The sequence below is a fragment of the Gambusia affinis genome, linkage group LG07 (assembly GCF_019740435.1).
Source record: "Gambusia affinis linkage group LG07, SWU_Gaff_1.0, whole genome shotgun sequence".
NCBI classification, from domain to species: domain Eukaryota; kingdom Metazoa; phylum Chordata; class Actinopteri; order Cyprinodontiformes; family Poeciliidae; genus Gambusia; species Gambusia affinis.
In genome coordinates, this window is record NC_057874.1 from 25,986,885 (window position 1) to 26,104,230 (window position 117,346).

The window sequence follows — 117,346 nt, forward strand, 5'->3', positions numbered from 1 at the left end:
CATGATCCTATTAGCCCAAATTACAGAGTAATATCGTACAGGTTGCCACTTATGCTGATGACACAGCTCAAAACACTTGTTTCATCACACCAATTAATGATTAACTGTCCATAAAATCGTGAGCACTTGGGCCAGAAATTCATCCAGCCCAGTGCAGCAAATAGGTCCTTAAATAATGAAAGGTGAGGTCAGACTCGATGCCTAGAAGAGTAAAGGCATGACAGAAATCTAGGTTATAGACCCTGCCTTATATTTTCACAACCACATAAAAACGACTTCTAATTTAAGCTCATGCAACTTTTAAAATATTGCAAGAATTATGTTTCAGAACGAGACACAGCAAAATTTGTGCATGGCTTGTACTAGTTTCTATTTTTAATTATGTCCTTAAGAGCATAAAAAAGTAGGCAGCTGCAGTTCATCCCAAATTCTGCTGCTAGCGTCTTAACACAAAGAGACAAACACATTCTACAATAGCATTGGGTCTCTGTTTTGAAAAGGAGTGACTTATCACTTTATTCTATCTAGTAATCTTTTACCTAAACTTTTAACGGTAAGGCATGTCCATTTAATTTTCAATGTTATAATGCATTTCTTAGCCACAGTAACAAACTTCAAATTGTTTTGTTAACAAATCAAAAAGTTTGTGTCAGTTTGTCTTGCCTTTCGAATTAAAAAATAGTTCCACATGCATGACTATCACCAAATGAGGGCATTTTACTCATCTGCCAGGATTATTAAGTATAAATATATAAGTTAACAGTTGAGTAAGATGTGTGTTTTAAATCATATAATGCAAAAGTGACACAATTTCACCATAATAAAAACAAAACCAGAAATTAAATTATTTATTGATATAAACACATAGATGTTACATGTAGTTCTAATATGAGGAACAGTAAATTCAATTGAGTAAGACTGGGAAGTTGTTTAAGTAGTACATTGTTTGAAGAGGTCATAAGATAATAGTTATTAATGAGAGTATTCTTGTGCAAAACAAATTGTAGACATGGATGTGGACTCAATGTTTTTGTTGTAGGCATGAAGCGATGACAAAAATTGTTCATCTTAGTAGATGTTACTCGGTAAGACGTCAGAGGCTAAAACCCGTTGGCAAATGAATCACCAGCCATAGATAGAAGTTCTTCCAGGAATCCAACTGATCCTGTGATGACAGAGAGATAACCTGAACTTTAACATTTGCTTTAATTGTTGTGGACACCGGCTTTAGAAACACCTAAAGTGACACACACCTTATACTGCAAAGACCTTACCCTCTGCTCCTAATTTTAGGATTGCAACAGAACAACAGCAAAAAACAGGTGTTTAGTGATCTGAGGATATTTCCTGCAATTTAGAAGTATATGCAGAATATTTATACACAACATCAGCTCCTTAAAACACTTTATATTAACACTAATTGTCCTTGTATCAGTATGAAGAAAAGATCTTGCATGTTAAATTACTGTATGTTCTGAAATACATTCTTGTCACTGCTGCTGAGTCTTGGAAATGTGATTAAGTCACCTGACTGAGTGCAGCGGGAGACATTACAGATTTAATTTATGGGTGCTCCTGCTTAGACCCTGTCAGTGGGAGAGGCCAACTATTCCAAGTTTAGTGACCTCCATGTATGGACAGTCTTCTCCATTTAAGTCATAGAGGAAGCTGGAGCTCCCTCAGCTCATATATATGTGTCACTTGAACTAGATGGAGTTTTACAGTTTTATTTGCATGGCATGTGGGTGATAAAGATCCAGGTACAACTGCCGCAGACCTATTTTGAACTCACTTCCATACATAGTGAGGATAAAAATTAGGCAAAAACAGAATTCAGATCATTTTATCACCTGTGTTAGTGAAGATGTCAATCTATTTCTTGTCCCCGTCTGGAATTGCTGGCTCTGTTAAACAGAAAGTTCAAGTTATTTACAGTTGAAACTTAAACATTGACGCAAACACAAAGCACATGTTTAATGAATAAACTCAAAGCGATGGTTAAACCTCAAATTCTGGTCTTACGTTTGACATCCAGCTTGCAGCTGATGACTGCTTCTCCATGATCATTCTTGGCTCTGCAGGAGTAAACACCACCGTCAAAGTTTCCAGGTTTCCTGATCTCCAGAGAACAGATGCCCTGGACGCAGATCTGCCTGAACTTGGGGTCATCTCCGATAATCATCTGGTTCTTCATCCATTCAATCTTGGGCTTTTGGCAAACAAAATAGCACAATGCCACATCACAAAACCAGCAAACAATTGGCGTGTTTTTTCAAGACTTGAGCCAAATGGCAAGACACAACATGCTTTGATTGAAGAAGACACACAGTACACTCTTGGTATGGGACTTTTAATGACAACGATATGGTAAGAACCTCCCAGGGCTCCACACAGAATGTTAAACATCCAACCAAGCTTCCCCAATCCCCTGCTTCTCCTCTTCCCAAGCTCAAAAAATAAATTCTGTTGACATTTCGCCCAGTTGGTGACCCAGCTGATTATTAGCCAAAAGAGAGGGTGAGAGGTTCAGGTGGCAAGCTAATGAAGGCAGGTGAATATCTTCCACATTGTCAAGTCAAAGCCTGTGTACTGTAAGCAATGATAGAGCAATGAAGGGAATGCTGACAAGAAGCCAATGTAAGTATCTGATAAAATAACATGCCTTAAGATCTTGTAAGACACTTTTGGACAGTGAATCCCATCTCCTCTCATTTGACACTGTCAATAAAAGTGTCAGAATTTCATATCGCAGGTAAACAACAGTCAACAGATGAGGCATTACTCTGATATCTGTGATAGTGGAAAAATCATTTAACAAATTATTTTCCCTATTGCTTCTGTGTGCCTGTTGCTAGTGGTGTAGAGTCAACAAATTTCCTTTGGGCCAAAAAATAAATAAATAAATAAACAGAAAAGTTTTTAAATGAGCACTACAATATAAAATACATAATCTCAAATGGATTTCAGTTTTAAACCTTTTGGGGTCTACAGTTACGGCAGCATCAACAAGTTACAAAATGCCTAAAGCACGATAGAAAACTTCACTTCAAAGAACAGATCTCACCCTTTCTTGGTTATTCTCAAGATAACTCCCTTCTTCCCATCCCAAAAGATCTTCATATCCTATTGGCATTATTTTTTAACTTATCAACATAAAGAACTATAAGGGTACCTTGGGGAATCCCCTGACGGAGCATAGCAGCTTGGTGCTGTAGCCAACAGTGGTGGCTCTGTCGCTCAGAGACGTGGTGAACTTTGGTGCTTCACTGAAGTCATGTTCCTTATATTCAGGAGGCTTGTAGTCGATATCTGAAGAATCAAGAACAGTCTAGAATTTACTTTGTGTTGATGTTGCCTAGCTCAAAAAATCTGCTCAGTATCTGAGTTAAGGAGCAATACAAGGTAAAAAAAAATCTATTTGAATAACACCAACAGAATGATTTATTTAATAGCATTTCTCAATTGTCTTCAAATAATTAATTCTTACCAGGAGAAAATTTGTTCCCTATTTTGAAGGACTGCACTTTTATACATTTGAAGTAACTTACATAAAAGTCAATAAATTTGTGAAATTAGGTCATTAACACAATATACTTAAGAACCAAATAACCAATAATTAGGGGTTAATATATCAACATCCAAGTCATTAAGAAGCTAGTAAAAAGATACATGTTTTGTATCCTACTAGACAAAAAAATTGCATTTTATCTCACCCTTTTCAACAGTTTATGAATTTATGACCCAAGATTAAGATTTTGAGACTGGTTAACAATTTGTGCACTGGTTAAAAAAATCTAAAAGACGATAAGGAAAAATAGCAAACTACAGCCAGAGTACCCTACGGATTTTATTTTGTTCAGAAGTCTGGACATAGAAGGAGGAGTTAATACCACAACAATGGGAGAATAGAGCCGACTTTGCAGCCAATGTCTGGGCGACCCTGATTGGTATAAATCATAACTCCAACACATTGTGCCACTGAAGTGGGCTTTGTCCTCCTCCAACATTATTTACATTTATAGTAGGGTGGAGCATTTTCACCTTTTTTATGCAAAATATGAAAAATACTGCTTTAGGTGCCATTTGTCAAAACTCCTGTACATTAATATTTTATTTTGGGGAAAAACAGTTAGGGGAGGTCCTAAGGTGACTTCAAGAAAGTATTTAGAATAAAAAATACAGGTAATAATAGCAGACGAAAAAGATAAAATGAAGTAGAGGGTTGAAATAAGTTATTTTCTTAAATGATCTGAAACTGACACAAAAACCTAATTAATTTCCAGACAGTTGTGTCTCTTCACAAGTAGTAAAACAAATTTCCTACTAGTTTGGGATAGAGTATTTGCTGGTAAACTGTTAGTCTATGGTTTACTGATAATCATTGGAAAATTTGTTACAGTTTGAAAGAAATAATTCAGTACAGCTATCAGTGCTTGAAAACTTATTGAACAAAGACTTAAAAGTAACAGTGAAAAGGACTTACTACTAATGCTTATCACTAACTGGTTTCTGTGCTGCATCCATTTCTGTTTCTGTACTCCCTCTTAATATATTTCCTCATTTTACTGCTATTGTTCAGAAATTATTTATTTCTTCAATATTTTGGTAATAAAAAAATGACTTGAACAAGAATCTCATTTGAGGTAGCAGAGACTTTTAAACTGAGCAAAGTGAGAGTGTTTGTGCAATCAACACGCTCGTACCAATTGGCTCCCTTTATTTATTAATGGAAGTAGCTAATATCAGCAGACAAACTGTTACCTGTCTTCAGGATCTTAGCCTCTTCCTTTGTAACAGCAGCTGACTCGCTCATTCCACACTTGTTCTCAGAAAATACTCTGAACTTGTAAGTGTTGCCCATGATGAGATCAGAGATGGTGGCATTCAGTCTGTGGTAATGCTCCAACACAGTGAACCAATCCTGGAAAACAAAACAAAATAAATAAAAAAAAGACAGTAAACTGTGCCAACTTCCAAACAAATACTGAAAGAAACAAGCTTCCAATACTGCCAATACTATTCACGTGTTTAAGACATATTAGTATAAATGTCGGTGCTCTCAGAAGGCTTTGAGGGTTTGTCATGGCATGATAAAGTTTTGGAAAGTTTTGGAAGTTTTACATCAGGGTTACGTTACTAAATTATATTCAAAGCTTTGAAAAGCTCATGGAGAAACTGGAGTTTACACAACTGCAAGTAAAATTCTGAACTGACACAATGAGCCAGAGGAACATTAATCAAAAAAGTGGCTAAGAGAACCATGGAGGAGCTGCAGAGATCCACTGCTAAGGTGGAAGAATTAGAAAGCTACTACTCGTCCAATCCACAAAGTTGTTGAAACAAAGCAATAAGAAGTATGCAGTTTGCCACAAGTTATGTAGGGAACAACACAGACAGAAGAAAGTTGTTTACAACAGAGTGGTGTAGTAAATAACTGACATCACCCTGAATACAACTTCCACACAATGAAACATGGTGATAGAACAGTTGTTTAGTGGAGATGCTTTTCGTTGCAGAGACAGGAAATCTAGTCAGAACTGATGGAAAGGTGTAAGGAGCTAACAACTTTGCAATCCTGAAATGGAATATGCCAGTGAAAAAAAGCTACGGAAATGTCCCAAAATATGTGCACCTGCACTTTAAACAAAAGTTGTGATTCTCAGAGGAACCTGATTGCAAATGTTTTTGGATTCTTATTTGTAAATGATTTAAAACTTTTTGTAGCCTATTAATGCAATTCATTAATGTTGAGAACTTACTCCAGTCTTTTTGTCAGCCTTCTGGATTGTATATCCTGTGATCTCAGTGTTTCCATTATCTCTGGGTGCAGTCCATTCCAGAGCAACATTGAAGCCCCAGGTGTCAACAATCTTCACACTGGCAGGAGGCCCTGGCAGCTCTGTGGGCCATGATTAACAAAACTCAACAACAGATTGTAGCATTTTAATTCTCACCTCTATGTGTGCTCGTTTTACTCACCAACAATCTGAAGGGTCAGTGAGGCCTTGTCTTCAAAGCCCTCCACTTTCACGCACATCTCATACACTCCGGAGTCATCTCTCTCGGCTGCACGGATGAACAGGATGCTGTCTCTTTCGGTGCTGCGGATGTTCACTCTCTTTGGGTCCAGTGCTGTGCCGCCCTTTGTCCAGGTCACCACAGGTTTAGGTTTACCCTGAAAAAAAGAATAGATTGAGCTTTGATTCTTTTTATTATGTTTATATTGTGTTGTGTTGCATGCACATATTGTGTGCTTACTGTGAAAGGGATGGTCAGGTTGATCTTTTCCCCAACAAGAGCGACGTATCTCTGCCTAAGGAAACGAGGCAAACGGACCTTGGGACGATCTAAGGAAACAGGAATGACAAATAAGTCAATAAATTATGTAAAAAAGATAACTTCATACAGAATTTAGTTTTGTCTTAGTCTTTAAAGAACAGGTTAATTCCAAGGATAAAATACTGCCTTCACTTACATCAGGGGTTGGACCAGAAAAATCAGAACATGAAACCAACTGGATCATGTACAAATGACAACAATGACAATTTAAGCTGTGCATAGTATTCCTTTGATGTAACTGAATTTATATCCATGGATGTGATATAAATTGGTATAAATATAAATTGGTTAATAGACAAATATATTTTGTGAATGCATTTGGTTTTACTTTGCTGTGTGGCTAAAATCACTACAGATATTTACATCAACTTCTTCTTGTTCTCATTAGACATGGAATGAGGCAAAATGTTATATTGTCAGAATAAACTGAGGATCTTTGTAAAGAAAATGTGATTGCAATATCTAAATCTGTACAATGAAATATATTTTACACAATGTAGAGAAATTACTTTTTTAAACACTTAGGTCTCACAATCCTTTATAATAATTTACTGAGATAATAGTTTGCATAGTCAAATTCTTTTTTAATTATCAAGAAAGGTTAATGGCACAGCTTAAAATCATAGTAATGTGACCTTGACTTATGCCTGGATGAATGAGAGTGGGTCATGACTTGTTGCATAAACAGCTTTTCACTTCATGTTTGTTTTAATCAATTCAGTTCATTTCTACACATTCAAGTATTTCTGAAAGCATAAAATGTAAACACTGGAAATAGACTGTTATGACTAAATTAACTTCCAATAGAAGCGAACTGACACAGTTTGCATCAATCATATGGCTGATTTATTAATTCATTCCTTATTTGGTCATGCACAAAAATAAATATGTCCAACTCAAACAAAAAAGTATGAATCCTGGACAAGAGTTCTGAATTGCCATCTTCTTCAAATTCCATAAATGTTCATTAGTTTTTCTTGTATGTGTTCAATGTTTTACATCAATAGAAAAAATAGAATCTTTTTTAACAGGTTAGACAACAGACTCAAACATGATAAAATTACATTCTTAATGAATTGTAAAAGTTTAGCTCCTTCCTTTACCCTCTGTGTAAAGTCCTATCTTACTAAAAGTTGAAGGTATCTGATAATCTCTTTTATATATATATATATATATATATATATATATATATATATATATATATATATATATAAAATGACTGTCACGGGTGGTTAGTCATTATGACTTCTGATGTGATACAGAAGTTATACTGTTGGGGACTTGGAAGTATCTTGCTGGAGCTCACCACCTGCTGAGTGCAGCATAAGTACATTTGTCAGGACTCTAAATAAAGAAGGGATACTATAGCACTCACTATGTCAGCTCTACCCTTGAGATCAAATTTGCAGATGATAAGAAACTACTAGCTAAAGCTCAACAGCAGCCAACTTATAGACATGCAATCAATTGTAAAGAAAATAATTTGGTAATGAAAATAAAAAAATGTAATATTTCAGAATTCTAGCTATAAAGTTAAAATAAACTTAACAGTTAGTGCCTTTTGACAGTATCTATAAGAATCAGGCTTAATGAGCTTTCCCCTGTAAAGTCTATAGTATGTTGCAAAATAAACAGTGAATTGCAAGAGCTGCTATGAGATTTGGGTGCCATCTGAGTAGTCAGAGTCACCACCCTGTTTCTTGGAGACAGGCCTTGCTGGAATTCACCACCCCCGCTTCTCTTCACAGCCCCCACCTGCTTTAGGTCCAATCACTTGACACCATCAATCTTGCAGAAATTAGCCTGACCCTTCCTCAGCATGAATCCTGGCAAAGATCCTTATGCACTACAGACTCTCAGTAAAAACTATTTGCTACCAGCAGGTATATCGCAGATATTTTCCAAAGATGTGCAGCAATTCTGCCAGAAACCATTAACAAATTTGTTGCTAATTGTGGACCATCTGGTATGATGAACACTGTCTGCTGCCAGCTGAGTCGAGATCATGTTGCCATTCCACCCACTTTGCCTCTACTTCTTCAAGCATAAAAACAATCAGAGCGATATTGAAAGATGCACAGCTAATATTCTCCAAATCCTCATAGTCCAACCGTCATCTTACCTAAAACTGCCACAGATTCAAATCAAATCAAATTTTATTTGTACAGCACATTTCAGCAGCAAGGCCTTTTCAAAGTGCTTCACTGATGTAAAGCACTTTAAAAAGTCCCAACTACCACCAATTGGTACCGGGCCGCGCAAGAAATAATTAAATATGGCCGTTCTATGTATTGAGTCTGAAGGAACTTTTATTTTGAAAATCCTAAACCGGATGGTGTCAGTTACGTCTTGCGCACCAACATGCAGCTGAATGCGTAAGAAACAACTGCATGCATCACAACGTGCCCCCCCCGGTCCGCAGAAAATTTACGAAGGGTTGACTGGTCCTCTGTACTAAAGTTGGGGACCACTGCTTTACATCATATCAACAATCAAAACACAACATTAAGTCAAGTTCCGTCAATAAATTTGTAATAAATTATGTTTCAAATACAATTCTAGGTGGGTTTTTAGTCGAGATTTAAAGGAAGTCAGTGATTCAGCTGTTCTACAGTTTTCTGGAAGTTTGTTCCAAATTTGAGGTGCATAGATGCTGAATGCGGCTTCTCCTCGTTTGGTTTTGGTTCCGGGTATCAATCTTCCAGACCTCTTAGGTCTGGAACGTTAATACAACAACAGCAGGTCTTTAATGTATTGTGGTACTAAGCCGTTCAGTGATTTAGAAACTAACAGCAGAATTTTAAAGTCTATTCTTTGAGCTACAGGGAGCCAGTGTAAGGACTTTAAAACTGTGCTGTATCTTCCTGGTTTTAGTGAGAACACAAGCAGCAGCACTCTGGATCAGCTGCAGCTGTTTGATTGATTTGTTGGACAGACCTGTGAAGACGCTGTTACAATAATCAATACGACTGAAGATATTCATTCATTCATTCATTCATTCATTCATTCATTCATTCATTCATTCCATCAGCCCCCACTTCCAGTAGTCATTAGGTTAAAGATGGAGCCAACCCATTACAAGTCAACAGAGATACTGGCAGGACTTTGGAACCCATCCTACTAAATTAGTAAACATGAAATATTTAGGCCAAACCCATATTTAATGTGTTCCAAAATGGTTGCACCTGCGAAAAAGCCTTAACATAATACACATTTTGTGTTTTCTCTTCTGTAATAATGGTTTCTTTACATCTTTGTATTATGTATTTGTGCAGTGGTTTGCCTTGTTGTCCTTACTCCTGCGTTGACATGTTTTACTGATGCAGCTTAAACTTTAAGTAAGGATAGCATGTAAATAAAATTTTGACAAAAATTTTTATCAAAATGTTTTTGCTTTTAGTCCTCTGCCACCAGAAAACAAAGAAAACGCTTTTCTTACCTGCAACTTCCTTCACCAGTACGGGCTCTGGCAGGGTGACGGGGGGGCTGCGGCCTCCTTCATTCACAGCCACCACACGGATCTTCAGGCGGTCACCGGTGGTCTGGTTCTTGATGACGTAGCGACTGGACTTCTGCAGATCCTGATTGACTGCTTTCCAGTCTTCAGCTGGATGGAAAATTGACATATAATGAAGTTTATTGAATGCTATATGAATGCAGGAGCTATTTCATAGAAATTACATTAAAATATGGGTCTCTTTCTGGACCCCAAAAAAACATATTTGCGCTAATTGAATTTTTTTTTTTTCTAGCCATCAAAATGTTTTCCAGAGAAGAAGACAAACTGATTTAAAGTAATACAGTTTTGTTTAGATTATTTTTTCATTTGTTGGCATTAAGATAACAATGCTCACAATGAATGCTTTCATACAAACATTTTTGTTAGCTTCTTGCTTTTCTACTGCTTTAACATCACTTTTCCAGAGAAGTATGCATTAATTGACATTGTTTCCCCAACTTTAGATCCTCATGAATGTCTGAACTAGAAATAATACTATGTTTACATTACAACAAAATAACACTCAGCAGCTATGGACAATGTCTACAGTTAACAAAAAACATTTTGCATGAACTGGTAGAGATGCAAAGTAAAAAGGAGTCCAAAGTTTATGTAATCATTGTTGTTATATTTTCTTCAGCTACTGACATTTCCAATGCGTTTAATAAAAAAAAAATAATTTAAAAGAGCAACTCCTTTGTTTGTTTGATTATAGCATTATGTACATTGTTATCTTAGTCTAGAGTCTAGACTATCTGGTCTACCATATTGTTTTGTTTTTTTTTAACATTCTTTTCTCTTAACTTTTTGCCCTGCAGCGAATGTTTTTGACCTGCAAAGGCAGAAGGTTTTCTGCCTTTGCAGGTCATAACCAAAAAGCTATGTTAGCATTGCTTTTTGGGACAGTTTACGTACATTATGCCTAGTAAAGACGGCATACTGCAAACTTTTTTATTTGAAATAATAGTACATAGTACATACAAATTGTGTATTTAACAACTAATCACTTTGTGTGTGTTTGCTAAATGAAGCCTTCACTCAGCCACTGCTGAGATTAGCCTACTACTGTCAGTCTAAAAGCAGGACCTCCAACAGGACCACACCAACGCTGAAATGCCTCTTCCCTTCTAGGGAGAAGTTAGGAAGCTCATGATATAACTGAGAGGCTGACACTTCAGGGACAGCTGCAACTGATCTGGCTGACCCAAATTAAAACACCAATTTCACATTTTCCTCAATGGATCTAAAGTACTATTAGAGATTGTGTTGAAAACTGAGACCTTAATATACTTGCACATGCCAAAACCAAAATCAGTACACTACATCTTTCACAAGATGTGAAAGATGTACTTTCACAGAGGTCAGCCTTTTATTGCACACGGTTCAAGGTAGAGAGGGACTTACTTCCATCCTTGCAAACTTCAATGACATATCCGTCCAGACCAGAGTCCCCAATGGTCTCAGGCTGGCTCCAAATGATGGTCACTGAATTGTCATTTTTGTCTTCAACAAACAGATCCACAGGGGCGCTTGTGGGTTCTAGGAATAGTCATTGAAACATTGATTAATTAGCTAAAGATGATTTTACTCTTATTGATCTTTTTCTTTTGGAGCAGAGTCTCACCTTTGGGTGGAGGAGGTGGAGTGGGTGGCTTCGGCTCTGGTGCAGGTGCCTCAGCAGGAGCTTCCCCTGATGGTGAAAAGAGAAATGTTTTATTGTTTGCAAAAATAATTAGCAGTTTTAATTTACAACAAGTTTTGTGTACATTTGTGCTCATATTTTTAATAAAAATATGAGGGTATATAAACACTTTTCCAGGCTGGTTTACCATCAGCAGGAGCATCTGACTCTGCAGCTGGAGCAGCACCCTCTGTGGCTGAAGCAGAAGCAGCTATTATTAAATGTTAGATATTATTAATTAGTGCTTTAAGCAGAAGGGAGATGTTTTGGCAAATGATTATGCGTGTCTTGCAACTGTCAGCTTGAGAAATAATAATAAAGAAGCCAAATAGTGAGCTGAGTTTTAGCGAGAATAGGATGACGGCTTATAATTTTCCTATTTCGGGTTTTGTATTTTACCATCAGCACCAGCAGCATTAGCAGGTGTTTCCTCTGCAGCAGGAAAAACTGGTGATGTTAGTAAAAGACACTACAATTAAGAGAAGCTAGCTTTCCTGTTATAGGGAGTCTGTTTAAGATTAGATGCTCCACTTGCTGCTGTTATACTTTTAGCAGGGACCACAGTTGCTGCAAAAGCAGCTGATGATTCCTCAGTAACAGGTGCAGCAGCTGACTTATATGAGGAACCAACCTACCACTATTAATATATATATACTAATTAGTAAAATTTGTCAAGATTTAAATAGGAACAAATTCATGTATTTTGTTTAAGTTGAGCAATTTAACAAATAGGCATATGCAGAACACTATATAGTAATATTTCACTGTGTATTCTATTATTTTATAGGAATGTGTTGCAGCACATCCTGAATTTATCTTAACTCTAAACCCTAACTCTGAAAGTTAGTGAATGAATTCAACAATGTTGACTGTTCTAGTCAAGATGATTGCTTAAAGTTAAGGTTGACCAATCAATATTATTTGACAAACCATCATTTCTGCCACGTTTGGGCACTTTTGGAACTCTATAGAACAGTAAGGCCTGGAGGAGCTAGTTGGCTTGGCCATCAACATGGCAAATTTGCCATAAGAACCAGAATAGGTTGTAACAAGTAAATATAGATTTCAAATCGCTTATAATGCAGTAAAGCTGAGCAATCAAAGAAAACAAACAAACAAACAAACAAAAAAGGTTGCAGCAACTCAGCTCTATTAGTGAAAGCAATATAGCTGGAGTAATTTTAGTGATTCGATTATAATATATATATCTAAATAATGTCTTATTTTTACAAAAAGGAGCAACAAACTAAGTTTTAGTGAGTGCTTCACCTGATTGCTTATTAAATAATGTGCCATAAACAGCTAACTTCCATAAAGGCGTGGAAGCTAATGAAAGAAGGCACTTTAGATGTAATTATTACTGGTCGATTTTAAAGGCACCCTCACGTGCGTAAAGGTAACGCACTTGTGAGATGGAGATCTTATCAAGACGGGCACAAACATATTACGATTAATTTAACTTCTTTAAATATATCCAAGGATCCTCCACGGAGAAAAAACAAATTTAAACTATTGTTTGCCCTGAATAAGTCAGCGTGGTGCTACGCCGCTGCCGACATTACCCTCGGCAGGCGCCTCTCCCTCAGCTGGAGCGACCTCCGCGGGGGTTTCCTCGACGGGAGCAGGCTCCGGGGCGGGTTCGGGAGCCGGCTCTGGGGCTTTTTCCTCCGGTTCTTTCTTGGCCGCCTTCTTGATCGGGGCAGGCTTGGACGGCATGTTGGAGGTCGCAGCGAATTCCCAACTCAGTTAAGTCCTTCAGACTGTATCCAATGCCATCATTTCCCTGGGGGATACTAGGCTTATATACCGCTCTGCACGATAAGTCGCCGCCCCTTTAATGAGCTGCATGTAACAGATACTAAACATGACGGATGACTCAGAACATGTCAAAAGAGAATCCTCATCTTTAGATCTTTCTTGACATCATCTTTTGCAATCAGTCTGTCTGATAAAGTTTACATTCATTACTAGTTGCTGTATTTTATCAAAACAGATTTCTCTTCTACATGAGATTTTAGATCTCAGAGACAACCTGTATAAATGCATTTTATCTGCAAATAAAATTTTGCAAATAAAATCAGATCTATCCCAGTAATTTACTTATAATGTTTTTGGAGTCAAAATGCACACATTAGGACAAGAAATAAATATGACATGTATTTTATTAAATGCCAACAAACAGTGATGAGCGGATGAAAGCCTTCAGGAGCACCATTTATCCATCTATTGGACCCAGCTCTGATGAAATATATTTTTCTATAGAATGCTTTCTTTTTCCACTTCAACGATTGTTGCTGCATCCAGAATGTTGACCAACTATATTTACAGTCTTTACATCAATGTCCTGTACAAAGTAGATAAATCAAGTTTTACAAAGGATTATTTAAAAAAAAGAAAAAAGAAATATCAAATATTTGAGTATTTTAAAAAAGAAAATGTCTAATATGATTTTTTTTTCTAAAGTATATGGTAAGGTGAACTTTTTTGTCTCATCACACTGCAAGTTTACATGCATTTACAACACCTATGAACCCTTAACATATGCACATCCGTGACATTACAAAGAGCATAACTTTTTTAAAATCTTAGTTTAGTCCACAACAAGCTTTGAAAAAATATGACTATTCAGCAACCTGTATTGGCCTAAGACATCAGATTTAGAGCTGATTTAGGCTCAGTTTGATCTTAAACTGTCTTTGAGAATTCATAGCTTAAGTTACATTTCTTCTTCTTGTCATTCATAAACATAATATGTATCAAACAGCTTACAATTCTTACCTATCTTTTGAACCCTGTCTTTAAATTCCAACTACTTTAAGGCTATGTCTGACTGGCTGAAACAAACTTTTATCACTTGTTTTCTTGGGATGCATTTTGATCCAAATCAGGAACTTAGGAAAGACTAGATGAGAGCACAAAGCAACTGCATGTGAAGTTAAGACCTCTGCCAATTGCCGACACCAGTAGAAGTTGCTGCATAGTCCTGATACACCAGTAAGCAAACACAAATCACAGTTTATACAGAGCAACAGGCACAACAACCAGAAAATGAGATGAAAAGCTGGATGTGATGGCTTTAGTCAACCTGCAGAAACAGGTTGGAGTGTGGCCACTGGCCATTTGATACCTGGAATATTTACAGCAATGAAGCTAACTGGTATTGTTGTCTCTTCGATCAAATAATCTGTATCAGCCAAAGCAGCAGAAACACAATCTAAATGGTTACACTTCCTTATCCTGCTGTCATTAAAGTGGTCCAACATTCAATCAGCTAAAATAATGGTCAGTTTGTGATGATGGATATTGCACAACCATATATCCTACATTTCATGTACTTCAAAAGGACCTCTTTGCACAATTCTACATCGAGCACCTAATAAAGTTTTTATCTGTGTCTATATAACACTATTTTGCTGTGTCGCGTACCCAGATTATTCTCAGAAGAATACTGTACGACATTGAAGAGGGTACACACGACACATTGTCTCACGTTACTTCAGAACGTCCTCAACACTATTTAACATGTAAGGTCATATTTCCGGTTTGACAGAAATGACACCAAACGTTTTGCTAACCTACTCTGCAATACAATCCTAAAACATTTTGGGGCTTTTTTTTTAAGCATCATACAAATCTAACCAATACTAATGTGCATGACTGGTAAGACTGATCAGTTTGTAAAGTGTAACAACTGTGGTGGATGAATTCACCATGTGAGGCTTTAGAGTCGCTCTGCTCAGCCATTGTTAAACGTGTTTTGAAGTACTTTGATAAGGCTTCTTTGAAGAGCACCTACTACATGATACTATTGTACACTTAAGTGTTTAATAAACATTCATAGCTGAACTTAAACTAAGTTGACAGTCAATATGCAAAGTTAAAGTAAAATATTTGGTTCAGTATATTAGATTTTTTTGCACCAACTAATGCAGATAAATAAACTGCAACACAGCCTGATTGTATGTACACATTATATACACAATATCATGGGGAACATTTGAAACAAATGTGCTCTTTTGAAGATAAATTACAATCTGAATTGAATTCAGTAAGCATTCACTCATTTGTTTTGATCAAACAGTGTTTCTTATTTTATGTTATCCCTGTATAGTAAGTATCTCATACCTGATATTTATGGCAGCCTTAGTGGCACTGCTCGTCTTCTATGAAATAAACCTCTGTTAAGTGCTTCATAAAAGTGGTTTGTACAGCCACAGAGCAAGTAAATCACATCTATATTTAAGTTCAGTTTTATATAAAAGAGTATGACAGCAACATTTCCTATGAAATAATTAAAAAAAAATGTAAGTTTAATCATTTTTATTATAAAATTATTATGATTAACTGAAATAACAATATATAGGATCCTGGGGAAATAAAGAATTCCTGACTGAATAGTTGTAATAATATTGATGAAAGCACCAGTAAACTCTGCTTAGGATGAGGTGACATGATCATCTCTGCTGTTAAGGCATTGTTCACCTGCTGGAGTTGTAAAGTTCAAGATTGCATATGTATTAAGAATTGGCCTTGAAAGGCTTTCTGTATACAGTAGATATGTACCAAAGACTTTTGCGTTTAACAGTAGTGTCATGCTGTCATACTCTTTTCCAAAACAAGGGCAATGCTGTTAAGGTAAGAGTCATTGGATGAGAACTCACTATTCCAGGACGCACTTAAGGAGAAAACAGGATGGACGGTGCATGTTTTTGTAGGAATCCCCTGATTTGGTGCAAACACCAATGGATTTCAGCGTAAACAGTTAGCACCAATCTAATAGTACTGAGGGCAAAAATGGTGGTAAATTGTTATACATAGTCTTGTTATAGAATATACCTTTCTATTTACTATAGCTTCAGTGTTCATGTATGCATGTGTTTTAATAATCTGAGTCTAAATTGAAAAGTTTCATCCAGTCTCTATGGTAATGATAGCTAAACTCTCTCCAAAATCATTTCCCAAATTCCCTTTCTTTCAGATCATACACTGCTCCAACACAGTGAAATACAGAAAATTAAATAAAATCTTTACTGGTGGGTCATTAAGTCTGAGTTGTCTGTTCAGAGCTTAGGCAGATCTTCTTTGTCTGGAGATTCAATGTAGTTAGCAGCCTCTTGAAGTTTCAGAAGCATTGCCATCTGCAAAAAGAGGAAATAATTCAGAAACAAGAATGCATATCAAAAAAGTGACTCAAAGTTCATAACATGTCACATTCTTTCCTACCAGAGGATCAGATTCCATAGAGCTGGGCGGAGTTTCTTTGTGAGGCCTCTCCTCACTGGACTGACATGGGCTACTAGAGCTGATGCTGGGAGGAGGTAGATGGAAAAGCTTCGCCTGGTCCTGCTGGGCGGAGGGCCATGGCAAAGTGCCCCTCACCCACTCCACCGGGTCCTCCCATACTGCCTTCTGGCCATGAACCTGAAGAGGTGCAAACACCCAGAAATGTGATGTAAGGTATGAAGTCATCACTGAAAGACAAACTGTACTGAAATGAAAGAGGTCAAAGACTTTAAAAATAGCAGATAAATTGTAGGATCTGGTGTGATTTTTTTCTGTGCAGCCTAATGAACGTCACTGTATGTCATTGTTCAGCAGTTTCTTTCCATCTTTGTCTAGTTTACTGCTGTTCTCTGCAGTGCTGCAGTTTTATAAAGAGGAGTGCTGGACAGCACAATAAAAAGCGTAACACTGAATTGAGGGAATACTCAGCTTGGGGATAGTTGTTATCTGTCCTGGCTGACAAAAGGAAACTATGATCCAAGACAACCCACACATACACACCAGATTTCAACTTTTATCTATAAAAACTACAAGTCTCTCTCTCTTCAAAATGATCTTACAGAAGCTTTTAGGTCGAACTACGCCAGTGATGATCACGAGCTTGAAAACAAAGTTATTTTATGTTTTTTGTTATGTTCAAAAAAAGGTTTTGTCTCAATGTCTGACAATATACATAATTAATGTAGAAATTCACTGAATGATAAATTCATGATTATTTTTAAATCAAATACTGACTTGCGTGGCAACCCAATCCGTGAATCTGTCCTTTTACTCACTGGTGTGGATCTTGGCATTCAGACAGCACTTTCACTGCAGTAAAATATTCCTGATATTACCAGGATGCAGAAAGCCTGAAAATTCTATTTTTTCTTAGAATACTAATTCAGTTTTTATTGGTCTCTAAGGTGATGTGGTTCTCAATTTTATCAAAGCAGCAGAAATGATCAGTTATATGCAATAACTTCGTTCCTGGGAGCAGATTCTGGCAGAAGGAGGAACCTTAGAAGAATCCGTTAAGAATGTTTGTCCAACTGGGTCAGTGGACTGGCAACACATTCAGAACTGCCATTAATAACCGTTTTTGTTTCCAGTACACATTTTGCAACACTGATCCAATTTAGCTTAATTTTTTTTTAAAGAATTTTGTTTAGATTTTCTTCTATGCCTTGAACTTGTCCTCAGTGTCCATTAGTAACTTTCTTTAAGAATATCACTGCATTATGACAAAATCTGTAGATATTTGTATCTAGACCAATGGTAAATGGATATACCATTTGTTTTTTCTGACATTTGCAAGCTCACTAAATCAGCAAGTGGGCTTCATTTGCTTTTTCAGTGTAACACAAGTTTATTTTTGCCTGCTTTACCTCTAATCAGTGGAAAATAGATAGTACTGTATGTGCTATCTATACAGTAGACAGTTGGATTACTAACAAATCCATTGAGTTCAGCATCTACAAGCTCTTTCTTTTCTTCTTTCCATTTTAATTAATGTGTTGTCAAAAAGCTAACCCTAGAGAAATTGCAGATATCTATTATTCTACTTTAAATGTGATAATGATCAGCCAGTGCCAATGTCAATAATTAATACTTCAGCCTCATTTTAATAGATTGAAATATTGGTGGGCTCATAACCTTAAAATAATTTAATATAGCATACTCTTCCTTCATATGCCTGCTGTGCTAGTGCTCTGATTCCAGCAGTGCTAAATATCCTATTTGAGAAAAAGCCCCATTTGTGAAGATCTTACCTTGACACCATCTTTTGCTCCTTCTTGCAGATATGGAATAATAGAGTGGTTCCACAGATCAATGAACCAAGACCGAAATTCATCAACTGAAACTGGGCAAGACAGGAAAAAGCAAGGGCCTGAAGAGAAGTGAAAAAAAGAAGAGAAGACATAAAAATCACACACATTGCCAAAAAAAAGATATAATAGGGGTTTTCTCTTCTTTTGTGTTTTCCATACCAATGAGAAAGTCTGATGTGCTGTGCTTCTCAAGGAAGGTGTGCAAATGATACCACAGTTTAGGAACCCAGTCTAAAACCCTGATGAGGTCTTCGTTAGTTATGCTCCTTTCATCTTCTGACTCCATGAGCTTCCGGTGCAAATACCGTGTGAGGAAGCCATTAGCTGGTTCCACGTTGTTGGAAAAGGTCACCATTCTGAAACAAAAGCAAAAAAAATGTGCACAAATATTCCACACAATGAAAACTAGTATGATATTTTTGCACAAATAGAAAACCAAGAAATTACATGAATGCAAGTAAAAGTAGAGACCAAGATGTAATAATGTTAGCTTTGATATATGTGGTAATAAAGTCTATTACATTATGAAAAGGATTTTCTTTATCTTTCTCCAGCTTTCATCTAAAACCAACCTGAAGCTTAGATGCAGGCTGTGGTTTGCCGTCATCTTCACTGGCTGATTGCTGGTTCCAATAATGTAGGGACTAAATGCACAGACAAAGTTACAGATGTAAGACCATTTCAACATAATCTCTAAATATGATTTCAGTATCACAAATTTATCACAAATTTTACCATTTGTGATATTTGCAGGTTAGAGCACCATTAACAAGTTCACTGATGGAAACTGGATCATGAATGTCATCTAAAATAACCACCAACGGGATTTCTGATGAACTGGTTTCCCGATCTATTTGATTGGCCAAGTTGGAAAGATAAAGCTGTAGATCCTGGGTAAAAACAATGGTGAAAATGACACATTGTCAGACCAAATAACTTTAATAACATATTGATCATAATAAAACATCAGTCTCTGTTACCTTGCATGACTGCCGGTGCATGTTGAAAGTGATCACAATCCCGTCTGTGATTTCACGAGCACTGCGGTCAACCAGGTATTCGGCCAAGCGGGAAGCTAGGTAAGACTTTCCCGTCCCACTCGGTCCAGACAGGATGAGACGGCGGTGTTTGAGTAGAAGACTGATGTAATGTTGCATCATGGGTTTAGGGATGAGAGTTTCAAACACAAGGCTGTCCACACACTTCTCCTTCAAACCTGCATTTTAATGGGAGGAAGCGAGAATGACCTGATGAAGAACTGCTGCAATAAACTATACAGCTGATTACTGCCTATTAACTGTGTGAAAAACATAAATGAGGGATGATAAAGTGTAGCTTTAAACTTCGGCTGAAATTTTTAACATATGGAATATGTATTTCAACAGGTCGAGCTTTGGCAGAGTGATGTTTTGAAGTCAGATTTTTATTACCTCGCATGTCCTTCATAAGCCTCACTAAGCTCAAGCACTTCACTCTGAAAATAACTTTGGCTAAAGTGTGGGAAGTCTGCACGCCCAACCCCCAGGCTGCAGGGGAGGGATCCGCTTTACACTTCTTTGGGGCCCATGTGTCTGAGGCTGGTTGACCAATTGGATCTGACAGCACTAAGATCATGTTGCTCAAAGCTCTGCCTGCACTGCTGCTAACAGTACAGCTCATCTACCATACCTGCAAACATGGAGAAGGAAGGACTACAAACCCATGTTTTTTTGGAGGGGCAAATCTAAACTTTGAGTTAAAACACTGCATAATAATTCTAATTCAAATTCTGAGCTGTTGAAAATAATTAATGGTTTCTATGTTGGAAATCATGAGTTGATCAACTCTGCAGACCTTTTAGTGCCACAGTGATGCTGCTGGGGCCTCGTGACATGCAACGAGACGGCTGTGTCTCAGGAGCTTCGCCTCCCAGCACTCGTTTAATGTGGCCCATGCTGTAACTGTAGACTGAGTCTGTAGAAAGACCCAGGCTGGAGGTGGGGTCCACTTTGGCTATATAGACCTGGAATCAAATCCATAAAAAAACACACCAAAAAGATATTTCAGTTTAAATAAAAAAATACTTCCTTACAATTAGGTTTCAACACCTGTTACAATTAGGTTGACTGTTACAGACAAAAAGTTGTTTTATTCCAGGACTAGACGTCCCATGAGCTCAACCATGTTTGGACAACCTTGTCCAGACAAATGCCTTTATTTAAATAGTGAAAACCTAAAATGCAATTTCTGAACACAGTATCTCACTTTGAAAGCCTGGCTGACAGCTGAATCCAACATGACCCAGTCCATCCTGCCATTCACCCTGACAGTACCAATGAAAAAATCCTGCGGTTTAGCCTCCTGTTGAGTCAAAGTGCAAGTATTAGGTGACACAGAATATATAATTATTCATAAAAAATGACTTAAAATGAAAGAACAACATGCTCACATCTTTAAAAACCCGTAAATCCGCCACACAAACAACCACTTTGACACGGTGGTCATCTCTCTGCGAGGAAAGGCTGAGCGAATCAGCAGAGTGGACATCTGCTAAGGAGTAAAAATAACAGAAAAAAAAGCAGAACTCAAACTCAACAGCTAAGAAAAATCAGAAAACAATTTTAAATTAAAAATAGTTAACATTTTGGTGAATTACTGTTGCTCTTCACATTGTTTGTGTTTTAATAAGGACCTTCAACTTTGAAAGAAAATAATTTTCCATAAATTTCCACCTTATATTAGCTACACTTAGATCCTAGGATATAGAATATTTTTTCTGAAGTTTTTTTTTTTTTTTTTTAAGTTGTCCAGTCTATTACTATTCCTTACATGCTAGGTCTAGTTATCCATCACCCTGTTCTATTTTTACTCTTCCTGTCAGAGACTGGACTGTACCTGAGCTGCTCCCCTCACTCAGCCCTCTGCTGTAGCTTTTGGGCATGTGCATGGCAACTGACTGACGGGGGGATGAACTCCCCAGAGCTGTGAGACCTGAGGACTGGGACACAGAGCTGGAGGGCCCAGGAGACGGACAGGGAGACAGACTACCTGTCTTCAGCTTATCGTTTTCAGTCTTCAAGTTCTCCACTGTCATCTGCAAAAATAAAATCGCAACGGTTTCAGGACAGTTATTTAAAAAAATGTGCTGTGAATACTTGGGAAGATACTCTGACGCTTTCTGATTGTGGTGAATACTTAAACATTTATGTATTCAGCATAAAAAATTCATAAATATACAAGCACATACCTGCATGTTGGTCATGGCCTCCTGCAGCTGCTCCAGATGATGTGCAGAACTTAAAGCCTCCAGGCGGATGTCTGTCAGCTTCCGCTCCTTCTCCCACAGCTCTGAGCGCAGCTCTGTTACAACTTTATCATCTGCCACATCATCTCCTTCACAGAGTCTGAAAAAAAAAAAGATCACATCGCTAAAGATACTAGAAAAAACAAGCAGATTGAACAATACTAGAAAAACATCAAGAATTAATAGTTTATGGAGGCTTACCCTGCCAATGAAGGAGAGCCAGAGGATTTTATTAGAGGGCTATCTCCAGGAATGTTGACCTTTGGGGAAGAAGGTGCAGAAGACTCTGGAGTGGCGATCTCTTCGATGTCAGCATATGGCCCCGACTTTGAGCCTTTCTTACTGAAAGCTTTGTTGAAGGAGCTACGCAGCTGGTTAGAAGAGGTAGAAACTCAGATCAGCATGTGCAATGGTTTTAAAAACACTTAAAACAACCAAAATTGTGAAATCTGGTAATATTACGTGAAAAATGGCTCCCAGGTTAACTTGTGAAAGCAATTTAATGAAAGCTCTCTTTTACATGTGTGAGTTCTGAGAAAATAATGGGTAAATTGAAATGAATGATTCACAGCTGATGTACTGTAGATGTTGATAATGTCTGCTATAAAATTGTTGTCTATGAAAAATGTATGTCTAAAAATCCTTCAAAAAAAGGTGAAATACATGCAGACGGATATGTCAGATTATGCAATGAGATGATATTATGAAGAGCTTAATGAGTAAATAAAATGCAAACACGAGTGTACAAACATTTCTTAAGTATGACTCATTAAAAACATGCAGGTTTAGATTTTGTTTAAGGTTTCACCATCACTCACCTCAAAGACCTAAAATAAAAAAGGGAGCATGAAGGAGAAAATAGAGTCATACTTAATACCATGTGGATAAAAAAAGAGGAGAATTAAAAGCATGCATGATAATGCAGAATTGTTGTCTGGTTTCTATAGTCACCTTCAAAATGCTTTTGTGCTTGATTGTTTTCTTGTTCTGGTTTCTAAGATGTAAATTTTTTTAAGAGTCAATCAGCTTTTTTCAAATTTGTTTACATTTACCAGGTTTTGTGTTTCAATCCAACCTAGTTTTATGGTTCTCTTCTTTTGTTGGCAGATTCGGTCATTATTATTTTGTAGAAGTATTTGTTCTTTCAAGTATATTTTTCCTGCAGGCTTTGCTGAGGTTATAAATTTAGGATAATTTGTTATTTCTGTTTCTCCCTCATTGTGTCTTGTTAGCATAATTATCATAGAATTCTCCTTCTGAAACTCTTTTATGTAAAGTCTGGGCCAATCATGTCTGTTAGATTGTTTTACAAGCTAGAAAAGTTATACTTCAGTTCAAAACATTTTTATGCTTTTACCTTTATTTCAGACTGGTTTTCTTGGAATGACTACAATTGCAAGTATTTCACTGGACATGTGATAGAAATAATGCAGAATTGATACAAAAACATACATAATCGTTGAACTTTATTTTATATTGCTGATACACTTGGCTATGAATCATTAAAGACAGCTTCTTTTGAAGAAAACAGTTTATCTCATCAACTGAATAAAATTGTCTTTTATGCAAAAGAAACATAAAATTTCTGTAACCTCAGACTTCTTGAAATCTTATAGCTTAATATAATTTACGTTTGTGCTGTTATTTCCTCACCCAGCTCTTCTTTTTCTTCTTCTTGGCCTCCTGCTCCTTGAGACTTCCCATGCTCGAATGGCTTGTGGTGCTTGTGAGACTAGAGATGCTCTCTGATGAGTTCTGCCGATTTATCAGCAACTCTGGGTAACAGCAGGTAAAACAATCTGTTCATACTCCAAAAAACACATGTGGAGAGGTTTACATAAGGAATGACATTCTGTACCTCTAGGTGTGATTTCTGGGTTGCTGAGAGCAGTTTGAATGATTTCTTGGGCTTCTGTATTTTTGGCTTTTAAAACCTCAATGGTCTGTTTCAATTCAGTGAGCTCAGAGTCCTGTAGAAAGAAAACAGTCAGGTCACAGTAGCTGACTGGCTGAACAGAGTCTATTTTGAGCTTAAGAGTAACAGTCAGGTTCTCACTCAGGTTTTTAGGTTCTGTTAAGAAGTTGACGACAACATGAATTATTCTGCCATGTAAACTTTGACCCTCACCTTTTTTTCTGGATAAACTTTACAGCTACATCTCGGACTTTACACACAGACTGATGATACAAACTTTAAAATACTGAATACATAAGGTTCAAGGTTTTACAAAATTCTATGTAAATGGACCACAAAAATTTTGTAAGCAATATGCTTTCGACAGATGAGAGCAGAATAAAGATGCTTAGCAGAGTATAATGTTTAGATAAAGGCAAACTCAGCATTTTAACACACTAGCTGTCAAAACGGGCAGTGGACGGGTGATGATTAAGGCTTCTTTCATGTCTACAGGACCATTTAAAACACTGTCAGAAAAAAAAAATATTTCTTATCACGCCAATGAAATTCTGTGCAGTAATTCACTACTTCTCTCACTCGTTACGAGGCAAAACTTATCTCATTTGTGGTATAATACCAACAAGTTACCTTTTGTTCTGAGGAGACTGACAGTGTCTGCAGGCGTGCTGTCATCAGTGCCAGACTCTGCTCAAACGCTGCAACCAGATTAGCCTGTAAGAGGAAGAAAGAGAGGTGAACGGCCACAGTGTGAACGGGTGATAGGTATGAGTCATGAGCTGAATAAAATCGGTCTGCAACCTCACTCAGCACATCAAACAAATGTCTCTCTGTGGTTAAGTGGGGGAGAAAGGAAGGGATGTAGCAGTCAAACAGCTGTGGATGATGTCAGAGTTGAAAGCAAACATTAGGATAATGATGGTGAGGCAGAGCAGCAATGTGAAGTCAACCCTAATGGAGCAAGTTTGACTCATTTAGGAAATGAGAGATGATAATAAGAGGGCGAAGAGTAAGTTTGTGTTACTTCACAACAAACTAAGGAAAATGTTTCTGGACTCTTGCCAATAAAATCATGCAGAATTAGTAAGACATTTAAAACTCACTTTGAATGAAAGGCTTATAGTTTTTGTGCAGATTCAAAACTAGCAGACCTGCATTCTACTCCCATTAAACTTGTTTACACAAATTTATTTGTAAAATTTTACTGCTGCTTACTTTCTAAAATTTTCTAAAATCAAAGTTTCTATCTTAATTTCCAAAAATGAAACTTTTATCTGGTCTCTGGCTAAACATTGCTACTAGTCTAGAAACACAAAATAACATTGATTAGAATTAATCTTTCATTTATAATTTGATGTATGAGTGCTTAGAACATTTTTGTCACTTACAAATGTAATATCAAAATATGTTTAGACACTGGCAAATCGTACATCCAATGCGCTCTGACTGCACCATGATTTTTATGCCTTATTCTCATAAAATATAAAATTTAAAAAAACATAGAGGAGACTGGGAGGTAGGAAACAAAAAATGTGGAATGACATGCAACAAGACTCGAATTGAGTACTGAGGTGAGAAGTAAACTCTGAGGGATTTTTCCTCTACCTATGTGATATGTATCATAACCATAATTTCTCCAGTCTGGTTGACTGCTAAAAGATTTACAGAAAAATAAAATATAGATTTGTCGCATTCAGATGGAAAAACCACTTTGTACTGTATGGAAACAGGAATAAGAAAAAGCCACAAAGGTTGCAAAAAAATTTGCAAAAAGCACAAATGAGGCTGTTAAAGTTTAGAAAGCAGATGCTTCACTGGTGATCCAGAGACAAAAGACAGCTGCATTATGGAAATGAATTTATTGCTGTTGCTCCAGCCAATGGGATGCACCATGCCAACCACAACCCCAACAGAAAGTTACAGTTAAACACAGTATTCTCCTCTAACAAACCTGGCCTAGCTGTAACACCCAGCATCCAGAGGTGTGAGTCATTGGGAAGCAGGCAGGGGGCAGCAGTGAGTCCAGCAGTCAATACAGCCAAGGTAAAAAGAAAGGGACAGATGCATTAGATCTGGAAAAAAAATCCTATGCAAGTCATATAAAAAAACACACACACACACCAAAGTGGGCTTACTACACTCCCATCAATCCTTTAACAAATATGCCAAAACAAAAAACTGCTTCTTTCATAGATTTGCTATTGAAATTCTGAGTTTGTTTCTGTTAAACCAGTCAGATTCATGCATTAAAAGCTGAAGACAGAAATAATACACTGAAGAAGCAGCATGCAAAGGTTTTCAGGTAAAATTCTAAAAACTGAGAGATACAAACAGGTTTATGGTTAAAAGGTGGTGAAAATGTATTTTTAATTGGATGAGGAACAGAGGTTAAAAGTTTTTTTAATTATATGAATAACCGAGATTAAAGTGTGTTTTTAATTAGATAAGTAACAGCGTTAGAAATGGAAATATGTCATGCCACTGTGAAATTCACTTAAAGAAAAATATATTTTTACAATGATCAAAATCTCATATGGAAAGTAAAATAAAATCAAGTCAACTTACTTCTGACTAAAAGTGATTAGAAAAGAAGGTAGTGACTGTACATACGTTAGCAGAAAGCTGCATTGTCAGGTCAGCCACCTTTTCCTGAGACGACTCCAGCTCTCGTCTCAACTTCCGGATTTGCTGCAGAAAAAAAAATCTAATCAGGTCTATGATGCAAGACAACTTGATCTTCAGTCAAAACTACAAAAGTGTTGAAGACCTTAATTTGGATATTGAACCCGATGATGCAATGGTGGACTGTGATAAACACATTACTTTACAACCACAATATACAAACAGAATATTGAGGTTACTGCACCACAAAAAGAAACTACAAAGTGAGTATGGGGAGCATGCACTGAGAAATGTATTAGGTCTGGACTGTGTTTATTAGATTTTGGAGAAGGGTACTGGAGTTCAAAGAATATCAGAGATAAAACAAAATGAGTTATGAGCTGCTGAGATAAAGATCTGTGGCCTTCCTGGAACACTGTGAACACAGTCGGATGACTGGACACATTCCAACAAGTCTCACAGATGAGATATAACATGAACCTTACCTCTCCTTGTATTCTTTCCTCACTCTTATGAAGCATCAACACAAGAAAAGGGGATTGAGTCGAGGATTAAGTCTAATTACATTTACAATATAAAATAACTATTTATCTAAGGTTTCAAATATGAAACCTTACAGAGTAAAACAAACCATGCCCATATCTTTACCGTTTTAATGTCTATTTAATGGAAAGATTCTATAATGAAGCAGCTTTTGAAAAAACTGCCAATTTAATTAAGAAGAAACTTGTCAATACGATTTTCTATCAAATATATTATTTAGCTAGAATAAAACATAAGAATGAAACTACAGCAAACATAAGATAGATAAAAATGTTCTTTATTGATATAAAACAGCTGTGTTGACTCACCGCAGAATAATTAGATGAAGCATTGGATGCCAAAGAGAGCACAGAACCATGCACTGAAGAAGACAAAGGAAAGATATTACCCCATGCAAAAACTAAGAGTTTCTTTCAAAGGGATACTGATTTAATCAGTAAGAAAACAAAACAACTTTTTTCTTAAAAACTCTCTCTTAGACAACAAGATGTCAAGTAATTAAGAACAGATGACTGCAGAGAAATAATTTAAGAATATGACTGTCTTCATGAACATTAAAATCATAAATAAACCTGAGTTGACTTTTTTTTTTTACTGTTTAGCAAAACTTAAGAAAATAAACAATGGAAAAGTCAATTAAATATATGTGAATGCAAACTATAATCAATCACTTAAAATTAGAATGTGTTGCAAAACTTGTCTTTTACCCACAACTTTAAGATGTATTAGTCCAAATTTTGATTTAATTCACTATAAGTCTAAAATAACCATATAACACTTCTCTTCATCTTGCTTGGCCATGAAAGCAAACTGTTTATGTTGAAATATTCGACCACAAGAGGAGAAAAGCAAGACCATTCACCATCCTCTCCTGGTTCGCGGAAGGATCCGGATCGCATCATACTTTTTGGCCGGTCAGCCAGAGACATACTGCTGCCCAGAGGGGAGGATCCATATAGATCGCAGGCTGGATCACTGGAGGGGCCTGTGCTGTTAGAGCGTGATATCCTTGGGGTGCCACAGGAAATTGGGGCAACTATTGTGCAAAAGAGGCAAACAAAAGGATAAAACTTAATCCCACAAACACAGCAAGCATGACTTTACTTGAGCATAAGACAATTATTCCAATGACTGATTGAAAGGCAGAACCATGGTTCAATATAAGTTTCAAAAACTGGTTTAAAAAACTACAGTCAGGAGATTATCATCTTCTTTGTGTTATAATCTTACAGTTTTAGGAAATCTTTTGCAAAACTAAAACAGACACACTCACCAATGTTGGTTAGAGTAGTTTTGCTGGAAGAAGGGTGGAGAAGGCGGGTGGGTGAAGGTAGCTGAGGGGGGGTGTTGCTCTCTGTCATGCTCACTATGGTGTGAGAGTGGCGTCTTCCCGGCTTGCTTCCATCGCTGTCTGAGAGGCTTGACCCATAGCGCCTAAAAAAAGGTTGTTTTAAGTGAAAACAGTGATGTCATATCAAACTGAATTTAAAAACAAGCAATGCTATTTGGACTCACTCTAAGCCTTTCTTTGGCAAAGTATTTCGGTCCGTTTGCACACTGCAAAAAAGCAGAGTAAGAAAAATTGCTCTGCATTACTTCCAGCATAAAAATGTTATTGTGTTACAGAATCACAATTACCAACAGATATTTCTTGGATTTTATTAGAAACCCTGCCAAGTCATACCGCTGGTTTGTATCACTATTTCTACATCTGAGCCACTTAATAAACTATACACTTTAAAATACCACATGTGCGATTGTCTAAATGTGCAGTTGCTTGCCAGAAAATAGATTGGAACATCTTCACCTTGAAAGAACAGCAATTCTGTGATGGATCCAAACTTTTCCCTCTCAGTCAAAATGACAGCTCACACTTTCTGCTGTCATAAAAGTCCCACAAAAACAAAATAGATTGGTTTGGTGGCTGCCAAGGACCCTGTATTTATGCTTACTTTACAAAACAAGCGTACAGCAAATTATCAGTGGCAAGGACAAATGCAGTTCTTTCTGCCAATATAGTTTTTAGTGCCTGTGGCATAGTCAGTGGTCCTCAGATGTGAACTCTGAGCCGGTTAATACAAAATTTATTCAGATCACTCTTAAAAAGCCTGGGAGAGCTTTGTGGCTTTCACGTTGAATTCAGTAAATTAATTTGAAATGTAACAACACCTGCAATATGCATCCTTATGTAAGGAAATAAAAATACAGTATAAGCTGATGAAAACATCTTTTACTACAACCTATTTTAAATAAAAATTGCAAACTTGCCTATCCGAGAGATTGAGTGATGTCCTACTCCCACCCCTCCAGGTTCCTGAAGCCCTCTCTTCTTTATCGCTCATATCTTGTGGTACCAGCCTTACGCTGGAGGGCACACTCATCTGTAGGGGTAGAGACTCCAAGCTGCGATGCATGCCAGAAAGTTTGGGATAGAGCATGGGGGATCCACTTAAGCTCAGGCTTTCGCTGGTATAGGTGGGGGAATCAATGTGGAGGACAGGAGCCGGGCTTGGAGTAAGACGGGTGGATGTGTGGGAAGCAGCCAGGTCTTGAAGCTTAGAGTATGGTGGTATTTTAGGTGGAAGGTCCTGGATGGTCACACAGGAGTCAAGACTGTTTGAATTCATCTTGTCCAGATGAGCCAAACTGGGAGGGCGACCAAGAGACTTGGTATTCAGCATCCTACGAATCAAGGAAAGCAAAATATGTCAAAACAAAAGAAGGAGAAAAAATTCTACTATTTGATGCTGATTATTAATTTTATCAAATTAGTTGTTGTTTTTATTCAATAACATATTCAGACATATTAAATGTTTGAATAAATGTTCCTCTCACTCAGAACGTTAGCTGGAGAAAGGCACCAGCACCCCTCCTGACCCCGCTAGGGACAAGGGTGTAAGAAAATGGATGGATGGATATGAAAACAATGTATCATGTGTTTAAGGAAGCTCATTATAGTTTCACTTTACAAAGTCTTGGTAGAACTGTTTACAAGACTTATCGTTATCTGGAGTATAAATCCACAAAAACCTAGCTTCCACTCCTCAGCTTTCCTTAAATACATTCTTTAGTGAGAGTTGTTAGGTATTACTGTTGACATTAAGATAACTAGAGCACTTATTCTGTAAACCAACACTGCTTCGTTGTGCTAATACAAGTCGGGAAATTCCAAGCTAAACTTTCATGGCTTGAAAAAAGGAAAAGTAAGAAAAACGTAGCTTAATGAGAGACCTTGGTGTTGTGGGAGAGGAGAGTTCAGGGTATTTGCTGCTGCTTGTGCGTCTCAGGCCGTGCAGTTTCACAGTTGGCTCTCCTCCACACTCTGACTGGCTGTCGTCTCCTTTCAGAGAGCCACAGTCCACAGCCTTGGCCTTGGCCCGTTCCTTTTCTTTTTCTCTGTCTGTCTGGTTCACAGGGCCTGTACTCGTTCTACTCATCATTTTACCACTGCAGCCACTTGACTCTTTAATCCTGGGCCCTGTGGAAGCCATGGGTACAGGTTTCAAACTCAACAGAGTGGGGTCAATAGTTCCACTGGCAGGACGGACTGCTGGGCGTCCGATCACACTCAGGGCACTTGATTTCGCTGGTCGGGGCAGGCTGCGGTACTGAATACTGTTTCGGGCATTTGGCCCCAGGAAGCCATGCTCACTGCTAGCATCGAAACTGTTCTTTCTGCCCAAGCTTGTTCCTCCACCTACAGGCTTGACAGGGATGCCAGATGACTTGGGTGTTTTCCCCACTGTAGCAGAGCTTCCAGGGATATGGGTGCCCCCTGCTGTCATAACAGAAGCGGTACCGGTGGCTGTTGACGTTTTCTTGTAGCCAAAGGAACCTCCAGCAGAGGGTTTGACCAAACCTGAAGGGGGCTTACGGTGTTCTCCGTGAAAATCTCTCCCAGCATCTGAACGGGACCGTTGTAGGCCAGCAGTTTTGATGGAAATTTTAGATTTGTCCAGAGGCTTCTCACTTTTCGGCGCTACAGAAACAACAACAAAAAAAAAAAAATGGAATACATTATTTTAGAGCTACTGACATGTAGCTAAATTGCTAATACAATCTTTGCAAGCAAATACTTGGAGAATAAGTTGATTTTTAATAAATATTTAGATGGCAAGTATTCTTACTATTTGGTGGTATAAACGTGACATTGGCAGATTTTATGAATATTTCAAAAGTTCAAATGTCAAAAATGAAAGTTATTGTTTTAAAAATACCTCTTTCAAACAAGAACATAAAGGAGGTGAAAGTGGAGATTAATAAATGCAATGTCCACTTCTTTGTGGCAAAACAGATCAATGTTGCCACTGATCTGGCATCCACAAGTACCAGGAATGTTTAAATAAAATTATGAAGCAGGTAATTTCCTACCTTATATATAAGATAAAACATGTAAATCATGTCAAGTAAGTAAAAGAGCAAGACTTATTTTATTTGTTTTTTTTATTTAAGGAATAGATCTGTCATACATGCTTGATTTTATATGTTATTTTCTTTATTCATTGGTAAATTTTTCCTCAGTCATTCGTTCAGGGGCTCACCCAAATGCATTACATTCAGTTAATGGCACTTTTCTTGTTCCCATGTAATGAAACGCTTTTCCTACAGTTATAATTAGTTTCTATCGCTCATTGTCAGATCCTTCTGTTAACTGCCCTACTTATTTAGCTGTCCTCCTCTTTCCTCAGTTGATTGGCCTACTTGTTGTTATCATGTGACAGTAAATATTTCGTATAGATAACATTATTTTAATCATAATATTCAATATAATATGGTTTTTGCAGTAGTGAGAAATTTTGACAAAGACAGTCATTATTTTTGTTCAAATAGTGTAAAAATCAAGAGTATATTATATTTTAAATAAGGGTAATATATTGTGAGAATCTCATAAGAACCCATAGCTGTTAAAAATAAGCATTAATATGAGTAAGCCCAAAATACTCTGGATTCATGTAGTACTGGATATAACTGATTCACTTATGTTAAAACATGGAATTAGCAAGTAAAAGCAAAACATTGTTGCTAAAAAAACAAAGGAGTGATTATTTTTAAATACTATGTTTTTCTTTATTATGAAAAATAACTAAGAAAATTCATCAAAATATTTCTCCAGACAAATGGTAAAAGATAATAATACATGCAATATGCACCCATGCAATCCATGGGTGCATAACTTTAAAATGATATTGTTCTTTTTACATGCAGTGTGCAGAATAGATCAGACCCAGACTTTCATGAGCAAATCTATCTCTTCAATGTTCCAGATAACAGCAGGCATTTGGCTTGACCGTTACATAAACACACTGTTTCATGTTTGCCTTCAGAAGTTGGGGAGATAATTGATGACATGGATTTTCACCTTGAAACAAGCTAAAAGTAGTAGCTGTGGGCAGAAATCCTTAAAGAAGATAAACAGGGGCCTTTTGATGAAATCTAGACGAAACCAATATGCAACAGAGTCTCACCTGCAACCTTCAGCATACTCTGGGAGGTATGGGTAATAGGGGAGGTCACGCCCACCGGAGGATTTCTGCCCTTCTTGAAACTACCTGGTTGACCCAAACTCTGAGGCTTCTTCAAATCAGCTTTAACCCCAAAATCTTCGCTGAGGCTCGGCGGCTTCTTTCTCCACTTGCTTGGGGCTTCAGATTTGAGGCTTCCTGAGTTGAAGCTGCAACTGTCAAGCTTGTGGCTGGCTTTGCCATCCTCACTGTACCAAGAAAGGCCACTTTCCACCAAAGATCGCTTCTCTGCATCAGTGCGAAGCTGAAGAGTGAAATGGAGAAGACTCAATCAGATGTAGCCTTTATTATCTTTACAGTCAATTGGTGTCCGTAATTTTCTTTAATCAATATTTGCATTCCAGAAAAAAAATAGAAAGATAAACTGAAGACAACTGCAGATGAAAACAAATGAAGTTTAAAAAAATTCTGGATTTAAAACTTTTTAAGACAAACTAAAAAATCTTGAGTTGAAAAATGTAAATGTGCTATTTTTAGAAAAATGACAGTTACACATTAATAGATATCATGTGGTGCAAGTGGAGGTGGCACTAAGGACAAAACCATGCATGCTGTTTCTTGGCATGTTATTAAAGTCCTATAAAATGGCAGATGGCTCATAGAGCGGCAGTAATGGCTATGTTGTCCAACCAAAAATTCTCCAGTTTAACAAATGCAAACCCATTGTTTGTCTACAAAAAGGTAGAGACACTGACAAGACATTTTAGCATTGAAATTTGTGATTTCTTGAAGAGATGATGCAATGTTTGTGTCCTGCGTAATTTTTTTAAACAGTGTTCCAAAAAACATTCAAATTGAATTACGTTCATGACTGATTAATGCATGGACATGCAGTTATAATCAAACCATTTCAATATTGTGCCTGACACAATTGCTTCTAAACAATTAATGCCATACACCATCTCATACAATCAATATTTGTGTCTCCCTAAGATTTAAGACACTGTAAACTCTGAATGTGCACTATTCACAGAGGGGCCTTACAGCCAATGGAAAATAAAGACAAGCAGACCTTGTCTTATTAGAAGGTACATTAATCCACACTGGAATGGAGAGAAGATGCATTTTTACAGCTCACCATAACAGAGGAGCTGCGTCTTGATCCCAAAGGTGTGCAGGGCAGGGAGTTCAAAGATGAGCTGGCATTGAATTCCTCTGAGCTGAGATTCTCTGAGCCGTCACCATCACTGAGTCCGCTGCTGATGGAGCTGCTCTCATCCCAGCTGAAACGAAACAAGATAATCGCTTTAAAAAGTGTTTAGTCTGCCTTTAAAGAGCAGAAAGGGACAAATAAATGGTTGCACAGCATGGAAAATGTCTGTTTGTAGACATTAGATTGACTCTGGAGTCAAAGAAACCACTGCATTAAACCACTGCATTATGTATCAACATATCAGTTGATACATAAATATTAAATCAGAATTTTCTTTCATGTCATAAATCTCTCACTTCATTGGTGCACACAAAGCAAAACACAGGTAATGCTACAGTTTTATTATATGTGTATGTCAAATATAACATGAGAAAACCAAAATTAACAGCATAAGTTTCTTTAAAAAACTGAAAGGCATGATTATTCAAAATAAGTTTATAAATCAACCTAAAGTTGTGACATCAGAAAGAATTGCTATGTCTTACAGAGGCAATTTGTGTAAAAAGGGGTGATTAGCTTTGAAAAGTTTTCATGAGCTTTTCCTTTACGTCTCAATGGACCTTTAAGTCACCTTGAAAATTACAGGGGTGGACAGTCTCTGTACAACCTAAATCTTGCCCTGGAAGTCAGACTGCTCATATTTGAACATATTGAAAAGCTAGTCATTGTGCAACATTCAACAAATTGTGCACTCTTTCAGTCAACTAACATCATCATCAGCGCATGAGACCATTCAAGTCTAATAGGAGGATACAGTTTTCTACTCTGAACAGAGTGATATGTGCTGAGACCATAAAAAGAATTCCAGCTCAGTTTCTCCATAATTATGATCTGGTTACCAGTGATTACTGCCACTGGTCACCACAGATGGTAATAAAATTTGTTTTGGCACACAAAAATGTGGCCCAGTGGAAAATGTAAATTAATATGATCATTTCGAGTCATTGAGTTGAATCAGTTCTTCTCGTCTTCTTTTGACTTCTCCACTGAGATGAAAATGCCTTTTGTGGGTATGAAGTCTGCAATTAGCAAAGGCAGGGAACATGGGATTGCACAGAAAAGCACAGGGAGACAAAAATGGCTTGTACACGTTCAGAATTGAATATAATCACATGGCAGGAAAAGAGTGGCATGGCTGAAGTTGTAAAACAGAGCAGTGGCTGTGAGTTACACTTCCTTAAGGTGCTGATTTGGACCACTTATATAAGTGATGGCTTAGAAACTGATTTGTGATTATGGGTGAATAGCTTCAAAGTTTGAGTTCAAAAACATGAGAGTAAAGGTTTGATTTAATATTTTCAAAAATATTTCCAACACTGTCTACTCTTGGATTAGTTTAACGATTCCCACTCAGTGCAAATTTCTGTGGTATTCTCAGACAATAGCTCCTCTGTGAGGGGCGACACAGAGGGGCCGTGAATAACCCCACAGGGATGTCAACTTTTAGAGGAAGGCCTGTGGGTTGTTGACATTACAAGCCAAGTTGTCTGCTCTGTGAGGTAAAACCCAGACAGGGAGAGTGTGGGAGTACATGTTTGTACATGTTTGGTGGGGCAATTAAGTGGTGTTTCTTGCTTTCTATGGCTGCCCTCCAGAGTTTTTATGATGCTAGTATGATATGTGATTTACTAAAAGTGTTTAAGATGACTGACTGGCTAGAGAATAAGAAAGTGAAGACATTCCAAGAACTTTTGCATAGTTAAAGGCTTACGGCATTGGTAAACATTCTAGGTATAAAAAAATGTAAGGTTGTAAACCACTTTATCTTTAGAACCCTTTCTGATTTCACCTTGGTTTCAATTAAAAAGACCAAGAAAATGTATCTTGTACAGTTGCTACCAAAAGTGTAAGCACCTCTGTTAAATTCTCAGATTTTTATGAGGTTAAGATTTTTGTTTTATCTTTATAGATTTGTCCACATATAAGGTGCTATAGTCTATGTCATACCATTCAACTGAAAAGTAACCTAGAAAAAGGTGCAATAATACAGATAAATTATTAGTCTCTTGAAGCTTGTTTGATTCAGTTTCAGCATTCTGAATTCTCTGATATGGGATGGGTCTATTCATCATCTCGATATTTTCTCACTCTGCTTTACAAATATTCTCCATATGCATTGAAGACATTTCTTGTTCACAGTCCTCTTTAGGTGACTATCACAGTTAGCAAAATTTTTAATTGGACTCGGCTCGGACATTCCTAAACTTTTGTTTTCCTCTCATCACGTTATCTTGATGTTGATTGTAATTACTTATTGGACTCACTGTGATGCTTAAAATATTAAATAATATTCAGCTTTCCAGCAAAACCCTTAAGGTATTAAAAACTGACTGTCAATTGGAACTGTTCATAATTTTATCCATTTCACAAAATCTGAAGATGTCTCATAGTGTGACATGTCTTGGTAATGGTTGTCTTTGATTTTGAGTCGGATATATCTTTTACCAATTAGTGACTAACGTTCATATTTAGTTCCATGTACACCGTATCACATTATTCTTCAATGGTTTGGAAAATTTTAACCAATTATTTCAGTATCTCTTTATTTTATGGTTCATGCAATGCAACATTTCATTTGTCACCTACATACAAGACTTTATTGAAACTGACAGTAGTGATGAGTAAGGCTGGCAGATGAATAAATAAGCTTCTTGCAAACAAGAACATGTTTGTACTTTTAAAAATATTATCTACATAATTGCTTACAGCTGTAATATGTACACAATTAAGTAAAATATAAAATATTTTAACTATTTTTAAAATGGTGGCCCTTTTGAACCTCCATACAGGAGGCACATTTCAGTAAAGGATAGTTAACCGCCACATTACAGTGCCCATTCAAAATCTCGTTTCATTAGCCTTAATAATTTTACAACCAAATACAATCAGTATTTTTTTTTTAAATCACGTGTTTTTAGATGTTGTTTTTCCTGTGAAAATACTCAGTATTTTTGCGTTATTTCAATTATTACTTCATAATCCAACAGACTATCGTGGTCAACGTCTATTTAAAAAAGCGTTTAGTGAACGAAACCCGCGGATTTAAATGTACCGAAAAGTGCAAGTAGAGCCGGAGAGTTACCTTGGTGTAAAAAGTAAAGTCCTCCTTGATCCTGTCGCTGACCGCAACGGAGGCACTTTCAAAACACGACCGCTCATTTGTGTCTTTCTCTAGCTTTTCACTTTAAGTGACGGTAAATTCGCTCAATTGTCCGTAAGCGAGAACTACTCACATCCTCTGAAAGCAAAGACCCATTCTCACCACTCATTCAGCCAGCAGAAAGGAGTCAGGCTACACCCATCCCCAAATGAAAAACCAGAGAGAGGGAGACAGGACGCGCGAGCCGGACAGAGCGAGAGAGAGAACTGACTCCGATATTTAATGAAAGGACGATCACCAGTGACGACGCTAACCCTTTAGCTTGCTTTTCTAGGAAATTAACACACATATCAGTTAATTTCTAGTTTTTTTTAAAATAAATAAAAGCTCTCGCTCTATAATAGTTAATTAACTTAAAAACGTCCTTGAACTTAGCTCTATATGGAGGCTGATTGTTATCAGATCTGAAGATTTTAAAGGGGGTATATTATGTATTTTCCAGGCACATCGTGTCATTTTATAGCGCAATCAATTTACTATGTTACATTTGTTGTTAAAAAAAAGTTCTATGTGTACACTATACCAAACATAATTTAAATTAAATTTGACTTTGCAATTTTATGGCTTGAAATTGGCGTTTGTCTCTTTAAGACTTTCCTACTTTGTCGAATACTCCACCTAACGCATATCATCACAATAATGCTCCCCCATGATGCTGTTTACAACCATTCTTAAGCTCATTGAACTGAGAAGTAGTTCCTATGATAAACGCAGAGGATGCGCAGTTCCACCAAGTGTTTCCTCCCGAATGACTGGCAGATGAGATTGAAGGATTTCTCAAACATGCATGAAATAACTGAAGCAACACTACACATCTGTTTGTTATGACGGAATTACATTACAACATGATATAAAGCTAAAAAAAGTTGATTTTACATAATAATCCTACCCTTTAATAAAATCTAAAAAAAAAAAAGAACAAATCAGTCAAAAGCCAGCCTATAGAGAATTTTGTAAATAGTTTGACTTTTATGTTCTCTACAAAATTATTTATCCTATAAGACATTTTTTAAATGCAGTATGGGGAAAAAAAATGCAGTTCAAGGTAGAAATCTAAATCTCTGCAACTGAAACCACAAGCCCACAGATGACACAAGGCTCTCCAATGATGCATGAGCAGCTTTGGAAAACCCAACTTCCCCCTCTCATTGGTAGTGGAACAGTTATATTCATTGCAATTTCTGGTGATCTCATGTCAGTAAAACACTCCAGGAGGTCAAAGCTTTGGGGCCAGAGGGATTTGCACCCCATCCACATCATCAGTCTTGATTTGTAAATCCTCTAAGTTATTTAGACTGAAAATGAGTGTTCAATGTGACCAAACAACATGCTTATCAGGTAAGTAATTTCAAAACATAATAGCACAACTATGTGTTTTTCTGTATCAGTGATCTTTTAAATGAATGTTAATAAATGCACAGAAGCTATTTCTGACACAGTGAAACGATTTATTAAGGAAAGATAAACAAAGCTGCTACTTTTTATTATGTTGAGCTTTCTACAATGTTTGTATCTGCAGGTCAAAGCTTTACGATAGATGGAGATGAAAAATTTGTTAGAAATTTTCCTAGACAATTTATTTCAAGACTTTTGTACACACCTTTACTTTAAGTGTAAATAATGATAATATTAATGGAGAACACTATTTCTTCGGGTGTCTATTGATTTTCTTTGCTTTGCTCACAAGGATCATAAATCAGTGGTTTACATAGTTGTTGATCACATATGGCATTTACGGTATTCCTTATTATCCTTTAAAGAATGAATATTTGTCTTCCAAGAATGGTACTTGATCTGAATTGTTTACAGGGCAAAAAAAGTGTGTCGGTGCTCACATATACTGTTTATCTCAGCCAGACCACAAAATTACAAAAAAAGCTGTCATCCAAACAGCCTTCCAGCAATGTTTACACTTTATAGTAACAACTGAACTACACTGATAAGCAAATGGGTTGTGTAAGAAAACATTCTCTATGCATTTTCTTTGTATGTTTTGTAAAGCTGCCAACATGAGGTTTTTGAGACATTTACGCTTGACAAATGCAGAGAGATATCAAAGCATCTGGATTTGGCTGAGGCATAAAACATTCTTACATTATTACCTTTAATTTTAGTTACCTTTCATGTCTTATTTTTACTGTTTCCTTCTCTTTTGGTAAACTGGTCTTAAAAACATTTGATTGGCTGGTTCAGTGTCATTGTTAAAACAACATAAGACATAATAAAAGACAGAAATGACTAATTTAATTTAGAGATCAGTATGGTGTTTATGAGCTTAATTTGAAAAGCAGTTTGACAGGAAAGAGGGTGAAGTGAAAATAAGAAGACATGTGGCAAAATAGCCCAGGACATCCACCTTGACGTGGTTCACCAGGTCTACCAACTAAAGCTACCAAAATTTGTGTTTAGCTCTAAAGCAATCTGTTGGGCAACAATTAATCGAGTCGGAGACAGCTGCCCCAGACTGTGCTGTTCCTAGTCATTCGAAAAGTCAACCTCTCTATTATAAGTCTCAAAATGTTCAATCTGCACTGCATATAATACTATATACTTTGAATACATTGAATTTCTGCAGTTTCTATGTCAGGTAATGATTTTAAGACACCAGCAGAGGGCAGAAATAATTCAAGCTCACCCTGGCATAAAAATGTCCTCTTTCACAGTATATCAAAATGAAGCACCACTTAGCATTCAGAAAACTAAATGGCTTTTGAATCATAGGAGAAGTAGACATTTGTCTGTTGCATCCAATTCTGAAGCACAGTGTGGGAAATTACTACAAAAAGAAAGCATCAGAGCATAGTACCGTGAGCAGGGGATTTATGTCAGCATAAGTTTATTTCATTTCAAACAAAAAAAGATGGAAAAAGAAGCACAATCTTGGATCCTCCTGGTGCATGATTTTGATTCTTATCAAGGTTGACCACAGCCAAACAAATAGGATTGGGCAGCTTTCATTGCAGAACAGTGAAGTAAATGGTTCTGAGATGCATCAGTGACTGTGTCACAGAGTGTATTCACCATATATCTAAGGGGCCTAGAAACAAGGACATGGCAGTTGATTACTGGCCTAGAAAATTAATGTAGAGTCAAGATCAGTGTGATCGGTCAGATGAAGTCTGAAATCCCACTGAAGCAGCCAGCAGAGAAAGTCTAACGTGGCACCAAATCTGACAACAATTCAACCATTTTAATGCTATCTGCTTTAAGAGGCTTCTTCTAATCTGTGTTTATGTTCAATGTTTTTTTTGCGCTGAGTAGCTGCTTGCTGTGAAGAGATTATGCTGAAAAAAAACATAGCAAACCATTAAAAATCATTTCTGTACCAACGTTGGAAAACTTTCCACCTGGGGCTGAACAGCCAGCACCACAAACATATCCAGACGACCACACGCAGACATGATACAGGGATGATTCATACTCCCTGGGGTGCTGCTGTAATGGTTTATTATTCACAGTGCTGAGGACTATACTGAACATAAAGGCACATTTGGTTTTAGGGGAGTCTTTGTAAGTCAGTGTTTCAATGACCCTTGTTGAGAGCTCCATATTGACCCCAGATATGTTTTAAAGAGACTGTGGGAGATTGTGTGCTCTGTCTCTTAAACAAATGTAAACTACAAATTTGTATTTTTTAAAATGATGTAGTGATAGTCAGAAAGACTCAGAAATTAGAAATACTTTTCACTGGACCTCATAAAATTGTATTCTCTAAAGCAGGGGTTTTCAAAGTATGAAAGGGTGAGCCCCCCTCCAAGAAGCACAATGCCTGCTGCGCCCCCCCCCCCCCCTCCCACACAACCCCCGAACTGTGACATGAGCTCCATGTCACAGTTCAGTTGTAAAAACTCCACCTTCAGCCCCGCTCTGGCCAAAACAGTGTTGGCATAGTTACTTTGAAAAAGTAACTTTAATCAGACTACTGATTACTCCTTGAAAAAGTAACTTAGTTATATTACTGACTACTTGACTTGCAAGTAACTAAGTTACATTAAAAGTAACATTTTAGTTACTTTCAGCAGCTGCTAACAACAACACTCCGCCTCCTGTGAAAATCACATTGATCTTTGCCAATACTTAATTGTCAGCTATTTTATAACGGTAACATCAACAATGTGTCTCCACTGATAAGGTTGAACTGAAGAGGAGATTGTAGAAAAAAATAAAAAACGTGAGTAGTTTGTGTGGTCCACTGTTGTCTGAAAAACTCCAAGAAGGATTTTAAAGCCCCTCCCCCCTCCCCCAAGCCTCCAGATTCTGCGTTACGGCCCTGCGTTTGGTGTCAGCGCAGCGCACAGAGCTCCTCCTGCAGCTCCACAGCTCAGATGGTTGCACAGATTTGTGACACTTACAGTAATATTAATAATTATAACGGTGCTAACTTGCCATTATAACTATTGCCAACTCCGGACACGTTTTTTGCGCTGTTCATATTAGTCTCGATGTTTGCAGTTTTCTGGAGCGCAACGCGAAGCTCGATGTCATTCAGAGGTAAAACATTAACTTGACATTAACAAAGACACAGCGGGACGGATCATCCTGGAAATGATGAACAAGGAGAGACTGAGTAAAACTACCTTAATGACGGACAAATTCTGGGATTTATTATGAGTCTCTGCTTATTCCCAACCCAAATGAGTAACTTCACGTTCAAAAACGAGCCCAAAAAGGCGCAACCAGCAACTCGTTAAATTTTCAAGCGACTTTTAAAAAATGAAGCCCAAAGCCGCTTATAATAATCGGACTTGTCGACAGAAACTCAAAATAGTTCCAGTTTTTCCACCAATAAAATGCGCATCTCCCTCCATTGTTTACATTTCTGTTGCATAGAGACGTCGGTCACTCGACAAGACGAGTAGAGGAAATACGATTCAATAACAAAAGAAGATAGTAACGTAGTAACGCAAAAATGATTTTGATAAGTAACTGTAGTCTGACTACTGGATTTGAAATAGTAGATTACTGGTTACTGAAAAAAGTGGTCCGACGTCAGTAACGTTACTGACATCACTGGCCAAAACATCCTCTAAGGTGGGAAACATTTCCACTGATCCGCCACAGTACCAACTTTTTCCTAAATCCACAGAGTTGATCGTAAAAGACGTTTCTCTCACATCAGTAGACAGCAAGCAGATAGCTTTTCCGGTTTATTTTTTCCCTCGCACCGCGCCTCCCCTAACATGCTCTGGCGCCCCCCAGGGGAGGCGCGCCTCACACTTTGAAAACCGCCGCTCTAAAGTGTTTGTCACAGACCAAAACAGCAACTTTTGTACTGATAGAGTTGAATGGGTCAAAAAAATATGGGAAGCTTCGACAGTCAGGGAGGTACAAAGTGGCTAAGACCAGAACTTAGACAGGAAAGGGAAATTAAACACAGACTGCTGAGGGAACCGATCCAGGATCAGATGACTGCAGCAAACCTTTGGTGCATAATGGAATACATTTGTCAATAGACAGTTTCCAGTGAGTGAGCGAGTATGAGCAAGGCTGTTAGCATTCCAGCATTTGAAAAACTGACCTAAATATGGCACATTCAAGACATTACAGATATTCACTAACTACAGACAACATAGCTTGGCTTGAGGAGCATACCTTTGCTGATGTTGCAAAATTAGTCAAATTCTTTTCTATAGATCTGTGATCTATAGATCACAGAAGCAATGAAAGAATTGATCACACACAAAGTGATATGTTCTAAATCTAAGTTAGCTAATAAAGCTACATTTCTCCACAGTTAGTGTCACTGCTAATCTAGGGAATCCAAATAACAAGCACACTGTTTTGTCGCTCAAAGAGTCTGAATAAATTAATTGTCTCATAATACACAATCAAACAATGTACTGTTTGAGACTTCAAATTGAGAAACAGTATAATCATTTTGTCTATAAATCTATATGAAGAATCATTTTCACATTAAAATTTAGTAAAAGATGGCATTTGTAAAAATAAAATGAGTCATTTTGTTAAGTCTAACTTCACTCACTATGTAAAAGATGAGAAAGCTGACATTATGGACATCCTGTTGCCAGTAATGTAATTTTATCTGAAAACTGAAATTATCATAAAAGAAAGATCAAATGGAGATAGTAGTCTTGGACAAAATAAAAAAGAAACTAATGTCTGCGATCGACTAACAACCTATCTTGTTTCTTATGCAGTGGCTACTAAAATAGATGCCAGAACCCTAAAAAGGACAAGTGGGTTGGACAATGGATGGATGGAATTGTACAGTGTTTGAAAATGCAATTGTTCATTGTGTTTTGAGTTTAATCTCCAATGCACTTTCTTTACAACAAGAAAGAAAAATTATTACATTCCCTGCGGAGACGGCTGCAGAATAAGATTTGTGTTATTATGTTGTTGAACAATTCATCAATTGGTCTTTAGATCAACCAATCCCATCCACACAGACAGATGTAATTTCAGTGCTACACACCAAATTTTCAAGGACAAGGGCTTTTGAAAATATACTTTTTAAAATCAGGTCAGGGAGAAATTTTAAAAATTAAAAACAAAAGAAACTGTGATTATTGTTGGTCCATTGCTTACATTTTGGATCACCCACTATTTCCAATAAAAGAGAACAGGGTTATAATGGTTTCCTAGTCTTACTGTGTGGTGTCTTACTATGTCTAAAATGATTATCTATAATTGTTGTACACTTTTTAAGTGTAGAAAAACAGACCATGAATTGTGTATGGATAATTCAACTAATTTCTGACTGATGGACCGAACAGAGGACAAGTCTAAGCAAATACATGTTGTTGTATCAGATTACTAATGCTAAAGCCAAAGTGATTAGAGTCACTCAGTACACAGTTATTATACAGACAGACAGTATTGCCTGGACTGTCTGAATAAATTAATCCTTATTACACAACAAACAATGTACTGTTTGAGACTTCAAAATTGAGAAACAGTATAATCATTTTTATCTATAAATCTATATGAAGAATCATTTTCACATTAAAAATTTAGTAAAAAGATGGCATTTGTAAAAATAAAATGAGTCATTTTGTTAAGTCTAATTCAGCTCACTATGTAAAGATGGGAGAAAGCTGGGCCTTTACTGAAAGGGAACAGACATTGCACATCCTCTTTACAGTCGATTTTCAGCTGGTTTCCATGGTTACCATGCAGGAGCCTGGTCTATTTTCAAAACCAGGCAGCTAATGATTCTCAATGAGCCAAACTGTAAGTGTGTGTAGGGGGATGTAGTAAGAATGTAAATGGTTCACACATTTTGTAGGAAAAAACTGGGAGCTTGAGCTTCTGCACTCGCTTCAGAAAGTGGATTAGCTTTTTATCTGCTCCAAAGGTTGTTGGGATATTTATGAGGAAGAATTAATATTTGTGACATAGCACCACCGCAGAGGTTTTACCGCTGCAGAAATAAGTAAATTTTTCCACTTATCCCACGTAAAGAGTAATGAGAAAAGCATAAGAACTTAAGGTTTCAGCAGATTCCAAGTTTAAGAATATAAATCATCAAGAAATGGATCTATCTATCTAATGGATTTATCTTTAATGTATACATCTTCTGTGCCTTGGCACACAGCATAATGAGCTGTTCTTAAGGGGAAAAAAAATCTTTGTATTATAACTTGCTCAATATCTGGGCTACATATGTGATATAAAAAGCAAGGCAAATGGGTGGTAGTCATACTCTCCCATAAAAGTATCTGGATTGGTGTGTAATACATGTAAATTTAAGTAGATTAAATTTACAAGAACAATATTCTGCACTTCATTTTCTTTTTATCCATCTTTTTCATCCCATTCCAACAAACCCAATTCCAACATGTTCCAATTTAATTGTTCTATTTTCTTGCTCTAATTCCAAATAACTTTAAATGTGTGTCATCTCTGCTCTTCTTCTTACCACACACAGTAAGAATGTGACCTGGCACACAGGGCCTCGGGAGTGCTCCAGAGGCTGAGCTTAAATCCCTCCACATGTGCAACAAAGATAAAGCTGCTACTCCACTCTAGAGAACTGTCCTTGATTCTTTTTATGCTGCTCTCCGAGTCTCACCGTCTTCTGAAAGTTGTGGGAGGAAATTAAATGACACACAAAGGACGGTAGATGACAAGTGCCATGGTGACAGTTCAGCAGAAAAGAAAAGCAAGAAAAAAGAGGAAATGCACATTCAAATTTTCATCTGTGAGATGTAAACTATTTAATGCATTCGGCACTTGCTGCATCCTTACACCAAGTGAGAGGCTATATACTTTGTAACCTTATGAGATTCTCAATCGAGACAAATAATATGCTATAGTCAGCAAATAATCCCTTTACAAAAAGCTGTAAGTGGTAGAAAATATGTTTATACCCTGAAGTTTGCAAATTAAATCTGTTTAATAAGCCAGGACAGTATCATACCAGCTTGAGCCATTGGTTGGGTACCAGTATCAAACTATAGCCAGGTTGTAAGAGTCACCATTTCAAACCAGACAAAAAAAATCATCAGTGCTCTGATTATTTAAATCATTTTAATGAGATGCAAGAGTGACAGTTCCTGAATTTCCTCAGTCTCTATCAAGCATATAGTAATGTGATGCTGCCCCGCCTCCTCCCACATGATGCTTTGCACTGTCGACCAGTTTTTACTTTTATTTTATTACTTTTCCCTCACTTTAAAGAAAGACTATTTCAATTAAAACATGGACATGATGTAGAAGCTGAAATAGATACATCTTATGAATGTAGTTAAAAAAAAAACATAGTCTAAGAAAGTCTCTTAAACTATGGATGCTGGCTGGCTACCAAATCAGATTTCCTGACTAACTAGCCAACTAATTTTATCTTTTTATACTTGAGTTGGATCCCATTTTCCCAAAGCAGACTGATTGTACTGCATCTACCAGCATTCATACTGCTGTAAGCCATCTTGTTGAGGTCAGAAAACCTTTATAAACTCAAGCAACCCAAACAAACTGCCTTTGGAGTGAGAATCTCCTATGATGACCCCCATGTATTAACTGTTCATTCTTCACCTGGAGGGTGAAGAAAGTGCTTCTAAAACTTCAAAGTGTAACTATTTCTCCAATGACTCCTCCAAACAATCCATCTAGCCGTTTGAGCCAGATGCCCCATTTTTTTGGACCGGTTCCTGGACATCGTTTTGACTATGACACTGATCACCTCAAAGTAAGACAGAACTTTTTTAAAGTGTCTGGATAGGGAAAAGTTAAAGTTAAAAATAGAATAATGGAGACATTGTTTCATGATGTTGGTTTAATGTGATTTTGAGTGGCTAAACCCACTAATTCTCTGAGGAGTTGCTGATTGCATGCTGTGTAATTCTTTCTTTGCTCTGCTGAAAAGAAATGTGGCAAATAGTGTTTTGAATAACCAGGCCAAGACTGTGCAATGATTCTGCTTCCTCTTCAACATAGATGTCCGTCCAAGTTTTTCATGCAGCAAAGGAATCTGAAGAAACATTTCTTTAGTCTCTAAAGACTAAAGGGGTAGGCCTCGTGTGTAGTGTTTTATTGCCCTTTAATTTGTTCCAATTTGGCACTGTTTTGTCCAGATGTGGACATTATCAAGGCTCCCTTCTCCAATCTTCAACTCTAGCTCTGACACACACATACACACGCACACACACACACAAGCTTTCGACATACATGCACATACACACACACACCTTCCCCTCTTTTTTCCCTCCTATTCGCTCCACTCCATATGTCATTGCTGTGCTGATGTAATCTTAGAACCGCTGTTTTGCTGACATTTATATTATTAGTTAGTCTTGAAGCTGTTTTCCAGTGTTCTATTCTCTTGATCATAATTTTGATTAGCTGATTTGAATCTCTGATAATTCATTAACTTTCGACCACTAAACAGCTTGCATGATTAGTAGTACCGGTGCAGAAGGAAATGCTAAAATACCACTTCTTTCTTTATCAAAAGTTTCAGACATCTACACCAGATGAGCAGTTGCTTGACATAAAGAGTAATGTTGACTAAATATATTGCCTGTCTTTTTCTGTTGCTTTCAAAACGCTTCTCGTTGGTGTGAATATGACATCCCAGTGAGGTCTTCAGTGAGGTCTACTGTTCATTCTTCACCTGGAGGATGAAGAAAGTGCTTTTAAAACTTCAAATTGTAACTATTTCTCCAATGACTCCCCCAAACAATCCATCTAGCCGTTTGAGCCAGATGCCCCATTTCTTTGGACCGGTTCCTGCACATTGTTTTGACTATGACACTGATCTGACCTGATTTATTAAATGCCATGCTTTTTCATCACTACTTTAACAGACAGGTGAGAATATGCCATTTTTTGAACTTATTGCTTTTTATAATGCAGTCCTCATTGGTTTCTGCTATAATGATAAAAGTTTAAAAGCTTCCTTTCTCACCCATTGGCCAAGTTGTCATCATCATCATCTGGCAGGCTCTTTCCTTGAAAGTCAGTATCACTCAGGTAACCAGACTTGAGATCGGGATCATCGTCGAGACCTTCGATGAGTTCAATGCGAGACGTGCTACTAAGGCGGCTGGAGCAGCGAGCAGGCATGGTGTGGGCTGTGTACTGGGAGGAGCTCTTACTGCCCGGATATCCACCACCTGTGGAAGATGGGGCATCGCCAGCCTGAAGACGAGGACTGGACTGACCATGGCGCCAGGATAAAGGTGAGGAACGGTTCGACATGCTGGAAATGCTGCGGGCATTGGTCTCATCACTGTCGTAGCCCACGTTGCTGCTATCCATACAGCTACAAAGATACAGAGAAGGTTCACAGGGTTCCACAGTTGTATTTGACTAAAAATACTTAAAAAGTGCAAAATGTCAGAAGAGCACATTTTGCTTTCGGAGTCCTTCAAATTAGAAACTCATATTAAGTTGCTCTTGAACTAGATAAGATGTCAAACATTCTTCAGGGAATAAATCATGACAAGTTGCCACCTGAAACATGAAGACACAAACAAGGATGACCTGATATTGTGGTCCTGATATTTTGAAATGCAGTTAAATGCAGCAATATGTGTGTGAATCCCAAAGTTTACTTGTTTTATAAGTAGGTCAGGGTGAAAACGCCAGGCCTCAAGCATCTATGTCTGTGGATTGCACAACTCGATGAACCGAGTCAACCAAATAAATAATGCAAAGTCTGTAGATATTTTTATCTATTCTTTGTGGATAATTTATAATTATTGAGAACAAGAATTTTTCTTTTTCTCAACTAACTGTTGATTGTCTTGTATTCAAAAGGCATAAGAGACAGAGGATTTAATACAAAATTACTTGGTAGAAGAAATGAGCTCCGAAAATGAAAAGCGGGTTATTTTTTTGACATTGATGATTGACCAAGCACTCACACAACTCAAGAACAATATGTAAAGGCATGTTTTCATTTCAGTCAGAAAAAAATCTATGAAACTTATTTTGATTTCTTTTAATTATGAAAATGCCTTAATTATGTCCTAGTTTAAAGTAAAGATTGCAAAAAATATCACATTCTTTCTGCTATAATTGTTGTACATTGCTCTTGTTGAGACAAATTCATGCTTAGAGCTATTGTTGTTCCATCAAAAACAAAGATTTCTGAAGTGAGACTAGGAGAATGAAAAAGAGAAAGCCATTTGAAAGGAGATGGAAACCAGATGTGCACCAGGTGGAAATTCCCCTAGCAGCTTTGGCACAACTGTTTACTCTTGATTATGTTATATATTGATTCATTCCATGAGTTAATCTTTTTCAGTTCAGGCTTTTTCTTTAAATATCAATCATGTCTGATTAAATAAAACAAAACTTTATCTTGAGCTGGTATAGAACACAACCACTTACACTAAAAAGCAAATGTAGATCCAGATGTGTTTACCTGTGGGTCAGCTGGGAGCCGCGCAGACTCGACATTGTGTCTTCCAGATTCTGGCGGAGGTCAAGAACATTCTGCACAGTCCGCTTCCTCTGGGAATCTGGATCTGTGTGAAAATAAAGAACATCTTAGAGGTGTCTTCTGTTTCATTTATGTTTCGAGTGTGTATTGTTTTATAGTGCTTTTACACACAAACACTGATGAACTGCATGCATGAAAGCTGGTTTGCATTATTTGTGTCTGCTTAGTGTGCCAGCTGTTTTCCATGCAGAAACTCATCCAGTGTATGTTCAGGTCATTAGGCAGAGTAATGAGCTGTTTCACTATTTCAGACTACACCCCTCTGAACTGATGTGGTACTTCCTCAAGTTGTCTGTAACTTAGATTGCCCAGCAGGGGGATTCCCACCACACCCAAGATCTCTTTCAGATGTTTTCCTTCTCAAATGTATTTTTCTGATCCACTGATCATTAGCTAAGACTCGCATGCCTGAACTGTGCCACCAAGCTGAATTACACCTACAGCAGAGTTATTCTACGTCAGCTTATTTTCTCCCAGCTGCATGCATTATAAAGTCACTGGGTTATGACCATGTCAAATCAATATTACAGTACTATTAGGGGTCTTGTTGTGTTAGCTGTAAAATATGGGTCTATAAAAAACAAGAATCTGGGGGTTTCCACTGCACAGCTGAGGCAAATAACCCAAGGGAAAGACAAATGAACAATAAAAGCATTAACTAGGAAAGCTGGGTGAGTGGCAAAGACGTCAGGGGACCTCACACGTAACAGTAACACACTGAGCTTATATGAGAATGTTTACCTAATTCAGTAAGGGATCAGAAGAACATCAATCAGTCAAATCAAATAAGTTGAAACAGACTTTGTGTATTTAAAACATGTTGTGTCACCTACTTGTAAGTAAGGAGGCAAAACAGAAAAAGAAAATCGTTTATTAAAGGTATGCCCTTACATGTATGGTGACCAAATTGGTTCATCCAGTAGAAGCTAACTGTAACAAAATATTTTGGAAACTGCAATTGTAAACCATTAAGCATTACATAGCTTAATGACAGACATTGTCATCAAGCTACGGTAAGTAATTTCAAAAGATGTGAAAGATTTAAAATATTTAAGTCAAATTTCAATTAGAGAGAATTTGACTGATGACCCAATACAGCCAGCCTTTTGCCAGGAGAAGACTGGCAAAAGAAACAAAAGATGAAACTGAAATAGAAGTAACAGGATTTAAAAAAGGAGAAAGGAATCAGTGGCTCTACAGCTTGTGAAACTGCCAACGTCAGCAAAAACTTTAAATCTTTGTTCCACAAATTGATGTGCAGCAACATTACTAATTAGTAATGTGAAAGACATTAGTAATGTTATATTACTAATATCTTTCCTTCCTCGTAGTGGGCTACCTTGGAAACCTGTATGTCCCTGAGAAACAAACTGCTAAGGCCTCTACTTTTAGAGAGGCGCTCACATCTGTAATGATTAAAATACGGTTCTCCTATTAAAGCAGAACTATAATCCTTTTTAAGAGATTAAACATAAGTGGTTTGAAATATCTAGTTTTCCATAAATATGAGAAAAGCTAAACTGTTTTAGTGGGATATAGCTTTAATTCTGCAAGTTCCTTTTTAGTTGTGCACTGAAGGACAGATTTTGTCCTTCACATTTTAACATACCACCTGTCACCCAAAAAAGTTCAAGAGAAACCAATGAAGATGAATGAACATCCTACAAAATCAAATTAATCCCATGGAATGCACTGAAGCAGGAATGCTCAATATAAGACACGTGTGAATCCCATCTGTTTTGAATACATCCTGTATGAAGCATGCACTGGACCCCTGTGTAACAGCTGGTGGTCCGTTAGCATTCTATACTGCAGCAATGCCAACAAAGAGAAGGAAAACTTGGAATGTTCCTAAGGCAGATGTAGCACCTGCGAATAATTGCCCACTGTCAGATGGTCTTGTTCATAAATGTTATGATTTTTTTTTTCATCTGCCATGGTCTGGTCAACATAAAGCATACCTAAATGGAGAACATTTTGTGAATGGAAAATAACTTCAGATAAGTTTCCAACTGATAAACAAATAAACCAGCACATGTCAAACTTCACAAAATAAAAATAACAAAAACTGGCAATTTTAGTCTGACTCTTGAAATACGGCCAAGTCAGACAGAAGGTCTTGCACATTGCATGAATTCATTAAGACAACGTAATAAATAATCAAAGACTGCAAGGAGAAGATTTTGCAGCCTTAATCAGGCGCCATGAGTACCTTTTATTTTGCTTTGTTCTATCTTCCCAGAAAGAAAAACATGTGACTTTCTTACACAAGTATTGACATTGCTTAGTGAAGTGGCAAGTTAGCAAACAAACAAGGTAGATCTAATTATCCTACAGACAAATAATATTAATTCACTGTATGTAATGAAAAACCTGAAATAAATTCTTACTGATTTCTTTTCGCTTTCAAAATGACTTTTAAAATGTATTTATTGTTTTTGGGCCAAATATTTTAGTATCGGCGATGAATTAAAACATTAATTTATACATGTTTACTCTGAAAATACTGAGGAAAAGTAAACATTGTCAAATACATAATTGTAATACATTTGATTGTTGAATGTGCTATCTTTACCTGAAAATATGTCAGTAAACTTTTCTGACTCCTGAGTGTCTTTAATGTTTGAAACAATGTCGACTATTTTCCTGTCCCATTTTTCTTTCCACTATAACAAATAAAGGCTATTATAACAGAGATCTGAGATGACAGATCCCAGACAATTATTATGAAATGAGGTTGTTTCTTTTCTCTTTTACTTTGCATTCAACAATTGGTCTGTTCTAACAATACACATTGTTCAAGGATTCAATGCTGCAAAAACACAGTCACTTACAAAATATTTTCAAAGTGGACCTGATGTTTTGGTCCATTAATGTATGAATTCAGCATGAAGAACACATTTTTATGTTCACATCGTAAAGGCAGCATTTGGATATTTTTTATCCCTGTAATACTTGAAGCATAAATTTACATGGACAGCTTAATAAATGAGACCATTAACTAACAAGATCATTCTTGATGTTTTGCTAGAAAACAAAAAGACCTTCTATGTTCAGAAGTAAAAGCATTCTTTCAGGAGCCTCATTATAAGGAATGCGGCTGAAGCAGCTCAATATAAGGCATTGACCATGCCTGAGATATACAACAGGCCATAAATATAAAGCTATTTACACTAGCATGCATGCTGACTGGATGATAAGTTATTTAACTAAAGCTAACAGAGTGAGTCAAAGATGTCTTTCAGAAAGGTTGAATTATTGCTCTGCTTCATGAAAGCAAAATACAGACTCTAACGACTGCTAAATTTTATAAAGTACGTTTAAGACTAGACTAGTGATCAAATAAGACATCTCATAAAATGATATGAAAAAATAAACTATTGTAATTTGGTTTTATTCATGTGACGTCACGAGCTGCGACGCAGTCCTACAGTAAAGTCCGTGCCGACATGCAAGCACACACACTTGTTAACTTATTTTTTGGTTTCAGCACAAACAGGAGCGATTCATCGAGGGGTGTATATACAGTGTCCTTGCCTCAGGTGTCATATCCATCCTGGCTTTTAGTTTTCAGTGTCAAACATTTTCCCAATTCAGATATTCAAACTAAGCTATTTCCGGATTAAAATGCACCGGGAGGGAGTCACGTGATGACGTCATAATGACACGATATTAATTGAGTGTTTTCTATTAAATTGAGTATTGCATTTCGGTTACAGGCTTCTGTTTTTCAGTGTTATGATTATTTCATTTTGTTTGATGATCGTTATCTGAGATAGAAGTAATTGTTTTTGCTTTTTTTTTGTGGGCAGAGCCTGTGGCTATAAAACAGGGCTCTGCAACCCAGGTGGTCAGTTTGAGGTTAGTTTCCAAACAGGTCACAGTGATGGTGATGGACTTTTGTGCTGTTTTTTTTTAATCTATCTGAACATATATGGTCAATATGATGCACAGATTCTCCAACTTTTTTTCACCAGATAATGAGTAAAATAAACACCATCTTACATGAACTATGGTATTGGCCTATTGTTTTTATTCTTCATATCAGAGTCCCACCATTATCCACAAGGAGATTTTTGGAATGAAAAGCACAAAGCAAGTTTCTAAGGCAAAAGATAAAGGTTATGCACGTAAATGCATCCTGATATACTATAGGGTGCTTGGCACTACAGGGTCATCCAAGATTAGGGTCAGATATGTTTGCGCATACAAAATAAGGTCAGGTAGCCACAAAAGCATTCTGAACAGCCAAGTTTTTAATCTTTAGAAGGTCTTGATTTGCCAAGACGACATTGCAATAACAAGTCTGTAACAGTGAGTCATATTTTCATGCACTAGTAACAACAGGCTTCTGTTTGAATCACTTTTAAAAGTAAAATAAAGTGACATGTTTTCATTTTTTGAAAACACTTTTAAAAACATGATTTGGATCAAATCTTTTAGGCACCCTTCTACATACGCCAACATAAGATTGATGTGAATGAGACAAGTTTATGGATCACCTTGCTTGCACACAACTTTTTTGTTCAGTCAGACTTTCTGCTTTGTGAAAGCCACTTCAAAACATTAATTTTGTTGTTTTTCTGTCAGCTTGATGGCATGTTGAGGGACTTCCAGGTGACAGACCCACTTTTGACTGAGCTTTAAATTTCATGGCTAGCATCTTACAGTCGTGGCTGACCTTAACACCCATGCAACCCAATGTTGCCAGTCCTCAGTTTTTTCCACAAATGTAGATATGATCATTATGTCTTTGGTTTCATCAGACCACAGAGCCTGTTTTCACATAGTCTCCATAAGTTATAGTTTTTGCTCTTAATGCAAAATGTATTGTGTCTTGTTATGTTGCCTTTATGGCAATGGCTACTGAGGGACGTTTCAGAGCAAGTTAAAATAGAACTTCTTTCACTGTGGATAATGACACTCTCCTGCCAGCTTCAGTAAGCATTTCCTTTAACATTTTTTGTTGCTTTGGGGTTGATGCGCACATTTCACACAACAACATCTTTGCTACAAATAATCAGTTCCGTACTTCAAGTCAATAATGAAGGACCCTTGATTTACTTGTAAATAATTTTTAAAACTTTCAGGCATGCAATTTTAAAGACTCTTCTCGTGCTACAATTCCTTACAGTCCTACAAAGGACATGGAAATGTGGATGATGCCATCTGCCCTGTGTCGTTTACAGTTCTCACTGGTTGATATATAGTTTGTGACAAACTTGAATGATTGATTTCTATACTGGTTAATGAGGCATGGGTAACATGTCGAATTGCAACAGATGTGTTCGTTAAGAGGCCTGAGGAGTCATGTTGATGATACAAAGTAAATCACATGTGAGCAAAACCATGCTTGTCTGTATGAGATTTAATGTTGCTTTACTATAACAGTGCGTGAAATTGTGTAGATGAATCAATCGAGTGATCCAGGTTCATCAGTGGTATTGCAATGTAAAATTTCTCTCTTTTATTTATAGGGAATTGCATTCTTTCCATGCAGTTTTAAATGTAGCATCAAGTATTTAAGTAAAATAAAAGCTGAAATAGTTTTCTTTTTTTCTTTTTTAGGAAAGACTGAGTGCATGTAAAGCAGGCTTTGTGTTAAACAACATCTGGCAGATTTCCAAAGATAATGCTTTGTTCTCTGATGTGACTACAGGTGATAATGTTCCTCTTGCCAGTAAATACAAAAGACTCTGCAGGTGGACACAGTGTGTGTCCACAATAGAATCAGCCATGAGAATCCTAATCACCATCTTGGATGATTAAAATCCTCTTTTTATGTATGAAGTCTATCCAAAACCTGACCTACACCTACATCATCAAAGTAGTAAAGAGGGTGTAAACCAACTGTCCTAACTCTGCAGATGATTGAAGCTGAGAAGAGGTTTATACGTGTCTGAAAAAGGAATTTAATATGGCAAAATGTCGTTCTCAGCATTTTTTATCAATATCTTTTTTATTTTTTTGGATGCATGCATGGATATCTGGATAGAGCCTTGACTGCATCAACACATGTTCCAGTAAATGAGAGCTGTAGAAAGATAATCAATCTGCTGGTAATAATTTCCCAACCCCCCAGGCTTTATGAAGTCATCTTGTAATTTTCAATTTTTCAAACCAGCGCATTTCACATAATTTAAGCCTTTGGGCATCAGACGTCTGAGCCACATGTTGGAAGAGTATGAACAATGGAGTGCCATGATGTCTGACTATCTGCTCATCTTTCTATAAAACAGTTCAGCTAAGATATCATTCAATAAAACAAAAGGAAGACCAGCATGCTGTGCTCCCTCCCACTGGTGAACTGCAAAAAAACTGGCTCAGGAGAAATGTCGACCTGCAGCAGAAGCAGGTGCTGTGTTGCTGTATCAAAGGGGGCGTGGTCCAGAGAAGGGGATAGCATGATGAGAGCTTCTAGCTCGTAGTACGACACCCAAACCTACTGTCTGCGGTACTTACCTAACATCTGACTGAAAAGAAGCTGTTCCAGGTCTCCTAGTACTGTCACCACCAGCTCTGGGTCCACCTTCAGGAAAGGCTTATCTCCTCCTTCCTCTGCCTGGGCTTTGGAGCCAGATTCTCCTCCAGCTCCGGCTCCAGCTTTCTTTGGAATGGCCTTTGCTTTGCTGGAGAGGATTTCATCGTCTGACTTTCCATCATCAAGTGCCTTGCTTAAAGGTTTCACCTCAGCAAAAGGACCACGAGGTATGCGGCTCTGCTTGCTCAGGGCAGAGGGAGCAGCTAGGGCGCTGAAGGGCTTGGGTTTTCCCTGGAACAGTGAATGTTCAGATTTGGATAGGTTTCGAGAAAGGGGGGCACCCCCGCCGGCACTACTGCCACCCCCTGTGGTCTTTGGCTTGTTGGCCTTGGTCTGCCCTGTTCCGGGCTTGGCCATGTCATCACACCACTTTGGCTCATAAAGGTGCAGCTTCTTCTCAGCATCAGTGAGGACAGCCAGGTTTGTCATCGACCTCTGCTTGCGAAGATTGGAGGGCACTGGTATCCTGCCCTCAGAACTACCAGCCCGATAAACCTTCAGCTCCCCACGTTGTGTGCTCTGGGGCACTCCAGACTTGGCCCTCTTAGCTGCCATGCCTACTCCTTTGCCATCTGCTTGGCCGTATGCCTTGGTGCTGTCCGTCCTTTCCATCTTCAAACCTCCTTCTTTACCTTTCACACTATTCCCAAGCACGCCTCCTCCATGAAACCATTATCAAAATGCATCAGGAGGGGAAAAATAGTCTTCCTTAGTCAAACTCCTCTCCTTGTGTGGAATCATACATGTAAATTTCCCCCTCCAAGACAATCCTGCTGCTTTCTTTTCCTTCCCTCTGTATCCTTCTATCTCCCTCTTTCTTCCTGACGGGCTGCTGCAGCTGCTGCAGTTGCAGTGCAGCCCAGGCGCTCCCTTTCTCTCCTTCCTTTCTGTCCTCCTCGCCACCGTTTTTTCCACTCTCCTCCCTTCTGCACGCCCTCCTGCCGCTGAACCGCGCAGCAGCAGAATGACAGCGGAGGCACACACAACAGCACTCCCTCCTCCCCTCTGCTCTTTGCTGTCTCTCTTTCGCCTCTGCTTTCCCTCCCATCCTCCTTCCGCCTGTCCCTTTTCTTTGGTTTAAAGATGCTTTACCTTCTCTCACCAGAATAAGTCAAACACAAGAGAGCAGCGAGAGAATGGATTTTAACACCGGCATGCAATTATTCTCTAACATATCTTGATGTCTTACCATTTTCTGTGATTCCTTTGTTCTTCCCCTCCCCCTCTTCACCTCTAGGGTTCACTGTTCAAGACTTTTGATGAATAAATCAGAGTTATCCTGTTATTAATAATCAAAGCAATATATATTCAGATGCATAGCTGCAAAATATAGCATATTTTATAATCACTGTCATAATTCAACACAGTGTAACAACTGGAGCGACCAGATTATCTCTTGATCCTGTCTGAGCTTCCTTATGATATCTATTCCAAAATTCCAGCCCTATAAATCATTTGCTGACCAGTTCTACACTGCCTTCCAGCTGTTTTCTATGTAAACACAGGCAATGAAAGATTATGTATGCAAAAAAACCTGCAGCTTGCCAAATAAAGAGAGTGAATGACAAGATGTGCCAGCATAAGCAAGTGAAGTGCCCAAAACCGCACTTTGGAAAAATCTTCTAAGTCACTTTTAAATGCATTTACATTTGCACAATGAAATAGCATGGCTAAATTAAAAATACAGTTAAAGTATTAAGGCAGAGAATTGTTTTCTGCCAAAAATATTCCACACAGTGTCCCAAAGGGCACAGGAAGATTCCGGGGGCTCTGCGGCATTCAAATGGAAGACTGCTCCATGGAAACCGCCCTCTCTTGCAGCCTGCATGTCATCTGCGCTAGACTTCAGTGCTCAAAGACACATTTACCTTTTTCACAGGCTACTATGACACAACCCGCATTTTTAGCCTTCGATCATGCTAGAACATGTTCAGTAAAGATTTTTTTGCAAGGAGAAGACCTTGCTACATGTTACAAATCTATGTGATTTCATTACTGCTAGCTGCCATGTCCAGAGGAGACTTTCCAATTCTCACAAAAGGTTTCACCACACTCTACTGCCCTCTTTATTTGGGTTTTAAGGCACCTGGTGTGATTTAAGCTCCACTAATTTTGTAATCTGGAAATTACAATTGGGACACAGTGTCCCAAAGGGCACTGGAAAACAATGATAAGACTTGTTCCTCGACATCACGAGCTTGCTCTTCAGCTGACTGAAGAACACCAATGATGACCTCATATTCATTCCTGTGATGAATAGCAGATTTGTTTCAGGGTGGGAATTAGCAAATACATTGCAGCAGAACTAATTTTTTAGGTTTTGCACATAAAGTTTACATCAGACTGAATAAAGATATGCTGCCTTTTTATTAATGATTAAAGTCAAATAGCTGTTTGTTTAAATTACTTTATATATTTACAATCATGTACCAGCACACTACTATAAATGAAATAATAAAATGTTGCTATGAAGACCACAATTAAATCAATACATTTTTAAACATCAGTTGTAAGAATTGCAATCAGAATATGCACACACAATTAATTGTATGATAGGTAAGACACTCTCTAATTTCTATAAGTGAAAACAGGTCAGGTGAAAGCAAAATGCAAGTACAAAAACAACATTTTAAAAATTCCAATAATGTTACTCCCTCACTCTCACTCAGTGAGACGGTTATACACTCTTGGTTAGTAGTTTTAATTTTGAGGGTTTAACATGAATCATGTGTTAAAACGCTTTGCTCATTTTCAGTCAAAGTGAATCGCAGCCAAGCCTCAGGAGGGAAGGGTGGAGTAGAATCTTTAATTTCTTCCAAAACTGGATTTGATTTACATTCTCCAGCTGGCCATCCATGTGACTGTGGAACATCAGTGTGTGTCCACACACACACAGTCACACAGCTGTCTCCTGAACATTTCTCTGGTCAGCAGATGCGATCAGTTTTGTATCTCTCAGCTGCTATGATGCAATGAATTGAATAACATTGGGAAGACCTCGACGTGTGCTCTAAGGGGGAAAACCAAGAAGAAAAAGAAAAAGAAAAAGTAAATGTACTCTTTCTTAGTTATAGCAGTGTAGACGTATAAGGCAGAAGACCATTCCATAGAAAAAATCTTCAGGTTCATTAGTAGACTTATTGCAGTCACAATCTGGGCTTAATCAAATTGTAACTATCACTGACAAAATTCGTTGGCAGTTTTTTATACTTTTCTGGAGGAAACTTTAACATTTTTGAAAATGTTCCAAATAAGTCTAGCTCATTACAAAATTTTCAATTTCTTTGGTTCCTTTCCATCTAAGAAATAATGCAGAGACAAAACTCCCAGCTCAGAACAGGGATTAAGTTAAATCATAGCAACAGCATTTAAACTGTTAAATTTAATTGTTGAATCTCTAGTATTTTTCTAAATTGTTTTCAAATTATTCCAAATTGAGTCAAATTTCATTGCCTTACAGATCACAGTCATTTTTAGTAGATTTAAAGGTTTTAATGAGAAGACAAGTTGTGTTTTGAAATGTTTATCTTAAAATCTTTCAGAGAGTTCTTTAGTGCTGTAGTGCTCATTAAAAGCTCTATGTGGTGGGTATTTTTTTCTAATTTTACATAAGTCCACCTGGACAAATTATGAACAATTCATAAACAGAAAATCCGAATCATTGACCCTGACTGAATGACTCCTGTAAATATCAGCATGTCATTAAAACAGCAGTCAGGTTTTGCTGTATACTTGGTCCTCAGAAATCTGCATGGTATTTTTGACTATTCTGTGTAATTTGAGTGCTATTTATTTCCTTAAAAAAGTGTTTTATTTAAGAAAAATACTTCCTTGTGATTAATCCACTGGCTCAGGTTGTGATGTAACAACTTGAAATGTTTGTTTTGTATTATTTAATTTATTGTTTTTCCTCATTTTGTTATTGTTGAAATACACTTCATGACTTTTAAAGGTAAACTGTTTCTTACGTATCAATTTTTCAGAGCAAATTCAGATTTCTTGTTTTCAGTCAACATTATGGCAAGTATAGCTTCCATGAATAACTAATTGTTAAATCAGTAAGGGGGCTGCACAGTGGCATAGTTGGTAGAGCTGTTGCCTTGCAGCAAGAAGGTCCTGGGTTCGATTCCCAGCCGGGGGTCTTTCTGCATGGAGTTTGCATGTTCTCCCTGTGCATGGTGGGTTCTCTCCGGGTTCTCCAGCTTCCTCCCACAGTCCAAAAACATGACTGTCAGGTTAATTGGTCTCTCTAAATTCTCCCTAGGTGTGAGTGTGTGTGTGAATTGTGTGTCCTGTATATCTCTGTGTTGCCTTGTGACAGACTGGCGACCTGTCCAGGGTGAACCCCGCCTCTCGCCCAGAACGTAGCTGGAGATCGGCACCAGCAACCCTCCCGACCCCACTAAGAGACAAGGGTGAACAAAAAATGGATGGATGGATGGATGGATGGATGGATCAGTAAGTTAAAATAAAAACATTTAGAAGAATGTAAGATTTTTTTTTTTTATTATTCTAAATATCATTAGCATCACTCTTCAAATCCATTAACAAATGTATTCAGATTTTTTCATGTATAAGATATGTAACTTTAACCAAACAATGTGAATGTATTTATTTAGAAGCAATATATACTTTTCTTTCCTGAGAAGTTACGTTTTTGAAGAATCAAGTTTTCTAACAGTTGTGTGATTATGTTTCACTGTCTACTTTTTAAGCATTTATCTATTAAAAATAACAAGCAAACTATTAAATCTTCTCATGAAAAGCTAAATGCTAAAGCCACATGAAGAGTTTTAAAAGGTTGCATGATAGTTCATGTGGTGCAGTAATCTCAACAACAATCTCCAGTGAATGTAGTGAACTGACTGGAATGCAAGTAGCCTGAGGGATTAGGAGTTTCTCATTTATATATTTTGCTTCAATCAACATTTTCTTTATTCACCATGTAAAAATAATTCACAGGAAATGACAGCAAAGTTAATTCAAACAGGTTAAAGAGTGATTAATTTGACTGCAACAACTGAGCCTTCCAACCATCAATAATTAATTTCAAAGAGATTATGCCTGAGTGCTTTTTGCTTGCCTTTCAGAACAATGGATAAAAAGTCCATATTTTACCTTTCAACCACTTCACAGTTGGTACCAGACTGATGGTTAACCAAGAAACATCTCACCACTCAACTGTGAAAAAAAGGCTCTTAGTCCCAGACATGAAATCCGATCTGCCCATCAAAATAGTCAGGCTCAGCCCTAAAGCTGTCCATTCTCTTTCAAGGACAGCTCATTTGATTGTCTGGTCTCTCCCAGAGGAGACTGGCTGGAGAGTCTCGGCCTTCAGTCACTAAGATAATTAGGATGTCCGTTAGAGGCTTTCATGCTCCTCAGTGCAAAGAGGTGAGGTCATCAGGCACAAATAAGGCATATACCAGACATGTCGTTAAAATATTCTAATTTCAATGTATTCCCAATTACCTCAGACATGATGTTAATTGTGACATTGATTGAAAACACCATTTGCACAGCTAATTATGTAATTATATAATATAATTTAAAAAACATTGTTTATTGTGATAATACATACCATTCACAGTACTAAAGGGGCATTCTTGAGGTATATTTTTTTCCAGCAACATTGTAAAATTTTACAGAACAATAAAGTTGTTATAAAAATGCTGTACAAATCAGACATGACTTAAAGGAAATTTGATTTTACAACTTAATGCTTTGAAATTTGGCCTCTGTCTCTTTAAAAAGTTCTTGCACTTTCCAACACTCTGCCTTCAGGACGTTATCAAGTTAACATTCCTCTATTACCCATCTACAAACGTTTACCGGAAAATTGGATTGAGTAATAGTTTATATAATGAGCTCAGCAGATGAGCAATTCCACCAGTTGCTTTCTAATTATTGCTGGCTAGTCTGAAGGAGCTTAGTGGAGGAGTAAAAGGGAAGGGGTGCTCTCTGACGCTTGGAAACTCTGAGGAGGAGCTATGTCCTCAAAGGCAGCACTTAGTCCCACCAAGAGTTTTACAAACCCAAATCGCTATACCAAAAATTTCTCAAATATGCATGATTATACAGATATGTTCTTGATGAGAAGGAACATTATAACGTGAGGTAAACCTAAAAAAAATGCTATTTTATATATTACCGACCTTTCCCAGACTCTATGTAGTTCTAATGACAAAGGAAAAAACATCGATAGGCAGACAAACTCCACCAGAGCAACAGTGTTGCATACACACACCTTTCCCAATTTTGTGTCACCTAAGAGGCCATATAGTAAAGGTTAGAATGTTATTTGTGGACATTAACCCAATACCCAATCAACAGAAAAACAAATTGCTGGTTGTATGTATAAATTAGCACAGGATCCATCCCTTTTAAACACTGTTGCACTTATAGAGTGCTTTTTGGTACATTAAAAACATTTTACAACCATAAGAGTGATCACCCAAATCGGCAGTAGATATATTTTAGAGCATCCTCTATGGTGGAATTATATGGTGGGGAGAGCAATAGGACCCAGGGTGGGAGGAAATTTCTGCAGGGAGTCATCAAAATGGTAGAGAGGATCCTCATTTCTGTCCTCTCCCCCATGGATTACACACACTAAAAACCAATACACAAGCTATAGCCAGAAACACTGCAGTCTTGTCTGGAATTCATTAAAATTTCTTTTATGTTTTTTTTAATAAGACTGTGCATCAGGACAATAACAACTTTTTTAGAGCTTGTTATGACCAAGTTCTAAGTTTTATTGCTGTTTATAAAATAGTTTATTGTTGCAATAAGACCTTTGCATATCACACTGCTTTAATACTGCAACAATGTATTTTAAATTGTACTAGAACTACAGTGCCCCTGCATACACTTGTTGCTCTTAAAATTGACATGTATATATACATTTAATTAAATCAATTTCTTTTATTTACAGTAGCTCAGTAATCTCTCTTTCTAATTAAACTTAATTGATTGGATTGTCTCAGATCCTTCAGCTAATTGTGATTTGAATTCATTTAACAACATTAGCACATTAGCAAGTATTGACCAAGACAAATACAAATTGAATTTGTAATTAGATTTATAAATTGTGTGGAGTGCAGAGTTGCAACATGGTTCAAGTCACACCAAATTTTTAGCTTTTAATGTTTTTCTCAAACCCCCCCCCCCCCCCCAAAAAAAAAAAAAATAATAATAAAAAAAAATATATATATATATATATATATATATATATATATATATATATATATATATATATATATATATATATATATATATGTATATATAAGACAAAAAGAAAATATTGCATTAAGAGTGCCTTGTGGTTCTGAGAAATCTGCCATTTACCAGTACCATCTTTTTTTTTCCTTCTTCCATTTTATTTTTAAGTACATAAAGAAGTGGAGTATTTTTAGGAAACCCTGATGCACAAAACAGACAGCACATCCAGCTTGAAGTTATGGCTGTGCATCGAAGGCAGACATTGAGAGAAAAACAGCCATGCTGAACAGTCAGCAGTGAGCCTTGTAAAAGTTTGGGTGTTACAGGATGCAATAAAACACAAATGGAAAAACTGTGTTCTGCATAACCAACTGGCTGACCTCAGTGAAGTGTGTAAAATTTGTTTTCTTAGTCTAATAAACTTCTTTGGGATTAGTGGAGGAATGGGGAAAATACCTTGAGCATCTAAGAAGAATTTTCAAGTGTTCATACTTGGGTATCATATTACCTTCAAGGTAATATACCCCTTGAAGATTTTCATATTTTATCACACAACCTCAATGTATGTAGAACCCCATTTCACTGCAATTACAACTGCAAGAAATTGGAGAAAGTGCTTTCTTGCCTTGCAGGTATGTAGACTAGAATTTTCTTCCTTGCAATAGAATTCGAGCTTACTCCGACTAGAAGAAAAACATCAGTGAATAGCAATTTTAAAGTCCAGATATATTTTTATTGAATGGGCAATTCTGACTTAAATGGGCTTTGATCTAAACCACTCAATTGAAACTCTGGCTGTATGTTTAGGTTAATTTTCCTTTGGGAGTTGCATTTAGCCACCAATGAAGGCTTTTGTTGTCTCTTTTGTTTTCTTCCAGGATCATCCTACTTTATTTCTCCAACTTTATCTCTATTTAAGAAAAGTTTCCCCAATGAAGTTCCAGAAGTGTGACTAGTTTATTTTAAAAACACAGATACTTCACATTTGCAGATTTACAACACTTACTCTTCATTGAATATATTCAAGATTCCCCTTGCTATTTTTGAATTGAGTGAAAAATTGCAATGACAAAACAATATGTAATATTAATACTGAGGGGCCTAAAAGATTTCCTTTTTCAAGGGGTTCATTTTACCTTTCAATATTAGAAAAAAAAGAGAAAACGTAAAATTTCTGAAACCACACAGTTTCTTATAATAAACTGCCTCTGCCTCATAACCTGGAGTGAGCCAAATATTCCCAAATATGAATTGCCAAAGGCAGTAGACTCACCTAAATCATCACAGCAGACCTCCATGGAATCAGAGGAGCAGTCACTCAGATCATCAAGTGTAGCATCTGTATCCTCGCTGACCTGAAACCTGTAGTCGAACACAAGAACAATTCAAACAACATATTATAAAATACGTCTATATTTAGTTTCCTTTATTCAAAGGCTAAGGAAGAGCTACAATCTAATTTCAATCAAAAATTAATATATGAGCTCATCATTCTACTTTAAAAAAGGTGAAATACTGCCCTCACCTGAACCTAAATGGAGCAACAGCAGCCATGTTGATTTTTCCTGGCTCGCTCCCTCTTCGTTTCATGTTAAACTTCTGGTAAGAGTCTTTTGGTTTATTACCAAGAAAATCTCCCACAAAACCTCCCAAGTCCTGGTTTGAGATGTTCCTCACTTCTCTTTGGAAGTGCTCCAGTCCAGCAGAAGAAGGACGTGATCTTTCATTCCCATTTGTCCCTTTGGTATAAAGGAAACGTCCTCGTTCTCGGTCTGGATAAACGTTAGCTGAGTGTTTCAGTAAGGTGTTCCCCTCTTGCGCGTTGTCTAGACTCCTTAGACGACTCTTTCCAAAAGTCCAGTTCTTATTGGTGCTTCTCCTTAACTGTAGGTCTCTCAACGCCTTGTGTGTCAATACACTGTTTCGCAGATCCAATGTGTCTTTGGAACGTGGAACGTCTCTTTTTGCAATCTGAGGGCTGCTGTATGCCGAACATGTTCCGTTGCTTCGCTCTGTACCAACTGGGCCTCTGTTAGAATACATACCAATCTTTTGCTGCATTAGGTTAGCTTTTAAAACTTTACTTCTCACCATGTCTGCAGGATCTGAGGAAACAGATGATGAAGAGTATGCAAGTTGTCGTTTGGAGGTGAGCTGATACTGCACTGTGGGAATGGGGAGGCTGCTGTACTGCTTGGAATCCATCTTTGGCAGAGGCATCATGGTCTGAGGTAAAGGGAGACTTGAACTGACACTTGCATCACTCTGGCTTTGGGGTAAAACTTTGATGTTGGCTCCATTGTTCATGGTTGGTGGGAGTCACTGTATCACAGAAGAGAAATCTAAAAAAAGAAGAATTGAAATTGAATATGGACAGGAACAACACAAAGTGCATCGGGAAACTATAATGGTCAATCTGATAACTATTGTGATTACTTAAGGAAAAACAACAATAATTTCTTATAGCATTAAAACAAGCATGTGAAATTTGCTGCCTAACATTTTTGGAATATCTCACCATGTTTCATTCTCCATGGTGTTGTCATCCATTACAACTAAAGTGGAAAGCTATGGTTGTAGTCCAATCTTAAGGCAGTTAAAGGAGATAACAGCTTTAAAAACCATAAACTTTATGATAAAACAAATTGCAGTAAAACAGGTATTGTATTTTATATATATATTGTAATATCCTTCTCACAGGTAATATAATTTGGAGCAAAGTAGGAAAAGAGAACAAAAATGAAAATAGCCAAAGCAGAATCTCCACATTATTATACAAACCACATTTGAGCTAGCATTAGCATCATAGCACAGCTAGCCCTTGCACAAAGTTAGAAAGTACTACTTTAAAGCCGCAGTTTTAAACCATTATTTTGAAAGTAACTAACTAATGAAGGCTTGTTGATTAGTTTTTGTCGTGTCAACCATCTAAGCAGTTGTTTTATTATTGCTGAGTCTTATGAGTGAGGTAGTGTTAAAGACTTTGCTTTTCTTGCAAAGTCTGAAGTCAGCATCTGCAGTCAGCTCTAGTCCAATGCAGTCAGTTGTAGGGTAAGAAAACACATAAAATATGTCTTTAAAATTTTATGCTGCATTCACTTTTTTGGTAGACTTGGTAGACTCTAGATGAAAAAAATAAATTCTTTTCACAGAAGCAATTTTACTACTAATATTTTGGATGAGGCAAAAGAAACCATTCAACAGCTAAGATGCGACTATGAAGTAATTCTGAACCGAAACGCGACACTGAAAGAGCAACGGGCAACACTAAAAAAAAAACCATAGCAGATACTTTAAGAGAAACCAGAGAAAAACTGAACTGGGTGGAAAAAGAAAACAAAGAGTTGAACAAAGAGATTGTTACTCTCAAGTTACGGCATGAAAAAATAAAATCCAGGGTGGCTCAAAATACAAATGATGTCCCGCAGAAAGAAAAGACTGTCGACGAGAAGCCTGAAAAAATTGAACCCACGATAATTCAGAGAGTTGGGCGAACATTTATTGAAATGTACAAGTCGGGGACATTAAGGTATAGGGTGCCACCCTGGATTTTTTAAGTAAAAAACAAAATCTTTGTGCCAATCGATGACATTTTGTCATAAGGAAGTCTTTATAGTCCCTCTTAGCTTGAAGAAATAAATAGTTAAGAGTGAAATAACCTTTTCGACATAATCACTCTTGTTCTCTAAACTATTGGTATAAGTTTCGTATCAACAGGACAAGAAACAGGGGATGCAAATACTGTCAGGCTCAGACATTAAAATGCATCTTCTCATATATTAATAGACTGGACGGTTAAGGCTGATATCAAATTTCCTACATAGTGGACCTCCGTTTTCTCATGCTTTAAGTCAGGGGGGTCAAACTCACTTTGCTTTAGGGGCCACATACAGCTTAGTCTGACCTCCAGGGGCCACACAAGTGAACATTGCAAGATTAAATAGAGCTAAAATAAAAGTGGACTTGTTGATTTTTATATTAAACAAATTTCACTTTTACAAAATATATTATGAAAAACCTCAGAGGTTTTAAGAAAAGTATGTGGATTTCAACAATACTTTTACTCAGTTAAACATTTATTTAAGTGCATTATGCATAAGAACTGATCACAGTAATTGCACAATGTTGCAAAAACATTCATTCACACATTTTGGAACTTAAAACATTGTCCTGCATGACAAAATACATTAAACAGATACAAATTAAGAAATGATTTAAAATCAATTTTCCACATCTGGGAATCATTTTGAACAAATTATCTGGCTTCACACATTTTAAATCTTAAGTGGCAGCTGTTTTAAACAGACTTTTGATTAAGTACATTTGTCACCTTCCTTGTTGATGCATACAATGTATAAATATAGAAAAACTTACATATGTAACACATGTTGCATGTATGAGAAATATTTTACTCAACAAACTCTTTGTTGTAAATCTGTTACTGACTAGCACTCGCTTTAACAGAATTAATTCAGCAAATATTCAAAGCCGTAATTTTTAATAGTGCAACGTTGTCAGTAACTTTCCATAGGATTTAGTTTTACTCAGTTTTGCCCCTGAAACTTGGAGTTTTTTAGCCTGGACAGGTACATCAGTACCAGGCATCATGTCCTGAGTAGCAGCCAGTTTCAGGATCGCATTAAAGTGCTGATGTGTGAACTTGAGCACAGCTTTGTTTTATTCATTAGTGAGAAAATTTGCTCACAAAGGCAGGTTGTCCCAAACATGGAAATTTTTGCAGCCAGTGCGGTCAATGTAGGATATCCTGGTAGGAGACTCTTGTAAAATGTGTCCAAGCCAACTGATGCAAAATTGTCCTTCAATTCCACATCACACTGCAAATCAATAATTTCAAGTTGCACATCAACGGGGACACCAGAGCGGTGAGCAAAAAACTAAGAATTCTGGCATTTCTGTTCCAGTAATGTCAGAATTAATAGAAAATAATAAAGACATTGTGTTATTCTGATTTAGTAATATAATTAGATTACTGTGCTACCACCTCCACGTCACTAGAGGCTGTAGCAGGGCCAAAAAGATGTGCCTAAGGAAATAAGAGACTAAATCTTATTTATACAAAGAGAGTCATTTACTTATTTCTAAGTAAATAAGAGTAAATGTTAGTTACTCTCATATTTACTTATTTCTAAGTAAATAAGAGAGAGAAATTCAAAAACATACTAAGAGTGAAAATCCTTCCTAAAGGTGAAGATATATCACATATTTTAAAATAAAATAAAATCGGGAGACCCCGAATAATATAGGGAATAGCGCCCCGGCAACTGAAACAAATGCTAGAGTCTAGTAAAAGAAATATCTCGCGGTCTTTCTACAAGAAAAAAATTAAATAAATCATAACAACTGCTGAAATCTCCTGCCACTTGATTTTTATTTACATTTTGGTAATGTGATGAACAGGTTTCTTCAGAGTTTGGCTTGTTTGACACAGTGCAGTATGAAAGAGAACCACACCAGCTGAAAATGTAAAAATTTTTACAATTTTACCAAGAAAAATTGGAAAAAAAACTTTCAACCCTTCTTGGGTGTGAAAACATGTTATCTGTAACCTGAACTCTTTCTAACAATTTGCTCTTAAGGACTTTTCAGATTTTGTATTTAATGACTGTTAAAGAAGCTGGCACCTGTCCAAGGTGTACCCCCCTCTCGCCCGAAACGTTCGCTGGAGATACACCCTTACACGCTTGACCCCGCGAAGGGACAAGGGTGTAAGAAAATGGATGGATGGATGATGAAGGGGTATGGAGCTGAGAAACCACTAACGCCCTCACTATTATCTCTGTATTGAAGAGGCGCTGCCTCTGGTCCAAACAGAGTTGGCATGGCCTGAAAGGAGCATTTCCCCCCTGCAGAACATGCCAAGTGGTGTCAGTCTGCCACCAGACTTCACAGCATGTTTCCCACTGGAGACGTGGACGATGAACCAAGAATACATTAGGTGAAGCTGTTAAAACATATGGTGTCTATTTTAGATAAATAACAGAGTTTTGATTGATTTATGTTTGGATTTTTGCTGACAACCTTTTATTTTAAGACTAAAATAAATGAAACTAGCTGTCCTCAGAAGGGGTTTATTTAACTCTCATGTAAATGACATAATAGTTTGTTTCCTTAGAACAACTTCAAGGATAGGCAAATGAAGATTATATAAACATCATATGACTGAGGTTTCTGAGTTGAGGAACTTAAACTGGTGACTAGACATTTAAGCCTCTTGCACATGATATAATATTCCTTTTACCTTTGTCTGCTCTCTTTTCTTTTACTCATTTATGCTTGCATTCACTCAGTTGGTCATGTGGTTCAACAATGTCTCTGTGAAGCAGACTTCCTGGAATGTGCAGCTGTTTCGCTGCATTTCACTCAGTATAAATCCTAAGTGAAAGCTCGCTGTCTTAGACAAACTGTAAAGCATAAATGGATCTCTGACTCCCAGTCATAATTACTGCACTACAGCCATTATAGCAAACCCACACAGATTTGTGTAAATACTTGAGTTTGTCTTTAGGACAAGCAATTACTTTAGTGTTTAACCAATTTTCTCTTTCATTTACATTTGAAATAAATAATTAGAATTACTATACAGTGATTTTCCCTGGGTGGACTTAACCTATAAGTAAAACAGAATTATCAAAATCTGAGTTAGTGAATTTTCAAATAATTTTTTCCTGATAAATATTTGCAGCTTTTAACTCATGTGGAAAAATTGCAGCTGATGCCAATAACATCCCACTAGAAGAGACTACCAACTAGTTCCAATTGGGTGCAGAGTGTTTTGCCAACTGTTGTCATGCCAACTTCAATTAGTTACACAATATAATAGCAATGTATTTCCCTCCCGATGGAAAAAAGCATTCTGTGCTTTAAATTGCTGCCAGGAGGCAACACTTTCATATTTTCTCCTTTTTTTCATTTTATCCACGAAATGTATGTTGTGTGGATTTGCTATTACAACCTTTTGAATAAATTTGGAATTTTATCCTTTTTTTCAAGAGTTAGTTTTGCATTCTTTCTTTTCATTCTCTTATGTACAGTTCTGAAATATCTCTCCTGTAAATGAGGAAAATTCAACTTTCAACTCAACCTAATTTAATAGCTCCAAGCAAACGCAATCAGTTTACTTCCCCTGATCAGTAGCCTTACTTTAGACACTTAAAAATAGTTAAAAACTGACAGCTAATTTGCTAACTTTGCAGAATATTTTGAATTTGGATGTTTTCTTATGCTGCAAATGTAGGCAAAAACATCTAAGTTAATTTTCCTATCCTACCTGATTTAATAATGGTCCAGCATCAGTCAGTATTCCACACAGAGACAAAGAAGAGGTAGCAGTATGTTGCAGTGGAGCCAACTTTCCTATACCAGACAACCCACACTTAACAGTGGGATACAGCTTACAATAACACAATTTAGACCCACATGGAGCTTTAGAGAGGGTGGGGGTGGATCGATGCTAGGAGACAACAAGTGAGTGATGCTTCTAATGTTTCATCCAGTTTTTCCCCTTTTCTTCCTGCAGTCATTCACACATTGCATCCATTATGACCAGACAGATTATCATGACTCATATTTCAGTCTGTCTGGTGACATCATGCATAGTTTTCCCCTTGGTGCTCATGTTTCTGTCACAGCTTGAGTGTCACTTTGACCTCCCTTTTTTCTTTTACATACAGTGAGAGCATGGAGTCAATGCAAAGAGGAGCCCAAGCTGTTCTGTTTTCACCAACCATATAATCCAAGCCTTGGGGGGTTCAACCGAAGATACTTCTAAGAACTAGTAGCGTGTTGCCACAAAAATATTCTTACCCCGGCAAAACCTCAGAGAACTCTGGGCAGCAGGAAATCAAACAATGTAAACAAAACATTACAAATTCACTTGCTGATATAAACTGATCATTCAGTAGGATTTTGCTTCACCAAATGTTGCCTTATTTGGTGAAGATTGCTTCATGAAGGGCATTTAATGTCTGGAACTGACATTTGTGTTTGACAACTTCCCTTGCAATCTAACCTCAAAAGCATGTAAATATGATTAAGATGAGTTAAATGTGAAAGACAGATAGAAAGAGTGAAATTAGGTTCTGCTGTACTGTTCTGCTGAGAGACTCATTGATCACCACAAAGATCATGCAATATCTGAAACATCTTCACAGGTTTCAAGCCCCTGCACAATTGCAAGCTCAAATGTTCCAAAGTAAAAAAAACTCCAGATCGTAATGTTACCTTCTCCTCTGTAATGAATGTTACAGACGAGAAGTGGAACTCATTGTCATGCCAGTAGTAATGAAGCCATGACAAATATCCAGAATATTTTCTTCCATCTTTCAGTGTCCCATCATTGGTTGCTCTTCCAATGGTCGAATTGAGGCATAGCTGTTGAAGGTCTTTTGTTGTTCTATAACCCTTCTTTCTCTTCTGGGTGTTGGGCTGCAGACAGCAATAGTAATATTGCAATATAATTGCAATACTGCAGCACCAATTTCATCCCTGCTCATATGATTTTAATTAGGAGTGAAGCATCTACCGTATTTTCCAGACTATAGAGCGCACCTCACTATAAGACGCACCTACAAAGATTTTTTTATTTTTATTTTTAAAAGAACTGGAAAGGTACGTACAATAAACCGCACTGGGCTATAAGCCGCTGGTATCTCTGCCGCTCTCGGTTGACCAAATCTGCTATTAAGGACTGTTACATCCCCAAGGCAGTCTAGGGGTCTAACCAGGATCCAAATACTATGAGGTTTCCCCTTTTGCGGACTGTCAGCTTACTGTGGATATACTGCAGTTTATTGATTGGCAAAGTTTAATTTTTGCAGGCATAAAAATGTAGCACATAATAATCAGTCTGGTGTCCCATCAGTCCTTGTCTTTCCCTATAGAATTTCTCTATGGAGAGAAATTATTCATAGAATTTCCCATAAATTACCATATGGGAATTTTCCCAGTTCCCATAAGGTAATTGGGAAAAGGAAGAATCTGTGACTTAGTGCTATATATTAAAAAATATCAAAACTCTTCTAGACTAGATAGCAGCATATTCAGCTAAGTTATAACACCACACATATTTAGGAGGACATAGGAACAATGAAGGAAGACATGGCTCTTCTTATTTTGCAAAATAAAAAGTTAAAACCAGGTGACATCTCTTAATTTGTTCTCTGTTTATCTTTGAGACATGAATGTTTCTCAAATTCTTTGTATTTATTATTAATTGTTTTGAAAAAGAACAGTTTAATATTTTATAAAGCTGTTACATTTCAGTGGTAAAAATAAGCCTTCTACGTTTCTACCTTGTCCTCAGTGTTTTGCAGCTTGTTTGTAGCCTGACAAGTATAGATTTTAGTCAGATTTTCCCAGTCACATTGTGGCTCTGGTGTCAATAATAGTCCTCCTCCCTCTCTTTTAGTCCATCATACATGCTAATAAAATCACAGCCCTCTGCTAAGGCACTTATCCGCAGTGTGTATCTGTTTACAACTGAAGAGATGTGCACTGTTAAACAATGTCTTCTTCCTTTATAGTTAAAGATTAAAATAACAACATGAATAATTAACACCGCAGGTTTTTTATTTTGGTATTTTCTGACATCCAAGATTAGAGTGGATTATTCTAATGACTGATTGAAGGGATTTACTATAAATCACTTTAATTGATTGATTAATGCCATTAAGCAATGCCATAAAATTCTCAAAATTGTGAGTCATGTTAGCACTTTGCAAACTTCTTAGGGGAAACTGGGCTAAAATAAGCTTTTTTCTAAATGGAACACAATTCACAGTAAATCTGATATTTATCACCAAAGTGCAGCCAATAATTTGCATTAATAGGGACACATTAATTGCACTTATAACTTCAAATATAGAAAAATGCACTTTGAAGTTATTTGTATTTGTCTTTATTTGACAAATAATGTATTGCTCAAGTCAGCAGGTCCAAGCATTTCTGGCTGGAGGCCCCCTTCTGGTTTATAATGGATGGATGGATGAATCAATCCATTATAAACCTACTGGTTTATATCGGCATATTTTGTATCCCTGGGAGCCATGTAGAAATATTTACATACAAATTCAATTGGTGCACCACTTCAGTCTTTGCTGTTAGACTTTTTGGATAAAGGTGATGTTGCTTATGCATGAATGGAATCTCTTATTCTGTTTTAGTTGTTGCAGACATGAGGTCTGCACAACTCCAGTTTAGATGCAATGCACATTATGTACATAGGTTTTAAAATACTCATTTCCAAAGATCTAGCAGGAAAAACGATCCCAACTTTGAGACATCACTCTGCTGGAATATGTAAATGCTAGTTATTTCTGGACAGGCTTGATTTCACCTCAGAAAACTGTGTCAGTTGCATAAGAGCAGCACAACCGCAGCAGCAAGCTGTAGTTTGCTTTAGGGATTTTAGATCCAACTTCATAAACCACTTGAAATTGCATGCTTATCTTTAAGGGTTCATCTTTTCTTTTGTTTTCAGGTTAAATACTTTAATAGAGCACAACAAAGTTTTTAGGGTTAGAAGAAGGTGGACTTACTGTCCTTGAGTAAAATAACTTTTACAATGACTTGTGCTATAAAAGAAATACTGGAGCTTAAAACAACTTGTGAAATTCTAACATTAAGGTACTTCCTAATAAAATGTGTCACTGTAGGAAAGAGGAACATTTTAAAGTTTAATTCACCCATTATGATTAAGTGTTAATGCTAAAACCTAATTGCAATGGTAAGATGTTAATTTGCTTATTTATTATGTCATAACAAAAATGTAATGTAACATCATTGCAGAAAGATCTATTCTGATTTTTTTTAGCTATCATACAAGTTGGTAGCCTACATCTATTCTCAAGAACTAGCAACAGTGTTGCATAGATGAAGAGGTGCTGCTCTGCTACAAGATAGACAAACTTTACTTTCAGATGTTGAGCTAAATGTTCCCAAGTTAAACATGGGGTTTGTCTCATCATCCTTTGTCTGATTTATGTTTTCAAAAGATCAATATCTTTCATGAGTTTTGATCAATGTCTGGTTTAGCTTTGTTTCACCTCTCCCTTAAAATGTCAGCAGTCAGGCGAGGCACTGAAATTGCAACATGTGCCTTGATATGCACCAACATGTTCACATTTTTGTCAGACATTGTCAATTTGGCTCTTTTATTACATTTAATGAAGACCAGTTTAGTTTTGTTTCATTGGTTTCCTCTGATTATCTTTCTACTTACCATTTTTGTTCCAAATACACATCTTAATTGTTGCTGTTTAAAAATCCTAGTTTTCTAATTACCACATCTGCAATGAATCGGTTGTTTCTTGCCTAGTACATTCTGTACCAGGTCTTTCACTCCCTTCTGGTAAATCTCTGAATTAGCATCAGGAAAACATAAACTCTAACATCAGAAACACAACTATGTAACAAAGGATTTTTTTGTGAAAGACTCAAAAGTCACAATAATGCCTGTTCAGTTTCTTGTTGACATCAATACAGAACAAACCAATCAAATGACATCCAGATGTCTGACAGCCAATGTACTGGTGTTCAAAGGTAGCCTCCAAGTGAAAAAAAGGATGGTTGTGGGTAACAGACAGGCTGGTGTGAGTACTTCAGAACCAACTGATCTAATTTTATTTTCACACAATCATTTCAGAAAAAGTATCTAGGGAGTGACAGTTGGGAGGATGAAAATGTCTTGATGTCAAGGTTAGGAGGAGATAGGACAGATACAAAGGCAACAGTAGCTCAAATAGCAATAAATTATCTGGAATACCATCTCTAAATGCATCCCAACTGTTGCCCATTTTGAAGCAGATGGTTTACAGCTCCAGATGTTTACTCTGACCGCAACTCCTGCCAGCTACAAATAGAAAATGAAGGCTACAAAATGCCTGGGCTCATTAAACTTGGACAAAAAGAAGAAAAATAGTTGCTGTTTGGAAGAGTCTTCATCTGCAACGTTTAGGTGGTCAGAATTTGGCATAAACAACATAAAGACAGAATCATCCTGTCTTGTTAAGAGTCAGGGGACCTAATACTGTGTCTTGTCACCTGTGTCTTGTCACAGAGATCTATTTTTGTGTTCTCATAGTCCCAAATGAGGATTTTTAAACTGCTATGGCCTGGTTAAGATGTTTTGATATCAAGTCTGTGGTGGCCTTCCAAACCTTTCCAATAAAGGCTGTAGGTGGCAACCTGTGGTTTGGTTCTTCATGCTCTTCAAGCTTGATTGTTTGAAAAAATATATATATATTATTTCTTGCAAAAATATAGACAAAACAATTACTAAAAACCTCTTAATATGAAAGTTAACTTAATCTGATGTGTCAAGTTCAAAAAGAGGTCAAAAAAGCCATTTTACAAAAACTTCCTGTCATCAGACCAGATATTTGCCAAACAAAACAAATCACACCTAACGTTTGGTCCAACAGTTACCGAAGTACGCTACTATTCCACGTATAAAAATTAAAAAGAAAAACTAAATTAATAGAACTTACAATTTACAAAAATTCAACATAAATGGCTACAACACATATCCATCCCTTGATGACCTCAGTGTCACAAAGCTCTGACGATAGAACATCAGATCTCATTCAGTTGTTGTGGAATGCTGTGGAATGGGAGATGTGGATCTACAGTTGTCAAATCTTCAGCAAAACTATAATGCCATCATGTCAATATGGACTAATATTTTTGTGGCTTAACCTCCAATAGAAATAATTTTGTATTTTCAATAAGGTATTACTTTCAAAAACCCAGTAGTGAAGCAGAAAGGTTTACCCCTGACATTTAGCCACAGCAGTCCTTATATGATGGATTTGCCTCTAACAACCTTTAGATTCAAAAATGAATCCATGTCCTTTACAATAAGGACATTAATTTTTACCCCACTCCCTTCTACTTCTCTTGTCTGTCATCCTAAACTTCATCTTTTTTTGTTATGTAATAGTTTCATATAAAATATGTATCAGCCTTTCTGTGGTAGGAACGCCTGTCATTTTTGGTTCGTCAAGGGGGAACATGTCCACCAGTGGAGCGTGTCAGTGGATTAGATTTTCCAAACAAGACAAGCCACATACACACAGTTGGATTCAGGACACAAACAGACGTGGCATTTACAAGAAGCAAAATTTGCCCTTTGAGTATGAGAACCTACAGCATTTAAAAGGCAGCTTCGTAACATCTGTGCACATACTAGTCGTTTTATGATTATGAAAATTACCTTCAGAAGAAATTTGAAATCAGATGTGGATTTCCTCCATGCCTATATTGCTGTGTCTGAGTGAATGGTGTAAGAGGGTGCAAAGTGTCTATAAAGTGTCTGCAGATCCTGTGGGTCTAAATTTGTCTGGAACAGAATAGACAAGACAAAATTGTGCCTCAAGCAGCACATTTTGCTTTAACCACCAACTCTTTCACTGTACATGTTGATAGACCACAGAGAACTATTTATGTGTTCTCATACCTATAATTCAGAATGGCAATTGAAAGTTAAGTTCCAAAGTGGAGCAAGTTGCACACATGATGGATCTATTTTATTGGCACTGACATCACCCAACATAAGTGGTATTTCCTCTTGGTTGTGGATGGAATGCCAGCATTGAATTGAATTACTTTATGGTTCATGTTATGTACATTAGCAGCTGCTTTAGCCATTTCTGGTTCTTCAATATGTTTTTGGTGCATTGAAAGAAATTCTAAAGATCAGATTGACATGGGAGTGGTTGATAAAGATTCTGTTTAATTAACCTTCTAAAATGTCAGAGATGTTTTTTTAAAAAACAAATTTGCACATATTGTTAGCATAAATGTTAAAAAAAATGACTGTGAAGCAAATAACATTAACATCAGCCTTAGCAACATAACCTATTTGAAAATTAAGATGGTGAATGTGGCAAATGGTTCATCTAAATGTTAGTATATTGTCTAGGGAGTTGTGTCAACCTCCACAATGATCAGACAGGAAAATACTCAGAATTATTGAAAACAAAAGCTAAAATAGTCTCTTGTTAGCTCCAACATCTCCACATAATTTTATATGTAGTATCTATGTGACAAAACTGGTATTTCTTTTCTTTTACATGACACTTTTTCAAATTAATTTGTTATTTTTTTTTACCCCATCTGTACCCCACTGAGAGGTTGATAAAATTGTTACAAATATTTGTCCAGCATAGTTTAATCGTAGGTGATCTAAATAAGCTCGGAAATGTGCAGATTTTATTCTCCTTTTGCTTTTTTTTTTTCTGTTGACATCATAGCTGGTTAAGAGTTGACTTCTGGAGCATTTTCAATAGAAATATTTTCTTGGATAGACATAATGACAATAAGTAGCTGAAAAATGCTAAAACAACATTACAAAGTAAAAATCTTCGTAAAAATGCTTAAACAATAGCCAAATCTTTCTAAGAAGACAAAGAAACCAGAACTAGTGCATTAGATTTTTCAACCAGCGTATAGTGTGAGTCAGCAAGCTTTTTCGGAAATTACTGAACACATGATACCAGATCCCAGGAAGGACTACAGATGTTCTGCATAGAACAAACAATCAGCTTTACATCTTGTCCATGTCTTGTCCCCAGCAGGTTGAATCACACTCTGAGCCTGATCCTGCCTGACGTTACTTCCTGGAGTTTTTCCTTTCAACTGTTTCACTATGACAAAAGCAACTAAAAATGTCACTTTTATATGAGCTAAAATTTGTTCAGTGGTCAGTGTTTTTATCTCTTAGCATTAACTATGTTTTTAAATTATTTCTGATAGTTTTCTAAAACTACATAACAGTTTGACTTTATTTTTCTCAGTGTGCCTTGTTCAAACATTTATGTCGAACAAGCTAAGACAATGACATTTTGCAGCTCACTACTGTGGACAAAAAGAAAAAGATTGAACAAGGCAATTTGTGTAATTATGCATTCTGTCTCATTCTAAAATATTGGTCATGTGTTAAGTTTAAGTCTCCTGCTTGACTGCATCTATCCTTTGATGTTTGCAGTACCTTAGACATTTGAATTGTTAGAAGTGATGCATGGTTCAGTCTTTTGACACCTTTGTAAGAAAGTGTCAGGGAAAAACCCTCATGGGGTAATTCACACATTAAAGCCGACATGTTTCCTTGTCATCAGTTACAAAAATGGTGTGCATGTGTAAAACAAGCTTCAGACTCATTTAACTGTTTTTCATCCCAGGAATCCACTCAATTAAAATGTATATTAACCTGTAATGCATTTACAGCAGCCAGATCTAATAATTAACTAATAAACTGATATTTCTTCTCAGAATTCACTTAGACATTCACACTCACCTGCAATGGTGCTGACAAAACCTGGTTTGATGGAGTCAAGTGTGAATGCAGGTCAAATCATTTGAGTAATGAGCAGTGCAGTCAAGTCTCCACCTCTCTGTCCTTCTGAAAAAAAAAAATGTCTCTCTGATGGTGACACACCAAACAGCAGCTTACAACTCCAGAGCATCTCAGCTTCTGTCCGATGTCTAGATCAAAGTGGGGCTGCTCTCCTCCTGCTTGCATAACAATACTCTAGACAGATCCCATGCTGCAGTGGCTGCATGTGCATCAGACCACTTTAGCCACAAGGCGCGCTCTCTGCCTTTTAAATGGACCTGGCATCGTTCCAGTCTACTTCCTTTAGAACAAAAGTGCTGAGCTAAAATTGGGCTGTATACCTGATGGAATACTCAAACTGTCCTCTGCTATTTTTTCCCTTTTTTTCCCTTCTTTTTAATCCCTGCCTCTTTAAAACTGTCACCGAAGCATTGAGGGCTGCGTATGCATCTTTTCCATCCTGAGTCACTGCCAGAACCAGTGAACTGGACTAATTTGAATTGTCACTGCATGTTTGTAGCCGGCTGCCTACAGGGTACAGGCTGCCTCACCGCGAACCTCAGTGAGAATCTGGGCCAAATGGGAACAGATTCAGAGGTGTCAGTTCAGGAATAAAAGACTGACAGGAACTATGATGTGTTGAATTCACAGTCTTTTTTGTTAGATCTTCAAAGTAAGAATTACAATCTGTGACTAAGAGAATCCCCCTATGTGAGTGCTGTGGGAAAATATTATAAAATGACTCAACTTAGGAGAGAGTTTAAAGCAAGGACATGTGCTGGAACAAATTTATTGTGTGCCAGGAGCAACAAAATGATACACATGGTGGTGCGAAGATAAGCCAACGGGTGGTTTGTTGGTGTGACATGATTTAGTCAAAGCTCAATCGAGAAATTTGTGCTTTTGGCTAAATCTCTTTCCAGGATGACTAAAGTCTGTGGAGCCTGTTGCAATTTGAAAATAATCACTTTACTTCTGAGAGGATATAAAAAAGGATTACAGGAAAAAAAGTGCAAAGGATATTCAAAAACATGAAAATTATCTGCACACACTTAATATTGTTTCTATTTGACCTTGGAATTCAAATTCTTTCCCTTATCAGTAGAGCTAATGCACAGGCCACAGCTAAATCACTGCATAATTAAAGGGGCTCAGATAAGTAATCAGCAGGTCTGAAGGGAGGTACAAAGTGTACAAGTGAAGTGATAAGAAATCTCTGATTCTTCACTGTTCTCTCTGCATACTAACTGTGTTTTTCATGCTTCGATGCTCGGGTGTTTTGTTTTGGTTAATAAACCCTGTCGTCTTTTGCATCAACAGCACAAGTGACACACACCAAAATAGAAAGAGCTGGAGGAATCAGTGTATAGGGTGTGTCTCAGCACCAATAAAATCTAATCCTAGGCCACATCTGACCTCTACTGACTAATTTATGGAATTGCATTCTTGGTCCACTCTATGGTCAGCAGAGGAGGAGGAGTCAAACAGAGCAGTAAACCTCAAACTATCTGAAGCAGACAGACAGAAAGGGTCATTCTCTGCAGACATCCATACAATGAAAACAACCATTGTTCTGCCCAAGGCTAGTAGTTAGTAGTATGCCTTAATAATTTAGTTTAAAAGAAACTTATACAGTGTTGGTTTAACTGTATTTTATTTTGAAGGGGCATTTTAAGGTAGCAGTGCATTGTGGGTAGCAGAGGCAGTGGCAGTTGGAACAGGTGCTTGCGGAAAGAAAGCCTGCATATTAATGTACAAACTTCGCCTCCTGTGTCGTTAACCTTTTCCAACACCTCCGAAAGCAATGGCTGTAAGTTTAATCTGTGTTCTGTTGGTGTTATATGTTTTATTAGAATTTATTTAGAGATCGTTTCTCCAAAGCGTTTTTCCAGTAATTAGTCATGTCCCAATCATTTTTTTTTTTTGCATTGTAATAGGGTGACCAGACGTCCTCTTTTTCCCGGACTGTGGCAAGCCGTTTTAACATAAATTCGGTTTCGTCTGACTATCCGTAATTACATTCTAGATATCTAAAATTGCATTTTGACTAGACAAAACTACATTTTGACTATCCGGAATGGTAATTTAAGATATCTGTATTTACATTCTGACTAGGAAGAATAATAATTCAAGATATCTTCAATTTCATTTTGACTAGTCAAAATTCCTTTCAAGATATCTCATATGACGTCATCGGATTCGTCATTAGAAGGGTCACACATCCGTAATTATAATTTAAGATATCTCGAACGTAATTATGACTAGTCAGAATTACAATTTTAGATATCTGAATTAAGAGATTGCGTGTAAGCCCCTCTTTGGCTGTACTGAGCTGTCCAAACAATTGCCTGAACAAATTCAATGGCGCTGGCAGTTTTGGACAAAATTGTAAGAAAATGCCACAATATAGAAAGAGCTCTTCAGTATGGGATATGCGGAGAGCGCGATTTTATTGTATTGATATTAATATTCCGCAGCCCGGGCCAGTTCAAGTAATAACCAGATGTAGTTTTTATACTGTGGTAAAGCTATCTGCCTTTTCGGAAATTATAGTAAAGCCAGCCAGCTCTTGATTTTGACATACTACACGGCACTACACCCATCCTTTAGCTCCTCTGAAAATAAAAGCGCACCCCGGTTCATGTCTGATTCACACTTTAAGTTGCTTTCCAGCGTCTATAAAAGTTGAAAGCTTTGTGTTCATGCATTTGTAACAGGAAATTATGTATATCAAAATAAATTTATACACAGTGTGAAATGCATAGTGTCACCTTTAGGAGATACAGGGACACTTGCAGAGGATAGACAGATATAGACAAACAGAAAAAAACAGATGTATAAAGTAAACATTATGCTAAGACCACCTAAAATATGATTCGATTTTAAAATATGATTCTATTTTAGGTGGTCGAGGTAGACCAGTTATTCATATTATAAAAGAGCAGATCGACTTTCATTTGGCCCAAGGTGGGGCTTTGTGGTCCATGGTGGCATCAATGGATGTTCTCGCTTAGTTACCTACTTGAACTGCAGCACAGACAATCACATCTCAACAGTGCTATTTCATTTTCTCAAGGCAACAGGCCTCTATGGTTTACCTTCTAGAGTGAGGTCAGACCATAGTGGAGAAAATGTGGCACTGGTGATGAACGTCGGAGTCATCTAACTGGGGAATCCATCCATAATCAGAGTTGAGCGTCTTTGGAGGGATGTGGTTTTACATGTTCTGGAACCATTTTATAGCACATTTTATAATCTTAAAGATTCAGCCCTCTTGGATCCCAGCAATGATGTGCACAAACTTTCTCTTCACATAGTTTTTCTTCCTGAGAGTCAAAGCCGACTGGAACAATTCAGAAAGGCGTGGAACCACCATTCCTTGCATACAGAAAACAATAAAACACCAACAGAAATCTGCACTGAACGGATGTTGGCAAACAGCACAGCAACTAACAACGTGTTTGGTGAAACTTCCAGCTAATCAGAGACTCTGCAACAGCATGGCCTTTGGCCACTACCAACCACTGATGCTGAAGAGGTTCCTAGCGTAGTTGTAGAACCACCTCGGACCAGGCTCAGTCGGCACCGACCTCAGTCATTTAATCTTGCAGTCAATCATATTTCAGATCTGAAGGAGAAATACCAGGCCTGTTGTGCAGAAACTGCAAATGCTTTATTGATTTAAATACATGTCACAGAACATTTGATCAAATGCATTGTTCTAAAGATACAATTACTACAAATAAAACTCGGAATTGACATGAGTAGGTAACCTTTCAGATTTAATTATAAATGTTAAGGTGTTTAAAGATATGACAAATTAATTACACATTCTGGAGAGCAATTGAGCAGTGTTCATTACCAGAGACCTTTTGATTTGCAGTGTGGCTTAAATGTACACCTTTAAATTGTGAAACCAAAAAGTGGTTAAAAAGACTCCTATTCTTTGCAAAAAACAAGAGAAGCCAATATTGTATTTACATTCCAATATTTCGGCCATTACATTACCTTTACTATAACTTGCTTTAAAATACTTAACTTTTCAAAACATTCCAACTCTATTTTAAAAGAAATGCTTATTACAGTTATTAGCTGATTATGCAACACCAAAGGTAGGTCCCTGCAGCACCCCGTCTGTCATGTACTTTGTGAAAGACTCATAGTCTGGGTGTACAGGAAGGCAGAGTACTATCAGGCAAGTATTTGCTTCTGGGAAGACTCTGTTAGCCTCATGGAGGAATTCAATTTGTGGACGATGGGGAAAGCCCAGTGGAGGTACAGTGGATGCTCCAGAAGCAAACTCCAGTATCATTCCAAGGGTAATGGGACTGCAATTCTCCTTCTGAAAGACAAAATGTTGAAATTATGACCTTTGTAATAAAGTATCCAGTGTGTACTCTTAAAGACATGGAAGAAAATGTGTCAAATGTCTGTCCTTGTTCCTCCTCAATCTTGTTATATTGGTGATGACATTGCATTTCTTGTAAGTAAATATAAATCAAAACATTTTGAAGACAAACCATGACTAAGCATGATCATTGTAAATAGTATGTAAAAGTATGCATTTATGCAACAAATTACCCAATATACTGTATATTCACTGGTAAAAGACAGACAATTTGTTATGGCAGCTTAACAAAACGACATTCCAGTAAAGAGACTTTTCTAGTAATTTAACAGTTTTTGGTGTCACTAGTCATTTAAAAAGTTTGCCTTTACACTCAAACTATGATTACTTGTTCTTGGACAGTGGTGATAAGTCGGTCACTTGATGGTTCTTTCAATTGCCTAAAACATGAGAACTAAAGCTAAACTAAAATGTGAGTAGCAACGACAACAAATTATGATAACTAAAATGTTAACTCACATTTTCTTGGTCTGCTAAAAAAGACTCTTCATACTCTTCGTCTTGCTGGGACCACAGAGATCGCCAATCTAGAAGTGTACAGCACAGAGATTGTTAAAGTCAACATCAGAAATAAGTTATAAAACAAAAATGCATATATTGTTTTTTAAATTAATGACCTGCTCTTCCTCCAAATGTTGTCTGTTGGTACTCTCTCAACCTCTGGAGAGACATCCTGTACTTCTGGTGCAGTTGAGGGTTCTGCAAACAAACTCCTGGACATTGCTGAGGTTGACAGGTTTCCTAGACATGGCCAAGACATTTCAAATTATAGTGGAAGATATTACTTTGGATGTACCACACTACATAAAATTATTTTTGTGTAAAAAACAATCATACGTGTGACACATCTGCTCGTGGCAAAATGTAGGATCTGCTTTTGCCAACCTTTTCCTTCAGCTCCCTTACAGAATTCACTTGTAATTTTTTTTTTTTTACCTTTCGTCCTTTTCCAGCTCTTGCCAGTTCAAAGCCAACCAGATTTAGGCTGATGTGTGGGTAGCTTTGACACACAAAGTTGTTCAGTTCAGACAAGCTCCAATTCAGGTTAATTTTGGAGCTCCTGGTTTCTGTCCCCTCATGCACAGGCCTGAATAATCAACAGTGACAAAGCAATGTTAAACACAACTAGAAAATTCCTGAAGAAATTTAAATGGGGCCTGCCAAAGTGTGCCCGTCGGTTTGGACCCAGCGTTCTGATGCTAAGAATTAGCATCAATGCTAAAGAAAGCTGCAATGTAATCAATAGAATCACAAGAATGTTAAGTAAACTGGACATGCACCATTCAGTATGATAAAGTAAGTGTATAAGCTAAAATGAGAGGGCTATTTAATAATATACTTAATAATAGTGACAAAGAAAAAATTTTAATTAAATAACCCACACACACAACAGATCACAGTTTAAATATATATTGAACAATGTTAAAGATTTCTTCAAGGTTTTTGCAGGTAAAGTTTACAATGAACTAAAATTACAACATTTAAAGAATATAAATAAAAAATTTTGCTATGTTTTTTATTTTACATGTGTCCTGTCTGGCCATGTGGCACTCAGGGTTGTTGCCTGAGTGTCAAGGTGAGGCCCGACAGATTTACTCTCACAAGTGAAACATCATTGCCTTGCCATGATGTTTCACTTGTTATAAATATAAAACTTATATAACTATACACATACAGGAACTATAACTATATACACATACAGGAACTGAAACTATAATCTAACATGACATATTACACTCTCTATAGTATAAATAAAACTATTTTAAATATATACATACATACATACATACAAGAAAAACTATTTACAATTATAAACAATGACAATAAAGAACTCCTTCTTCAAAGGTCTTTGTCCAACTTCTTCAAGGCCCAATCTTGAGTTACACATCACATACTGTATTAAAAAAAAAGACAATAACCCAAGTAATATCCATTTCATTTTTAAACATCTATTTGATTTATGAATGAATAAAGTAAAAATTAAACTTTGTTTAAACTAAAGTTTAAGAATGATTAACATAGATATAAACACCAATGTGACCCAAGAAAAAAGGGCATATATGCACTGGATTCCTTCTATAAAACCTACATATACAAAATTATCAATTTCAAGTTAAAATAAATTTGCTTAATTTGTCATGTACCTTTCTAAAGAAACAAGAACTCCATCTTCTCATTGGGTGTGGGTCCAAGTCCATGAGGTAGGCCAGAGTGTTCTGGACTAAAAATAGACAAGTCATTCCGTCAATAAACAGATATTATCAACAACAACAAAAATAACTACTTTTAAGGCTGCTACAATTTAGATACATTTGCTACCTTTCATGGGCTGAACTTCCAGTTCTCGTTTCCTCTCTCTTTTCTTGGCAGCCTCCAAGGATAGCTTCTGTGTGGAACAACCTGCAAAATAACCTGCAAAAACAGACTAAAACTGGAAGAAAAAAGGGTTAATTCCACCAAAACAGGACAAATTCTGACTATGTGGAGGGAGCCAAATAGGACAAAAGTGAGTTGAACTTTTGTCCTTGTAGTGAAGTAACCACTAGGGGGCTGCAGCAGTAAAAACTACAGTGTTGATTGGGGAGAGATAAAACAAGGAGCGCTTTAATTAAATGCTACAAAATAAAGAACGAGTTTCGCAAATAATTAGATTCATTCGAAGGATAACAGTTACTGTAACCGGATTAGAAAAATAAGGAAAATGCTCTGGGCCAGATTGAAGATCTATTTGAATTAATTTTGATTTAAAAATGAACAGAATATACGTGTAGTAACTGATTGTTTTATCTGCTGCTTCCTGGTCCAATATTTCCAGCAACTACTCTTGCAGAGAACCGATAAGTGTTTCAAGATCAGCCACTTTCGTATTCTCAAAGCTCAAACCTTCATGTATGCATACAAAACCTGATTATAAATTCTCCTTTCTACAGAGCTAAATAAGTATCGAAATGATTCACAAACTGTACAAAAATATTTTTATGCCTACAACAAAATCCACAAGCTACACCATGATTCACAAATGTGTACAATGATTAAATACATATCAAACCCTCTGTAACAATGATAAAAAAATATAATCCACACTGCTTTCTGATTGCTGCATGTATGAAAGAGACCGCAGTTAGATAAAGTGATATTAAGAATGACATGAGATCTTAACATTTTCTCCAACAAGAATTTCCTGTCATGAATTCGGGATTAAGATGTACAGTGCTAACAAAGTAATCATACCCCTTGAACTGTTCCATATTGTCACATTACAACCACAAATATATTTGTGGGCAGTAATGCCTCCCTGGCAAGGTCTATTTGGGGGTCCTGGAGAGGAGGGTCTGTCAAATAGTCAAAAGTAGGACTCAAGAAGAGCAGTGTGATTTTCACCATGGTCATAAAACACTGGACCAGCTCTATAACCTCAGCAGAGTCCTGGAGGGTTCATGGGAGTTCACCCAACCTCTCTACATGTGTTTTGTGGACTTGGAGAAGGAATTCGACTGTGTCCCTCTGGGAACCATGCTGGGGTTCTCCAGGAGTATGGGGTATCAGGCCCTGTGATAGGGGCTGTTAGGTCCCTTTATGACTGATGTCAGAGTCTGGTGTGCATTGCCAGCAGAGTCAGGCTCGTTTCCTTGGCGGAGTCCAACTCTCAGCAGAAAAGAGTCCAACTTACTGCTAGCAATGCAGACTAGACTCTAGCACCAATCACACAGAAACCTTACAGCCCATATCAAAAGACCTTGGACACCATACTCCCAGAGAACCCGCCACCCTCCCCCCCCTGCAAGGTTCCCAGAGGGAGACTGTCAAAAGCCTTCTGCGAGTACATAAAACACATGTAGATTGTTTGGATGAACTCCTATGCATTCTCCAGGGCCTTACGGACCATCTTTTCCAGGACCCCAGAATAGACTCTACTAGGGAGGCTTAAAAATATACATGATTGAATGAATCTTTTGCAAATAAACTGAAAAGTGTGTATTACTTAGTATATACCTGGAAAAATCAACAGTGTATATTATATACTTGATCTCTCCACTGTATTTCCACATTTGTGGTTGTAATGTGATGAAATATGGAAAATTTCAAGAAACATGACTATTTTTGCAAGTCACTGTAGATGCAGCTTATACTGAAGCCAACACACAGTATATGGGATTGTGGTAGCTGTAGTAAGCCTGCAAGACACCCGACTGGACACAGTATTCTGGATTGGAGATGTACAAGTGGTCAAGAAGAGTACGTTTTTCTGTGGTTGGATGAGAGATGAGTTGCATAAAGCCTTTGGCTCTAAACAACTCACTGATGGCTTTTTTCCCTGGAGGAATAAGGTCCTCATTGAAGTCTCCTAACACGACAATGGGCTGAATGTCCATTGAATTCAGGCCATCCAAGAGGTTTGTCAGATTTCTTAAAAATGTTCTAAGATCATAACTTGGAGGCCTGTAAACTGTCGCGATGAGGGTTTTCATTGGGGTGTCCACTTGACGGCGTTAAATTCAAGATCGGTAACCTGGTTAAAGAATCTACGTTCCTGCGGTTGGAGAAGACTCCGCAGTAAGTCGCTACTCCCTCCTCTTTGGTAGCAATGTCGACTCTGTTCGAGTAGGAGACATGTCTGTTCCGTGAAAAGAAAGAATAGCCCTCTATTTGGCAAGAAGCTGGAACAGAAGATCCAAACAAATGAGTCTCCGTTAGGCATAAGACATCTGCCAACATGAGTTCATGATGTTGTTTCATGTCCTCAGAGTGACAGACAAGACCTTCGACATTGTGGTGGACAATTGTTAATGTTGCACCCTGATGACCAGACTGAAAATGCAAGAGCGGTCTGGTGTGCAAAAACGATGCTGGTCTCATTGATTCCATAGCTGCTCTGATGTTTTCGCCAGCGTAGATCTTACTTTCATCGAAATCAATGATTTTAAGTCCTTCCAGGAAGTTGTGCGACTGAGGGCGACATATGCCATTCCAGGTTCAAAAATACGTTTCAAGGAAATGACCGCAGACTTCATGGTCATCCCTTGAACCTTGTGTGCCGTACAACCAAAGGCTAACCTGATTGGAAATTGCCGTCGTACCACTCCCTTTACACTACTCTGTTCCTCAAATCTCTCAATGTAAACAAAGCCGTCTGGTTTACCCTGAATTTTTTTTGTATGTCCAGCAAGGGGGTTGTCCAATTTGAGTCCAATTAATTTTACACTAGTCTTTCCATCTTTGGTACTAGTGACAATATCAGAAATGGTGCCAAACGCGTTCCATTCACAAGACCATCCTCTACATCCAAGTTTCTTATAATCATTACCCTAAAACCCAAACCAGCCTGTATGTTGTTACACAAGTCTCGTTTGTTGCCCGCTATACAACAGCCCAAGTAAATCATGTTTCCTGTCTTTGTAACTCTTTTGTAGTCCTCTGCCTCAATATCAACTGTTACTGCACCTAAAGATGCCACAACTGCTGCATTATGGGTGTCCACCTGTTTGTTTGTTGCAAAAATGTGTAGGACATCCATTGGACATTCTTCGGGGTCAGTAACAGCTTGGATCAAAAGAGTCCTGTCATCCTCACAAAGCAAATCCGCTTTACCTTTAACTCTAACTCGGTTCAGTAGCTCTGCAAACGCTCGGTCATCTTTCTGCCGCATGATTTCCGTTAAGGTGATCATCTGGAAATTCTCATTCCAGATATCAAGCATGCCATCCTCGGTGACACAAAGAGGTTTAGCTCGTCCAAGAGGTGGAAGTTGGAAGAAGTCCCCCACAGCCAAAACAGAGACCCCACCCATGAACCTGTTGTTCCCCTTGATTTGTTGAAATCTCCAGTCAACATATGCAAGCAGGTCTTTGGAGACCATGGAGATTTCATCGATGATTAAGATTTCGACATTAGAAAGAACTGCCCTCACGTCATCCAACGAATTTCCAAGACCCTTGTATGGTGGTTTTAAACTTTTGGGTAGTTTCAAGATAGAATGTAAAGTCTTCCCCGATATGTTGTATGCTGCGGTGCCAGTAAAAGCTGTGAGAAGCACGGTAGGCTTGGACATGTCACCAATTTCAAGAAGTCTAGGAAGCTGGCGCAAGAGCTTGGTTGCCTCCTGGTAAACACATTTGATGACATGAGATTTACCACAACCAGCTCCTCCCGTCAAGAAATAAAAGAACGGTTCTGGGTCGTCACCCCAGACGCGCTTCAAACACCAATCGCGAATGGCATAAAACACGGACGCTTGAGTCTCATTTAAACTCCTGTACATTTGTCTGATGAAATCAGGGCTCAATTTAGGAGCTTCAATTTTCGGCATGTCTACAGTGCTGACATCAATTTCATAATCTGGAATAGGGTCTTGCTCTTCATCTTCTTGCAATGGTGGTCGTTCAGCAGCGCATTCTAAACGGTCTCAACCTCGGGTGCAAAAGTGTTCCACGCATTTCGAACCGGTCCCTGCTTTTTTAGTTCTTCCATAATTTTGTCAATTTTTTTACCTTGCCCTTCATACCTTTTGCGATTGAAATCCACATAATGTTTAGCCCGATATCTACCACGGAACCCGTTGTTGTAAAAGGCTTTGTACGTTGTGTGTTCCTCATTTTTAAGGTCCTCATCTCGTCTATGAGGAAAATACAACTTCAGAAGCCGCCTGTAAAACTTTTCGGGGGTTTTTTTCTCCGAGAAACGAGTAAATCTAATAACTGCAGGTTTGCCCATAGTTCTTTTCTGGATGTATCCTGCATCATTAAGGAGGGGAATTGCGTTTGGCCCTTCAATTTGTCTGCCATATAGAACCCGGTATTCTGACGCAAATTCTGCCAGGCACATGTGTTCGAATTCTAACGTTTCTGGTCTGTTGAGATATTTTTCCGGCAATCCTGTCATCCACACATTTTCCTCATCTGGGGACAGGTTCATGAGTTTACTCATCGGCAGGCTCATTTTTACACCGTCTTCATCTGTTTGAAGAAAAAGAACGCTGCGTGAGGACTTTTTGAGAGGTAGGCTACAAGTGCGCGCAACGGATTCTTGAGCACTGACCTCTCTCTGTTTTGAATAAGCCTGCATGATCTTTTTCATCTCATCGCGTTGGCTAACATTGGCCGTCTTTAAATCATCTACAACAGACTTGAGGAACTGCGCCATTTCATGCTCTGGCTTGGCTATGTAGGACATCATGTACTCAATGCAGCTGTACTCGTCAAGCACATACTGAATGTCCATGTTGGCGTTCCATGCACGCAGGAGATCGGGGTTGTACGCGTTAACCCAGCTATCTTTAGGATCGCGTTTCATCATTACCACCATTCCAGAAGTGAGAGCATCCACATGGCCATTGTACTCTACTTTGGTCATATTACAAGCCTGGAGTAACTCTGACAAATCCCTGAAAGATGATTTGTCATCTTTCAGTAAATCCCTAATTGGTTTCAGTTTTCTCTTTGCCTCTCTTTGTAGATTTGAGACAAATGGTGATCTAGATTTTCTGGACTTTCTCCTACCTTTTTGCTTAGTTTCCTTTGGTTTTTCGGCATCATTTTCAAAATCAAAGTCAATTACTGGGACCGTGATTCTGGTGCTGTCCATTGGTAGTTTGGGGAATCCAAATCGGCATTCAACATTACCTTTTTTGCATGATTTTGAGTGCTTTTGCTGCATTTGAACCTCTGATACAATTTTGTGAAGCTCTGGATCTCTGGTTTCATCAGGCAACTGACAGGATATATAACGATCGATGAACTTTATGACTTCAAAAATGAGGGTCTTCCATTTCAGGTGCATCCTTTATCCATATCACAGCATGGATATGGGGTGAACCCCTTGCCTGAAATTCCACACGATAAAAGTAATCCTCAACTGGTCCAATGGGCTGCGCAGGGGAAAGAATGAGGTCTCTGAAAAGTGCATCCACTCTCTTTTCAAACATGCGCATGACGGTGACAGGGTTACTTCTAAGAATGTCACACTTTGCATTCCAGTCAAGCTCAGAAAAACTTACCTGCTCCCCATGTTGACCTTTGATGGCCTCAATGACTTCTGGCCATCTCATTTCAGCAGCAGAGAATGTGCAAAAGAAAGTGGGCTTTCCAAGTTGCCTCACCATGGCGTGCAAATCCCGTAATCCTTTCTCCCAATAAGCGGGAGTTCCTCTCAAGGGTTGCATGAAACGGGTGGCCTCTTTATTTTGGATCAGTTTTTCCAACTCCTCTTTGTTCTGGAGCATTTTGCTGGAAATATTTTTTCCATCTTTGGTGCTTGGTTTACCTTTTCTTGTCTGAATGGACATACTGTCATTGGCAATATGAGTTTCTGTCACAAACTGAGCAAAGAAAAGGTAACTCTGGTCTTTGGCAAACCGAGTATCTATTGAGAAAAGCCGTACATTGAAATACATACTCGGTGAAAGTGCAACACGGCGGGATTCATCTAAAGTGTTTACTCCAGTTGGGAAATGCACAGGGTAAGCCTTGGCTTCAAGTCTTGGAACACTGAAGAAGGAGATGGGCTTGTTCCCCTGAGCCGGCGCAATGCTGAAAATCCCTTCTCCATATGATAATACTTCCTGTGCTATGTCAGGAGGCTGCATGCAGGTGTCCAAGATCAGACCAGGGCGAAGTGCCTGATGCTCTGCCCCTATGTGGTCAGGCTGCTGGTCTGTTGCTGCATCCATTTCAGCCTCCTCTGCCTGTAGATCAGCGTCCTCAACTGGCTGGTCGTCTTGGAAACCCTCAAATGTTGCACTTTCATTTATAGTTACATCTTTGTAATCTGGGTGACTCTCTTTAAGCTTTCTTAGTGCACCCAAGACATTTTTCATATTGACCGTGTAAAAATATTGGTAACCTTTATATTTGGTTTTTCTCTTAAGCTTCACCTGTAAAAGCTGGGCTTCCTCACGGGGCCTCGGAAGACTGTTTACAACTGTTTCCATGTCAGAAGGAACACAAACAACAGCTCCATGTATTGCCCTTTGCTGTCCTTTTGGCAAGGAAACAATTTTTGCAAAAGGTAAAATCTTTGCAATTAATTGCCTTTCAAGTACATTCAATTCCGCAAGCTCTGTGGGAACCGAAGCCAGGTGAAGGTTATTGGCAGCAGCAATCGATGGCATCTTTCCTCTAGTTAGATGGCTGTCACATGTGTAGCAGATCCACTCCCCCATCCTCTCTTCGGGTACAGAGCATGGGGTAGAGCATGCAGATCCACACACATGAACATACGTACCTGTTAGACAATCAGCTACCACACGCATGTTCTTAGTATATTTACCTCGTTTACAGTGCTTTACTTGATTGGGGAAAAGAGCTCTGTGGCACACAGTGCAAACATATGTGGGTCCGTTTTGAATGTTTTTGTAAAAGTTTTGTATTGCAGCTTTCATTTCGTCACTCATCAGAGGGCGTGGGGTTTCAAAGTGGAAGCCTACATTTCTTTTGTACTTTCTTCTGATTCGCAAAGCATGTCCTAGTGTTAAATTTTTGGCCAGTGCTTGTCTTGATAGTCTAACTCTTCTGTTGGCAGCACATTTTTCTTTATGTTTGACTTGATAACCAGGCTCACTATGATACTTCGCCTTCATGTATTCACACATTGTTTTTTTGTGTTTGCTTGTGAAGACCGGATCGTTTCTGAATCGATTCCTATTGTATGATTTTTGTCTGCTTCTGAAGACTGGATTGTTTCTGAATAGATTCCTGTTGTATGATTTTTGTCTGCTTCTGAAGACTGGATCGTTTCTGAATCGATTCCTAATGTATGCTTTTTGTCTGTTTCTAAAGACAGGATCATCTCTGAACCTTTTTCTTATATACTCAGCCATGTAGGCTTTATGACTGGCTCTGAAGCTGCGGACAAAGTTGAATCTGTACTTAACGTAATTTATTTGTCTCTTCCGGAATGATGCATCTGTCCTATATCTATTTTTGATCTGATCCTTCCTCTGTTCTTGATGAAGAATGTATGTTTCTTTTAAGGCCTGTAGCTTTTTGGTCCTAAATGTTGGAGATTTGAGATATTTTTCTTTTTCAGATGAACTTTGTTTCATTTTATTTACTACATTCTGTCCCTGTTGCGTTTTGACCCTGATCTTAATTTTTCTTCTTTTGGCTTTTGGAACTTTTGAGAAATTTGGAATGGTTGGAGCTGTCTCCTCTAATACGTTTGCAACTTCCTTAAGCCAAGGAGGCATTTCCTCTTCAGAGGTGCCGTCTGGTTTGAAAACAGTTGGACTTACTTTTGTGCTTGCAGGTGAAACGTTCTGAAAGGCCAAATCCTCAGAGGGGTCATCATTGTCCCTAACAAAACCTACTGGCACAAACTCATAGGTGGCATTGGGGCCGCGGTTTCGAAAGAGCTTTAGCAGATGGTTGACCATGTCAGACAAGTTGCAGAAAGTCATCATTACTGCAGTTCCACTGGGGTGGGGCAGGCCTGCTGAATTTCTTGAGTGGGAATCAAAAACTCCAAACCGACCGCTTCTGTCCCTGAAAACTGCAATGCACTCTGGAGTCACCAAAAGAAAAGCATGGGTGACATTTTCCGACAGACATTCCAGTTGCAGGGCAAGAGGCAAACCCAATTGTCGAGATCCTTGAGGGCTCCCGCTACCAGCAAAAACATGACCTACCCTTAAACCAGTTGTGTGTACAGCATAGATGTTCCTGTCAGTCAACACATGGTCAGGCATCTCTTCAAATGTCAAGTGATTGTCACGAAACGTTCCATCACTGATCAGTTGCTGTTTAACGCCGACATAAAGTTGGTCTCCTTTTTCAATCACTCTGTCAAGCAACACTGTGTCAAACTGCAACCCCTCATTGTGGTAAGCTAAAAATGTGAGTGCCATGCATGTGCACTGGTGATTGCGGGAAAATGCAGCATACCTTTTGTCGGCTTGAGAATGTGAGGCACTTACCGACAGGACAGGTGGACCGCTGATCCTGGGTTCCAGCGCAGAAATCTGTGACATTAAAAGAAAAAAAGTCAGTATTTATACAAATGTTCACCTGATCACTATCTACCACCAATTAGGCCAGTTGTACACAAGTATTTTGTAATTGAGTAATCAATTATTCAGGTGATAAATAAATTAATTGAAATACAATTTTGATAAACATAATGGTAAATACTATTATTACAACAGTATTGGATCAGTTTTCAATATAAATACATATGTTCATATTTGTGCATCTAAAATGTATTTTTCTGTACTTCAGAAATTAATCTGTTAGCAATATTAGCTCACTTTTTTAGCCAATCTGAAAAAACAAAAATTTTGAAATTATATTCAATTTAATAAAAATAAAAAAGGCACAAATAATAAAGCAGCACACCCACAAAGTTAAAAACCGGAAAACAAATTTTTTAATATATATAAAATCACTTTGCACAGTCATTTGTAGCTTTTGTGCATGACAATCTTTGACATCTTCGTCATACACAGAACCACGTATGTCAACTTTCTCCACAACACATTGCCCTCTTCCACCCATTTGTTGTGACTGAGATGGTAGGAAGGAGTTACCTGGCAGCTCCCATCCCGGACATGGTCCTCCAGCGGCACGGAAGAGGACTCGGCAGGGGCCTCGACGTCCATCGGGGGGACCGGACTCCGTGCCTGGCGACGAGCTGGCGTGGTGGTCTCTCTCGGCGCTCCCTCCATCTATAAATCAACAGAAGCTATCAACTTGGTGCAAACTGAAAATATATATTTTATTATCTTAAAGACTGTGATATATTTTATGAAACAGTGTCACACCTGCCGCTCCACCGGATTCAGCTTGGAGGGATCGGAAATTGGACGACGCCTCGGACTCGTCTTCTAATAAAAAAATAGAAGAAATTATATAATTGTTCAAACAAACTGTGGCACATCAAATTCAAATAATTATTCTTTTTTTAAATAAAATAAAATACCTTCTTCCTCGTCGGAGAACATGTAGGTATCGGAGCGTCAAGGCCAGACGCAGGAACGATCCGGTCCATCTCCTCCAGCAACGTTGGGCTGAACCACACAGGATTCGGGGGGATGGAAGAATCCAGCAGGTCTCCCTGTAAAATAAAAAAAACAGCTTAAAATAGATTCTTTTGTACACCGAAGACACAACATGTTTTGCTCTGAGGTAAAGAAAATCATACCTGTTGGTCAACCATCCTCCCAGTGGCCTGTGGATAGCCATCACCACCCTGGCCCCCGCGAGGCGACTGTAAACAATGAAAAATTATATTCAGTGGAAGCAAGGTATATATATTTTTTAATAAACTTTGATTTTACCTTTGCATTTCCTCAAAAGAAATTATCTTAGTGTTTTGTGTGGTATTTCCTCCAGCACAACCTAAATTGCCACTTTTTTCTCTTTTGGATAAACTGTTACACATACAGCAGTTACAAAAATTTTAAGTTGGAAAATGTTTATTTTTTCACTGTGAAACTCACAAAGGGTTTCTACCTTAACTCCTGGAGTTTACCATGGCTGGAAGCTGCTTACTAGCTGGTGGGGGAGTAGCTCTTCCTCTACCCCTGGTGATCGACTCCTTACAGCTGTACAGCGCCGCCATTCCTCTGCTTGGACCTCTGAGTACCTGCCTCTGACCCTACCATTACCTCATTTTACCCTTTATGCCTCAGATTATCTACATTTCTAATAAAACTGCCATCAACATCATTTTAATCTTCACTGTGCCTCACAATATGGCTCCAAGTTTCCCTCTTTGACTTCAAGTTAAAAAAATAGCAAACCTGCATGCTGCACATTTATTAGTTACACAATTTTTCATATATAATGACCAGACTGTGAGTGTCTTTACTCCAAGTTTTTCCTGGACTCATTTATAGATTAACATAAGTGTGCGCTTGTTATTTTGTCTATTTATTTTATATTTAGTCACATTTTTAAACTACTTACAATATCACAGTTACGTATACATTTTCATAAATTTTATATTGCTTATGATTTCATTTGTATTAACTAATATTTACACATTGGATGATCCACCTTTTCAGCAAATAAGCAATTTCCCCTTCGACATCAATAAAGTATATTTGATTCTACAAACTACATATAAATTATGAAGTGTGTGTGACACCAATCAATATCACTATCTCACTGTTTTTGCCATTACTCTGTTACCACTTGTCACAGTTGCTCTTTTCACCATTACTTGCACAAGTTCCCCCCATTTCTTAGCAACAAAATAGAGCCCATACTTATTGTTTGAAGATGAGATTTCAAATAACACAGGGATGTCATGTTGCATTTTATATTTTATGTTTGAAAACTAATTCCCTTTCACATTCTCAAAATAGGTGGTTTTTGACATTTACATGATCTTCTGAAAAGTTTTACTTGCCCTCAACACAATTAAAAAACTGCTATGTAGTTTATGATCTGTACTTTAAGGAAAAGTTGAAATGGACACTCAGGTAGGCAGACACAAAACAGACACGTTAAAAAGTCAAACATACACATTCATGGATTCTTAAAGAATTAAACATGCAAGATTTTGCTTAAATCAACTAAGCATGTATCCAGTACCTTACGGCCACCAACCACAGTCCAGGCGAAGGGGTCAGAACGACGCGGAGCAGCCACCTCGCCAACCACAACCAGCCGGGGCAGGGGACGTCTCACCGCGGGGGGGGATGCCGTCCCAGGGGGGGGAGGAGCCAACATCACAGGAGCTGGAGATTTCGGTGCACTTAACTCAAGTTGCGAAGAGACCGCCGCCTCAAGCAACTGAGAAAGGACCTCCATCCCAGGACGATCGCTCAGATGAACCTGAAGATATAAACACATTTTATAAAATACAGTACGCCTAAATAACATTTTTAAAATACAATTCTAAAAATTAATTCAACTTACGCCGTCCCTGCTCCACAAGGCTAGGCTGCTCAACGGGAAGTGTTCAGTGACAGGCAAGTACCGAACACCTAGACAGAAAAAAAGAAAGTGTCATTCTTAATGTCAATCACACTAACAATGTCGTAATTTAAGAAAAGTAGATAAAAAAGGAAAAATAAAATTTTTCATACATCTAAACCCTGAAAACTATAAAATGTTAATTTGCTGAAGTTTTAGTCTAAACACAAATTGTGTAAGTCACTTACCTCTCTGAGCAGCCACACGTTGAAACTCCTGCCGCAGCAGCTGTTGCACACTCTCCTCCACGCGAAGACGTGGGGGAAAGTCCACAACGACCACCTGTAAAAATTGAGACAAATAAATTAACAAATTAACATGCCAGGTTTTCTGATATATTTGATTAGGGATAAATGCAGTGGATATTATACTTACATTAGCAGAGAGATTGCAGACGGTACGCAACAAAGCGTCAAACGCCGCTCCGGCCTCCACGAAGGTCCTGCTGGCGGTCAAGTTGTTACTTGGGGCCAGAAGACAGATCACCTCGGGGGGCCGAGGCAGAACTGCATCCAGCACCTCAAGCCGCGCGGGAGATGCAAGCATCCCTAAGAAGAAGTCGCCCTTTGGCATGGTACAATACCCATCCACAATAGCACGCAGATGGGAATCACCAACCAAAAGAGCAAACTGAAAAATAAAAACAAACATTATGGTCTGCTTATAGAGTTTTATCATTCAAACCAATATTTGTGTATGAAATCGATAAAAAAAAGTACCTTCTTCTCCAGAGCCTCGGCAGTAGGCAGAACCAACTTGCAGCTCCGTCTGGTCACCCGGGAAGCTGGCCACGTCTCCACCAGATGGCGACGCCCCGTCCCACGGCCTGTTTAGAGATGTGCAGTTATCAAGATTAGGATTTAATGGCTTTGAAAATTTAACAAGAAAACAACAAAGATCTGATATACATACGTGACACACGAGAGGTCGTTTGCTCACGGGGCTCCTCGTCCTGGCGAACCACGGGCGACATCTGCAAAAGAATTATTTAAAAATGTTTAGATTAAGTACAAACATAACTGGATTGGGCTATTCTACATAAAAGAAACTGAACTGGTCATGAACATACCTGGTAGGGCAGGCCACCCTCCAGCAGTCGGGACATCTAAAGACATAAATAAAATGAGTAAACCAAATGACTGTTATCATCCAACAATAAGTTACTAAAATATAAAATGACAGCCTTACCTTCGTCGGCGGAGACCGAGTCGGGTTCCAAGCGCTGGGTGCGAGCGGTGGTGTCCCAGGCTATAAACACAGAAATGATTATAATCATGCTTAAAGTCCAAAGTACAGTAAAAACTACTGTTAGACAAAAACAATTACTGCAATTTGTAATTGATATACCTTGGCGACGACCGGCACACTCTCCAGCTTCCTCCATCTCACCTTGGCCGCCTCGGAGCGCCGTCCTCTACGGGGCATCCTATAAGACCACAGTAGAAAAAAAGAAGACACCTGGGGGGGGAAAGGTGGTTATTTAAATGTGTGTGTGTGTGTGTGTGTGTGTGTGCGTGTGTGTAACTGAATGTTACTATGTGCAAAAGAACTTGTATGAGTATAAGTGAATTAATAAGATGATGTGGTGATGCAGAGGTGAGAATCGCAGCAGGTAGCAGTGGAAAACTTCCAAATCGCCAAGTCTCGCACAAGAGAAAAGCTGTAAATACAAGAAAAATATATTTCAATTACTAAAAAGACAGTAAAAATATATATATTTTTAAAAATAGTTTGTTTTTTTCTTAATATAAGGACAAAGTTCAAAATATTCTGAGGCTTCAAAACAGGACCAATATACTTTTCACAACTGGTGTAAACATCCGTGCATTTTACAACTTGGTCAAAAATGTAATTAAAAAAACTGATTAAACAAATAAATCTAACAGGTTTATCTTATGTAAATGGAAAAAATAAACTTTAACCAAATTAACCAAGTCATTTACTATATAAGCTCTTTAAAGTAAAATATGTTAAAACATATTAAACATCAACATTACAAACCGATGCAAATTAAATATGGGATTCATCCTGTGTGATGAAACCTCAAATAAAACTATAAACAATTATTCAAATACTGAAAGTCCAATTAGTATAGTACAATAACCTCTGTGGAAATGTAATTAATGCTCCTGCAGTAAAAGACATAGTGCTGAACTACATAAACCTATCAATCATGCAGCAACTTAATCATTACATATGCACAAAATGGAGTAAAGCATGACTAAATGTCACGCAAGTGTGAAGTTTTTTACAATGTCCAGGAAAACGGCTAATCAGAGACAGGCAGGCTCAAAAAAGCCTGAAAGGCTTCAACTGTGTAACGCTAGCTTTGCGAAATGTGAATTCAGCATTAGTATGAAGTCGTTTGAATCTAACCACTAATGTTCTTCTGACACGCAAAATAAAAGCCACACGCTCCCAGCCGGAAAAATATATCATCCAATCCCAATGTATGACTGTATATCACATAGAAAAATACGAACAAAATTACGAGACTTAAAAACACTGCAACATTTAATTATTTAGCTTCCTGTGGGTCTAAAACATTTATCTTCACCTTTCCAAATTCCCTTTGTGTGATTTATGGGTGTGACTTCCGCAGCAAACCGGAACCATCATTTGTTTACATGTTAGCAACGCTAACGGCTTTAAATCAAAGGTCTTACACACAAAATAAACCTAGATATTTTATTTTGTCATTCCTGGGCCAAACATAATGATACAATCTCAGATCATGAACTTATTTTATTAAATTCAAGCTAAAATAAAATGGCTAAGTTTGATTAGTCCATCAGAACCAGAACCGCGATGTTCTCCGTTGCTGAGTCACGCTAAAAATCAACAGATAAATGACTGCAGGTGCTGCGCTTCAGACCGTACTACACTGAACCGAACTGAATAACACATGAACCTGTTATAGAGAGCAACTTGCGACTGTTAAGTGATGTAAGATGCACTTGCCGAACTATATCATATATCATGATGGCTAGGAATAAATTGGCTAAATCTACAAAAATCCTGTTCCATCAAGCTATCAGGTATGCTATCAGAGCCACAACAAAATATTCCACAGCAGTCAAACTTTTAAAATTGAGCACATATCTCAAAGAACACATTAAGTCTAAGCAATTATAATAATACTGTAATGAAATGAAATATTGAAATAGTATATTTGGTAGTACGTGGCAGCCAATCAGAGATGGTGCTTTTCCCGCTTCTATGACGCATCCTGCTGCTGACCAGTCAGCTTCCATAGCAACGATTTTAAAAAATGCAAACATCACAGCTGGCTGGCAACTTCTTCACCTTACGTCACAGGCATAGATACAAGATTGTATGTGTCAACCAATCAGTGATTGACATTTTCCATGTTTATGACATGCTTCAGCTGACGTGTCAGCTTCGACCTCTCAGCTGATGCGGCCTTCTGTTTATATATATATATATATATATATATATATATATATATATATATATATATATATATATATATATATATATATATATATATATATATATAATTATTATTATTATTATTTTTTTTTAAATGGAGGGAACACAAACCCGCCTGTCATCACAGCTGGCTGGCAACTTCTGCACCATACATCACAGGCATAGATACAAGATGGTATGTCTCAACCAATCAGATATTGACATTTTCCAGCGTGTATGACATATGCTTCAGCTGACGTGTCAGCTTTGAAAAAAAAAAAAAAAAAAAAATTGTATACATAGAAAATTTAGATATTTTTTTAAAAAAGGTTTATTTTTAATATATATAAGTAAGAGAAATAGCTAATAGCTTATTTAAGCTAAAAGGTTAATGCAAATGAACTGCCTTGCGCAAGGCAGTTCCATAACCTAAGAGGAAAAGATATTGCAGACAAATATTATTGCACCGCCATAGAGGGTGCAATACTATTAGCCCCCACTAGTGGGGGACAGTGAAATGCTAATGTCAGTGCTAAAGGTAATGCACTGTCTTGCTGCGCAACCTGAGAGAAAAAAAATTATGCAAACTGATCTTATTGCACAGCCATAGGCGGTGCACTAGGGGGGGCAGTAAAATGCTAATATGCTAAAGTTAATGGGGGCAGTAAAATGCTAATGTGCTAAAGTTAATGGGGGCAGTAAAATGCTAATGTGCTTATTTTGAAATTTTTGTTAAGCTTCATTTGAAAGGGTCAAAGTCATCCCATGTGTAACAGTCATTGGATTAAATCAGTCATATAACGCTCAAAAAAGCAATGACCTGATGTAAAAATTTTCAAGGGCTTTTATTTTGAAATTTTCAGTAAGCTTCATTTCAAAGGGCTAGACTCATCCCATGTGTAACAGTGACAGGGTTAAATGAGTTATATACAGCCCATAGCAGCAAGTTGTTCTAAAGGCCAGCTCAGTCCTCCTCTGTTTTAACTGAACTACTAGTTCGGACTACAGTGATGCGTATTTGTAGTCCTCAGCAGCTCTCCCTGCTCTGGGTTCCGTTGCCATGGTAAATAATCCTCTCTGCCAGCTGTGAGTGAGACATCCAGGGGGAGACAATTCTCTGTTTGAGCCAGCCAGTTTGACTAAAAAAAGCATTGCAAACAACTGTTTCCCGTTCGGGAACCGTAATACATATTCGAAAACCGTTTGAAGCATATGAGAGGGCTATTTGTCGTCTCACATAGTCCCGCCATTCATATCTCTACCTCACTCACAGTATTAACAGCAATGAGATAAAAAAAGTGTGTGCCAAGGTCTGAAATTTTTCAGAAATACATGGAAGTGAATCAGTGAGATCTGTCTGCTACCCTGGCGCATGACTTTGCTCTGAAGCACCTGGAGAGAAAACTGTAAGCGCTAGATAATTTTTGAAAACATTTGACCGGAGCAGGCACGCGTATCAATGTCATGACCAAGTTTGATACCAATCATGCAATATTTGTGAGCGTGAGGGCGAGTTAAAAAATGATTTGGGGTCAAAATGTCGCTCTGACTCTCACTCTAGCGGAGCCTTCACACTCTGATTTTTCCAAAATCAAAAACTTTGGGTCGCTTAGAAAGAAGTTGTGGACAAACCATAATACATATTGACGTGCTGTCTTCACTTTAAAAGAGATCACGGACGTATCTACAAAATGAAGTTTGAATGGCGTTTCTACATCAAGTGATGACGACACAGAAAATCCTCAAAATAGGGTATTTTCAGGATTTACTGGTTGCCTCCCCTTGACGACGAGAGATGCACCTGGTGAGCTCGTTAGTGATTTTGGGGTCGTTTTTTGCTTTTTACGTCGCCATGGTAACTCCAAAGCCCACCAAAAGTAATAGCTCCCCACCCGGGAACGAGCCGCACGTGTTGATACCACTGTTGTGGGTGGGCTCAAGAGCGTACGAGCCGCATTAACGGTAACGGAAGAATAATAAATAATACGACAAAGAAACATTCTATTGGGTGTAGAACAATAGGTGCCTGCCATGCAATGCATGGAGGCAGTGACTGACTTGCTTCGCAAGTCAGTCACTGCTCTCCTTATGCATTGCTATGGGCAGGCCCCAATAACAAAGAACACAAAGCCATTTAAGTTTAAACTCATCAGCCCGCCAGATGACTCTGGTGAAAGAGTAAAATTATCATGAAGTGGTGAATTAAACCCATGTTAAAAGCAAGCAGCCGAGCTGCAATGAACACAACAGAATCACACCATTGATCCATCATAGATGCTAACTGATATTCTATAACATGAGGTGTGCTAACTGGGGTTGCCACCTTTCATAAGTTTCAAGAAGAAACGCCCATTGTGGCTTCTCATGTAGATTATGAAAATTGTGAAATTAAAATATGAAAGCCAATAATTTCATTTATCCTAATGAACAGACTGCTATGGACTGGCTACCTGTCCAGGTGTACCCCGCCTCTCGCCCGCTGCTGGTGCGAGATAGGAACAAATCATATACACTACAAATCGCTTTCCATATCGCCGACGAAATTTATTTGCCAAAATACCGGACTATTCCGTATCTTGTAGACAATTCCATATTTTATAGGGCGGATGGCAACTCCAGTGCTAACTAAATAGGCTACTTAAATTTTCCCAATAAATATTTAATTATTCCACTAGCACGAAGCTAACGTAGCTTGGAAAGCTACAGTTATATGAACCGATAACTGAACATCCACTTACCTTGACTTCTCTGCACTTGACGTCGAAAAAGTCTTCTTGTTGCAAAGAATAAATTATTCTCTGCAACATGTATTTCTTAATTCATGTCAAGCACGAGTTGCAGCGCTGAATATTGTTAAAAACACGAACATTTGAGCTGGACTGATCTGACACTGTGGACCACTGAATAGCATAATCAAGTAGCCGAAGGCTAGAATGCCTTAGAATATCCGCCAAAATGTTACGTAAATCTGTGACGTTTTGACTAGACAGAATGCTAATTCAAGATATCAGTAATGTCATTTTGACTAGTCAGAATGTCAATTTAAGATATCTTAAATGGAAAAGCTGAATAATTCAAGATATCTCAAATTCATTTAGAGATATCTTAAAAGGAATTTTGACTAGTCAAAATTACAATTCAAGATATCTTAAATTTAGTTTTGTCTAGTCATTATTTGCATTTAAGATATCTATAATTTAGTTTTCACTAGTCAAAACTACATTTCTCCTATCCAAAAATACATTTAAGATATCTTGAATTATGGTGTAATTTGAGATATCTTTAATTAGAATTATGACTAGTCAAAACTAAAATTGAGATATCTTTAATTTACTTTATGACTAGTCGTAATTTAATTGTAGATATCTGAAATGTGTATTTCAGATAGTCAGTAATTCATTGTAGATATCTTGAATTGAAGTCTCCATACAACTGAATGGTAAATCTGACGTCATTTCGACTAGTCAGAATATAATTAGAGATATCTCAAATAGGTATTTTGACTAGTCAAAATATAATTAGAGATATCTTAAATCGCTAAAACGTCTAGTCATAATACAATTTGAGATATCTGGAATGTAAGGGCGGCAAAACCGAATTTATGTTAAAACGGCTTGCCATACCCGGACATGTCCTACTTTTCAGACCTAAAAAAATGTCCGGGGGGAATTTCAAAATCGTCCGGGATTTTGGTGAACAAAAATGAGAGACCAGTTTTTTGCCTTTATGCAAAAGATATTTGACAACAATCACGCAGAGCCAGCATCCCGACTGCCAACAGGAAGAGTGCTGGTATTTGCCGATGTTTGGAGTCTATCATCCGAGGAAACTTGACCAAATCAGGGTTGTCTTTGACTCAAGTGCTCAATACAATGGCATCTCCCTAAACAACGTGCTGCTCAGCGGACCCCTGTCCCATAAGACGCTGCAACTCTCAAAGGACGGGGAAAACAAATAATCACATAGTTGCAGCGCTAATGACAATCACTATCTAGACAGGTCTGTTCCCCTGTGAAAATCTGTTCCCCCTGTGTCGGGAGCGCGCATTGCAGCCAGAAAGGCGGATCTGAACATTTTCACGGCGCTTCTGATCGATTTCTCGGTAAAACAACTCATATAATCATGTCAAGGTTGTAACATTCAGTTTAATCGGCAGCTGTTGTTTACAAAATTGTAAAGTAATTAAATAAACGAGGTCTTTTTACGCTGTTTTGTGTTATTTTAAACGCCAAGAGAATCGGTCTTTCTTCAACTTTTGTCACTTCAGCTTGACAGAAATAAAAGTCAGTCACCAAACACAATTTTTCAACACGTAGTGTGTATTTATAGTTTTTCATTGCTGATATAAGACGATGGTAGCTGGCTGATAGCAAGGCACAAAAATTAAGACTTCCTGAAAAGATGAGAGTGTAGACTTTCTGGTAAATCTTGTTCTAATGTAAAATATGACAGATTCCGCAATGGAACCGGCAGGAGTCTTTTAACCTTCTCTTAATGACTTTGGTTAAAAATGATAAAGAAAAAAATTTAACATAGAAAACAAATGTATTTTAATTAAGTAATTGCATGAATTTTAAACAATACAAAAAATGCCACAAATACATATTTTAGACCTGTTTATCTTAAGTTGAGAACTATATTTCTTTACATAATTTTCCACAAATGTCAACAGAAGAAAATATATGTTTCCACTCTTTGCAAAAGTGTATTTTTTATTTAAAACACTTAAAGTAAATAAAATGGAGTCATTCGCCGCTCTAAATGAGTTTTATTTGGGTAGAGGAAGAATGTCTGGACTGTGAGGGTTGCAGATCCGTATTCATGTTTATTATGGCTTCTCGGACCCCCTAGGATATGTGTGAATCACATGTGAATCACATGTGATTTTACCACGAAATGTTCCAAAATCACACTTATTCATGTGCTTTCACATGTGATTCACATCATTCACATGTGAAATTTGTGTGAACCACATGTGAAGATCACATGTGGTTCACATGTGAAGATCACATGTGAAGATCACATGTGGTCCACATGTGAAGATCACATGTGGTTCACATGTGAAGATCACATGTGGTTCACATGTGAAGATCACATGTGGTTCACATGTGAAGATCACATGTGGTTCACATGTGAAGGTCACATGTGGTTCACATGTGAAGGTCACATGTGGTTCACATGTGAAGGTCACATGTGGTTCACATGTGAAGGTCACATGTGGTCCACATGTGATCATGTAACCCAGTGTTTAAAAACACACAAAAAATAATAATAGATGTTGATTTAATGTCTTATTCTACCAAAAGAGCTAAAAGGTAATTACGTAAATCATCAAAAATGTGAAATATGCCTTTAGTGTTAGCTTTTATTGACAGATTAGGTAGCCAATGGCTGGCGCGGTCTGGTTTCGTGTCGGCCAATGGGGTTGATCGTCCCGCCCCTTTTTAACAGCTGGCGGTTGTTTCGTTTGGAGCGCGGCAGACAGGCTTGAAAGCTAACAGCTGACGGTTGCTTCGCTCAGAACCTTGAGAACAGCTGACGGTTGTTTCGCTGAGAACGCTGGAGAGCTAACAGCTGACGGTCGTTTCTGTAAAGAGCTAGAAAGAAATTGACGAATCTGGAAACTGGTAAGGAAAACAATATTAATATAAATTCACTAAATATTAGTGATGGTGAGATGAAGCCTCATGAGGCTGTTACGACCCGGCTCGACTGGTCGCAACAAAAAACTGGGGGGACACGGAAACAAGCCCGCCAGTTCTGTACAGTAAGCGCGCAGCAGAGACTTCAGAGTCTGGTGGAAGCGCTCTAACGCCCCCTGACTCTCTGGATGATACGCTGTTGCTTTACTGTGTCGCACCCGTAGCTGTTTCAGAACCTGAGTGAACATATGTGATGAAAAGTTAGTGCCTTGGTCAGACTGTATTACTTTAGGGATCCCAAACACCGAAAAGAACTGAGCGAGTGCACGTACCACCGACCTAGCTGTTATTGTACGTAATGGATAAGCTGCTGGGTAACGTGTAGTTTGACACATCACAGTAAGCAGATATGATGAGCCAGCCTTTGAACGGGGTAACGGGCCCACGCAATCGATTATCAAATGCTCAAATGGCTCAGATGCGGCAATAATTGGGCTCAAAGGAAACGGTTTCAAAACCTGATTAGGCTTGGAAATAACCTGGCAGACATGACACACTTTAACATAAGATGAAACGTCTTTTTTCAGACGGGGCCAGAAAAAATGTCTCAAAACTCTGTCATACGTCTTACGTACACCAGAATGGCCAGACTCGTCATGAGCAACTTTTAACACTGCGGAGCGAAGTTTAATGGGAACCACTATTTGAAATACCGGTTCCCCCACAATGTCAACATGTGGTAACCATTTCCTCACCAACAACGAGTCCTGCAGGAAGTATCCACATGCACAGTCCGTTATTTCACTCAGCGGGCGAACCTGATCGAAAAGATTCTTCAAAGAAACATCGGCTTGCTGTTCCGCGACAAACTCACTGCGAGATAGAGAGATCGGAAAATTAGACAAAGGCAAATTAATTTTCCTTGCACATTTGTCCTCTTCCTCGCTTTGAGCGCGCGCCATGGCCCTCGTTACTGCGCATGCGGTAAATACATCTGCGAATTCTCCGTTACTCTCAGACTGAGAAGTGACTTGCTCAATGGGGTCCGATGTAACCAGCCCATCTAACGGCACAGAATCCGCCCACAAACGCGTTCCAGCTAAACCGTTTCCCAAAATCACAGAAACGCCCTCAATTGGCAAAGCAGGGCGCAAAGCCAATTGTGTGACACCAGTAAACAGTTCGCACTCTAGAGACACTTTATGTAACGGAACAAACATTACATTTAATCCCATTCCCCGAATCGGGACACAGGCACCCGTCTCAGACTCAGCCGAGAACGGCAACACGTCTGCTCTAATGAAAGAGTCAAACGCTCCCGTATCTCTCAGGATCTTTACTCGAACCTTTTCCTCGCCATTTGGCAGTGACACAAAACCCTCACGAATGAAAGGCAAATAGGAGACACCCACTTCAGAAGAACGGTCTTCCTTCGTGTCCTCCAAAGAACTCCGCACCGGCGCAGCCAAACCTACTCCTTTAGGAGCAGTTTGAAACTTTTTTGTTTCAACTTTCAGCCGATGACAATCTGCTTTAATATGTCCGCGTCTGTGACAGAAATGACAAACCCGCTCATCATCGCGAACCAGCGGATTTTTAAACTGTCTCACCTCCAGTTGCTTAGCGACACCAACCCGATCACTGTGGCTCACATTTTGACCAAAATGCTGTTTAAAACCCACAAGACTCGAATAATCCTTATGAGTCAGCACGTACTCGTCCGCCAGCACCGTAGCCTCTGAGATGTTCTTAGCTTTCTGTTCATTAATGTAGGTTGCTATATTTTGCGGTAAGCCATTTTTAAATTCCTCCAACAAAATGAGATCGCGGAGCTGATCGAAGTTTTTCACATCTTGTGCAGAGCACCACCGATCAAATAAAGCAGTTTTAACACGACCTAATTCAGTGTAACTTTGATAGTCGGCTTTTTTATAGCGGCGAAACTTTTGTCTATATGCCTCAGGCACAAGTTCATAAGCTTTTTCGACTGCACTCTTCACTTTGTCATAATTTAAGCTGTCACCAGGTGACAGCGAGGCATAGGCTTCCTGCGCTTTTCCGGTAAATACGCACTGCAAAAGCAGCGACCAAACCTCCTTAGGCCACTTCAGTGTCTTTGCCACACGTTCAAACAAGATGAAATATTTATCTACATCTAATTCATTAAACGGTGGAATCAAGCGAATACATTTGTTAATGTCAAATACTGCCCCAGCAGAACTGCCGGCCTGATCAACAGAAACGCGCACAGAATCGCGTCTGGCAGCCGCCTCCAATTCCAATTTGCGCATTTCAACTTGATGCTGCAGCTCTTTCTCTCGGAGCTCCAAACGACGCATCTCCAACTCCAACTCCATTTTACGCACCTCAGCGTTAGACGCCCCAACTTCACTTTGGGTGGTTGGTTCGGGAGGTGGCAAAATGTTTTGCTCAACCAATGCGGCATACAGTCGCCTTTTAATAATCTCCTTCTTCTCCTGTTTAACCACAGGTACTTCAAACTGAGCAGCAATAGCTATGAGATCGTTTTTAGTAGCACCACTAAACTTCTCCAAAGAAGGTTCAGCTACAAAACCATCGAGATCAAACTCCATTTTTAAGCCAAACTGTAGTCAAGCGCCACAGGAAAAAACACCTAAGCTAAACAGCAAAAACAGTGTAAAGTGAAAGCAAATTGAAACAAGTGCACAACGGGCCCAAAGTAACCATCTCCCCACTATACTTTACCTGCCTGACACGACTCACCTGCCTAACTGATTCCTGGCTCTTCACGTGGATCGTGGCGGGGTTTATTAAGCACCAAACCAGTAAGAAATTAATCTCACGGATTGCCCCCGAGATCACTGCTTGCGCAGTGAACGCCAACCGCAAACCTCCACGACACTACCAAAACAACAAACAGGTGAAGTCTAAAGCGACAGCACCACTTAGCCTAGCAGGAGACACAGTCACTAAAACAGGACCAACATTGATGCACAAGCCCCAAACAACATTTCACTCACCTGCATATTGAATCACTCAACCAAACATGCCACAGCTGCTCACAACAAACTGGTTAACAAAGCCGTGCCCCACCCACAACGGTGATGTCACTGTTCACTCCTACACAAGATGAATGAAACACGTCATAGTCAAACAAACAAATTTACAAACTTATAAATTTAGTTTTTGTTTTTAGTTTTTTCTGACTCTGCACCTGACAGGGGGAGGATGGAAACTCTGAAAGACTTGGTAAAGGGAGTGATGGTGGAGAGCCAGACAGCGGTTCTGTTAACCTCTGTTGCCTGCGGGGTGGGTGCCCTGCTGATGGTGGTGCAGACTGTTACCGGGAACCGGGCAGCGAAGGACAAGATCCAAAGAGCCAGGAGCAGGAGGACCGAGAGCCTGCAGCGAGCTGAGCAGGAGGTGCTCCGGTACAAACAGTTGCATCCATCCTGTGACTCTGCTGCCATATTGTCACTGTCGTTGTCTGAGTTGACAAAGCAGCTGCAGGAAGGTTCACTGTGCCCCGAGGATGTGTTTTACTCCTACATGGAAAAGGCTCTGGCTGTGCACAAGGAGCTGAACTGCTGCACAGAAATTTTGCTGGAGAGTTTCGACCAACTGAGAACAATTGGCTCCAACAAGGACGGCCTGCTGTATGGTGTTCCTATCAGCATTAAAGACAATGTTTCATACAAGAACTATGACTGCACCTGCGGCGTGCTCATAAATCTGAGCAAGCCAGCCAAGAAGGATAGTGTGATTGTGGAAGTACTGAAGAAACAAGGAGCCATTCCTTTCACAAAAACCAACCTGCCACAAGCACTATTAAGTTATGATTGCAGTAACCCCATCTTTGGACAGACAGTCAACCCTTACAATCCCCAGAAGACCTCTGGAGGTTCCTCTGGTGGGGAGGGGGCGCTGATTGGTGGAGGGGGCTCCATTCTTGGCATTGGCACCGACGTAGGGGGGAGTATCCGCATACCTGCCGGTTTCTGCGGCATCTGTGGCTTTAAACCCACAACAGGCCGACTCAGCTCACAGGGCATTGTTCCCATTTTCCGAGGTCAAAAGTGCGTGCTTTCATCTCCTGGACCCCTGGCGCGGGACGTGGACAGTTTAGCTCTGTGCATGCAGGCTCTGCTCTGTGACCACATGTTTTCCTTGGACCCAACTGTTCCCCCTTTACCCTTTAATCTTCAGACATACCAGAGCTCCAAGCCTCTCAGAATCGGTTACTTTGAACAAGATGGGTACACGCAGTCTCCTCCGAGCATGATTCGCGGCCTCAGAGAGGTCAAAGCTCTGTTGGAGCAGGCCGGGCACACAGTGGTGCCTTATGAACCTCCGAGGGTGAGTTATGCTGTCAATGAACTCATCATGAAGGGCGTGTTGGCAGATGGAGCTGCCACCTTGCTACAAAAACTGAAGGGAGGGCCTGTGGACCCCTGCTTCAAACCTCAGATTATTCTGTACTCCATCCCTAACTGGTTGAAGAGAATCCTCATATTCCTGCTGAAGCCCTTTTCTCGTCGCATCCCTCCCCTTCTCAGCGCCCTCTGCGGAGTCAGTTCCCCCTCGGACGTTTGGAAGCAGCATGCTGATGTTGAGGACTACACTTTGGAGACGATAGCACACTGGAGGAAATGCAACATAGATGTGCTGCTCTGCCCCATGATTGGACCGGCCTTCAACTTCTTGTACTGCGGCAAACTCACAAATCTCGCCAGCTTAACAATGATATACAATGTCCTTAATTTTCCGGCCGGTGCTGTCTCCGTATCCACGGCGACAGCTCAAGACGAGGCGGGTGACTGGGAGGAAGGATTGCCTTGGCTGATGCTGGCCGCCAGGGAGGTAACCCAGGAAAGCACCGGGTTTAGCCCAAATGAATTGGTTTTTGCGCACACCGTGAAGGGTCCATTGTCTGTGGTGGCGGACGGGCTGAAAGAGCCTGTTCCACCGAAAAACTTGGTGGATTATGTTAATGGGTTTAGAAGACGCTTGTATCTGGCACGGGAACTCGTTAAACAGAAGTTGACTGTGGCGCAGAAAAAAATGAAAAGCTTGTTTGTTCGGCGTGAGGAGGTGCGCACATTTCTGCCGGGTGATCAAGTGTTGGCTTTGTGTCCAATTGTGACTTCTCCTTTTCAGGCAAAATTCACTGGTCCATATACAGTTCTGGAGCGGGTTTCCGATCAGAATTATTTAATATCCATGCCAGAGCGGAGAAAGAAAACCCAGTTATGTCATGTCAACATATTAAAACCATATCACGCTCGTGATGATTTATTTCAGTCACAGTGTAATGTTGCCACGCCTGCATGTGCCGTAAACAATCTTGCTGGGAGAAGCGAGACTTTCAGCACCACGGACAGCGCACTGTCACCTGTGGGGGATGACAGTGACGTGAATGTGTTGGACAGCTCTCTGATTCATGGGCGTCTTAAAAATTCTGAAACTTTGGGCAAATTGGACACGTTGTTGGCTCACTTACCTGAAATCGTACAATCTGGATATTCATTACATTAAAGGAAAAGACAACGTCATAGCTGATGCGTTATCTCGCGCTCCACTCTTGTAGCACGTGTTGTTTTTTGTGCTTGTTTTTGTCCCTGTTTCTTTTCTATGTGCCTTAAAGACGCTTCTGAGTGCACCAGTTGCTGGTCTAGAGAGAGCAGAGGAAGGAACCTGTACATTAAACGAATCCAGCTGAGTATAACGTGGGTAAGAGCAATATGTTAAGGGTGGCTGGGTTTACTTTACACTTTGGTGAATTTGGCGCAGGGTTCCGTATAGAACCTGCTTTTTTATGGGCGGGGGTGTGACGGCCCTGCTGTGCGGTCCGGTATGAATGTGTGCTATACTTTCAATTAACCTATCAATTAAGGTCCTCTAAGTGGGAGGTGCTTCCATCATCCGGCCACCTGGGTGGTATTTAAGGAGCGCCGTTCCATTCACGAGAGGCTCACGTCCTCCGCAAGTTCGCCTACTGCGCGCGCCCACTGGTAGCGCGTCCCCAGAAGCAAGCCCGCCGCAGACGGCAGTCCAGTCCAGCTTGGGTTGGGGTCCGGACTTCCTGGTGTGGAGGGACCGGGCATGGTCGCCCCATCCAAGCTGCCATTTGATTCCGACGCCTAGACATTCTTTGACTTTTTTAAAATAAATGCCTTTTAGGCTTAAAGCACTGCCTGTTTCCGTGTCCCCCCAGTTTTTTGTTGCGACCAGTCGAGCCGGGTCGTAACAAGGCATTGAACCACTTGAGCCAACTGGTTCGAGAAAGGGTTCATTTCTTGAGGCTTCATGTGCACACGAAACCACCTACTGGCCAGGTGTACAATCACAGCCAGCTGTATCTTAACACGTGTGATGAATTGAATTTTTGTCTATTATGGCTCTTGGGAATGACTTCACAAAAGGTGAAGAAAAAAAGAGACAAAGAGAGAGAGAAAGAGATGTATAGAGATAGAGAGAAATATATATACAAAACAATCCTTTCCTGTCCCACAGCTATCTTAAAAATCCTAATCTAAAAATTAAGAACTTTAAAACTAACTAACCAATCCTATTTATAATAGTGAGATTATTAGTAAAAAGCTCAAATTAAATAAATAACCCAATTATAAGTCCTGAAATAATAAAGTCTAAAAACATTAAATATTAATCCCAGAAAAATAAATAAAGGGGGAAGGGGGGAAAAATTCATTTAGATCAATACCTTGCTTATTCCAGAGCAAATCTGCTTATGATGTGTGTGATGATGGTATTGGAGTTCAAGGTAACTCAAGTTAAATCAAGTGGTGAAAACTCACATATCCTTAATATTAGAATTAAAATTAAAATTAAAAATAGGATAGCTGTGGGACAGGATAGGATTTTCTCTTTTTTCCTTTCTCTGTGTCTCCCTCTCTCTCTGTATATATATATATATTTTTTTCTCTCTATCTCTATATATCTTTCTCTCTCTCTTTCTCTCTCTTTTTCTGTCTGTATGTATCTATCTCTTTCTCTCTGTAAATATCTATTTTTTATTTTTCTGTTTCTCTCTATCTCTAGATCTATATATCTTTCTCTCTCTCTTTGCCTGTCTTTTTTCTCTCCCTCTTTCTGTATCTGTGTCTCTCTGTCTCTGTTTCTCTCTCTCTCTCTATCTCTCTCTCAGAGGACGAGGAGTTGTGGACGACGTGCGGCGGCCCGTGCTTTCCTATGACTTCCTAGTGAAACTGCCCTATTGGGTGGGGGAAGTTGTAGTGTTTATTTATTTATTCTCCCTACCTGTCTTAAACTAAATAACCACAATCCAAACTATCAAAACTCTATCCACTCTCTCAACTGACCGCAACTCGACTACAACAACCCCCATTTTGAATGGAGCCTGTGGGGTTTATAAACCCCGCGCCAAAATCTGAGCCACTTCCCGAAGCAGTCACGTGGTACAGCCGGGCAGCGAGGTTTCGGACGTCATCGTTTTCGGCTCCTCCCCTAAATGAAGCAAGCCTCGATACGCGCTTTACGGAAACGCCCCCTCCATTACTCGACACACGCCTCGAAGCCTCGGCTCATCACGTAACATCACTACTAAATATATAATTCAAAATACTAAATTCGGTTTTATTAAATCTCAGAGGGTTTCCCCCGTGAACAGCTGAAGCCCGAAAAATAGCCGTTGACGGCTCAGAGCATCGGTGAGTCATCGCACGCGCTCGGCAGTTGGTTAAGAAAATTTGGTGAAAATTGGCTAAAATACTTATTAAATTATCAAATTTAATATAAAATAAAATGGATTGTAAGATTTTGTATTGTTATTGTTGTGTATGTTGTATTTGTTTTATGTAATTGCATTTATTTTAAGATTGAATGTATATTATATTCTTTTTTTACCACATATAAGCTAATCTATTTAGTTTTACTAATATGTTGGAAAAATTGTGTTCTGTTAACTTGTTGTTATACAACATGAAAGAAAAAAATAAGAAGAACTTGAGAAATGATTAAATAGCATCTTATGTGCTAAAATGTTTTACTTTGGCCTTGTTATAGGTCAGGTTTTTTATTTGAGCTTGTACGGTACACTTTTGGCTTGGAGGGCCAAAGATTTCAAGATCCTCTTCTCCTGAACCTGGATGGCGAGCCCCTGCCCAGAGGACCAGGCGCACGGGTAGATAGTGACCAGACTGGTCACCAGCTGAGAGACTTTGAGACTGAAGAATTGATTCATTGGAGACTGAAGTATTCAATTTATTTATTTATTATTTTTTTTAAAGCGCACAATATTTGTTTGTCTGTTTTAAATGTGGATCCACAATTGTTTATTATATTAAATATTTGCTCTTTTCTTGTAGACACTGTGTGTTCTGTTGTTGCTCACACCTGGGTTCCCTCGAATTTAAAATCTTCTGATTAGGCCCAACTTCCTATATATATATTATAAATTAATTAACCTGTTTTTGTGGGTTGTAGGTTACAATCACATGTGATTTTCATGGGATTTTTTTGTAAGGGAACAGACAGTGCTTTGACCTAATCATAAATCCATCATGGTTGATAACCGCAGGGGCCTTGAATTAGACGATCTGGTCCAGCTAAGATGATGGTGCAGTCATATGCTGGTAAAGTTGGTGCAAGGTGAAGCTGCAGTGTTGTACTGCGATTGCTGGTACTTGCAGCAGTAGAAACAGAAAGTAGGGTAGTAACCAAGTACTCCCAGCATTTTGGTAGGAAAATCCCACAGCTTACACAGTGCCAGTAATAAGTTTACATATCATTGCTATGAAAGTTATAATAATTTTGGCCTATAAATTATGCCTCTGAGACCGTTTTCTATTCTGATTTTTCTATTATTATCAAGTAAAAAATCATACACAGCAGCTCAAATATATATAATAAAAGAATATGTATATTATATATATATTTTTTGCTTTAGCACGCTGCAAAGAAATTAAATTTTTTGTCACCCTCAATACAGTTGTGGCATTGTGATAGAGACCAGGGGCTCCATCCCTATTAATTGATATTTATTTATAGAATAGATACTTTTTGTTTCATTTCTGTATTTCAGTTGTGTTAACACAACTCCACCCTTCTAAGGTGTGTCTCCTTAGAAGGGTGGAGCATACCATGTGAGCCAAGAAGGATAATGCTCTAAAGTTATATTAAGTTTGATTTAATTTCTTGATTGACTTTAGGATTAGTTGTTTCTAAGTTGCATGCATGTAAATATTTATTTGTACCATTTATTTTGTGTTGAGTTTGTAAATAATTTATTGTTGTTTGTCACCCCTTCACCTGGTGTGGGTGGAAGTGGCTAAAAGCTAAAGCCAGCTGCTGGAGGCAGCCGACTTGTGACATCACATGATGTGACATCATATGATGTGACTTGTGACATCATATGATGTCACAATGTCTCCAGCATTCTATCTGTTTCCTTAACCTCCTGAGACCCTGCATCCTCATATGAGGACATTACATTTTAGCTGTTCTGCACCATGACACTTAATTTGTAAGAATTTTGACCAATTGCCCTCATCTGGGGGCCCTTCCTGCACCACCTAGTGGTCTCATAATGAAATTACACATTTGAAAAAAAAACAACATGGTGGGGATGACAGCGAACGTCTTCTACAGCAGCTCCCGACAGAAACATGGACAAGGTAAAAATCCTAATCAAATTTTATGATTGAAACTAGTTTATTTATGCACAATAATGTCTGTAGCTTCATGTGGCATGCTTATTTGATATATTTGAGTAATATTAGTGTGGCAACCTGGGGGGTGGATGGATTTTCTTGTTTTTATGAAACCCAAATGTAAGATGTTAAAGTTAATATGGGATACCGACAACGCCACCTGGAATAACTCCAGGAAAATAAAATAGTAAGGACACAGGTAAGCTCTACTGGAAATGAGACAGGATTCAAATAGTTTTACAAAAGTTTATTAAACACTATATGTCTTTTCTTTAAAAAGAATCACAATAATCTGCAATTGAATGGTTAAAACAGTGAATGCATCTTTAATTAAATTGATTATAAAATATTTAAATTTCAAAAGGAAACTGAGGCTTACCAGTGGGGGGGGGGAAGTGGTGAGAAAAGGGGCAACGTCCAGTGAAGAAAAGGGATCACCCTGGACACTACAAAAACACAGCAAACAAAAAAAAGAAGGTGCTCCAACAAAACACACAAAACAAGACACCGCCACCAGGGGTCACCACCGCCACCACAGAAGCCTCAGTCCCTAAAAGAAAGACAAAAATGAAACAATATAAGTAAAACAGTGGCACAATAGCGCTACAATATTGCACTTTTTCCGGATGGTAGTGTCATCAATGCTCCCGGCAGCAGGGGGAAAGTCCAGAGAGGTCCTTTTGAAGAATTTCTTTATAGGCAAAACAGTTCTTCATAGGCAAAACAGTTCTTCATAGGCAAAACAGCAGCGAATGTCAAATCCAGTGTTATGGTGGTCAAAGACTCATCAGGAAACTAAAAAAATAGAACAGATCATCAATACAACTGCTGATGAAAACTATTATTTATGATAGCCGCTTACCTGTTGCATTACCAGGCTGCCAAATAAACGGAGTCACAATTCCGCCTATGCAGCGCAGCTGTAACAAAATGCTGTGTGAAGGCTTTATTTATATGGGGTGGATGTTATCTAGCCACGCTAGCCCTTACCTTCCCAGCACCAAGCAAACACAAACAGATCAGTCCAGGTTTTGGAGGAGCAACAAAAGAAGCTAAACAGAGCAGACCAAACTATGTTAATAACTAAGATTAAAGCTAACAAACAAAGAAACAGCCACGCTTACCCAGCACAGTTCAGCAGACACAGGAACCAAAATGATACGACGTCATGACGCAAGCAGCTTCGTGGCAGGTGGATACCTGCTTATATGCAGCAGCCGAAATTGCTCTTAAAGTGGCAGCGTACCATTTATGCTGCTACAGTCTACCCCCCCAACTTGCGTCGACGCCCCGACGACGACCCCAAAAACACTAACACCAAGGTCTAAACAGTGCAGAAACGGCATTACAGTGTGCATCAGGAGAGTTTGCAGCCCCATGCTTTAATCCTGTTGGTCTTGGGAGATGGTGGACATTGGAGTGCTGACCTGCTGTTGAGCGTGCAGTTCTTCTCATTACCCTTGGAGGGCCCTCATCTTTTCTTGAGCTGGCAACACTAGGCGCTTGAGAGGCAGATGTTGAAGGCGCTTCAGGAGGATATATCTCAGCAGCCAGAGGAACCGTGTCATTTCTGGCCATGGGTGGGTTGACTGGCAAAGAAGGCGGTGGTTGGTGGACATTTACCCTCAAAAACAAATCAGGATCAGTTTCATCCTCAGAGGATGAATCACTTAACAGAGGTTCCCCAATTGGTGATGCTGGGATGTCACTGCAAACAACTGGCTTCAGTAGAGACCTGTGGACCCTTTTAATTTTGTTCAGCTCATCTGCAGGAGCCACAGTGTAAACTGCTCCGGTGTCACCCAGTACTTTTAGGACCTTATACACCTTGGAGCGCCACAGATCCTGAATTTTGTGTCTTCCCTGTTGATTGGTGTCTCGCAGTAGGACAAGTTGACCTTCATGCAGAGGAGAATCTTGAACATGCTGGTCATTATTTCTTTTTCTCCTATCTGCAGCAATCTTCAGCTTCTCCCTGGCTTCCTCAAAAGCCAGTTGCAAGCGTGTCTGGTGCTCTGCAACCCACTTGTCAATACTGCCAGCACTTGGTTCTGATACATGGCCCAGCAGAAAGTCTAAAGGAAGCCTAGGTTGTTGGCCAAACATCAGAAAGAAGGGACTTTCTCCAGTGCTTTGATGTGGTGTGGTGTTATAACAAAAGACAACTTGTGGCAAATAAGAGGTCCATGCCCTTTTACTGGTGGTGGGGAGGGTACGCAACAGATTATGAAGTGTACGATTAAACCTTTCACATTGTCCATTTCCAGCAGGGTGGTATGGTGTGGTCCTGGACTTCTTGATGCCATAGAATTGACAAAGTTGCTGAATAAGGGAACTTTCAAAATTGCCCCTGGTCCGAATGAACACGGGCTGGTACCCCAAACTTTGAAAACCACTCGGTCACCAGGACATGAGCCACAGTAGAGGCACGTTGATCTCTG

At 38.4% G+C, this 117,346-nt stretch overlaps 5 protein-coding genes across 20 annotated transcripts; 1 reads left to right on the forward strand and 4 right to left on the reverse strand.

The window, feature by feature from the left end:
- Window positions 1-835: 835 nt before the first annotated feature.
- On the reverse strand, window positions 836-13,315 carry mybphb (myosin binding protein Hb). Of its 2 annotated transcripts, XR_006370988.1 has the most exons (13): window positions 13,082-13,305; window positions 11,463-11,528; window positions 11,243-11,377; window positions 9,779-9,946; window positions 6,259-6,347; window positions 5,980-6,175; window positions 5,760-5,899; window positions 4,762-4,921; window positions 3,173-3,309; window positions 2,023-2,209; window positions 1,851-1,904; window positions 1,254-1,283; window positions 836-1,165 (listed from the first exon to the last, which is right to left on the reverse strand). XR_006370988.1 is itself a non-coding variant. In XM_044121032.1 (12 exons), the coding sequence occupies exons 1-11, from the start codon at window positions 13,233-13,235 to the stop codon at window positions 1,873-1,875; spliced, it is 1,464 nt and encodes a 487-aa protein (XP_043976967.1). In that variant the 5' UTR covers window positions 13,236-13,315; the 3' UTR covers window positions 836-1,165; window positions 1,851-1,872. The 2 variants fall into 2 exon arrangements, 1 of the variants encoding a protein (XP_043976967.1); XM_044121032.1 differs by lacking the exon at window positions 1,254-1,283 and having other exon boundaries at window positions 13,082-13,315.
- Window positions 13,316-13,663: 348 nt separating this feature from the next.
- Window positions 13,664-77,947, reverse strand: nav1b (neuron navigator 1b). 15 transcript variants are annotated; one of them, XM_044121007.1, is made up of 33 exons: window positions 77,801-77,947; window positions 64,013-64,829; window positions 63,761-63,849; window positions 48,645-48,747; window positions 47,181-47,537; window positions 33,577-33,721; window positions 32,442-32,742; window positions 30,208-30,955; window positions 29,245-29,658; window positions 28,492-28,533; window positions 28,250-28,410; window positions 27,839-28,012; window positions 27,285-27,337; window positions 26,919-26,942; window positions 26,422-26,499; window positions 25,763-25,771; window positions 24,442-24,525; window positions 23,755-23,866; window positions 23,550-23,671; window positions 22,715-22,723; window positions 22,098-22,267; window positions 21,840-21,996; window positions 21,641-21,686; window positions 21,042-21,139; window positions 20,858-20,953; window positions 20,447-20,615; window positions 19,594-19,829; window positions 19,349-19,503; window positions 19,186-19,257; window positions 18,773-18,969; window positions 18,554-18,672; window positions 16,743-16,940; window positions 13,664-16,657 (listed from the first exon to the last, which is right to left on the reverse strand). In XM_044121007.1, exons 2-33 carry the CDS (start codon window positions 64,792-64,794, stop codon window positions 16,580-16,582), a joined length of 5,598 nt encoding a protein of 1,865 aa, XP_043976942.1. In that variant the 5' UTR covers window positions 64,795-64,829; window positions 77,801-77,947; the 3' UTR covers window positions 13,664-16,579. The 15 variants fall into 15 exon arrangements, with proteins under 15 accessions (XP_043976942.1, XP_043976941.1, XP_043976933.1 ...); XM_044121006.1 differs by having other exon boundaries at window positions 21,042-21,142; XM_044120998.1 differs by having other exon boundaries at window positions 21,488-21,686.
- A 2,815-nt stretch (window positions 77,948-80,762) lies between these two features.
- On the reverse strand, window positions 80,763-83,171 carry LOC122833477 (G2/M phase-specific E3 ubiquitin-protein ligase-like). Its single transcript, XM_044121056.1, has 3 exons — window positions 82,865-83,171; window positions 82,707-82,774; window positions 80,763-82,181 (listed from the first exon to the last, which is right to left on the reverse strand). Exons 1-3 carry the CDS (start codon window positions 82,917-82,919, stop codon window positions 81,936-81,938), a joined length of 369 nt encoding a protein of 122 aa, XP_043976991.1. The 5' UTR covers window positions 82,920-83,171; the 3' UTR covers window positions 80,763-81,935.
- Window positions 83,172-89,991: 6,820 nt separating this feature from the next.
- On the reverse strand, window positions 89,992-97,816 carry LOC122833947. Its single transcript, XM_044121942.1, has 14 exons — window positions 97,508-97,816; window positions 97,349-97,408; window positions 97,230-97,265; window positions 97,073-97,133; window positions 96,880-96,986; window positions 96,536-96,790; window positions 96,349-96,442; window positions 96,104-96,171; window positions 95,777-96,019; window positions 94,380-94,445; window positions 94,158-94,292; window positions 94,000-94,062; window positions 93,766-93,903; window positions 89,992-93,201 (listed from the first exon to the last, which is right to left on the reverse strand). The coding sequence occupies exons 1-14, from the start codon at window positions 97,583-97,585 to the stop codon at window positions 89,992-89,994; spliced, it is 4,614 nt and encodes a 1,537-aa protein (XP_043977877.1). The 5' UTR covers window positions 97,586-97,816.
- A 10,583-nt stretch (window positions 97,817-108,399) lies between these two features.
- LOC122833461 (vitamin D3 hydroxylase-associated protein-like) lies at window positions 108,400-111,408 on the forward strand. The gene has a single exon (XM_044121022.1). The coding sequence runs from the start codon at window positions 108,445-108,447 to the stop codon at window positions 110,749-110,751; it is 2,307 nt and encodes a 768-aa protein (XP_043976957.1). The 5' UTR covers window positions 108,400-108,444; the 3' UTR covers window positions 110,752-111,408.
- Window positions 111,409-117,346: the final 5,938 nt, after the last annotated feature.

Coding starts and splice junctions, on each gene's coding strand:
- LOC122833461 (XM_044121022.1), top strand. CDS start 108,445: ATGGAAACTCTGAAAGACTTGGTAAAGGGAGTGATGGTGGAGAGCCAG.
- nav1b (XM_044120997.1), bottom strand. CDS start 64,794: ATGAACAATGGAGCCAACATCAAAGTTTTACCCCAAAGCCAGAGTGAT. Junction 19,830..20,446: donor CATCACTGTGGCACTAAAAG/GTCTGCAGAGTT, acceptor ATTAAAATGCAG/GTTTGAAGGAGAAGTGTGTG. Junction 16,941..18,553: donor GAGCAAAAGATGGTGTCAAG/GTAAGATCTTCA, acceptor GCACCTCTTCAG/GTTCATGGCCAGAAGGCAGT.
- LOC122833947 (XM_044121942.1), bottom strand. CDS start 97,585: ATGCCCCGTAGAGGACGGCGCTCCGAGGCGGCCAAGGTGAGATGGAGG. Junction 97,134..97,229: donor AGGGTGGCCTGCCCTACCAG/GTATGTTCATGA, acceptor ATTCTTTTGCAG/ATGTCGCCCGTGGTTCGCCA. Junction 96,443..96,535: donor TCTGCAATCTCTCTGCTAAT/GTAAGTATAATA, acceptor CAATTTTTACAG/GTGGTCGTTGTGGACTTTCC.
- LOC122833477 (XM_044121056.1), bottom strand. CDS start 82,919: ATGTCTCTCCAGAGGTTGAGAGAGTACCAACAGACAACATTTGGAGGA. Junction 82,775..82,864: donor AACATTTGGAGGAAGAGCAG/GTCATTAATTTA, acceptor GTACACTTCTAG/ATTGGCGATCTCTGTGGTCC. Junction 82,182..82,706: donor TTTTAGCAGACCAAGAAAAT/GTGAGTTAACAT, acceptor TTTGTCTTTCAG/AAGGAGAATTGCAGTCCCAT.
- mybphb (XM_044121032.1), bottom strand. CDS start 13,235: ATGCCGTCCAAGCCTGCCCCGATCAAGAAGGCGGCCAAGAAAGAACCG. Junction 11,378..11,462: donor TCCACCTCCTCCACCCAAAG/GTGAGACTCTGC, acceptor GACTATTCCTAG/AACCCACAAGCGCCCCTGTG. Junction 3,310..4,761: donor GGCTAAGATCCTGAAGACAG/GTAACAGTTTGT, acceptor TTGATTCTTCAG/ATATCGACTACAAGCCTCCT.